Here is a 128337-nt window from a genome sequence, read left to right on the forward strand (position 1 = left end):
AAATGATTTTTAGTCCCAAATAAAAAGCTTCTCTACATCTGATCCGACCTTTCTGAGCTGCAATACCGGACGCCAGACGCCTATGGGCAGAGGTGGCGCTATTTCTGTAATGCATGCAATGGAAAGGTGCGCCAATCCCACAAAGCGTAGCATATGACATAGGCTCCCTGAGCTTTATGACAAGCCTCTATACTGTACACAGGTGGCTTGCTGGGACTTGTAGTGATGCATTGATTAGCTCCCAGCTTGGAATATCATGCAATGCAATAAATCCTGAAAGCTCCATTACCGCCTTAGTGACCGAGATGAATCTGTCGTAGCTGATGAGGACGATGTTGAAGACGGAGGCGGTGCACAGCAGGTAGTCCATGACCAGCCACAACTTGCACAATCCTTTCCCGAACTTCCACTGCCCCGTCAGGACGTAAGGGATGTAGAGTGGGATACAGAAGCCACCTGACGAGGAAAAACAGTCAGAGACCCCCATAAGGACAATGTCCCTCCGCGTCAGTCTGCGCTCACCGACCTGACAAAGGCAACAAGGATATATCAGCGATATTCCATCATGGGCTTTCCCGCTGTTCCGAAACTACTACTCCTTCCATTCCTTTATTACCTAGTGCTTGCTGGGAGTTGTAGTCTGCCTTGCATATTGAAGGTTACTAAGGTAGTGGGAGAAAGAAGTGGACTTGGACCTCAGAAACTACAACTCCCATCAAGCCCTGTCCACTCCGAATCTATCTCGTCTTCCAAATCTCCAACTTGAGCTTTAAATAACAACTCCCATCATGTCCTGTCCACTCCGAATCTATCTCTTCCTCTAAATCTCCAACTTGAGTTTTAAACTACAACTCTCATCATGCCCTGTCCTCTCCAAATCTTTTCTTCCAAATCTCCAACTTGCTTTTTAAACTACAACTCCCATCATGCCCTGTCCACTCCAAATCTCTTCTTCCAAATCTCCAACTTGCTTTTTAAACTACAACTCCCATCATGTCCTGTTCAGTCCGAATCTCTTCTTCCAAACCTCCAACTTGCTTTTTAAACTACAACTCCCATCATGTCCTGTCCACTCCGAATCTCTTCTTCCAAATTTCCAACTTGCTTTTTAAACTACAACTCCCATCATGTCCTGTCCTCTCCTAATCTCTTCTTCCAAATCGCTAACTTGCTTTTTAAACTACAACTCCCATCATGTCCTGTCCTCTCTGAATCTCTTCTTCCAAATCTCCAACTTGCTTTTTAAACTACAACCCCCATCATGTCCTGTCCACTCCAAATCTCTTCGTCCAAATTTCCAACTTGCTTTTTAAACTACAACTCCCATCATGTCCTGTCCTCTCCGAATCTCTTCTTCCAAATCTCCAACTTGCTTTTTAATCTACAACTCCCATCATGTCCTGTCCTCTCCGAATCTCTTCTTCCAAATCTCCAACTTGCTTTTTAAACTACAACTCCCATCATGTCCTGTCCACTCCAAATCTCTTCTTCCAAATCTCCAACTTGCTTTTTAAACTACAACCCCCATCATGTCCTGTCCACTCCAAATCTCTTCGTCCAAATCTCCAACTTGCTTTATAAACTATAACTCCCATCATGTCCTGTCCACTCCGAATCTCTTCTTCCTAATTTCCAACTTGCTTTTTAAACTGCAACTCCCATCATGTCCTGTCCACTCCAAATCTATCTCTTCTTCCAAATCTCCAACTTGAGTTTTAAAAACTGCAACTCCCATCAATCCCAACATGCTGAGTGTTGTAGTGTTCCAACAAGCTGGTGAGTGCCAGGTGTGGACTTACGGGGGGACTGCATCTCTACAATTGGTTATAGGGGAGCACAAAATACTCACCCACTAAGAAATCGGCGATGGCCAGGTTGAGAAAAAAGAAATTTCCTTGCGTCCTTAACCCTTTATCAACCACAAAAGCCAAAATGACCAGAGCGTTGCCCAACACGGTTGCCAGCACCATGAGGATCATGAGGACCGCCAGCACGATGGAGACGCTGGGTGAGAACTGTCCGTAGTGCTGAAATTGCTCCTCGCCGTTGGCTAAGCATTTATTCCCAGGCGGGTTGTCTACAGTTGAGCTGTTCTCTCCTGACATTGCTGCTGCTGCTGGGAATCGGGGAAAAGGGGTGGAAAAAAAAAGCCGAAAATCCCAAAGCAAAGGGTCACATTGTTAGAGAGCAGAACCTGCTGCCCGGACCGGTGGACTTCATCTGTGCACTGAAAATTTCAAACTCCGAGCCTTCTGGTTCCTGCAAATGTAATGTCCAGACTCATAGCACAGCAGCAAATATACATCAGGCAATGTGAGGATTGAGCATTGATGGACAGCCCTATAGCGCCACCTTTAGGGAAGAAGCAGTAGAACTGGCAAGAGAAAACCTTGATCAAGCATATGAACCACTAATAGGGGCTCCAGAGAAGAGTATAGCCTGTAACATCATGCAACGGGTCTACAACATGAACTGTAGCCTTGAGTAAGTCTGACCCCACTTAGAATTCCTCATGTCGGTAGCTGAAGGATATTTTTTTTTTCCAGATTCTGAAAATTTCAAAAGCAGGCTATACTAAGCCTACCCTTATTAAGTAATAGAGAGGGCTACAGCCCATAGCACCATGCAACGAGTTGAAAAAATGAGCTCTGACCTTGCAAAAGACTGACCGCAGTTAGTATTTTCATATGTCAGTAGCTGGAGTATTTATTTATTTTTTGAACAGTTTCTGAATATTTCTGAAAAAGCTACACTTAGCCTACCCTTATTGATCGGGGCACTAGAGAATAATGTAACCCATAGCACCACGCAATAAGTCTACAAAATGAGCACTAGTCTTGAGTAAGGCTTAGTAATTTTCAAGTCAGTAGTTGGAGTATTTTTTTTCTCCAGATTCTAAAACAGGCTATACTAAACCTACCCTTATTAATTAATAAGGTCTCCAGAGAAGAATATAACACTATGCCAGAAGTCTACAAAGAGAGCTCTAGCTTTCTTGAGTAATGCTGACCGCACTTAGAATTTTTCATTTATCAGTAGCTGGAGTATATATATTTATTTATTTTTACAGATTCTGACAATTTCTAAAAAAAAGTCTATTTTAAGCCTACCCTTATTAATTAAGAGGGGCTCCAGAGAAAAATATAGCCCATAGCACCATGCAACAAGTCTACAAAATGAACTACCTGTCTTGAGTAAGGCTGACCACACTTAGAATTTTTCATATCAGTAGCTGTAGTTTTGTTTTCCAGATTCTGTCAATTTCTGAAACATGCTACACTAAGCCTACCCTTATTAATTATTATGGGTTCCAGAGAAGATTATGGCCTGTAGGATTATGCAACAAATCTGCAAAATGAGCTATAGCCTTGAATAAGGCTAACCACACTTAGAATTTTTCATGTCAGTAGCTGGAGTATTTTTTGTTCCAATTTCTAAAACGGGCTATACTAAGTCTACCCTTATTAATTAATAGGGGCTCCAGTGAAGAATATAGCTCATAACATTGTGCAACAAATCTACAAAGTGAGCTCTAGCCTTGAGTAAGGCTGACTGCACTTAGCATTTTTCACTTGTAAGTATCTGAAGTATTTTTTTTTCCAGATTTTATGTCATCAAATGTCTAATGGACATTTCTGAAACAGGCGATGCTAAGCCTACCCTTATGAAGTTGCCAGGACACCGCTGGCAACAATCACTCCTATGGGGAACTTATAACAAGTAAGGATAATCATTCCCTACCAATAGCAGAGACCTGTTTACTGAGCATGAAGCTTACAATTCCAATTTTGCATTTTCATACAGAATGCAGAATTTCGGTTTCTGCAAGGAAACCATCGTCAAGCTACTGTTGACCGATCTCTGATTGTATTTTAGCACTGTAACTAATGTTTTTCTATTGTAAATATGCTACTGCTATTTTTATTTCATTGGCCATTGCGGTACTTTAATAACCTCTTGCATTCTTTGTGATGAAGACAAAATATTTGTTTCCACCTGGAAACTGTCAGTAAGCGGTCTTTTAGTATTTCTGTTCTTATTTTAGTTCTTAGTATGATTATTCACTGTTGTAAATATGGCGTGGCTCTTTCTGACTTACTGGTCGATGTAATACCTCCATGAAAACAGAAAAATCTCTGTTTATCTATGGAAACTGTCAACAAGCAGCTGTTGATAGTGCTTAATTTTTATTTAGTACTGTGATATTCTTGCTGTTTTAGTAATGGCTTTTTGGCTAGTTCACTAATGTAAAAACCATAATTTCTTGCATTTTTATGCATCCAATAAAATATATGTTTCTATCTGGAACCTGTCAACAAGTTGCTGTTAACAGATCTTTATTCTTATTTTAGCACTCTGACGCTTTTCTGATATGAATATGCTGCAGATCTTTCTGGCTCATTGACCAATGAAACGCCTTAATACCATCTTAAATTTTAGTGTGAAAGAAAACAAAATCTCTGTACCTGGAAACTGTCAACAAGCAGCTGTTGTCCGATCTCTATTTTTATTTTAGTACTTTGCCACTACTGTTATCTGTGGCTCTTTTTTTTCTGGTTTGTTGATGTAAAAACGGTAATAATGTTTTGCATTTTTGTGCAGTCAACACAATCTCTGCTTCTGTCTGGGAAACTGTCATCATGCTGCTGTTGACTGATCTCTATTCTTATTTTATCACTTTGTATAGTGACTCGCAGGTATGATTATGCTGTAACTCTGGTTTGCTGATGTTAAAACCAAATTTCTTGCTTTTAAGTGTAGACAACAAAAACATGGAAGCTGTCAGCAAGTTGCTGTTGACAGATCTCTATTCTTACACGCAAAATAAATTTTTTGCTTACCTTTAATGTGTTACGTTAGCGAGTTACACTTGGGTCCTGTTCATTGCATCAGCACTTTTTGGGCAGATCCTGGTGTCCGGTGACAGGTGGGATAAAGGGCGGTGGTCAGTATGTTGATGGAGGATGTCATGACCGGTCCTGCTTACTTATGAGCCCTTTAAGTTGAGCAGCTAAGATGAACTGGAGAGTATCTAAGATTCTTAGAAAATGATCAGGGGTCTCATCACATACTTGTCTTTCCTTCCTGTTTCCAGTCATTGTTCCCATACCCAGCCATATATTAAATATTAAAGGGGCGGTTGCAGCCAGCGCGGGGAATCAGACACGTCTCGGAGGATGCCGCTGGGTATTTACTCCATTCAGGCGCATTGGCTTTTTCTTGAATTCAATGACCTGTAGTGTGTAAAGGGATGTAAAATAGCAAATACTGCCTGATAGTCCCACTACGGCTCCTCCGAAAATCCAACGTGCGACTTTCCGGCATCTTAGTACCTCCTCGAAATAGGAAAATTCGTCACTATTATGCCACAATTTTCTCCCAAATTTTCCTAAATGAGCAACTATAGCAAAGACTGAAAGGATTAGAGACTTCTTCCAAAAACAGCGCCCCCCTCTTATCTGCAGGTCATGTGTGGTATTGCAGCTCAATACCAATCATTTTAAGGGGTCAGGGGTGGCGCTGGTTTTGTATAAAGACAGATTTTCTAATCCTGGCCAGCCCCTTTAAGTCTTTACTATTGTAAAACTGCAGATCCCAGCATGCCCAGACAGTTGCAGGCAAGTTCCCCATACCTCTACACACTCCATTTCATTGCTCCTGGTAATTTAACTTCCTTCTTTGCTGATATGGGGGCCCCCTTATTTACAGGGGTCCGCATAGCTGCAGGTGATGAATTCATCCATGAAAGCCCCCGGGGACGGTTCTGCCTCAGTCCCCCCGTCCCGCCCGTCACTCGTCATCCACAGAACATTGAATACGATGCTAATGATCACGCTTTAGAACGCTCTTGTAGAAATTCATTATAGTTGAGGGCTTTCCAGATTATAAAGGAGAGAGTCAGGGAGAAAATGTGCCTGCTAAAGGCTCCAAAAAAAGCATCTCCCTCTCTAAAAGGGTTGAAAAAAATTAAAGGGATCTGAGAGCAGCATGATGTAGGGGCTGAGACCCTGATTCCAGCGATGTGTCACTTGCCGTTCTGCATGATGTGATACATCATTCTGCTCGGAATGTTGAAGTTTATGTAACCCCGCCCCCATCACTGTCTGTGTACAAAAAGCTGCCAATCAGTGATTGGAGGCGTGGCTGGACTAGGAGGCACGAGACATCTAGTCCTCTAGTGATAATCTGTGATTTGTATTGAAAAAGATAACACACAGTTCAGTAAGTGATATATTGCTGGAATCAGGGCCTCAGCCCCTACATTGTGCTCCTCTCAGAGTACATAGGAAAAAAACTGCTGACAGATTCCCTAAAAAGGATCTAGTTTGCTTTCTTGAAACAGCACCTCTCTTGGCTAGGTCTGGTATTGCAGCTAAGCCTAAGCTTACACGCATTCTTTGAAAATAATTTTTGCATTAGGCTTTCTATAAATATTTTGCATAGATTGCCTTCTACATCCTTTATGCATCACTGCACATAGCAGGCTGCAGAAGTCTATCACGATTGTGGTAAAAAAAGAAGCACAATACAGCTGCAATATGTGAACGCCGCCTTATGTGTCTTTAATCTTTTCTAGAAGCTGATCTGAGCGTATCCGAATGAGCTCACTGACAGGCACACGTGTAACTCATTCTGCAGTCTGCTATGCACTGTTATATATAAAGGCTGTAGAAGCCATAGTCACCAGTGAATGCATCAGTGAGCTCGTTCGGATCTTATCAAATCCTTTTAGAGGAAAACTCAAAGGAAGAGAGCTAAGCATGTGAGCATCCAGAACAAGCTCACTGGCAGGTTCTCTGTTAACTCATTCTGCAGCTTGTTATGTAACGTGATAAACAGAGGCTGCGGAAGCCAAATGTTTCAACCTTTTTAGTGTAACCATATTGCAAAAGTCATTTGTAGCTAAAAGTTTTCGCATGGAAGTAAAACCAATTGGCTCTTAAGGTTTCATAGGGCTGGGCTGCAATACCGGAAACAGCCACATGGAGACGAGTGGCGCTGTTTTTGGGGATAAAAAATAAAAATACCCTTTTTCTAACCTTGTACCACCTGTTTTATGAGCGCATGGTCACATGAGGAGTTGGATGGCGAAATACGTTATTTTCTTCTCCATCCGATGTCACATTGTGGCTCCGTCAGGTGTCCGTCCATGTTTTAGCAAATGTGTCTTGTGAGATTCATCACCAGTCTATGGATAATGAGCAACAAATAGGGCGAACGAAAAATACTAAGTGCTAAGCAAAAATACTAAATAAAAGAAATACTAAAAAAATAATAAATAAATATACTAGATAAATTCTAAATAAAAAAATACTTAATACTAAATCAACATTTTATAAAAAATAGTAAATAAATACTAAAAAATACAAAATATATAACTATTAAATAAAAATAGTAAGTAAATGCAAAAAAATTTAAATATATAAATGCTAAATAAAAATAGTAAAGGCTAAGTAAAAATACTAAAATATTGTAAATAAAAATACAATTTAAAAAAAAAAATAAGGTGGCGCAAGAGGGAGGAAAGGGCTTCTAAAGTAAAAATCCTAAATGCTAAGCAAATATACTAAATAAAATAAATACAAAAAAAAAATCTAAATAAAAATACTGAATAAATATGAAATAAAAATAGTACATAAAAAATACTAAATAAAATAAATACTAAAAATAATAGTAAATAATAAATAAATACTTAGTACTAAATAAACATTAAATAATAATAGTAAATACTTAAAAGTATTAAATATATAAATGCTAAATAAAAATACTTAATAAATACTCAATAAAAATACTAAATAAAATTACTGCCTTTTTAAGGGGCTTTGCCAAAAATATATTGTAGTCGTCAGATCGTGAAATAATAATAATTTCCACAATTGGATGTATTTTAAAAAGTGTTCCTGTGCTGAGATAATCTTATGAATGTGTCCCTGCTGTACTGTGTAATGGTCGGGTCTGACTATACGGGGACAGTGTCTGATCATACCACATCTCCTGGGCAGGGGAGGATATAATAGAGTATACAGACGTTACAGCACAAGGTCATAGCCGATTCTTTCTTTGAGGTAAAACATTGTTTAAAAACAGGCAGTGAAATGTTTTGCCTCATAGAAAGAATCGGGACATTATACCAAGATCAAGATATTATACCCGGATAGGGGGCTGTGGAGACAAGGGGGCAGTGGTTGTTCTCTGTGTTTGGCGGGCACCCACAGAGAGGAGGTGACAAGAAGGTTAGGAAGCTGACAGTCCATTGAGGTACAAGGCCGGGTGACCTGATTGTCCCAACCTGGCTTTTTCGAACAACTCCATGGTGCCAGGTGACCGCAGGGTCCCAACCTGGCTTCTCCAAACGTCTCCATGGGTTCAGTTATGGTCAATGGATCAGATCTGTATTCCTCCAGCTGTGGCTGTGGTCCCATATGCTGACATCCTGTAGAATGTCAAATCTGTATTCCTCTTGATGGAGCCATGGTTCCTTGACTGTTGTTCTGTTGAGTTCCTTTTCAGAAGCCGAGATATCCCTTTTTATGCCCACAGCTGTCCTCCAGTCTATCATCCACAGGTCAAGGGGAAGGTGCGATCAGATTAACTTTCATTGTTTGAGTATTTAATCAATCTGCATAGTTTGTCCTTCACTGTTTTGCAGGTCAACAAGCTACATGGGTAACCAACATATTGGCAAACATCGATTGTTCAATGGCCCTGTGTCCCTGTCCTTCTAAGATAGTAACACAATAATCTGTAGGCGCTGATATAAGAGGTAAACAGCGGCCTTTCAACAACTCACAAACATCAATTCAAGAGTGAGCATCCAGACATACAGTATATGAACAATTGTCTGTCTCTTGACCTACCGAAGAAAAGAAAAACATCAATTCAAGAGTCAACGTTCAGACTCATATGAACAATAGTCTACGTCTCCTGGCCTACTGAAAATACATGTCTGGCATAATTAAGATTAAATGCTATATCGTTATCGAGGCATTATACCAGGATGTGTACATTATACCAGGATGGCGACATTAAACCAAGATAAGGGACATTATACCAAGATAGTAATATTATACTGCTATAGGGGGCATTATTCTAGGATAGGGGATGTCATACCAGTAAGGCGGACATTATACCCCTCATTTCCTTTTCTCACGTGAAACTATATGAGATATCGGACCGTCATCACGGGAGGTCGGCACAGGCGCCGGTTGGCACAGCCGGGTCTATAGACTTCCATTACGCACCGGATGTTTCTTGTCCTTGTGTCCTCGTCTTTCTCAGCTGTATTGATGAGGCTTCTTTCTTAGACGGCTAATTATGCCTTTCTGGGGTTTCTAGATTTTGCTTCCGGAAGAATAGAGCTTATTTGAGGTTTTGTGGTGTCACCGTAATTACGGAAGAGAAGGAGATTCATATTGGGCGTTTCAGGGACTGAATTTTGGATGGGAACTTACACCAATCACAAAGAGAAGCCAAGACGCACAGCTGCCGGGAGCCGTGAGAAGGGAAAGTATCAGGTGGCGTTTCCTGGAATCACGCTCCGTTCTGGGGTAGAGGTAAAGTCCTGAAACCTCAGTGATCTCAGACCCGCCGCTAAATGGGCATACTGGGAGTTGTAGTACCCCAACGGCTGGAGAAAGGCAAGATTGAGATCTGCTAAAGAATGGATGGAGCCAATGGACGATTGATCGGCCAATCATAATCCCGCTTAAAGGGATTGTCCAAGACTTAAAACGTTAAGATATCCCATTATTATCAAATCTGTGGGGTCCGATCCCCGGCCCCCTGACTGATCAGCTATTACCCGGTCAGGCGTACATTGTGTGCACCATAGCTCAAAACACCATGTAGTGGCCATTCTAAGGTACTGCAGCTCAAAGCTGATAGAAGTGATTGTGACCGGAGCTCGGGTAGGTCATCAGTACCATAGCTCTGCACAGCCCCTTTAAGGATGTGGAGCACCAAACTCCCATCATCAGTATTCTGTAAGAGAGAAGGGTCAGGGCAGAGAAACCCCGAGGGGGAAGTGATGGGTGAAAGGTGCCAAGAAATCATTTCTCATCCTCTCCGGTGCTCTGTAATTATTGCAGAATCATCACCCAGAAATGATCGCCCGGCTCCGATGGTGCGGAATAAAGCCGTGTGCACGGCGCTGTCCTCGCCGCAGCGGTTACCTACAGACCCAGGAGAGGACACGGATCAGATGACCCCCGACCGGCTGAGCTCCCATTTATAAATCCAGAAGACGGATCGTGAAGGAAATGTAAAATGTTTCACTGGAACAATCCAATATTAACAAATGCTGAGTACGGAGGGTGATGGTGGGAGAGAAGGGGAGGGAGTCAGAGATGGAGGGGAAGGATGGGGAGGAAAGAATAAAGGTAGGAAGGAAAGAAAGGAAGGATGAAGGAGCGAGAAGAGAAAGGAATGGGAAAAGAAAGGAGAACAATGAGGAAGAGAAGAAAGGAAAAGAGGGAGGCAGGGAAGGATGGATGGAAAGAACACTGGTAGGAAGGAAGGATGAAGGAGAGAGAACAGAATGGAAGGAGGGAGGAGGCAGAGAAGGAAAAAAGAGAAAAAGCCAGGAAGGGAAAATGCTAGGAAGGAAAGAAAAAAGGAGGACGGAATAGACAAAGGAAGAGGAAGGATAAATGAACAGGAAAAGAATTGAAGAAAGGAGAACAAGGATGAAGAGATGAAAATAAAAGAGAGACAGGGAAGGATGGAAGGAAAGAATAAAGGTACAAAGGAAAGAAAGGGAACATTAAAAGCTAGAGGTAGGAAGGAAGAAGGCATGAGATGAGAATGGACGAAATGAAGGAGGATGTAGAGAAGGAAGAAAGAGAAAAAGCCAGGATGGGAAAATGCTAGGAAGGAAAGAAAAAAAGGAGAAAGGAACAGGAAGGATAAAGGAACAGGAAAAGAATGGAAAAAAGGAGAACAAGGATGAAGAGATGAAAATAAAAGAGAGACAGGGAAGGATGGAAGGAAAGAATAAAGGTACAAAGGAAAGAAAGGGAACATTAAAAGCAAGAGAAAGGAAGGAAGAAGGCATGAGATGAGAATGGACGAAATGAAGGAGGATGTAGAGAAGGAAGAAAGAGAAAAAGCCAGGATGGGAAAATGCTAGGAAGGAAAGAAAAAAAGGAGAAAGGAACAGGAAGGATAAAGGAACAGGAAAAGAATGGAAAAAAGGAGAACATGGGGGAAGAGAAGATAGGAAGGGACAGAAGCAGGGAAGGATGGAACGAAAGAATAAAAGTGGGAAGGAAAGAAGGGAGAGAAATGAAGGGTAAAGGAACAGGAAAATGGAAGAAGGCAGGAAAGAAGAAAGGAATAAAAATAGCAAGAGGAAGAAATGAGAAGAAAGGAAGAAAGGCAATAAGGTAAAAGGAGGCAGAGAAGGTAGAAAGAAAGGGAGGCAGGCAGGGAAGGAAGGAAAGGTTAACGAAGGAAAGGAAAGAAAAAAGTATAAAGGAATAAAAAAGATGAAGCAAGGATAAAGGAACAGGAAAAGAATTGAAGAAAGGAAAACAAGGAGGCAGAGAATAGAGGGAGGCAGGTAAGGATGATGAGAAGTAAAGGATAACTGTAGGAAGCAAAAAAAAACAAGGAATAAAAAGGGAAAAGGAAGGAAGGATAAAGGAATGGGAAGAAGGTAGGAAGGAAGAAAGGAGAACAAAGGCAGAGAAGGAAGGAAGAGAAGGAGACAGGTAAGGATGGACAGTAGGAAGGAAAGAAGAACGAAAGGAAAAGAGGGAGACAGGAAACAGGAATAAGAAAAACAGAGCAGGCAGACTGAAAAGGGAGGAAGGTAGAAAAGAATAACGAAAGGAATCCAGAAAGAAGAAGGAGGCAAGAACAAAGGAATAGAGGAAGGAAGGTAAGGATGGATACAAGGAATGAAAGAAAAAAGAAGCTAAATTCTAGAGTGAGGAAAGAATGATAAAAGAAAAAGATGGAGAAAGAGCAAGAAGAGAATAGAAGGAAGGGAGGAAGAAAGGAAAGAACATAATATATAAAGAGAAGAAAACAGAGTGAAAGAGAGAGGAAGATAGGAAAGGAATAAGAAAAAAACAAGAGAATGGAATGTAGAAAGGAATGAAGGAAATCCAGAATTATGGCTCATTCAGATGACCATTTTTCTCACGTATGACGATTACTTTGATTAGAGCTGCACTCGTATGGCATTCGAGAGAGGTCCGATTTTTTTTTCATGTGAATAATCTTGGGAATGTGAATGGCCCCATATCACAGGCATGAGCGCTATCTGTGAAAACAGTGCACATTGGACGTGTGATCGAGGCCTTAAAGTAGAAAGGATATGAGAAAGGAAGAACATGGAGGGAACAAGATTACATTACTGATAGGGGAAGATGCCGAGGGGGATGTCTGCTGATGTGGACCTGTCCTTATCACACACGGACACTGATAAACGTCTGCCACTGGTGAACTCATCGCACACTAGGACGATCCCGGCTTCTTCCTTCCCACTAATGATTGGCGTTCTCCGCAGTCATCGGGCAGACGCTCCGCAGACACCGTGCGCTGTGACGTGTGCGCTCGCCACAATTGACATTTTAATTGGAAGGATTTTCATATGAAATCTCCGGGATTGCTCCTCTTGGACAGTTTTAGAGGATTAGAAGAGATTTTTTTCCTCACGGGTGGATAGATCTCCGCGTGTCCTATGGTGGCGCTAATTATTGTTAGTGAAATTGTCAGAAAATAAGATGTTTACGAGGGCGGCTTAGTGCAGAACCTGACTGTAATTACAAATCAACCCAAAAATTCCTCACCAGCATGGCCGCCACGATTTATAATAATAACCCATTATTTGTGACACTTAACACCCAAAATAGTGTAAAATAGAAAAAGTTGTAATGTTAGCTTACAGGTTCCACTACTAATCCAGTTTCACCACTTCCCAGGTCCTCAATCATTCTCTGTGCCTCCTGCTCCATCTGGATGGACATGTGACTGCAGCAGCCAATCACTGGTCAGAGTGGTCACATGTTCACCACCAGTTTCTGTGCTTCCTGCCCCTTCTGGACGGACATGTGACTGCAGCAGCCAATCACTGATCAGAGTGGTCACATGTCCACCATCTGTCTGTGCTTCCTGCTCCATCTGGATGGACATGTGACTGCAGCAGCCAATCACTGGTCAGCAGTGGTCACATGTTCATCACTGGTTTCTGTGCTTCCTGCTCCTTCTGGACGGACATATGACTGCAGCAGCCAATCACTGATCAGAGTGGTCACATGTCCACCATCTGTCTGTGGACAGCTGAATAGGTAGTTTATATGTCTGTGCAGCACTGTGCATGCTCACTCTTCTGTCCTGTGATTTGTATGATTGATTGGGGTCTAAAGTCCTTACTTCTTTCCTTCCATTCTTTTTTCCTTACTCTTTCTTTATATCTCTGTTTTTTTATTTCCTTTTTTCTTTCTTCCTTCTCATTTTTAATTTAGTTTCTTTCTTCCTTCCTTCGTTCCTTCCTTTCTCTCTTCCGACTTTCCTATATACTAATCTTTATCAGCTTTTCTACTTCTACACCTTATTCTATTTCCATCCTTCCCTTTGTCCTTTTCTGCCTCCTTCCTTGCTTCTTTTTTTCTGTCTCTTTCCTTTCTCCCTTCCTTTCTTCTTTTCCTCTTTCTTCTTTTTCTTCTTCCTCTTCTTTCTTCTTTTTTTCCTCTTCATCTGTCTTCTACCTTTTCCTTCTTTATCCTGTCTTCTTCCACCTTTCCTCTTCCTCTTTGTCTTCTTCCTCCTCTTTCTTCTTCATCTTCTTCCTCTTTTTCTTCTTCTTCTGTCTTCTTCTTTTTCTTCTTATTTTTTCTTCTTCCTCTTTTTCTTCTTCCATTTTCTTCTTCTTCTTCCTCCTGTTTCTTTTTCCTCCTTTTTCTTCTCCCTCCTCTTTCTTCTCCCTCCTCTTTCTTCTTCGTCTTCTTCTTTGTCTTCTTCGTCTTCTTCTTCTCTCTTTTTCCATCTTCTTCTTCCTTCTTCATCTTCTTCTTTCATCGTCTTCTTCTTTCTTCTTTTGTCTTCTTCCGTCTTCTTCTTCTTTCCCCTTCCCTTCCATTCATTCTTCATTTTTTTACCTCTTTCCTTTTCTTCCTGTATGGCTTTTTTCTTCTTCCTTCTTCTTCCTTCTTCTTCTTCTTATTTCGTCTTCTTTCTTCTTCCGTCTTATTCTTCTGTCTTTTTCTTGTCTTCTTCTTCCTTCTTCTTCTTCTTCTTCTTTCGTCTTCTTCTTTCTTCTTCTGTCTTCTTCTTCCGTCTTCTTCCGTCTTCTTCCGTCTTCTTCTTCTTCTGTCTTTTTCTTGTCTTCTTCTTCCGTCTTCTTCTTTCTTCTTCTCTGTCTTCTTCTTTCTTCTTCCTTCCTCTTCCTTCTTCTTCCGTCTTCTTCTTCTTTCCCCTTCCCTTCCATTCATTCTTCATTTTTTTACCTCTTTCCTTTTCTTCCTGTATGGCTTCTTTCTTCTTCTTCCTTCTTCTTCCTTCTTCTTCTTCTTCTTCTTTCGTCTTCTTCTTTCTTCTTCTGTCTTCTTCTTCCGTCTTCTTCTTCTGTCTTTTTCTTGTCTTCTTCTTCCGTCTTCTTCTTTCTTCTTCCTTCTTCTTCCTTCTTCTTCCTTCTTCTTCTTCCGTCTTCTTCTTTCTTCTTCTCTGTCTTCTTCTTTCTTCTTCCTTCCTCTTCCTTCTTCTTCCGTCTTCTTCTTCTTTCCCCTTCCCTTCCATTCATTCTTCATTTTTTTACCTCTTTCCTTTTCTTCCTGTATGGCTTCTTTCTTCTTCCTTCTTCTTCCTTCTTCTTCTTCTTCTTCTTTCGTCTTCTTCTTTCTTCTTCTGTCTTCTTCTTCCGTCTTCTTCTTCTGTCTTTTTCTTGTCTTCTTCTTCCGTCTTCTTCTTTCTTCTTCCTTCTTCTTCCTTCTTCTTCCTTCTTCTTCTTCCGTCTTCTTCCATCTTCTTTCTTCTTCCTTCTTCTCTGTCTTCTTCTTTCTTCTTCCTTCTTCTTCCGTCTTCTTCTTCAATCTTCTTCGTCTTTCCCCTTCCCTTCCATTCATTCTTCATTTTGTTGCCTCTTTCCTTCTCTTCTTGCTGTATGACTTCTTTCTTCTTTCACACAGCTTTGTGGATAGAGTTGGTAATCCTGGCCAAACCTTTTAAAGAAAACCAGTCCCCTGATTCCTCCTTCCTGAACCATGGGCATCATGAATCTGAGCCTGACTGCGTGATTGCAGCTGGGTATATTTTTCTATGAAAGATCCCAGGGACCATAGCGACAGATGGAGCCATAGTTTCCATTTCCATCTGCCCTGGCCGGCTCTTCCCAGCGCTGCTGCTCTCTCATAACTTGAGATCTGTCAATCCCCTCTAGCAGTGCTGGGAAGAGCCGGCCAGGGCAGATGGAATGGAAGGTGATGGAAAATATGGCTCCATGGAAGAAACTATTGGAAGAACCTGGATGGGAACGCCAGTAATGTTATGATGTGTTGGGGTAAAATATGGAAACCATTCATATACAGGAAAGATATATTCATTCTCCTTGTTTCCAAGTAAACTTTCAGTGAATTGTGATTCATTATTTAACGAGTGTTCTTTCGCTTGCACCATTAAATTACCGGTTACCGTAGCAACAGCGCAATGACATGAACAGTGTATCAAAGACATGAGATTGTTGTGTAAATAAGGCAGACTGCTGATCTGCGGATCAAAGTAGCCAATGATACATTTACTTGTTTTATTGTAGGACCTTTAATCTTTTTCCCTTTTTTTTCGATATTTCCATGATTAGTCTTAGGCTTTGACCATACAGTACTCACGACATCTGTGGCGTCTTACATATATACGTGACCTTTAGAAAACGGAATGGCTGTGATATAGGTTATCCTTTATTTAATCAGGTTCGATGCTCTGTGTGTTTAAATGAAGCAGCCATCATCCAGAGTAGAAAGGGAACTAGCTGAGACGTTGAAGGTCCGGACTCCCTAGGAGGTGTCATCAGAAATATTGCCGGTGCCACGAGCATCGCTAGAAAGACAGCGGGACCTTAGGGAGATAATTAATGAAATAAGTGGTGCACAGGGCCGGCATCAGCACCCGGGCAAGTGCCGGGGCCCTGAACAGGCAGGGGGCCCACTCGCCGTCGGGGACACTGGCGCGCTATTGTGCTGGCCCCCCGCGAGTGGACCCCCCGCCCCACTCCAGGCCCCGGCACTTGCGATACTTACCTCTCTCGGTTCCAGCGATGCAGCGTCTTCCATCCTATGACTGTGACGTTCAGGTCAGAGGGCGCGATGATGTCACCAGTGCGCGCCCTCTGCCTGAGCTTCATATGGGGCCCATTCTGTATGGGGCAATATATGGGACTCAGTATACTGTATGGGGCCGATCATCTACTGTATGGAGCATTATATGAGGACCATTATATATGGAGCAATAGATGGGGCCCATCATATACTGTATGGGGAATTATATGTGGCTCACTATACTGTATGGAGCATTATATGGGGTCAGTTCCGTATGGAGCAATATATGCGGCTCATTCTGTATGGAGCACTCTGTGGTGCCCATTATACTGTATGGAGCACTATATGAGGCTCATTATTCTGTTTGGAGCAATATATGGGGCTCATTATTCTGTATAGAGGACTATGTGGTGCCAATTATACTGTATGGGGCAATATATGGGGCTCATAATTCTGTATAGAGGACTATGTGGTGCCAATTATACTGTATGGGGCAATATATGGGGCTCATTATTCCGTATAGAGGACTATACTGTCCGGTTTCTGAGCTAATGTAGAATGTACAATAGTTATCACTCATGTAATGTAAGAAGTAAGTGAAATCTTTGGCATTGTACTATACCTATATTTCTCTGCAGTATCGGTGCATTATGAATTGTGGAATGTGTTAAAGGGGCCCACCGGGACTCTTTCGCCCAGGGCCCGTGAAAACCTGGAGCCGGCCCTGGTGGTGCAGATATTGGTGCAGGAAGGAAAGGTTTGGGTTCATGGAGGACTGGGTCGACTTCTCTGTTGGCTATAGGGTCTATGGTAAGGACGGGCTGAATCTCAATGGGAGGGTGCAGCTGAGCAAGGGGAAAAAATGGTCAGACTGGGATGGAGTAGCTATTACACTAGGATCTGGGGGGAGGGAGGGTAGTTCTGCTAATAAGTGTATACATAGAGTAGACAGAGAGTGAGATAGTAGGGGTCAATGAGAATTTAAGGGAGCTAGGTAGATAAGTAGTCATAAATGTGCTAATACTATTATATGTCTGCTGGCAAATAAATGAAGTCTTGCAAACAAAATGAATGAATGACCCTTATGCTGGCCGCAGAATACGATGTGGTGAGCATAACGGAAACCTGGGTGGGCTAAAGTCATGACTGGGTGACAAACATAGAGGGTTACACTGCATTTAGAATGGACAAGAAAGATAAAAAAATAAGATGTGTGTATTTTCATTAAATCAAACTTGGGGGGGGGGGGGGAAGCTGCGACAATGTAGAGTCAGTATAGGTAAATGTACATGGGGATGGGAACGATGGAAAGCTGCTAATTTTTTATTTCGTGTGCCAAAATGGCGCTGGCAGCGCTTTCGCAGTAGAATAATATTCAGTATGTAAAATAGGGGGCAGGGCAGTGAGGAATTAGGGACCTGTCAGAAACCATCAGTATGAATACCTAATCAGAGCACCACATAAAGAGGAAATCAGGAAGGGGGCAAAGACTTTTTCACACAACTGTATACTACTAGAATCATGCAGAAAACTTATACTGTCTGGTAATAACATGTCCAGGAATAAAAAGAAACCGATATGAATAAATCAGACAGTACAAAGATTACTAAGACAAAGGGTATTCTAAATCTTGAAGGCCGAGAATACAAAAATAGCATTTCAGGAGTATAAAGATCTAAATAAGAAATGTAAAAAAATAAATCAAATTATCTACAGGGAATCAAATCTCCAGCAACATTAAAATAAATCCCCAAAATACTTTATAAATACACCAATGCCAAAAAGAGAAAAACAGATGGTATCGGCCCCTTAAAAGATGACAATGACAAGAAAATTATAGAGGACAAAGAAAAGGCTGAGATAATAAACAGGCACTTTTCATCTGTGTTCAAAAGTAAAATGATTTTCCCATGACAGAGATAGAAGATGACAATTGTAGCTTAGAGAGTTCTATGAAGAACCAAAGCTGTCACTTCAGGAGAACTTGCAGTGGAATGTCTGTGTGTTCCACTAACTCGTCCCCCTCTATAGAATTTTCAAGCACCAACTGTCATCTCCTATCTCAGTAATGGGAAAATCTGTCTTCACTGAATATGGATTTTCTAGATTTAACCCTTGAATGGAGAAAGAAAAATCAGTCCAGGAGAAAGAAGAAGCAAATTTCTCAGATAAGATGTGTTATAAAATTACTTATTTTCATCTGTACTATTGATTTATGAAATACAAATTAACACTGGGGTGACTCTTGAAACATAAAAATTATACGAAACTTTATAAACATCTCACAGATTAAACAACAAACAGCGGCTCACTCAATAATATCAAGTGTCGACCAAAGTCAGGAGATGAAATAGATGAGAAAAATGCAATGGTGGGTGGGAATGAGATTTACTGTCACCTTCAGATGAGATTCATGCGGAGAGAAAATGGGGTCACTAAACTGGAATAGTTGTAATATCATAAACACAGATCAATCCGGATCCCTATATTATCTCGTATTTCCTACACATATCATTTTCCTTCATCTACTTCATATGCTTGCGATAGTTATGTTTTATATTATAGTATTATAGTAGTTATATTCTTGTACATAAGGGCAGTATTATAGTAGTTATATTCTTGTACATAGGAGCAGTATTATAGTAGTTATATTCTTGTACATAGGGGGCAGTATTATAGTAGTTATATTCTTGTACATAGGGGGCAGTATTATAGTAGTTATATTCTTGTACATAGGGGCAGTATTATAGTAGTTATATTCTTGTACATAGGGGCAGTATTATAGTAATTATATTCTTGTACATAGGAGCAGTATTATAGTAATTATATTCTTGTACATAGGAGCAGTATTATAGTAGTTATATTCTTGTACATAGGGGGCAGTATTATAGTAGTTATATTCTTGTACATAGGGGCAGTATTATAGTAGTTATATTCTTGTACATAGGGGCAGTATTATAGTAATTATATTCTTGTACATAGGAGCAGTATTATAGTAATTATATTCTTGTACATAGGAGCAGTATTATAGTAGTTATATTCTTGTACATAGGGGCTGTATTATAGTAGTTATATTCTTGTACATAGGGGCAGTATTATAGTAGTTATATTCTTGTACATAGGGGGCATTATTATAGTAGTTATATTCTTGTACATAGGGGCTGTATTTTAGTAGTTATATTCTTGTACATAGGGGCAGTATTATAGTAGTTATATTCTTGTACATAGGGGGCAGTATTATAGTAGTTATATTCTTGTACATAGGGGGCAGTATTATAGTAGTTATATTCTTGTACATAAGGGCAGTATTATAGTAGTTATATTCTTGTACATAGGAGCAGTATTATAGTAGTTATATTCTTGTACATAGGGGGCAGTATTATAGTAGTTATATTCTTGTACATAGGGGCAGTATTATAGTAGTTATATTCTTGTACATAGGGGCAGTATTATAGTAGTTATATTCTTGTACATAGGGGCAGTATTATAGTAATTATATTCTTGTACATAGGGGCAGTATTATAGTAGTTATATTCTTGTACATAGGGGGCATTAATATAGTAGTTATATTCTTGTACATAGGGGCTGTATTATAGTAGTTATGTTCTTGTACATAGGGGCAGTATTATAGTAGTTATATTCTTGTACATAGGGGGCATTATTATAGTAGTTATATTCTTGTACATAGGGGCTGTATTATAGTAGTTATATTCTTGTACATAGGGGGCATTATTATAGTAGTTATATTCTTGTACATAGGGGCTGTATTATAGTAGTTCTATTCTTGTACATAGGGGCAGTATTATAGTAGTTATATTCTTGTACATAGGGGGCAATTTTTATTATAAAAACCAAACATAAATACAATTATAATAAAAACAAAAATCACCCAGAATTACAAAACACAATTCACTTTGGTCATATATACACAAGTACTACATAATCAGATCATATTGATACATAAATTAAAGTGTCCACACCTGGAGGTAGAAGAAAATTAAACTAAACAAAACAAACAAACAAAAACAAAACAAAAAAAAAAAAAAAAAAAACAAACAAAAAAAAAAAAAAAGTCATATCATATTTTCTAACTGAATTTAACATTCCTCCATAGCTTAATATTTCTCGTACTCCTTCCAACTTCTAGCGATTTTATCCACCGGAGTTCTGACATTACCTGACCAGCCGCAGCGGTGTGATCGAACAGCTCATTGTGCAGTGACACCCGGGTTCTCATGTGCCAATGATAGTATTTAATGACGCTTATTATAATGTACATCGTCTCTCTGTCGATGTTACTAACAGTGGAGGGGACACCATAGATTATGTCAGAATACTTTAGAGTCCGCAGTCTGGGGATTCTTAGATTATCAGACACTTCCTCCCAGATCTTCCTCCCTCCCCAGCAATCACATATAAAGTGCTCCATAGTCTCCTCCTGCTGACAACCAAGGGGACAATTCCGATCGGCGACACTCAAGTGTTTCAGGTTCCCCCTGACAAAGAGCCGACTATGCAGTGAAAGCCAAGTGACATCAAACAGTTTAGGAGGAAGTCTTTTCCCGTTTAGGAACCTAAGGCTTTCCTGCAGGGTGGTGGTGACACAATCTCTCAGGGCCAGTGGAGAGTAGAAGAAAGTCCTACATACATGAGCATACAGGTCTCTTCTCGTACTGCTCTCAATGTAAGACTTCTCCAGTCCCCACCACCTAACACACTTCAGACCGTAGTCCAGATACTGGGGGAGGTGGTCACCTGTCCATCTCCTCCTCTTGAGACTGCCGCCTCGCACCCAAGATTCTGCAAAAGGCAATATCCAGTACCTGATACTATTTACCCACAGGGAGCTACTGTTTGAGTCCATGTTCCCAAAATTTACCTTTAGAAACAAGGAGTCAAAGAAAACCCTTGGATTCAACATATCCAGCCCACCCTCTCTCCGCCGTAGGTACATTATTCCCCTCTTTATTAGATTCAACCTATTCCCCCACAAGAGCTGGAAGAACAGGCTGAAGAGCCTCGCTGAGAAAGATTCTGGCAAAGGGAAAATGACAGAGACATACAAGAAAACAGGGACCAGATAAGTCTTCAACATTGCGACCCTTTCTCTGTAGGTCAGCCTCCAGTTCTTCCATCGCTGAACCTTTGCATTTCCGGTTTCCAATTTCTCCTCCCAATTTAGCGTGGCATTATCATCCCTTCCAAATTTAACCCCTAGGATCTTAATATGGGTGGAGGCTTTGGCAAACTGCCGCAGATCATAGCTGGGATCAGTATCTAATGTCCACAGAGCTTGACTCTTCTCAAGGTTGACCAGAGACCCGGAGGCCTCTGAGTAACTTCTGATAGACGAAGATAACATCTGCACCTCTCGAGGATTAGAGATCACCAACGTCACATCATCCGCATAGGCAACAACATTCAGAGGCTGGCAATGGGGGACCGGCACCCCCTGAAAATCACACTCCTGCAGTGACCTCAGAAACGGGTCTAGGGCAAAAACATACAGGAGTGGACTCAGTGGGCAACCCTGTCTCACCCCTGCCCCAACTCCAAAACTGTCACCCTGCCAACCATTAATCAGAGGAAAGCTCACTGCCTCTCTGTACAATGTCTTCAGCCAATCCACAAATTGTCCCGGAATACCGTACTTTGACAAAGTGGCCCACAGATAGTCATGATCAACCCTGTCAAAGGCTTTAGCCTGGTCCAGACTAACAATATATTTCCCACACCGCAGAGCTTTACATCTCTCAAACATCTCCCGTATCGAGATGACTGCTCCAGAGATGTTCCGCCCTTTTACTGTGCCAAACTGAGAGCCTGCCAACAGTGCTGGGGACAAACAGACTAATCTAGAAAACAGGATCTTTGCTAGAATCTTCCTGTCCACATTCAAGAGGGCAATTGGCCTCCAGTTCTTGATGTCGCTTGGCTCTTTACCTTTAGACAGCAGAATCAACGAGGACACTCTCATGGATGGAGGCATCAGGTGATTTTCTAGACAACTTTTATACACATCCACGAGGATTGGAGCCAGGAGGTCTCTGAATTTCCTATAAAATTCTGCTGTTATGCCATCTGGACCTGGTGCCTTCTTCAGATGTAATTTATCAATAGCCTCCTTAACTTCCTCCACCGATAACTCTGCTGTCAAAGGAGAAAAGTCCAGATCATTAGTATCAGGCGCAGGAGTTGCCTCCAAGAATTGAGCCATCTTATCTTTATCCAAAACTTTCCTCTGAAACAAGTCAGCATAGTAAGATCTCACCACCTCCAGGATACCCTCCCGTGAATCCTGCAATACACCCTGGAAGTCAGTGAGACCCGTGACCATCTTTTTTACTACCCTCTCCCTGCAATTCTCAAAGGGATCAGGGGCCCCTAAGGACCCATAATCCCGTTCAAGAACCAGGGAGGTATACCTACTATACTGATACTGCCTTATCTCAGATTTCAGTCGGTCGATCTTCACTTTGTCATCCCCGCCCGCCGAATATAGTGACTCCAATTCTTTACGCAGCTTTAGGTACTGGCTGTACTTATTCCTCCCTTTATTAACTGACAGTCTCTTTAAGAGGGATCTGATATCCTCCTTGACGTCCTCCCACCAGCCGGTCATGTTGTCATAGAAGTCAACCCTATCTAGATGAAGCTGGATAAGGGAGTAGACACGACTCTGAACATAAGCATCATCCAGGAGACTGGAATTGAGCTTCCACAACCCTCTACCGATCTCCGGACGGTTAGAGGTCCCCAGACAGAAGCACAAGGCGAGATGATCAGAGTAAGGGACGACCTTCTCACTCAGGGTGTCAACAGCCTCAGTAGGACTCACAAAAGCAAAATCTATCCTACTGCTCCTGTTGGAACATGTATATGTGAATTTTGGCTGTCGACCTCCCTGTGCGAAAATGTCAGTCAGTCCAGACTGCATTATAATGTTATGTAGGACCTTACCGTCCCTGGTCACTGTCCTGCCCGAGGAACTGTCACCTGATGTCAGTATGGCATTAAAGTCCCCTGCCATCACCACCGGAAGAGAAGTGAAGAGGTAAGGCTTAACGTTATTAAACAGCTGGATCCTGTCAGTCACTGTCTGTGGCCCATAGATGTTAATAAGCCGGAGTCGCCTCCCATGAATAGTGACTTCCAGGACCAAACATCTTCCCATGACCACCTCCGTCATCCTATGCACAGTCACATCATTGGTGTTAAACAGGACAGCGACTCCGGCGTAAGGCTCCACAGCCAGTGACCAGAAAGAAGGACCGCACCGCCATTCCCTCTCAGCCTCTCTCATAAGCCCCTGAGATGTCAGTCGTGTCTCCTGCAGGAAAATGACATCGGTGTCCAGATGTGTGAGATGTTCATACACCACATGTCTCGTCCTCCTTGCCTTAATACTGTTAACATTACTTGATGTTAGTGTTAATGAGAACCCCGCCATCACAACACAATAGAGAAGGAGCACAGTAACTGCCATCATCATGAGTCAGGGATGTTCTGTCCACCACCGGTGTCCATGTCAGACTCTACCCGAGGGTCTACAGATAAGGGCTTCCGCTTTGACGGAGGGTGGTCCTCTATGTCCCTGTCACACTCTGCATCAACTTTCCTCAACTCTGTCTCATAATCGTCATCATTAGGCTCAGATAAAACCCCATACTTGTTGGACACAACCATCACTCCTGCACAATTCTGAACCTTCTTAGTAGCACTCTGACGGGCGTCATATTCTGCCTCAGGTTTACGGGAGGACGTGCTCTTTTTCTTCCTTTTATTATGATTAACACTCCAGTCATCAGATTCAGACAGTGATGCTGAAGGGGGGGCTACCTGAGGCTGCTGGACCTCCATGTTCCCCTCTGCACCCTCTATACCCTGCTTCTCTGGTGTTACATGAATGGACTCCTGGTGGGCATCTGGGCTGGTCACCATCTCTCCTGAAATTAAATCCTCCCCCTCATGCGCCCCTGCCACCACATCCTCATCCTCCTGAGCCTCTGCCCCTGCTAGTACAGCCTCATCAGGGAAGACTCTGCAGATATTATGCCAGGCGTCTGGACAGTCCCTGTCAGGGTGGCCCATCTTACCGCAGAGGTTGCACCTAACATCCCGGCAATCCACAGCGACATGGCCGATATCCCCGCACAGGCTGCACTTCACCACAGTACAGGCGTTGGCCAGATGACCTTTCTCACCACATTTGAAGCATTTCCTGGGCTGCCCGGGGTAATAACATCTTCCCTTCTCCCTCCCAATGAAGAAGGAGTTGGGTAAATGGGCAGTAATATTATTAAATTGCCGCAGTTTAACCACAGCTTTCCACCCCATTGTCCAGATACCATCCTCATCTCTGACCTTGGAGAGTCCAGAGGCGAGGTCACAGTGTCTCCGGAGCCACACCTCGATGTCCTGTGGGGGAACGGCCTCATTCCAGAAGGTGATATTCACTGTGACAGTGTCTGGCCTGGAGATAGGAACCAATATAAACTTATTCCAGCCTTCAGCGTCTCTGAACCTGGGGTAATTGGACCAGAACCTGTCCAGGTCACACTGCAGCTTGAAGCTGACCTCGTAGCCCTGTCTGTCCAGAAGATTGGACACCGCCAGTATCTCATTTGCCACAAACCCCATCTGGCCGCATAGCAGCTCTCTCACCACATACCTGCGCTGTGGCAGATCCTCCTTGGCACCTATGTACTTAAACCGCACCACATTAATGCGCTTAAAAGTCTGGCCGGTATACCTGGCGCTGGAAGTGAAGGATGGGGCGCCGCGGCTCCAGGCATTCCTGGGGGGCACCTGCCGGGTCACACTGGGCCGACTGACAGGGAGAGGGTCTGCAGCAGGGGGGGCTGCCACACCTTGTGGACTAGATGGTAAGGGGGGATAGTCACACATATCATGCATATTATTATTAGCAGCATCATTATCAGACAGTGCCACGTTCATGACAGAATGTGAAGCCTCCCCAACCCCCGACCCCATGGGCACAACATCACCAGCCCCAGTCTGTGCCTCAGCCTCAGCCTCGGCCTCATCAGCACAAACAGTCTCACAAACACTGTCCTGCTCCTGCGTGGGGCATTCTGGGACCTGTGGTGCCTCTGCTGGAGTCTGAAGTGTATGATCTTGTTCACACTCAGCTGCCTCAGCAGCACAAACAGTCTCACAAATACAGTCCGGCTCCTGCGTGGGGCATTCTGGGACCTGTGGTGCCTCTGTTGGAGTCTGAAGTGCAAGCTCCTGTTCACACTCAGCTGCTTGCTGCTGCAGTTTTTTTCCTTCTTGGAAGCAGAAGCGGGCAGCCTGTAACACAGGCCGTGTCCGCTGCTGGGGGGTCCCGTCCTGAATATCAGGGGTCCTGGTCTCTACAGCACAGTCCTGCTTATAGGAGGTGAACCGCTCCCGGTTCCTGTAGGTCTCCGCCAGGGGCCCCATGCCCTCCAGCACAGACTCAATGTCCTGCACCACACTTGCCAGCTGCACCCCCAGTGTGTTCAGTCTCAGGTCATACACATCATTACTGGCAGGATTAGTGGTCTTTAGACTATAGATGAAGTCTACCTCCATTTGCAGCGCTTTTTTTTGCTGCTGTAACTCACCCAGTTTTCTGACAAGTCCCGGTATCTCGTCCGCTAGCTGCAGCTCGGGTGCACGCGCCGGCTGCACAGGTTTTGTCTTCACCACGGGTGCAGGGGTTTTGAACACTGTCTTGTGCGGTTCCACCACAGACGGCTTTGTGGCTCCTCGGCTGGATGCCGGCTCCGCAGCAGGTTTATCGCTGCCACCTGACTGTGACCGGGTGCGTCCTGACAGCGCCACACTGCCATGTTGCTGCAAGTTCTCCTGGATGGTCTGTCTTTCCAAAGACGTCCGTCTCTGCCTGGATGCAGGAGAGGTGATTGGTACAGCTGAGACCGATCTCACCTGTGCCTCAGGCAGGGGCTGCTCACTGACCGGGGAGTTACAGGACTTCACACTGTGCTGTGCAACATCACTCACCAACACTTTACCTTCTGGCTTCTTAGCTGGACTTGGAGTAGATTTTCCTCCCAAAACTTTACTCGCAAGTTTTTCTTCCTTCACAGAACTGCTGCAGCTTTGGCCGCTGCATTCACTGGTCTCACAGTGGCTTTGGGATTAATATTCCCATTCAGAGAGGTCTGGGAGCCTTGTCCCAGTGTAGGCCGAGAAGCCTGGGCCTTGCCTGGGGAGCTTCCCCGCCCAGGGTGGCCCCTCCCTGGGCTTGCTCCAGACATCAGGAGAGCTACAGACACACAACCTCACAGCTAGGAGGCAGTATTATAGTAGTTATATTCTTGTACATAGTGGCTGTATTATAGTAGTTATATTCTTGTACATAGGAGCAGTATTTTAGTAGTTATATTCTTGTACATAGGGGCAGTATTATAGTAGTTATATTCTTGTACATAGGGGCAGTATTATAGTAGTTATATTCTTGTACATAGGAGCAGTATTATAGTAGTTATATCCTTGTACATAGGGGCAGTATTATAGCAGTTATATTCTTGTACATAGGGGCAGTATTATAGTAGTTATATTCTTGTACATAGGAGCAGTATTATAGTAGTTATATCCTTGTACATAGGGGCAGTATTATAGTAGTTATATTCTTGTACATAGGAGCAGTATTATAGTAGTTATATCCTTGTACATAGGAGCAGTATTATAGTAGTTATATTCTTGTACATAGGGGCAGTATTATAGTAGTTATATTCTTGTACATAGGGGCAGTATTATAGTATATTCTTGTACATAGGAGCAGTATTATAGTAGTTATATCCTTGTACATAGGGGCAGTATTATAGTAGTTATATTCTTGTACATAGGGGGCATTATTATAGTAGTTATATTCGTGTACATAGGGGCTGTATTATAGTAGTTATATTCTTGTACATAGGGGCATTATTATAGTAGTTATATTCTTGTACATAGGGGCTGTATTATAGTAGTTATATTCTTGTACATAGGGGCAGTATTATAGTAGTTATATTCTTGTACATAGGGGGCATTATTATAGTAGTTATATTCTTGTACATAGGGGCTGTATTATAGTAGTTATATTCTTGTACATAGGAGCAGTATTATAGTAGTTATATTCTTGTACATAGGGGCAGTATTATAGTAGTTATATTCTTGTACATAGGAGCAGTATTATAGTATATTCTTGTACATAGGAGCAGTATTATAGTAGTTATATCCTTGTACATAGGGGCAGTATTATAGTAGTTATATTCTTGTACATAGGGGGCATTATTATAGTAGTTATATTCGTGTACATAGGGGCTGTATTATAGTAGTTATATTCTTGTACATAGGGGCATTATTATAGTAGTTATATTCTTGTACATAGGGGCTGTATTATAGTAGTTATATTCTTGTACATAGGGGCAGTATTATAGTAGTTATATTCTTATACATAGGGGGCATTATTATAGTAGTTATATTCTTGTACATAGGGGCTGTATTATAGTAGTTATATTCTTGTACATAGGAGCAGTATTATAGTAGTTATATTCTTGTACATAGGGGGCAGTATTATAGTAGTTATATTTCTGTACTTACGGGCAGTATTATAGTAGTTATATTCTTGTACATAGGAGTAGTATTATAGTAGTTATATTCTTGTACATAGGGGCAGTGTTATAGTAGTTATATTCTTGTACATAGGGGCAGTATTATAGTAGTTATATTCTTGTACATAGGAGCAGTATTTTAGTAGTTATATTCTTGTACATAGGGGCAGTATTATAGTAGTTATATTCTTGTACATAGGGGGCAGTATTATAGTAGTTATATTTCTCTACTTACGGGCAGTATTATAGTAGTTATATTCTTGTACATAGGAGTAGTATTATAGTAGTTATATTCTTGTACATAGGAGCAGTATTTTAGTAGTTATATTCTTGTACATAGGGGCAGTATTATAGTAGTTATATTCTTGTACATAGGGGCAGTATTATAGTAGTTATATTCTTGTACATAGGAGCAGTATTATAGTAGTTATATCCTTGTACATAGGGGCAGTATTATAGTAGTTATATTCTTGTACATAGGAGCAGTATTATAGTAGTTATATCCTTGTACATAGGAGCAGTATTATAGTAGTTATATTCTTGTACATAGGGGCAGTATTATAGTAGTTATATTCTTGTACATAGGGGCAGTATTATAGTAGTTATATTCTTGTACATAGGAGCAGTATTATAGTAGTTATATCCTTGTACATAGGGGCAGTATTATAGTAGTTATATTCTTGTACATAGGGGGCATTATTATAGTAGTTATATTCTTGTACATAGGGGCTGTATTATAGTAGTTATATTCTTGTACATAGGGGGCATTATTATAGTAGTTATATTCTTGTACATAGGGGCTGTATTATAGTAGTTATATTCTTGTACATAGGGGCAGTATTATAGTAGTTATATTCTTGTACATAGGGGGCATTATTATAGTAGTTATATTCTTGTACATAGGGGCTGTATTATAGTAGTTATATTCTTGTACATAGGAGCAGTATTATAGTAGTTATATTCTTGTACATAGGGGGCAGTATTATAGTAGTTATATTTCTGTACTTACGGGCAGTATTATAGTAGTTATAGTCTTGTACATAGGAGCAGTATAATAGTACTTATATTCTTGTACATAGGAGCAGTATTATAGTAGTTATATCCTTGTACATAGGAGCAGTATTATAGTAGTTATATCCTTGTACATAGGAGCAGTATTATAGTAATTATATTCTTGTACATAGGAGCAGTATTATATTAGTTATATTCTTGTACATAGGAGCAGTATTATAGTAGTTATATTCTTGTACATAGGAGCAGTATTATAGTAGTTATATCCTTGTACATAGGAGCAGTATTATAGTAATTATATTCTTGTACATAGGAGCAGTATTATAGTAGTTATATTCTTGTACATAGGAGCAGTATTATATTAGTTATATTCTTGTACATAGGAGCAGTATTATAGTAGTTATATTCTTGTACATAGGAGCAGTATTATAGTAGTTATATCCTTGTACATAGGGGCAGTATTATAGTAATTATATTCTTGTACATAGGGGCAGTATTATAGTAATTATATTCTTGTACATAGGGGTAGTATTATAGTAGTTATATTCTTGTACATAGGGGCAGTATTATAGTAGTTATATTCTTGTACATAGGGGCAGTGTCATAGTACGGTGTTATGTTTGCTAATGACAGGTGTTATGAAGGCAATCCAGAAACACAGTGTGCTTAGCGATCAGAGCGCACACAGTGATCTGACAAATACCCAAAAATACAAGAACGAGCTCTGAGACGTGGAAACTCTGTAGACTGCACACCTGATCCTATCCTAAACACAACTAAAAGCGGCTGTGGATTGCGCCTAACAACTACCTAGGCAACTCGGCACAGCCTAAGAAACTAGCTAGCCTGAAGATAGAAAAATAGGCCTGACTTGCCCCAGAGAAATTCCCCAAAGGAAAAGGCAGCCCCCCACATATAATGACTGTGATTAAGATGAAAAGACAAAACGTAGGGATGAAATAGATTCAGCAAAGTGGGGCCCGATATTCTAGGACAGAGCGAGGACAGTAAAGCGAACTTTGCAGTCTACAAAAAACCCTAAAGCAAAACCACGCAAAGGGGGCAAAAAAAACCCACCGTGCCGAACTAACGGCACGGCGGTACACCCTTTGCGTCTCAGAGCTTCCAGCAAAACAAAAGACAAGCTGGACAGAAAAAAAGCAACAAAAAAGCAAAAAGCACTTAGCTATACAGAGCAGCAGGTCACAGGAACAATCAGGAGAAGCTCAGATCCAACACTGAAACATTGACAAGGAACAAGGATAGCAGCATCAGGCGGAGTTAAGTAATGAAGCAGTTAACGAGCTCACCAGAACACCTGAGGGAGGAAGCTCAGAAGCTGCAGTACCACTTGTGACCACAGGAGTGAATTCAGCCACAGAATTCACAACAGTACCCCCCCCTTGAGGAGGGGTCACCGAACCCTCACCAGAGCCCCCAGGCCGACCAGGATGAGCCGCATGAAAGGCACGAACAAGATCGGAAGCATGAACATCAGAGGCAAAAACCCAGGAATTATCTTCCTGAGCATAACCCTTCCATTTAACCAGATACTGGAGTTTCCGTCTAGAAACACGAGAATCCAAAATCTTCTCCACAATATACTCCAATTCCCCCTCCACCAAAACCGGGGCAGGAGGCTCAACAGATGGAACCATAGGTGCCACGTATCTCCGCAACAACGACCTATGGAATACATTATGTATGGAAAAGGAGTCTGGGAGGGTCAAACGAAAAGACACAGGATTGAGAACCTCAGAAATCCTATACGGACCAATAAAACGAGGTTTAAATTTAGGAGAGGAAACCTTTATAGGAATATGACGAGAAGATAACCAAACCAGATCCCCAACACGAAGTCGGGGACCCACACGGCGTCTGCGATCAGCGAAAAGTTGAGCTTTCTCCTGGGTCAAGGTCAAATTGTCCACTACCTGAGTCCAGATCTGCTGCAACCTATCCACCACAGAATCCACACCAGGACAGTCCGAAGACTCAACCTGTCCTGAAGAGAAACGAGGATGGAACCCAGAATTGCAAAAAAATGGAGAAACCAAGGTAGCCGAGCTGGCCCGATTATTAAGGGCGAACTCAGCCAACGGCAAAAAGGACACCCAATCATCCTGGTCTGCAGAAACAAAACATCTCAGATATGTTTCCAAGGTCTGATTGGTTCGTTCGGTCTGGCCATTAGTCTGAGGATGGAAAGCCGAGGAAAAGGATAGGTCAATGCCCATCCTACCACAAAAGGCTCGCCAAAACCTTGAAACAAACTGGGAACCTCTGTCAGAAACAATATTCTCAGGAATGCCATGCAACCGAACCACATGCTGAAAGAACAAAGGTACCAAATCAGAGGAGGAAGGCAATTTAGCCAAGGGCACCAGATGGACCATTTTAGAAAAGCGATCACAGACCACCCAAATGACTGACATCTTTTGAGAAACGGGAAGGTCAGAAATGAAATCCATCGAAATATGTGTCCAAGGCGTCTTTGGGACCGGCAAGGGCAAAAGCAACCCACTGGCACGAGAACAGCAGGGCTTAGCCCTAGCACAAATCCCACAGGACTGCACAAAAGTACGTACATCCCGTGACAGAGATGGCCACCAGAAGGATCTAGCCACTAACTCTCTGGTACCAAAGATTCCAGGATGACCAGCCAACACCGAACAATGAAGTTCAGAGATAAGTTTATTAGTCCACCTATCAGGGATGAACAGTTTCTCTGCTGGACAACGATCAGGTTTATGCGCCTGAAATTTTTGCAGCACCCGCCGCAAATCAGGGGAGATGGCAGACACAATGACTCCTTCCTTGAGGATACCCGCTGGCTCAGATAAACCCGGAGAGTCGGGCACAAAACTCCTAGACAGAGCATCCGCCTTCACATTTTTAGAGCCCGGAAGGTACGAAATCACAAGGTCGAAGCGGGCAAAAAATAACGACCAACGGGCCTGTCTAGGATTCAAGCGCTTGGCAGACTCGAGATAAGTCAAGTTCTTATGATCAGTCAATACCACCACGCGATGCTTAGCTCCTTCAAGCCAATGACGCCACTCCTCGAATGCCCACTTCATGGCCAGCAACTCTCGATTGCCCACATCATAATTACGCTCAGCGGGCGAAAACTTCCTGGAAAAGAAAGCACATGGTTTCATCACTGAGCAATCAGAACCTCTCTGTGACAAAACCGCCCCTGCTCCAATCTCAGAAGCATCAACCTCGACCTGGAACGGAAGAGAAACATCTGGCTGACACAACACAGGGGCAGAAGAAAAACGACGCTTCAACTCCTGAAAAGCTTCCACAGCAGCAGAAGACCAATTAACCAAATCAGCACCCTTCTTGGTCAAATCGGTCAATGGTTTGGCAATGCTAGAAAAATTACAGATGAAGCGACGATAAAAATTAGCAAAGCCCAGGAACTTTTGCAGACTTTTCAGAGATGTCGGCTGAATCCAATCCTGGATGGCTTGGACCTTAACTGGATCCATCTCAATAGTAGAAGGGGTAAAGATGAACCCCAAAAATGAAACTTTCTGCACACCGAAGAGACACTTTGATCCCTTCACAAACAAAGAGTTAGCACGCAGGACCTGAAAAACCATTCTGACCTGCTTCACATGAGACTCCCAATCATCTGAGAAGATCAAAATGTCATCCAAGTAAACAATCAGGAATTTATCCAGATACTCACGGAAGATGTCATGCATAAAAGACTGAAACACAGATGGAGCATTGGCAAGTCCGAACGGCATCACTAGATACTCAAAATGACCCTCGGGCGTATTGAATGCAGTTTTCCATTCATCTCCTTGCCTGATTCTCACCAGATTATACGCACCACGAAGATCTATCTTAGTGAACCAACTAGCCCCCTTAATCCGAGCAAACAAGTCAGATAACAATGGCAAGGGATACTGAAATTTAACAGTGATCTTATTAAGAAGGCGGTAATCAATACACGGTCTCAGCGAACCATCCTTCTTGGCTACAAAGAAGAACCCTGCTCCCAGTGGTGATGACGATGGGCGAATATGTCCCTTCTCCAGGGATTCCTTCACATAACTGCGCATAGCGGCGTGTTCGGGCACGGATAAATTAAATAATCGACCTTTAGGGAATTTACTACCAGGAATCAAATTGATAGCACAATCACAATCCCTATGCGGAGGTAGAGCATCGGACTTGGGCTCTTCAAATACATCCTGATAATCAGACAAGAACTCTGGGACCTCAGAAGGGGTGGATGACGAAATCGACAAAAATGGAACATCACCATGTACCCCCTGACAACCCCAGCTGGATACCGACATGGAATTCCAATCCAATACTGGATTATGGGTTTGTAGCCATGGCAACCCCAACACGACCACATCATGCAGATTATGCAACACCAGAAAGCGAATAACTTCCTGATGTGCAGGAGCCATGCACATGGTCAGCTGGGCCCAGTATTGAGGTTTATTCTTGGCCAAAGGTGTAGCATCAATTCCTCTCAATGGAATAGGACACCGCAAAGGCTCCAAGAAAAACCCACAACGTTTAGCATAATCCAAATCCATCAGATTCAGGGCAGCGCCCGAATCCACAAACGCCATGACAGAAAACGACGACAAAGAGCATATCAAGGTAATGGACAGAAGGAATTTGGACTGTACAGTACCAATGACGGCAGACCTAGCGGACCGCTTAGTGCGCTTAGGACAATCAGAAATAGCATGAGTGGAATCACCACAGTAGAAACACAGACCATTCAGACGTCTGTATTCCTGCCGTTCAGCTCTAGTCATAGTCCTATCGCACTGCATAGGCTCAGGTTTAACCTCAGGCAGTACCGCCAAATGGTGCACAGATTTACGCTCGCGCAAGCGTCGACCGATCTGAATGGCCAAAGACAAAGACTCATTCAAACCAGCAGGCATAGGAAATCCCACCATGACATCCTTAAGAGCCTCAGAGAGACCCTTTCTGAACAAAGCTGCCAGCGCAGATTCATTCCACTGAGTGAGTACTGACCATTTCCTAAATTTCTGACAATATACTTCTATATCATCCTGACCCTGGCACAAAGCCAGCAAATTTTTCTCAGCCTGATCCACTGAATTAGGCTCATCGTACAGCAATCCGAGCGCCAGGAAAAACGCATCGACACTACTCAATGCAGGGTCTCCTGGCGCAAGAGAAAATGCCCAGTCTTGAGGGTCGCCGCGCAAAAAAGAAATAATAATCAAAACCTGTTGAATAGGATTACCAGAAGAATGAGGTTTCAAGGCCAGAAATAGCTTACAATTATTTTTGAAACTTAGAAACTTAGTTCTATCTCCAAAAAAACAAATCAGAAATAGGAATTCTTGGTTCTACCATAGATTTCTGATCAATAGTATCTTGAATTTTTTGTACATTTATAACGAGATTATCCATTGAAGAGCACAGACCCTGAATATCCATGTCCACACCTGTGTCCAGAATCACCCAAATGTCTAGGGGAAAAAAAAAAAAGTGAACACAGAGCAGAAAAAAAAAAAAATGATGTCAGAACTTTTTCTTTCCCTCTATTGAGAATCATTAGTTTGGCTCCTTGTACTGTTATGTTTGCTAATGACAGGTGTTATGAAGGCAATCCAGAAACACAGTGTGCTTAGCGATCAGAGCGCACACAGTGATCTGACAAATACCCAAAAATACAAGAACGAGCTCTGAGACGTGGAAACTCTGTAGACTGCACACCTGATCCTATCCTAAACACAACTAAAAGCGGCTGTGGATTGCGCCTAACAACTACCTAGGCAACTCGGCACAGCCTAAGAAACTAGCTAGCCTGAAGATAGAAAAATAGGCCTGACTTGCCCCAGAGAAATTCCCCAAAGGAAAAGGCAGCCCCCACATATAATGACTGTGAGTAAGATGAAAAGACAAAACGTAGGGATGAAATAGATTCAGCAAAGTGGGGCCCGATATTCTAGGACAGAGCGAGGACAGTAAAGCGAACCTTGCAGTCTACAAAAAACCCTAAAGCAAAACCACGCAAAGGGGGCAAAAAAAAACCACCGTGCCGAACTAACGGCACGGCGGTACACCCTTTGCGTCTCAGAGCTTCCAGCAAAACAAAAGACAAGCTGGACAGAAAAAAAGCAACAAAAAAGCAAAAAGCACTTAGCTATACAGAGCAGCAGGTCACAGGAACAATCAGGAGAAGCTCAGATCCAACACTGAAACATTGACAAGGAGCAAGGATAGCAGCATCAGGCGGAGTTAAGTAATGAAGCAGTTAACGAGCTCACCAGAACACCTGAGGGAGGAAGCTCAGAAGCTGCAGTACCACTTGTGACCACAGGAGTGAATTCAGCCACAGAATTCACAACAGTACGGTAGTTATATTCTTATACCTAAATAAATGGAGAGATTTAAGATACTTTTAACTTAAAACTTTCATTTTCCAAAAAGCAATGAATATTTTCGGTAAGTTAATCTGGTAATCAGACAGTGTTCCCAGTGCTCCATCCTAATTTATTGAGGGATTTCCATATTTTGGCATTAGTAGTTATTGTAAAAGTGCTGAGATACTTTGAGGGATGTCAGATGTTTATACGTGGTGGCGGTTAATTCCGCAGGTGTCTCTATTAGCAATTCATGAGATGTCACGGTAATTACTCGGCAGTCATACTGTTGCTAGGGGTATATTTATCATGCAAATAGCAGTTGCTGTATTTACCAACATGGATAAGGGGCTCGGGACGAATGCAGGAGGCGAGCTCGCGGATACCTGACTTTATTGCAGAAGAGAATCTGTGGGATTTATAAATCTTGAAAAATCATTTCACTTTTTCATAACCCCCAGACCACCAGGGATACTGGTAAGTGTTTTTATGTTCAGGGCCCTTGGGATATTGACATAAACTCTTTTCTTACTTTAGACCACCAGGAATACAGATAAGGACCCCATTCATTGCCCAAAACCAAAGTAGGCATCAACCCTTTCTCTGCCTTGGACCACCAGGAACGCTGGTATTAACCGTTTCCATTGTCAAGACCACTATTAATATTACCTAACGCTAGACAACAAGAGATCCTGATATTCACATTTTGTCTGCCCCAGAACACCAGGACTGTGGTCATTAACCTCTGACCGCTATAGACTACAGGGGTTCAGGTATTTGCTCCTCTGCCTGGATGAACAGGAATGTCGGTAAGTTCAATATTCTGTGCCCTAGAACAGTGAGGTGTCAAATATTAACCTATTCACTACTCTAGACCACCAGGGGTGCAGGAAATACAGGAATTACCCTACTTTGAGGATTACAGGAGGAGAAGGTGAGCTGTGACATCAGCTATTGTGAATGATGGATCCTGTGTTATCTACTGTATATAGAGGTGTTATCAGTCATTATACAGGAGGAGGAGGTGAGCTGTGACATCACCTATTGTGAATGATGGATCCTGTGTTATCTACTGTATATAGGGGTGTTATCAGTCATTATACAGGAGGGGGAGGTGAGCTGTGACATCGCCTATTATGAATGGTGGATACCGTGCTATCTACTGTATATAGAGGTGTTATCAGTCATTGTACAGGAGGAGGTGAGCTGTGACATCACCTATTGTGAATGGTGGGTCCTGTGTTATCTACTGTATATAGAGGTGTTATCAGTCATTATACAGGAGGAGGAGGTGAGCTGTGATATCACCTATTGTGAATGGTGGATCCTGTGTTATCTACTGTATATAGAGGTATTATCAGTCATTGTACAGGAGGAGGAGGTGAGCTGTGACATCACCTATTGTGAATGGTGGATCCTGTGTTATCTACTGTATATAGAGGTGTTATCAGTCATTGTACAGGAGGAGGAGGTGAGCTGTGACATCACCTATTGTGAATGGTGGATCCTGTGTTATCTACTGTATATAGAGGTGTTATCAGTCATTGTACAGGAGGAGGAGGTGAGCTGAGACATCACCTATTGTGAATGGTGGATCCTGTGTTATCTACTGTATATAGAGGTGTTATCAGTCATTGTACAGGAGGAGGAGGTGAGCTGTGACATCACCTATTGTGAATGGTGGATCTTGTGTTATCTACAGTATATAGAGGTGTTATCAGTCATTGTACAGGGGGAGGAGGTGAGCTGTGACATCACCTATTGTGAATGGTGGATCCTGTGTTATCTGCTGTATATAGAGGTATTATCAGTCATTGTACAGGAGGAGGAGGTGAGCTGTGACATCACCTATTGTGAATGGTGGATCCTGTGTTATCTACTGTATATAGAGGTGTTATCAGTCATTGTACAGGGGGAGGAGGAGGTGAGCTGTGACATCATCTATTGTGAATGGTGGATCCTGTGTTATCTACTGTATATAGAGGTGTTATCGGTCATTGTACAGGAGGAGGAGGTGAGCTGTGACATCACCTATTGTGAATGGTGGATCCTGTGTTATCTACTGTATATAGAGGTGTTATCAGTCATTGTACAGGAGGAGGAGGTGAGCTGTGACATCACCTATTGTGAATGGTGGATCCTGTGTTATCTACTGTATATAGAGGTGTTATCAGTCATTGTACAGGAGGAGGAGGTGAGCTGTGACGTCACATGTTGTGAATGGTGGATACGGTGTATAGAAATGTTACCTGTCATTGTATTGCTGCCTCTGATAGTAAGGAGTCTGCTGAAAACTCTTACTGAAAGTACAGGAATTATAACCCTAAAAAGCCCTAGTGGCCAGTGGGAAAATTGCAAGTTTATTAATTTAGTTTTAATAAACTTGTGATATATAAAGAAAGATTTCCTAAAGAAAAACAAAACGCTTGTACATGTAACACAAACACCTGATGTAAACCATGTATCATCTCCTGAAGACATGTCTTATTCCGTGCTCTGTGGTGTCGTCCATTCTCCACACTCTCTAATTACACTTCATTGTCCGTCCTTATGGGGGGGATATATACCCGAGTCATCAGCTATAAATGGAACATTACCTGTGACTTATCCAAGTCTAGACTGAAATGAAGAAGATTAATAAAAGATCCTCAGTGAAGCGAAGAAATAGTTTTACATCTTTTTTATTTTATTAAGCTGAAATTAGTTTTACGGTCAGAGAAATGTTGCTTTCCTGCGTCTGTTCTGGTCAGGCTGTGACCTTCGCTCCATCGGCTGCGGTGAGATTTCCCCCGGATTCTCCGCTCTTCTCCGGCCATTGTTACGGCTCTCGTCCTTCTTCCCGCTCACAGACGTCATTCTTCAAGAGTTGGAGACAACATCAACCTCTAATCTGTGACTGTAGGACCGACACTTGTCCCAGAGGTGTCAGAACGTCGCCTCCGCTTAACCACAGTCATTGTCGCAGCACATTGTTATTTGCCGTCACCTGTGGAAAATTGGTTCGCGGAAGATGGAGAATTTTTTTTTTTTATTTCTTATATTTTTTCTATTTTTTTTTATCTGCATTATACAAAAAAACTCTAAAAATTATACAGAGCAAATGTCCTTTAAGATCAAACAGATCTGTTTCCGGATTCTTACCTACCATACAGTAGGGCCTCAGTGCTGCACCCCCAGTCACCGAGTCCTAACCTTTCATGGTGTCTCCTTCAGACATTATGCAACCACCAAACCCAGAATGGTCTGTACACATTTCCCAATCTTTACTAATCGGCTGAAGATCTTCCAGAAAAATAATGGGCTTGTATGACCCCAATCCAGGTGGTTTCCACCTAGGTAAGTAGATCCCAAACCTTGTGCCTTCACTATTCGTCTTACCTACAGATCTTCTCGTTGAGACGTCCAACAACCCTTCATCAGTGTCCATGTCCGTCAGTGCATGGATAAATGGCTCTCCGATATGTCTTGTGCTGGGACACATGACCATAAGATCCCAATGATCTAGTGAATAGATCTTACGAGGGCCAAGTAAAAGGTGACATCCAATGGGCGTTTTCCGACTCAATCTTCTCCAACCTTTGGCTCTCTACCTTGGATGATAAGAAGAGTCACTGCTCTAACTGTTGGGAATATTGTTCACTCTTACCAGCATCTCCCAGTTATGGCTCCCAGTTGACTCATATCAGGGCATAGTGAGATAAGTGCAGTGACGAGCAAAAGGGTAACAATGTTTTGACGTTGTGACTTTCGGGCTCCTTATCTCACCATCCACTACTGCATTTATCATGAGACTACCATCATTTTATAGACGATCTTCATGGCTTTCTCATACATAAATGTGACTATTTAGCATATGATTACTTATGCAGATTCTTGTCATGTTGTACATTATTACTGTTTTTGCTCCTAAAAATCTAGAAGAGACCTGGGATCAGATTTCGGTTGAGATATACTTGAATGGTGAGATATGGTAGTCTCATGATAAATGCAGTAGTGGATGGTGAGATATGGTAGTCTCACGATAAATGCAGTAGTGGATGGTGAGATATGGCAGTCTCATGATAAATGCAGTAGTGGATGGTGATATATGGTAATCTCATGATAAATGCAGCAGTGGATGGTGAGATATGGTAGTCTCATGATAAATGCAGTAGTGGATGGTGAGATATGGTAGTCTCATGATAACTGCAGTAGTGGATGGTGAAATATGGTAGTCTCATGATAAATGCAGCAGTGGATGGTGAGATATGGTAATCTCACGATAAATGCAGCAGTGGATGGTGAGATATGGTAATCTCACGATAAATGCAGTAGTGGATGGTGAGATATGGTAATCTCACGATAACTGCAGTAGTGGATGGTGAAATATGGTAATCTCATGATAAATGCAGCAGTGGATGGTGAGATATGGCAGTCTCACGATAAATGCAGTAGTGGATGGTGAGATATGGTAGTCTCACGATAACTGCAGTAGTGGATGGTGAGATATGGTAGTCTCATGATAAATGCAGTAGTGGATGGTGAGATATGGTAGTCTCACGATAACTGCAGTAGTGGATGGTGAAATATGGTAGTCTCATGATAAATGCAGCAGTGGATGGTGAGATATGGTAATCTCACGATAAATGCAGCAGTGGATGGTGAGATATGGTAATCTCACGATAAATGCAGTAGTGGATGGTGAGATATGGTAATCTCACGATAACTGCAGTAGTGGATGGTGAAATATGGTAATCTCATGATAAATGCAGCAGTGGATGGTGAGATATGGCAGTCTCACGATAAATGCAGTATTGGATGGTGAGATATGGTAGTCTCATGATAAATGCAGCAGTGGATGGTGAGATATGGTAATCTCACGATAAATGCAGTAGTGGATGGTGAGATATGGTAATCTCACGATAACTGCAGTAGTGGATGGTGAAATATGGTAATCTCATGATAAATGCAGTAGTGGATGGTGATATATGGTAATCTCACGATAAATGCAGTAGTGGATGGTGAAATATGGTAATCTCATGATAAATGCAGTAGTGGATGGTGAGATATGGTAGTCTCACGATAAATGCAGTAGTGGATGGTGAGATATGGTAGTCTCACGATAAATGCAGTAGTGGATAGTGAGATATGGTAGTCTCATGATAAATACAGTAGTGGATGGTGAGATATGGTAGTCTCATGATAAATGCAGTAGTGGATAGTGAGATATGGTAGTCTCATGATAAATACAGTAGTGGATGGTGAGATATGGTAGTCTCACGATAAATGCAGTAGTGGATGGTGAGATATGGTAGTCTCACGATAAATGCAGTAGTGGATAGTGAGATATGGTAGTCTCATGATAAATACAGTAGTGGATGGTGAGATATGGTAATCTCACGATAAATGCAGTAGTGGATGGTGAGATATGGCAGTCTCACGATAAATGCAGCAGTGGATGGTGAGATATGGTAGTCTCATGATAAATGCAGTAGTGGATGGTGAGATATGGTAGTCTCACGATAAATGCAGTAGTGGATGGTGAGATATGGCAGTCTCACGATAAATGCAGTAGTGGATGGTGAGATATGGTAATCTCATGATAAATGCAGCAGTGGATGGTGAGATATGGTAATCTCACGATAAATGCAGTAGTGGATGGTGAGATATGGTAGTCTAACGATAAATGCAGTAGTGGATGGTGATATATGGTAATCTCACGATAAATGCAGTAGTGGATGGTGAGATATGGTAGTCTCATGATAAATGCAGTAGTGGATGGTGATATATGGTAATCTAATGATAAATGCAGTAGTGGATGGTGATATATGGTAATCTAACGATAAATGCAGTAGTGGATGGTGAGATATGGTAGTCTCACGATAAATGCAGTAGTGGATGGTGAGATATGGTAATCTCACGATAAATGCAGTAGTGGATGGTGAGATATGGTAGTCTAACGATAAATGCGGTAGTGGATGGTGATATATGGTAGTCTCACGATAAATGCAGTAGTGGATGGTGAGATATGGTAGTCTAACGATAAATGCAGTAGTGGATGGTGATATATGGTAATCTCACGATAAATGCAGTAGTGGATGGTGAGATATGGCAGTCTCACGATAAATGCAGTAGTGGATGGTGAGATATGGTAGTCTCACGATAAATGCAGTAGTGGATAGTGAGATATGGTAGTCTCACGATAAATGCAGTAGTGGATGGTGAGATATGGTAGTCTCACGATAAATGCAGTAGTGGATGGTGAGATATGGTAGTCTCACGATAAATGCAGCAGTGGATGGTGAGATATGGTAGTCTCACGATAAATGCAGCAGTGGATGGTGAAATATGGTAGTCTCACGATAAATGCAGTAGTGGATGGTGAAATATGGTAGTCTCACGATAAATGCAGTAGTGGATGGTGAGATATGGTAGTCTCACGATAAATGCAGTAGTGGATGGTGAGATATGGTAGTCTCACGATAAATGCAGTAGTGGATGGTGAGATATGGTAATCTCATGATAAATGCAGTAGTGTATGGTGATATATGGTAATCTCACGATAAATGCAGTAGTGGATGGTGAGATATGGTAGTCTCATGATAAATGCAGTAGTGGATGGTGAGATATGGTAGTCTAACGATAAATGCAGTAGTGGATGGTGAGATATGGCAGTCTCACGATAAATGCAGTAGTGGATGGTGAGATATGGTAGTCTCACGATAAATGCAGTAGTGGATGGTGATATATTGTAGTCTCACGATAAATGCAGTAGTGGATGGTGAGATATGGTAGTCTCACGATAAATGCAGTAGTGGATGGTGAGATATGGTAGTCTCACGATAAATGCAGTAGTGGATGGTGAGATATGGTAGTCTCACGATAAATGCAGTAGTGGATAGTGAGATATGGTAGTCTCATGATAAATGCAGTAGTGGATGGTGAGATATGGTAGTCTCATGATAAATGCAGTAGTGGATGGTGAGATATGGTAGTCTCACGATAAATGCAGTAGTGGATGGTGAAATATGGTATTCTCACGATAAATGCAGTAGTGGATGGTGATATATGGTAATCTCACGATAAATGCAGTAGTGGATGGTGAGATATGGTAGTCTCACGATAAATGCAGTAGTGGATGGTGATATATGGTAATCTCACGATAAATGCAGTAGTGGATGGTGAGATATGGTAATCTCACGATAAATGCAGTAGTGGATGGTGAAATATGGTAGTCTCACGATAAATGCAGTAGTGGATGGTGATATATGGTAATCTCACGATAAATGCAGTAGTGGATGGTGAGATATGGTAGTCTCACGATAAATGCAGTAGTGGATGGTGATATATGGTAATCTCACGATAAATGCAGTAGTGGATGGTGAGATATGGTAGTCTCACGATAAATGCAGTAGTGGATGGTGAGATATGGTAGTCTAATGATAAATGCAGTAGTGGATGGTGATATATGGTAATCTCACGATAAATGCAGTAGTGGATGGTGAGATATGGTAGTCTCATGATAAATGCAGTAGTGGATGGTGAGATATGGTAATCTCACGATAAATGCAGTAGTGGATGGTGAGATATGGTAGTCTCATGATAAATGCAGTAGTGGATGGTGAGATATGGTAGTCTAACGATAAATGCAGTAGTGGATGGTGAGATATGGTAATCTCACGATAAATGCAGTAGTGGATGGTGAGATATGGTAGTCTAATGATAAATGCAGTAGTGGATGGTGATATATGGTAATCTCACGATAAATGCAGTAGTGGATGGTGATATATGGTAATCTCACGATAAATGCAGTAGTGGATGGTGAGATATGGTAGTCTCATGATAAATGCAGTAGTGGATGGTGAGATATGGTAGTCTAACGATAAATGCAGTAGTGGATGGTGATATATGGTAATCTCACGATAAATGCAGTAGTGGATGGTGAGATATGGTAGTCTCACGATAAATGCAGTAGTAGATGGTGAGATGTGGTAGTCTCACGATAAATGCAGTAGTGGATGGTGATATATGGTAATCTCACGATAAATGCAGTAGTGGATGGTGAGATATGGTAGTCTCATGATAAATGCAGTAGTGGATGGTGAGATATGGTAATCTCACGATAAATGCAGTAGTGGATGGTGAGATATGGTAGTCTCATGATAAATGCAGTAGTGGATGGTGAGATATGGTAGTCTAACGATAAATGCAGTAGTGGATGGTGAGATATGGTAGTCTAATGATAAATGCAGTAGTGGATGGTGATATATGGTAATCTCACGATAAATGCAGTAGTGGATGGTGAGATATGGTAATCTCACGATAAATGCAGTAGTGGATGGTGAGATATGGTAATCTCACGATAAATGCAGTAGTGGATGGTGAGATATGGTAGTCTCACGATAAATGCAGTAGTGGATGGTGAGATATGGTAATCTCATGATAAATGCAGTAGTGGATGGTGATATATGGTAATCTCACGATAAATGCAGTAGTGGATGGTGAGATATGGTAATCTCATGATAAATGCAGTAGTGGATGGTGAAATATGGTAATCTCATGATAAATGCAGTAGTGGATGGTGAGATATGGTAATCTCATGATAAATGCAGTAGTGGATGGTGAGATATGGTAATCTCATGATAAATGCAGTAGTGGATGGTGAGATATGGTAATCTCATGATAAATGCAGTAGTGGATGGTGAGATATGGTAGTCTCATGATAAATGCAGTAGTGGATGGTGAGATATGGTAATCTCACGATAAATGCAGTAGTGGATGGTGATATATGGTAATCTCACGATAAATGCAGTAGTGGATGGTGAGATATGGTAGTCTCATGATAAATGCAGTAGTGGATGGTGAGATATGGTAATCTCATGATAAATGCAGTAGTGGATGGTGATATATGGTAATCTCACGATAAATGCAGTAGTGGATGGTGAGATATGGTAGTCTCATGATAAATGCAGTAGTGGATGGTGAGATATGGTAGTCTCACGATAAATGCAGTAGTGGATGGTGAGATATGGTAGTCTCACGATAAATGCAGTAGTGGATGGTGAGATATGGTAATCTCATGATAAATGCAGTAGTGGATGGTGAGATATGGTAGTCTCATGATAAATGCAGTAGTGGATGGTGAGATATGGTAGTCTAATGATAAATGCAGTAGTGGATGGTGATATATGGTAATCTCACGATAAATGCAGTAGTGGATGGTGAGATATGGTAGTCTCATGATAAATGCAGTAGTGGATGGTGAGATATGGTAGTCTAACGATAAATGCAGTAGTGGATGGTGAGATATGGTAGTCTAACGATAAATGCAGTAGTGGATGGTGAGATATGGTAGTCTCACGATAAATGCAGTAGTGGATGGTGAGATATGGTAGTCTCACGATAAATGCAGTAGTGGATGGTGAGATATGGTAGTCTCACGATAAATGCAGTAGTGGATGGTGAGATATGGTAATCTCATGATAAATGCAGTAGTGGATGGTGATATATGGTAATCTCACGATAAATGCAGTAGTGGATGGTGAGATATGGTAGTCTCATGATAAATGCAGTAGTGGATGGTGAGATATGGTAGTCTCACGATAAATGCAGTAGTGGATGGTGAGATATGGTAGTCTCACGATAAATGCAGTAGTGGATGGTGAGATATGGTAATCTCATGATAAATGCAGTAGTGGATGGTGAGATATGGTAGTCTCATGATAAATGCAGTAGTGGATGGTGAGATATGGTAGTCTAATGATAAATGCAGTAGTGGATGGTGATATATGGTAATCTCACGATAAATGCAGTAGTGGATGGTGAGATATGGTAGTCTCATGATAAATGCAGTAGTGGATGGTGAGATATGGTAGTCTAACGATAAATGCAGTAGTGGATGGTGAGATATGGTAGTCTAACGATAAATGCAGTAGTGGATGGTGAGATATGGTAGTCTCACGATAAATGCAGTAGTGGATGGTGAGATATGGTAGTCTCACGATAAATGCAGTAGTGGATGGTGAGATATGGTAGTCTCACGATAAATGCAGTAGTGGATGGTGAGATATGGTAGTCTCACGATAAATGCAGTAGTGGATGGTGAGATATGGTAGTCTCACGATAAATGCAGTAGTGGATGGTGAGATATGGTAGTCTCACGATAAATGCAGTAGTGGATGGTGAGATATGGTAGTCTCACGATAAATGCAGCAGTGGATGGTGAGATATGGTAGTTAACGATAAATGCAGTAGTGGATGGTGATATATGGTAGTCTCACGATAAATGCAGTAGTGGATGGTGATATATGGTAGTCTCATGATAAGTGCAGTAGTGGATGGTGAGATATGGTAGTCTCATGATAAGTGCAGTAGTGGATGGTGAGATATGGAGCCTGAAAGCCAAAAGTTTCAAACATTGTTATTTTTTGCTCATCAATGGGTTGGAGAGCAGGAGCGATGGGTATGGGAATGGGTTGGTGGCCACTTGTATTGCTCCAATTGATCTTATTGTCCCATCTCCATTTTGCTTTCTCCATTTATTGGCCACCTCCTTGGCCTGATTACGGTATTTTTCTGTATTGAATGGCTCCGAGTTTTTGGACTCACCTTCAATTTCTTTGCCTACTTTTATTGTTAAACCAACAAAACCTTAAATTTTGTAAACCGGTCTCCGTCATTGTCCACACTTCCAAGCCATAGCCCGAAGAGTAACGCAGAGAAACGCACTTACATATCTCGTCTCGCTTCGTCTTTTGTTTTGGTGAGAGATTGCACATTATGTCTCCAGTAAAAGCCTCACGTCTATTCTTCTCCCGCTGAGTCTAAGTGGTGGCGAGTGCCGAGCGGTGACGGAGCCTCCGGCTGTTTATCTCGGTTCTTGTGACTTCGGGCTTTCTTCCGAGGTTTGCGTAATTTCTCAATTCTCGGCTCAATATAAAATAAAGGGACAGAGCAAGGAGGGGGGATCCGCAGGGCAGATGATGAAGTGGAGTTCCTGTAGGATCAGAGCTCTGACTTAAAGACCAATATGTGTCTTCTAGCAAAACCATTTTTTTTTTCTGCGTTTCATTAACAATTAATAAATTGGAGATTAAATCCTGCTGCTCGCTTTGGAAAACAGAAGAAGAAAATGAATGTAATAAACGGCTTAATACAACTTTCAACATTGTGACAGAAGAGAACGACTCCAGGATATGGTGATGATTTATGGTGTGTCATATGCTCAGTCCTCAGAACTATCTGTAAAAGAAGGGATGGAAGAAGAAAGGAGCTGAAAGTACAAAGAAGATCTATTGGCCCGTACTTGTGAGGGCAGCATAGCATACTGGGGAGACGCGGAGCTCCGGGATACTTTGTTTTCAATGATTTGATTCAGTAATTTCATTTTAAAACTGTTTAAATGATTCAAGGGTTGATAGAGAAATCCTGTGAGTCCTGTTAGCTTTGCTCAGTTATATAAACAGCCTGTGAGTCCTGCTTCCTCCTCCCACTCATAGATAAAGCCTGTGAATCCTGCTTCCTCCTCCCACTCATAGAGAAAGCTTGTGAGACCTGCTTCCTCCTCCCACTCATAGATAAAGCCTGTGAGTCCTGCTTCTTCCTCCAACTCATAGATAAAGCCTGTGAATCCTGCTTCCTCCTCCCACTCATAGATAAAGCCTGTGAGTCCTGCTTCCTCCTCCCACTCATAGAGGAAGCCTGTCAGTCCTGCTTCCTCCTCCCACTCATAGAGGAAGCCTGTCAGTCCTGCTTCCTCCTCCCACTCATAGATAAAGCCTGTGAGTCCTGCTTCTTCCTCCCACTCATAGATAAAGCCTGTGAATCCTGCTTCCTCCTCCCACTCATAGATAAAGCCTGTGAGTCCTGCTTCCTCCTCCCACTCATAGAGGAAGCCTGTCAGTCCTGCTTCCTCCTCCCACTCATAGATAAAGCCTGTGAATCCTGCTTCCTCCTCCCACTCATAGAGGAAGCCTGTCAGTCCTGCTTCCTCCTCCCACTCATAGATAAAGCCTGTGAGTCCTGCTTCTTCCTCCCACTCATAGAGAAAGCCTGTGAGTCCTGCTTCCTCCTCCCACTCATAGAGATAGCCTGTGAGTCCTGCTTCCTCCTTCCACTCATAGAGAGAGCCTGTGAGTCCCGCTTCCTCCTCCCACTCATAGAGAAAGCCTGTGAGTCCTGCTTCCTCCTCCCACTCATAGAGTAAGCCTGTGAGTCCTGCTTCCTCCTCCCACTCATAGAGTAAGCCTGTGAGTCCTGCTTCCTCCTCCCACTCATAGAGAAAGCCTGTGAGTCCCGCTTCCTCCTTCCACTCATAGAGTAAGCCTGTGAGTCCTGCTTACTCCTCCCACTCATAGAGTAAGCCTGTGAGTCCTGCTTCCTCCTCCCACTCATAGAGAAAGCCTGTGAGTCCTGCTTCCTCCTTCCACTCATAGATAAAGCCTGTGAGTCCTACTTCCTCCTCCCACTCATAGAGAAAGCCTGTGAGTCCTACTTCCTCCTCCCACTCATAGAGAAAGCCTGTGAGTCCTGCTTCCTCCTCCCACTCATAGATAAAGCCTGTGAGTCCTGTTTCCTCCTCCCACTCATAGAGGAAGCCTGTGAGTCCTGCTTTGCCTTTTACATCAATGACCATGCCTGTGAGTCCTGTTTGTCCTGCCTACATGGAATAGTTGACACCTTTCTTGTGAGTTTGTATACATATGAATTATTCTCCCAATATTCTCTTGTTAAACACCTTGAAATGTTGAAAAAATTTTGCTCCATTCGAAGTTGTGCAAAAATGTAGCAATTTATTTTTGTATCTTAGTCCAGCTCTGCCTTAATTATGACCGGCGTGCAAAATACAAGAATGGATGAATCGGGGGCCTGGATGTTTTGAGCAGATTTTGGGTGAATTTCTGGCTGATTTTCCCATGTCATCCAGCAGAGCAGGACACGATGTTGATCTGCTCTTATTACCATCCTATTCCCATCTCTTCCCCCGATCATCCCAAATTCTAGTATTTTTTGTATTAAATTTAATAGGAAGCAATAATGTCGAAACCATGGAAACTGCTGAACGGCGGCCCGAGCGCGCTGTCCTCAAGTACCAGTGATCTCCCTGTAAATCACTTCTGCAGTTATACAGGTTTATTCTTCAGCGTCTCCAGCTGACGCGGCAATGATTTCTCTCCAGTCGCCAATTGTCATCTCAGACTGTCAAGAAGTTTAGACGAAAGAGATAAAGTGTTAAAAGCTGCAGACGTCTTTTTATAATTTTTTTTTACATATGTTAGTGGTTATCTTTAGCCAAAAAATGGCACTAAACATCTGCCTGCATTTCTTATTACTTCATTTCTTCAGTCATTTTTTATCCTTCAGTCATAGACTTTGTGTGAGTGTCTCTCCCAGTAATATAGGCTGGATGTGAGCTCTATGTGTCTCTCCCAGTAATATAGGCTGGATGTGAGGTCTGTGTGTCTCTTCCAGGAATACTGGATGTGAGCTCTGTGTGTCTCTCCCAGTAATATAGGCTGGATGTGAGGTCTGTGTGTCTCTTCCAGGAATATAGGCTGGATGTGAGGTCTGTGTGTCTCTTCCAGGAATACTGGATGTGAGCTCTGTGTGTCTCTCCCAGTAATATAAGCTGGATGTGAGCTCTGTGTGTCTCTCCCAGTAATATAGGCTGGATGTGAGCTCTATGTGTCTCTCCCAGTAATATAGGCTGGATGTGAGGTCTGTGTGTCTCTTCCAGGAATACTGGATGTGAGCTCTGTGTGTCTCTCCCAGTAATATAGGCTGGATGTGAGGTCTGTGTGTCTCTTCCAGGAATATAGGCTGGATGTGAGCTCTATGTGTCTCTCCCAGTAATATAGGCTGGATGTGAGGTCTGTGTGTCTCTTCCAGGAATATAGGCTGGATGTGAGCTCTATGTGTCTCTCCCAGTAATATAGGCTGGATGTGAGGTCTGTGTGTCTCTTCCAGGAATATAGGCTGGATGTGAGGTCTGTGTGTCTCTCCCAGTAATATAGGCTGGATGTGAGCTCTATGTGTCTCTCCCAGTAATATAGGCTGCATATGAGGTCTGTGTGTCTCTTCCAGGAATATAGGCTGGATGTGAGATCTGTGTGTCTCTCCCAGTATTATAGACTGGATGTGAGATCTGTGTGTCTCTCCCAGTATTATAGACTGGATGTGAGCTCTGTGTGTCTCTCCCAGTAATATAGGCTGGATGTGAGCTCTGTGTGTCTCCCAGTAATATAGGCTGGATGTGAGGTCTGTGTGTCTCTCCCAGTAATATAGGCTGGATGTGAGCTCTGTGTGTCTCTCCCAGTAATATAGGCTGGATGTGAGCTATGTGTGTCTCTCCCAGTAATATAGGCTGGATGTGAGCTCTGTGTGTCTCCCAGTAATATAGGCTGGATGTGAGGTCTGTGTCTCTCCCAGTAATATTGGCTGGATGTGAGCTCTGTGTGTCTCCCAGTAATATAGGCTGGATGTGAGGTCTGTGTCGCCCAGTAATATAGGCTGGATGTGAGCTCTGTGTGTCTCCCAGTAATATAGGCTGGATGTGAGGTCTGTGTCTCCCAGTAATATAGGCTGGATGTGAGGTATGTGTGTCTCTCCCAGTAATATAGCCTGGGTGTGAGCTTTGTGTGTCTCTCCCAGTAATATAGGCTGGATGTGAGCTCTGTGTGTCTCTCAGTAATACAGGCTGGATGTGAGGTCTGTGTGTCTCTCCCAGTAATATAGGCTGGATGTGAGGTCTGTGTGTCTCTCAGTAATACAGGCTGGATGTGAGGTCTGTTTGTCTCTCCCAGTAATATAGGCTGGAAGTGAGCTCTGTGTGTCTCTCAGTAATACAGGCTGGATGTGAGGTCTGTGTGTCTCTCCCAGTAATATAGGCTGGTTGTGAGGTCTGTGTGTCTCTCCCAGTAATATAGGCTGGATGTGAGCTCTGTGTGTCTCCCAGTAATATAGGCTGGATGTGAGGTCTGTGTCTCCCAGTAATATAGGCTGGATGTGAGGTATGTGTGTCTTTCCCAGTAATATAGCCTGGGTGTGAGCTTTGTGTGTCTCTCCCAGTAATATAGGCTGGATGTGAGCTCTGTGTGTCTCTCAGTAATACAGGCTGGATGTGAGGTCGTGTGTCTCTCCCAGTAATATAGGCTGGATGTGAGGTCTGTGTGTCTCTCAGTAATACAGGCTGGATGTGAGGTCTGTGTGTCTCTCCCAGTAATATAGGCTGGATGTGAGCTCTGTGTGTCTCTCAGTAATACAGGCTGGATGTGAGGTCTGTGTGTCTCTCCCAGTAATATAGGCTGGTTGTGAGGTCTGTGTGTCTCTTCCAGGAATACTGGATGTGAGCTCTGTGTGTCTCTCCCAGTAATATAGGCTGGATGTGAGGTCTGTGTGTCTCTTCCAGGAATATAGGCTGGATGTGAGATCTGTGTGTCTCTCCCGGTAATATAGGCTGGATGTGAGCTCTATGTGTCTCTCCCAGTAATATAGGCTGGATGTGAGGTCTGTGTATCTCTTCCAGGAATATAGGCTGGATGTGAGATCTGTGTGTCTCTCCCAGTATTATAGACTGGATGTGAGCTCTGTGTGTCTCTCCCAGTAATATAGGCTGGATGTGAGCTCTGTGTGTCTCCCAGTAATATAGGCTGGATGTGAGGTCTGTGTGTCTCTCCCAGTAATATAGGCTGGATGTGAGCTCTGTGTGTCTCTCCCAGTAATATAGGCTGGATGTGAGCTATGTGTGTCTCTCCCAGTAATATAGGCTGGATGTGATCTCTGTGTGTCTCCCAGTAATATAGGCTGGGTGTGATCTCTGTGTGTCTCTGCCAGTAATATAGGCTGGGTGTGAGCTCTGTGTGTCTCCCAGTAATATAGGCTGGGTGTGAGGTCTGTGTCTCCCAGTAATATAGGCTGGATGTGAGCTCTGTGTGTCTCCCAGTAATATAGGCTGGATGTGAGCTCTGTGTGCCTCTCAGTAATACAGGCTGGATGTGAGGTTTGTGTGTGTCTCCCAGTAATATAGGCTGGATGTGAGGTCTGTGTGTCTCCCAGTAATATATGGGCTGGATGTGGGCTCTGTGTGTCTCTCCCAGTAATATAGGCTGGGTGTGAGGTCTGTGTCTCCCAGTAATATAGGCTGGATGTGAGCTCTGTGTGTCTCCCAGTAATATAGGCTGGATGTGAGCTCTGTGTGTCTCTCAGTAATACAGGCTGGATGTGAGGTCTGTGTGTCTCTCCCAGTAATATAGGCTGGTTGTGAGGTCTGTGTGTCTGTCCCAGTAATATAGGCTGGATGTGATCTCTGTGTGTCTCCCAGTAATATAGGCTGGGTGTGAGCTCTGTGTGTCTCCCAGTAATATAGGCTGGATGTGAGCTCTGTGTGTCTCCCAGTAATATAGGCTGGATGTGAGGTCTGTGTCTCCCAGTAATATAGGCTGGATGTGAGCTCTGTGTGTCTCTCAGTAATACAGGCTGGATGTGAGGTCTGTGTGTCTCTCCCAGTAATATAGGCTGGATGTGAGGTCTCTGTGTCTCTCCCAGTAATATAGGCTGGATGTGATCTCTGTGTGTCTCCCAGTAATTCTAAAAATAGCTTGCATGCCTTGGGTATAAAAAGACTCAGAGATCACATCCTGGAAGACTGAAGTACACAGAGCTGCCAGCCAGACATTCTGCAAACCACCCAACAGACAAGAGAACGGACTGCAGCCATTTCATCGTGGCACCATCACGAGGGACACTGATCTATGATTCTATAGGATACAACCTAGGGGTTTTCGGCTCCGGTTGGAAGGACACAGATCTGATCCAGTGACCATCTCTGAACCATGGATATGTTTGGAGAAAGCCAGGACCCGCTGGTCGCCTGGTTCCATGGAGATGGTCAGATAAGCCAGGTGCTGACTCTCGTGTCAACTGGCTTTGGACCTTGTATGGACTCTTTGGACAGTTCTTGGTCATCTCCCCATGCTTGTCATTAGTGCGTGCATCCACAGATGGAGTAGCGGCCCTGGGCGCTCTGATATCATGTTATACTGGAAACACGTGGAGACGCAGTGATCTTTTATATGCGCCCATGTAATCAAGCAATTCCAGCCATGTTGGGATTGTTCTGTTTGCTATTGTGTGCTGTGGTTCAATAAAGTATTGCCTCCCTGTTTTACCTTAACCCTGTGTTGTCTGTGTAGTGTATTGCCCACTGGGAGATAGAGCGGGCGTTCAGTGGTATGAGCCGTGGTCCATGCAGTCTTGCTAAAGACAGCCGGGCCAGCGGACGAGAGCACCCACTGACCCCGTTTCTCCACATTCCCCTTTTAGTACTGGTGGCATTTTTCTCCCCTTCTTATCCTAATTGTGTGTTGTTTTGTCAAACTTGTTTTAATATCTATTAATAAATTTACTATTTTATGCATATGATCCTCCTTCACTTCTCTTCTTCTATGGTATCCCATATTAGAATATGTTCGTTGTACTGTCGAAGTGACTTTAGCCACTAATGATCTAGGACTATGGGAATAATAGGTGAGTAGAGAGTTAGGAGCAGCGGGGAGGAGGGACACTGAGGAGGTGACAATCAGGCTAGGTGAGTAGAGAGTTAGGAGCAGCGGGGAGGAGGGACACTGAGGAGGTGACAATCAGGCTAGGTGAGTAGAGAGTTAGGAGCAGCGGAGAGGAGGGTCACTGAGGAGGTGACAATTAGGCTAGGTGAGTAGAGAGTTAGGAGCAGCAGGGAGGAGGGACACTGAGGAGGTGACAATCAGGCTAGGTGAGTAGAGAGTTAAAAGCAGCGGGGAGGAGGGACACTGAGGAGGTGACAATCAGGCTAGGTGAGTAGAGAGTTAGGAGCAGCAGGGAGGAGGGACACTGAGGAGGTGACAATCAGGCTAAATGAGTAGAGAGTTAGGAGCAGCGGGGAAGAGGGACACTGAGGAGGTGACAATCAGGCTAGGTGAGTAGAGAGTTAGGAGCAGCGGGGAGGAGGGACACTGAGGAGGTGACAATCAGGCTAGGTGAGTAGAGAGTTAGGAGCAGCAGGGAGGAGGGACACTGAGGAGGTGACAATCAGGCTAGGTGAGTAGAGAGTTAGGAGCAGCGGAGAGGAGGGACACTGAGGAGGTGACAATCAAGCTAGGTGAGTAGAGAGTTAGGAGCAGCGGGGAGGAGGGACACTGAGGAGGTGACAATCAAGCTAGGTGAGTAGAGAGTTAGGAGCAGCGGGGAGGAGGGACACTGAGGAGGTGACAATCAGGCTAGGTGAGTAGAGAGTTAGGAGCAGCGGGGAGGAGGGACACTGAGGAGGTGACAATCAGGCTAGGTGAGTAGAGAGTTAGGAGCAGCGGGGACGAGGGACACTGGGTAGGTGACAATCAGGCTAGGTGAGTAGAGAGTTAGGAGTAGCGGGGAGGAGGGGCACTGAGGATGTGACAATCAGGCTAGGTGAGTAGAGAGTTAAGAGCAGCGGGGAGGAGGGACACTGAGGAGGTGACAATCAGGCTAGGTGAGTAGAGAGTTAGGAGCAGCGGGGAGGAGGGACACTGAGGAGGTGACAATCAGGCTAGGTGAGTAGAGAGTTAGGAGCAGCGGGGAGGAGGGACACTGAGGATGTGACAATCAGGCTAGGTGAGTAGAGAGTTAGGAGCAGCGGAGAGGAGGGTCACTGAGGAGGTGACAATCAGGCTAGGTGAGTAGAGAGTTAGGAGCAGCGGAGAGGAGGGACACTGAGGAGGTGACAATCAAGCTAGGTGAGTAGAGAGTTAGGAGCAGCGGAGAGGAGGGACACTGAGGAGGTGACATTCAAGCTAGGTGAGTAGAGAGTTAGGACCAGCGGATAGGAGGGACACTGAGGAGGTGAGAATCAAGCTAGGTGAGTAGAGAGTTAGGAGCAGCAGGGAGGAGGGACACTGAGGAGGTGACAATCAGGCTAAATGAGTAGAGAGTTAGGAGCAGCGGGGAAGAGGGACACTGAGGAGGTGACAATCAGGCTAGGTGAGTAGAGAGTTAGGAGCAGCGGGGAGGAGGGACACTGAGGAGGTGACAATCAGGCTAAATGTGTAGAGAGTTAGGAGCAGCGGGGAAGAGGGACACTGAGGAAGTGACAATCAGGCTAGGTGATTAGAGAGTTAGGAGCAGCAGGGAGGAGGGACACTCAGCTTTCACTCAGGCTAGGCGAGTGGGGAGTTAGGGGCAGTGGGGAGGAGGGACATTCAGGAGGTGACAATCAGGCTATGTGGATGGAGCTTTTTTAGAAGCATGGAGGACGGATACTTGTGAGCTGTCAATCAGGCTATGTGGGAGGAGATTTAGCAGCAGCAGGGAGGAGGTACACTGTCAATCATGCTAGGTAGATAGATGTTGAATTTAAATTTCCAAAATAAATTATTCAGCCATTCTGACATGGATTTTAACAGTAAACACCCCAGTATGACCAGGTGTAAGAAATCTCTGTAATAAAGTATGTAAGGTGTATTGCGATTTTCAGAAGACTGGTTGAATTTTTGGTTACTTTTCCCATGTTAGCACCAGGTTTTGGTAAACCGATGTCCTCAGAATCACTTGCTTTGTACAGAATCCAGATCACATCCTTTTTTTGAGAACATTCCGTTTTTTTTTTTAAACTATAATTTAGTTACATTTAATAAGCATCAATAATAGTGAAACCATGGAAACTATCGGATGACTGCTCCACCTCCGGCGCTCCGTCCTCAGCTACCGGCGATTCCCCCGTAACCTCCATCCTCGCAGCTAGAACCATTTCTGTAATTACACGAGTTTCTCCGTCTCTGGCCGACGCCGCGATGATTTCTCCCCGGTTGCCAATTGTCTTGTCAGGTTTTCCAGAAATTCAGAACAAAGAGATAAAGTGTTGCAGGATCTGAACGAGGAGTAAATAGTGTTGATGCTTTTGCCGGTTTCCAGCTGATTATTCGCCGTTTTTTTCTTCCTCGTCTGGCTTGTCAGACATCTCTATAATAGATAATCAGTTATAATCACAGGTTGGCAGAACATATGGCCGCTATTTATTTCCAAGCCAATAAACACTTTCTGCAGCAGCCAGGCAGCTACGCCTAGGACTGACAAAACAGCAGCACCTATATAGTGACACATAGTGCATACAGAATAGTGCCATACTGTGCACTTACATAGTGGTGACATATGGTGCAAATAGCACCGATCGTGCTTTGTCATGATTAACCAATACCAATACATTTATATTAACCGCATTATAGTGTCTAACAGTGACTACAAAATACTGCCATATAGCGCCTAATATAATGCTGCACATGATGCTATAAAGAGCCATAAACATTGTCAGGATAATAGTTTCATGCAAGTGACTACATAATAGTCGTATACATTGCCTAATACTGAGAAAAAAAAACACTTAAAGGTGTATGATCAAGTTTCAAGACTCCTTACGTCCTGTTTTCCTTGAGTGACAGTTCTGGGGAGCAGCAGCGCGGTAGTATAAGTAGAACTATAAATCTCAGCACAAGTTTTGCTGTAACACATTCAGCTATCAGCGGTTTATTTGAAGTCTAAGCTATTAGCATTGGATCTATAGATAGGGATAACCGAGCATTTGAACAAGCACACTGTTCCGGACAGTGAGAGTCATTATTAGGAGACCCGGTCAGAAAGCTGAATGGCTGGTGATTTTGCAAGAATTATAACAGCAGCTCATCAGGAGCTGAAAGAAAGGATGACGGCAGTAAGCAGATAACTACTTTGCAGAAATGAACGGACTGGAGAGAAGTGGCTGGGATGTTATGAGTTAACTCCTCAGGGACTAGGCTCTATGAAAAGGAGCTGTACATTATGAAAGAAAAAAAAACGAAAAGTTGTAATTGTAGGAGAATAACAGCAGGTAGACAAAGCATATCAATGGCACATGTGCTTATTTTCATGCAGTCTAACTAATTAAAGCAATTTAATAATTTGAGAATACCCCTTTAAGACAGTGCCAAAGCTGTGCTGTTTAGTGTATCCACAGTTCCATACAATAAATACATAATAGTGAGATGCTGTGAAAAATAATAACATTTAATAGCATATAAATGTGAGTGCATAAACTGCTTACATAACAGTGCCATATAGTGTTCACATAATAGTGCTGTATAATAACATCTTACTATATAATACTGCATAATAGTGTCAAAGAGCTCCTAATTAGTGATTCTCTGACTGTAAAGAGAAAATGATATTAGAGAATTGCATGTAGAGGATGTACCGGCAGGAGCTTCCCTTCATCGCAGTTAGAAGTTTAAGACTAGCCATTGACGTCTGAGAAGCTGCACAGCATGGCAGTACAAAATCTCGTAATATGGTACTAAATTCTAGTTTTACTCTTCAATAACTCAGCCAGTTATTACTGCGCTGAACATTAACACGAGGATTGACACCGCCAATCCTGCAGAACAAATTGTCAGGAACATAAGGTATTTAATTGTGCATTATCTCGCACACTGAGCTCTGCTACATCCAAGAGCAGAGAACAGACACACGCTGTGGGCCATTCCAACCCCCCTTTCTTTTCTTTTCTCTGCCTGCAGCCCAGTGGAATTCAAGCCACTCGTTACCCCCCTCCCCCAGGAATGTCTTTGTTTGCCCTTTGAAGCAAAAGCAAAAAGAGTAGAAAAGAGGAGTTCATTTTCTAACTCGGTCTTCTCAGTGATGTCACGACGAGAGGGCTTATCTTAACCATGCTGAGTTATGTGTGAGTCTTTTGTCCGGGGTCTAGCTGCTGGTCAGATGTATGATGCATCTGGATATTTGGTCGTCCTTCTCCTCCTCAGCACACGGCCAGCCATGACATAACATGACATAACGACATGTAAGTGTTCTTTTCAACGTTAATCCCATTTTATTTGTAATTGTATTGTACATATGAAATTTGTCTCCTTTATAATATCTTTTTATACTTTGTAAACACTGCCTACCTTTTTTTGAGTAAAATATAAAATTACTAGCTTGTCCTTCCATGCTCTATAACGAACTGTCACATCCTCTGAAGTGAATTATGCTACTGATTTGGGTTGACTCCGGACCCTTTAATACTTGAAAAATTGGAGCTGGTGGCAGCGGAATTGTCCTGTGCAATTGAGAGGCTTTGTAACGACGGCGGCGTTGATAATTATTGTTCCCACCTGAGTGGGAGTAGTTATATCGCCCTCGCTGCAGCATGCCCAATAGCAAGTACATAGGCAGCCTTTCTGGCGACTAATTACCCTAGGTGCAGTACCCTGACTGACCTGAGGGTAAGGGAGGCATCAGAGAGATGCAAGTTCCAAACCGGAACTGGGAAGTGGGATATAGATAAATCCCCTTCAGAAAGAACCAGGGGCAACCAAACCACCCCAGTTCTTGACAAATTGGTGTGAGTGGTGAGGATGATAAAGGTATCCTCCCTGTGAACCGTGACAGATTGGTGGGATCCCTGACATATCCGTTAGGATTCCTGACACAAATGCTTTATTTAAAGAACATTTATTCATGAATGTGATAAACCCGTTATCCCCAAAATATAAACTATGCACATACAATTCCAAAATATCAGAATCTTAAAGAGAGGGCACAATCACAAATTAGTATTGCCTGCATATCACATCAGCAATTCCAGCCATTATAAATGTTCTCTAATCAATCCAGGCTCATATACTTATATACAGGAGCAGTATTGTAGTAGTTGTATTTTAGTAGTTATATTCTTGTACATAGGAGCAGTATTCTAGTAGTTATATTCTTGTACATAGGAGCAGTATTATAGTAGTTATATTCTTGTACACAGGTGCAGTATTATAGTAATTATATTCTTGTACATAGGGGCAGTATTATAGTAGTTATGTTCTTGTACATAGGGGCAGTATTATAGTAGTTATATTCTTGTACATAGGAGCAGTATTATAGTAGTTATATTCTTGTACATAGGGGCAGTATTATAGTAGTTATATTCTTGTACATAGGGGGCAGTATTATAGTAGTTATATTCTTGTACATAGGAGCAGTATTATAGTAGTTATATTCTTGTACATAGAAGCAGTATTATAGTAGTTATATTCTTGTACATAGGAGGAGTATTATAGTAGTTATAGTCTTGTACATAGGGGCAGTATTATAGCAGTTATATTCTTGTACATAGGGGCAGTATTATAGTAGTTATATTCTTGTACATAGGAGCAGTATTCTAGTAGTTATATTCTTGTACATAGGAGCAGTATAATAGTAGTTATATTCTTGTACACAGGGGGCATTATTATTATAGTAGTTATATTCTTGTACATAGGAGGCAGTATTATAGTAGTTATATTCTTGTACATAGGGGCAGTATTATAGGAGTTATATTTTTGTACATAGGAGCAGTATTATAGTAGTTATATTCTTGTACATAGGGGCAGTATTATAGTAGTTATATTCTTGTACACAGGGGGCAGTATTATAGTAGTTATATTCTTGTACATAGGAGGCAGTATTATAGTAGTTATATTCTTGTACATAAGAGCAGTATTATAGTAGTTATATTCTTGTACACAGGGGGCAGTATTATAGTAGTTATATTCTTGTACATAGGAGGCAGTATTATAGTAGTTATATTCTTGTACATAGGAGGCAGTATTATAGTAGTTATATTCTTGTACACAGGGGGCAGTATTATAGTAGTTATATTCTTGTACATAGGAGGCAGTATTATAGTAGTTATATTCTTGTACATAGGGGCAGTATTATAGTAGTTATATTCTTGTACATAGGAGGCAGTATTATAGTAGTTATATTCTTGTATATAGGAGCAGTATTATAGTAGTTATATTTTTGTACATTGGAGCAGTATTATAGTAGTTATATTCTTGTACACAGGGGGCAGTATTATAGTAGTTATATTCTTGTACATAGGGGCAGTATTATAGTAGTTATATTCTTGAACATAGGAGGCAGTATTATAGTAGCTATATTCTTGTACATAGGAGCAGTATTATAGTAGTTATATTCTTGTACATAGGAGCAGTATTATAGTAGTTATATTCTTGTATATAGGGGCAGTATTATAGTAGGTATATTCTTGTACATAGGGGCAGTATTATAGTAGTTATATTCTTGTACACAGGGGGCAGTATTATAGTAGTTATATTCTTATATATAGGGGGCAGTATTATAGTAGTTATATTCTTGTACATATGGGGCAGTATTATAGTAGTTATATTCTTGTACATAGGAGCAGTATTATAGTAGTTATATTCTTGTACATAGGAGCAGTATTATAGTAGTTATATTCTTGTACATAGGGGCAGTATTATAGTAGTTATATTCTTGTACATAGGGGCAGTATTATAGTAGTTATATTCTTGTACATGGGGCAGTATTATAGTAGTTATATTCTTGTACATAGGAGCAGTATTATAGTAGTTATATTCTTGTACATAGGAGCAGTATTATAGCAGTTATATTCTTGTACATGGGGGCAGTATTATAGTAGTTATATTCTTGTACATAGGAGCAGTATTATAGTAGTTATATTCTTGTACATAGGAGCAGTATTATAGTAGTTATATTCTTGTACATAGGGGCAGTATTATAGTAGTTATATTCTTGTACATAGGGGCAGTATCATAGTAGTTATATTCTTGTACATAGGAGCAGTATTATAGTAGTTATATTCTTGTACACAGGGGGCAGTATTATAGTAGTTATATTCTTGTACATAGGGCAGTATTATAGTAGTTATATTCTTGTACATAGGGAGCAGTATTATAGTAGTTATATTCTTGTACATAGGAGCAGTATTATAGTAGTTATATTCTTGTACATAGGGGGCAGTATTATAGTAGTTATATTCTTGTACATAGGGGCAGTATTATAGTAGTTATATTCTTGTACATAGGGGCAGTATTATAGTAGTTATATTCTTGTACATAGGGGCAGTATTATAGTAGTTATATTCTTGTACATAGGAGCAGTATTATAGCAGTTGTATTCTTGTACACAGGGGGCAGTATTATAGTAGTTATATTCTTGTACATAGGAGCAGTATTATAGCAGTTATATTCTTGTACACAGGGGGCAGTATTGCACACTTTCATTATAGACACTTTATTTTTTTGTTTTCTTCTGTATAGTTAGCTATGGGAATTTTTCTTACCAGATGGAATCATGTAAATCCTTTTCCTCCGTCCCTGTAGCTAGGAATGAATCACTAGAGCACAATGCACCTGCAGTCGGGTAGACATAGATTGTGTAGTACGTGACCTTTCCTTTCACCCGTGACTGATGTTACATTTATTGTGAATCCCGCTGAATATACTTTTAAGAACTTATCAGAATGGAAAATACGTATTTTAAAATGTATTGATTCGACCTTATCGAGATTAATAGCTTTTATTACCCAAATAGATGTAAGTTTTATATTTTTTTTTTGTCTCCGAGACCATTATCGATGTAGTGATGGCTCAATATGACGGCACTATATGGTCATATTACATGGTCCCCCATTCATTTCATGGCTGCTGGGTTATATACTAGTGTATAGGATGAGATATGTGGAGTATCCCTTTAAATGGATGTTCAGGGCAGAGTAGATTGGGCCATGATTATATCCGGGGGGTTGTGGGGTCCCTCACTGCGGTTATTATGATGGGCTGCGCGCCATTAGCGTAATTGCAGCACGCTCGGTAATTACGCTTTGTCTTCACCGCCGGGACGCACTCAATGTAATCCGAACAAATCATATTAGAGTTTTCTGCGGTTTTATCTAATTTGGAGGCTGTTTGCCGGGACGGATGGAAATTTCTATGATTAAAATAAAAAAAAATAAAAAAAGTGAGAAATTTTACTTTTCGGCATTTCAAATTTAAAGAGACAGTAACGCTTTAGTTTCACCCTGAATATTTAAAGGACCGTCCAAATACTCCCCGTAAACGTTCAGTTGTCGATGGGAATGGCAAACATACTGGCACTATTTATGAAAAATTATAACAGTCCTGGAAAATTAAGGACTGCTCTTGATATTCTCCACCAGTTTTCAGCCCCGAGACGTTAACCCTTTCCTGCCCCTGCATTTGATACGGCGCCCTTTAATCTGGGAGGGAGGACGCGCACTTGACTCCGCGGAGAAGATTCTCAGATCTCCGTTAATTGATCCGCGAGCGACTGATACATAGAAGCGATGGCGCTTCCCTTTGAGCGCCGGCGTGGCCTCTCGCCTATTGATAGGGACGTGATATTTGGATATTGCAGAAAGCATGAAATTATCTTTGTGTCCTCGGGAAATCGCTAAAAAAAAAATAAATCAATTTCTTCTACTTGGAGGGCGAATGCCGCCCCCGTGAATGGGATGAAAGCATTAGGAGATGTGTTCTGCTGGATGAAAACGCATTACCTGTCATCTCCGGGCGCAGCGCTCCACCGCGCCACTCCAGCTCTTCCATCTCCAGGAAGGAGACTCCAATGTTTTCTTTGCTGCTGATGAAAAAGAAAAACTACTTTCATATCATTAGAAGTAGCACTGATTATAAGCGACTTGGTCTTAAAGGCAACTCCACCTAAGCCAATACATTATATTATTTCCATCTATTTTGCCTTTTCCATGTGGAAACCATCAGCAAGCTGACATTGTCGGACCTTTTATTTCTTATTCTGTATTCAATATATATATATATATATATATATATATATATATATATTTTTTTTTTTTCTAGTTTTCATTGATATTCTTTTAGTATATAAAATTTTGCCTTTTGCCTGTATGGAAGCCATCATTAAGCTGATGAGAGCAGATCTTTTACTCTTAGTCCATCTTCATCATGTTCCTGCTTTTGCTTCCAGATATTTTTCATTTGTTTACCCAAAATGATTAAACATTATATAATAAATATATTTAAAATAAATATTTGCCTTTTTAAGGCAAGGAAACCATCAGGAAGTTGACGTTGACAGATCTCATATTCCTTTATTCTACTGCATTTGCTCTTTTGCATTTTACAGCTGCATATCTGTCATTTATTTATTCAAAAGGTGTCGTGTGGAAAAAAAGTTTTGATTGGTAGTTTTGGAAAACCAATCGGAAAGCTGATGTTGACGGATCTCATATTTCTCATTCTATCTGCTTTGATTACTGCACAATCTATCTTTTCCTCCAAGTCAGTAGCGGTTACTGGACTCCCTAAACTCACCTTGGGACACCTGTGTTTGGATATGACAAATGGGTACCACCTTGGAAACCATCAGCAAGTTGACATTGACAGGTCTCTTTTTCCTTATTTACCATCATTTTGCCTTTACTTTTTTTTCTTCAAAATATTCAGTGCATATATATATATATATATATATATATATATATATATATACATATATATATATATATATATGTATACAGACCAAAAGTTTGGACACACCTTCTCATTTAAAGATTTTTCTGTATTTTCATGACTATAAATATTGTACATTCACACTGAAGGCATCAAAACTATGAATTAACACATATTTTCAGTTGTTTCACACTTTTTTGTTAAGTATATAATTCCACATGTGTTAATTCATAGTTTTGATGCCTTCACTGTGAATGTACAATTTTCATAGTCCTGAAAATACAGAAAAATCTTTAAATGAGAAGGTGTGTCCAAACTTTTGGTCTGTACTGTATATTCTCTTTAATGCGTGGAAACCATTAGCAAGATGATATTAACGGATCTCTTCCTTTTTTATTTTTTAAATAACTTATCGATTGTGTTATTCAGCATTGGGCATTTCGGTATTGAGCTGTTTCGGATATAAAGTTTTAATTTCAACATAAAATAATATTAGGATCAGTCAACAGCTGTTTAGCCTGCTTGCTGACGTTCTCCAATTTTATGAAAAATTGAAAAAAAATGCCAATTTTGCAGTAATATTCTCTTTGATTAGTCGTTCCTTGGTCTTCAAGGAGGGGTGCAGACAAGGGTTCCTCTTTTTCTGGTAGAGGGATACTAAATTATCCGCTATTTATGCCCCTCTTATACAAAATTAATTTTTTCCTCATTGATTGGATAACGATATATAATCTGACGTTGAATAGAATGAATTATCCCTTTAATTTTGACTAAAGAGGAAGGCTCGGCCCACTGACGTAAGGTCACAGCGGGGGTCTCTGACTTGTGACAAGAAGTTAATTAGTGAGAAGAATGGAACAAAAGCTTTAAAATCTCGGCGATTATCCAGGAAAAAAACGCTAAAAATAACAAGGCTTTTGTGGAGTCGAAAATCATTTTCCCCCTTTTTGGCTAAGAGTTTCTTCACGTAACCGGATTTATTAGCGAAGAATAAAAAGTTGTTAATTTGTAATTTACAGAAATAATTAACAGTTTTATTTTGGGCGCAAAAGATATTATACATAGATCGTTACGCTCAACAGTCCTCGAAAAATAAGGACAAATATCCTATTATTGGGACCTCTTAATGGCAGTGGAGGACTTGGCATGGTAATGCTTCATTTCACCTGCGGAGGTGCTGTAGGGAAACGGAACACTTAAAATTTTCACTTCTTTAGTAGTTATGGGACTATAGACAGGGTTGGAGGCTGTGGTTACCTAAATTATTTTTTATAAAATCTTAAAGGGGTTGTCTATGGATAAAAATAAATATTAAAGGGACTTTCACTGGCTAAAAAATAAGTAGTGATACTCATTCTCACCAATCTCTCATAGTTCCAAATGTCCTTACTGGTCTATGTTGTTTATTCCAGCTAAGAATGGCTTCTCAGCCAAATACTGACCTGTGATTGGTTGAGAAGGTAATTTATGTCTATTTCCAAAGTATCACGATAGGACCAGGATGTGCAGGAGGGATTAAGCAAGTGGAAAAATGTGTTCTAAAACGATGAGCGATTTCTATTGGAGATGTAGAATTTATGTGCAGGGTTAATGATAAACAAACAATACAATGGAGGAATAAGGTGTGTGGGTGGAGATGCTCTTTAATAAGGACCTGGCACTTGTCTTAACATGTTATTTGGCGTAAAAGCCGCTGTTCTCCTGAATCCGGCGATGTCTTTCTTTCATTCCTGCGCCTCTCCGTTGCTGAGATATGAGCCTCTTTCCCTGCATATAAATCTAGTCTCTTTATCAAGTGGGCGTGTTTTTTTTCTTGAGAAGTGCGCCCACTTGGCTAAAAACACTCGTTTTGTATACAGGGAAGAAGGGGTCATATCTCAGCAATGGAGAGGCGCAGGAAGAAAAGAAAAACATCGCCGGATTCAGGAGAACGGTGGCTTTTACAACAGGTTAAAAAAATATAAACAGTTAGGGCCAGAAATATTTGGACAGTGACACAAGTTTTGTTATTTTAGCTGTTTACAAAAACATGTTCAGAAATACAATTATATATATAATATGGGCTGAAAGTGCACACTCCCAGCTGCAATATGATAGTTTCCACATCCAAATCGGAGAAAGGGTTTAGGAATCATAGCTCTGTAATGCAAAGCGTCCTCTTTTTCAAGGGACCAAAAGTAATTGGACAATGGACTCTAAGGGCTGCAATTAACTCTGAAGGCGTCTCCCTCGTTAACCTGTAATCAATGAAGTAGTTAAAAGGTCAGGGGTGGATTCCAGGTGTGTGGTTTTGCATTTGGAAGCTGTTGCTGTGAGCAGACAACATGCGGTCAAAGGAACTCTCAATTGAGGTGAAGCAGAACATCCTGAGGCTGAAAAAAAAGAAAAAATCCATCAGAGAGATAGCAGACATGCTTGGAGTAGCAAAATCAACAGTTGGGTACATTCTGAGAAAAAAGGAATTGACTGGTGAGCTTGGGAACTCAAAAAGGCCTGGGCGTCCACGGATGACAACAGTGGTGGATGATCGCCGCATACTTAATTTGGTGAAGAAGAAACCCGTTCACAACATCAACTGAAGTCCAGAACACTCTCAGTGAAGTAGGTGTATCTGTCTCTAAGTCAACAGTAAAGAGAAGACTCCATGACAGTAAATACAAAGGGTTCACATCTAGATGCAAACCATTCATCAATACCAAAAATAGACAGGCCAGAGTTAAATTTGCAGAAAAACACCTCAAGAAGCCAGCTCAGTTCTGGAAAAGTATTCTATGGACAGATGAGACAAAGATCAACCTGTACCAGAATGATGGGAAGAAAAAAGTTTGGAGAAGAAAGGGAACGGCACATGATCCAAGGCACACCACATCCTCTGTAAAACATGGTGGAGGCAACGTGATGGCATGGGCATGCATGGCTTTCAATGGCACTGGGTCACTTGTGTTTATTGATGACATAAGAGCAGACAAGAGTAGCCGGATGAATTCTGAAGTGTACCGGGATATACTTTCAGCCCAGATTCAGCCAAATGCTGCAAAGTTGATTGGACGGCGCTTCATAGTACAGATGGACAATGACCCCAAGCATACATCCAAAGCTACCCAGGAGTTCATGAGTGCCAAAAAGTGGCACATTCTGCAATGGCCAAGTCAATCTCCAGATCTAAACCCAATTGAGCATGCATTTCACTTGCTCAAATCCAGACTTAAGACGGAAAGACCCACAAACAAGCAAGACCTGAAGGCTGCGGCTGTTAAGGCCTGGCAAAGCATTAAGAAGGAGGAAACCCAGCGTTTGGTGATGTCCATGGGTTCCAGACTTAAGGCAGTGATTGCCTCCAAAGGATTTGCAACAAAATATTGAAAATAAAAATATTTTGTTTGGGTTATGTTTATTTGTCCAATTACTTTTGACCTCCTAAAATGTGGAGTGTTTGTAAAGAAATGTGTACAATTCCTACATTTTCTATCAGATATTTTTGTTCAACCCTTCAAATTAAACGTTACAATCTGCACTTGAATTCTGTTGTAGAGGTTTCATTTCAAATCCAATGTGGTGGCATGCAGAGCCCAACTCGCGAAAATTGTGTCCCTGTCCAAATATTTCTGGCCCTAACTGTATATATTTCTGGGAAGTGACTTAAGGTCAGTACCGGTGACCATCGTCACAAGCTTGGCAATCCCGGATTGTCACCCACGTTGTGTAGGTGGAGGGTGAATAATAATTGCAGCAGCATTTCGCGTCGTGTCACCTTGACGCTCATAGTTTATTGTCGACTGTGTGTAATATCATTCACTTTCCCCGCAGAGCGGAGATGTTTTCTGTTTTTTTTTTCATCCTCCTTTCTCTTTCATGAAATGTAATCAATCGTTTTGTAAATCGGAGCATTAACAGTGAAGCGGCTCCAGGGGTGGGGATGACATCCGATCCTGTTATGCAAATTGTCTTCAGAGTATGGGGGATGTTGTGATTGATATGGAAACTGTGGATTGTTTGTAGCATGGAAACTGCATAAAAAAAAAATAACTTCAAGGACGTGGGAAAAAATGTTCTTGATTTACTTGGGGAATTTTTGTGCGTTCTCCTTTAACAGGGGGTGGAGCTTTGTTAAGCATGGGTGGGGTTTTGTTAATTATGAAAAGCGGAATAGTAAAAAAGTGACGGAGCCCGTATGGGCAGGGTATCAATATGTGTCCATAAAAGACCCTTTTATGCCTTTGGATCACACTCTCCTTTGGATAGCTAAATAAACAAGGCACGGCTGAACCTCGGGGGCGTGACTATAGTAGGTGCAGATCTGGTAGCCACACCCACGCCCTGGAACCTAGGGAAGTCCAGAAGGTCATTTTGGCCAATACTATTAAAGACCTTTTATAACTGGGGAGAATATGGGAAATTTGGGATTCGGGGCCACAAGCTTCAAGTTAGACCCATGCTCAATGGCCTTGCCGAATGGTTGGGGATCGCGGACAATGCTTTCTGACCCCATTTTTTACACTTGTTGCTATAAGTTATTGCTCACTATTTGGAACCTCAGCAGTCTGGAATCTTAAGGATGTGGGTCTTGAGGAACGGACTCGAGGACTGAGCTCTTGAAGACCACCACTATCCTAATATTAAAAATATTGAATTTTTGGTAGTGATAGCATCTGATTACATAGGGCACATACACAGCCGGACCCCTGTGAGTGTGTCATTAAAAGGGTATAAATACAAGCTAGAAAATAACACCAATCCTGAATGTTAGAAGAACATAAAAATGATTTATAATGGAAATGATGCATCACTCCGGATGGCAGGGCGCAATCATCACAAGCTTTGGCTCGTAGCGAAAATCCGCCGAGGACATGGACCGAATCCAAGCAAAGCTTCACACGTTCTAATCCTACACAAAAATTATTTATAGTCCTGGTATAAAGGTGGATGGCAGAGGCTGGGACTCACCCACAGCGAGGAGGGTAACTGGTGTGAAGGGACAGAAATAAAGAAAAAATGCAACAAAAAGGGCAAAGGAAAGACATTAGGCTGTATTATAGTAGTTATATTCTTGTACATAGGGGCAGTATTATAGTAGTTATATTCTTGTACATAGGGGCAGTATTATAGTAGTTGTATTCTTGTACATAGGAGCAGCATTATAGTAGTTATATTCTTGTACATAGGAGCAGTATTATAGTAGTTATATTCCTGTACATAGGGGCAGTATTATAGTAGTTATATTCCTGTACATAGGGGCAGTATTATAGTAGTTATATTCTTGTACATAGGGGCAGTATTATAGTAGTTATATTCTTGTACATTGGAGCAGTATTATAGTAGTTATATTCTTGTACATAGGGGCAGTATTATAGTAGTTATATTCCTGTACATAGGAGCAGTATTATAGTAGTTATATTCTTGCACATAGGAGCAGTATTATAGTAGTTATATTGTTGTACATAGGAGCAGTATTATAGTAGTTATATTGTTGTACATAGGAGCAGTATTATAGTAGTTATATTCTTGAACATAGGAGCAGTATTATAGTAGTTATATTCTTGCACATAGGAGCAGTATTATAGTAGTTATATTGTTGTACATAGGAGCAGTATTATAGTAGTTATATTGTTGTACATAGGGAGCAGTATTATAGTAGTTATATTCTTGTACATGGGGCAGTATTATAGTAGTTATATTCTTGTACATAGGGGGCAGTATTATAGTAGTTATATTCCTGTACATAGGAGCAGTATTATAGTAGTTATATTCTTGTACAAAGGGGGCAGTATTATAGTAGTTATATTCTTGTACATAAGGGGCAGTATTATAGTAGTTGTATTCTTGTACATAGGAGCAGCATTATTATAGTAGTTATATTCCTGTACATAGGGGCAGTATTATAGTAGTTATATTCCTGTACATAGGGGCAGTATTATAGTAGTTATATTCTTGTACATAGGGGCAGTATTATAGTAGTTATATTCTTGTACATAGGAGCAGTATTATAGTAGTTATATTCTTGCACATAGGAGCAGTATTATAGTAGTTATATTGTTGTACATAGGAGCAGTATTATAGTAGTTATATTGTTGTACATAGGAGCAGTATTATAGTAGTTATATTCTTGAACATAGGAGCAGTATTATAGTAGTTATATTCTTGCACATAGGAGCAGTATTATAGTAGTTATATTGTTGTACATAGGAGCAGTATTATAGTAGTTATATTGTTGTACATAGGGAGCAGTATTATAGTAGTTATATTCTTGTACATGGGGCAGTATTATAGTAGTTATATTCTTGTACATAGGGGGCAGTATTATAGTAGTTATATTCCTGTACATAGGAGCAGTATTATAGTAGTTATATTCTTGTACAAAGGGGGCAGTATTATAGTAGTTATATTCTTGTACATAGGGGGCAGTATTATAGTAGTTATATTCTTGTACATAGGAGCAGTATTATACTAGTTATATTCTTGTACATAGAGGCAGTATTATAGTAGTTATATTCTTGTACATAGGGGCAGTATTATAGTAGTTATATTCTTGTACATAGGGGCAGTATTATAGTAGTTATATTCTTGTTCATAGGAGCAGTATTATACTAGTTATATTCTTGTACATATGGGGCAGTATTATAGTAGTTATATTCTTGTACATAGAGGGCAGTATTATAGTAGTTATATTCTTGTTCATAGGGGCAGTATTATAGTAGTTATATTATTGTCCATAGGAGCAGCATTATAGTAGTTATATTCTTGTACATAGGGGCAGTATTATAGTAGTTGTATTATTGTTCATAGGAGCAGCATTATAGTAGTTATATTCTTGTACATAGGGGCAGTATTATAGTAGCTATATTCTTGTACATAGGAGGGCAGTAGTATAGTAGTTATATTCTTGTACATAGGGGCAGTATTATAGTAGTTATATTCTTGTACATAGGGGCAGTATTATAGTAGTTATATTCTTGTACATAGGGGCAGTATTATAGTAGTTATACTCTTGTACATAGGGGGCAGTGTTACAGTAGTTATTTATAAACCGTGGCATGATTGCCAGATCGTTGCTGCACCGACCAGAAGGAGGGAAGGACGAGATAGAAATAATTCCACAGTCTTGACCCCAAGTCTTAGGGAGCAGATCGACGTCCATGTCTTGTATTTTGCAGCAATGAGTTCAGTAGGAGCCATTGATCGCTTGCAGATGTTTGGCTTCGCAATCTCCGCAGGTGAAGATGTCTGTGTTGTAGTTAATTGCTTTGTGCGTCTGATCACATTCCTTATTGAACTCAGAATTGAAAAACCGAACAGAAGAAAAAAGGAAGAAAAAGAGAAATTGAACGTTGTTCTCATGCAGGAAAAACAACCTCACTTCACACCCAATGCCACATAACCACTAATAAAAAAGTCCTATTATTATCTATTACCCGCTGAGCCGCTGAGTGTTTTGAATATGGTTAGAGCTCAGTGATTGGCTGCAGGGTTGCCAACATGATGTCGGAGCTGCAGACAATAACAGACACTGGGAAACACCTTTAATTTTTTTTTTTAGGGACACTGATAAAATATTGCCATTTATGGGACGTGCCATGTACACCATGCAAACCTCTATGTTTGGGTCCTTGTAACGTTCCAAATCCTATAAAAACATACATGTTGCCCCTAAATATCATAATAATGTCAGCCCCGTCAAGTAATAATGTCCCCACTCCTGCTCCTCTTCCAGTAAGACTGCTCACGTCCTGGGCCAATCACAGTAATGTCCCCATCCTGAGCCCCTTCAAGGTATAATGTCCCCGTGATGGTGTGATATGTTATGTGGGTATCATTTTCTGTATACTTATATTTTACTGATTTTCATAGTGTTCTCTTGTTGCCCTGTATCATTCCGTGTATTCGCCATTCGTCTAGCATCTCAATTACCTTCCAAAAGGCTGATAAGTGAATTAGCTCACTTAAGGTACCTTCACATAGAGCAACTTTCCAACGATTACGACCAGCGATACGACCTGGCCGTGATCGTTGGTAAGTCGTTGTGTGGTCGCTGAGGAGCTGTCACACAAAGAGCTCTCCAGCGACCAGCGATGCCGAAGTCCCCGGGTAACCAGGGTAAACATCGGGTTACTAAGTGCAGGGCCACGCTTAGTAACCCGATGTTTACCCTGGTCACCATTGTAAATGTAAAAAAACAAACACTAGATACTCACATTCTGGTGTCTGTCACGTCCCCCGCCGTCACCTTCCCGCACTGACTGTGAGCGCTGGCCGTCAAGCAGAGCACAGCGGTGATGTCACCGCTGTGCTTTATGGCCGGCGCTCACAGTCAGTGTGGGAAGCTGACGGCGGGGGACGTGACAGACACCGGAATGTGAATATGTAGTGTTTTTTTTTTTTTTACATTTACAATAGTAACCAGGGTAAATATCGGGTTACTAAGCATGGCCCTGCGCTTAGTTACCCGATGTTTACCCTGGTTACAAGTGAACACATGCACACGCCGATCCAGCGATGACAGCGGGTGAGCCAGCGACGAAATAAAGTTCTGGCCTTCTAGCTCCGACCAGTGATGTCACAGCAGGATCCGTGACGTTGCAGCGTCCTGGCTAGCGATATCGTTGTGTTTGACACGCAGCAGCGATCAGGATCCTGCTGTGACATCGTCGGTCGGAGCAGAAAGTCCAGAACTTTATTTCGTCGCTGGATCTCCCGCAGACATCGCTGAATCGGCGTGTGTGACGCCGATCCAGTGATGTCTTCACTGGTAACCAGGGTAAACATCGGGTTACTAAGCGCAGGGCCGCGCTTAGTAACCTGATGTTTACCCTGGTTACCAGTGTAAATGTAAAAAAAACCAAACACTTCATACTTACATTCCGGTGTCTGTCGAATCCCTCGGCGTTCTGCTTCCCTGCACTGTCAGCGCCGGCCAGCCGTAAAGCAGAGTACAGCGGTGACGTCACCGCTGTGCTTTACGGCCAGCCGGCGCTCACAGTCAGTGCAGGAAAGCACAGCAACGGGGGACAGACACCGGAATGTAAGCATGTAGTGTTTGTTTTTTTTTACATTAGCACTGGTAACCAGGGTAAACATCGGGTTACTAAGCGCGGCCCTGTGCTTAGTAACCCGATGTTTACCCTGGTTACCAGGGGACTTCGCATAGTTGGTCGCTGGAGAGCTGTCTGTGTGACAGCTCTCCAGCGGCCACACAGTGACGCTGCAGCGATCGGCATCTTTGTCTAGATCGCTGCAGCGTCGCTAAATGTGACGGTACCTTTAGTGTCTGCAGCCTGGCTGTACCTATGCCTCTTGATGAACCCCCTGTAGTGTCTTAATCCCCGGGGCGCCCTTGTTAGGTCTGGGAGGCTTGAAAACCACCCCAACCTGTCTGACTACCCCTGGACATAAGGAGGGGGCTGGGGAGGACTGGAGCTGGAAGTCAGTTCCTGCATGGTGAGGATGGTGTGAACACAGCATGTCAAAGAGAAAGGGAAGCTTATGGATTTTTTATCCTTTGCTGGATTATTGGACTCTTATCTCCTTGGACATTTTATCCTGTTACTGAACTGCATTCGTGTTCTGGACTATTGTATCCTCAGTGTGGTGGATTGTTTATGGACCTTTTAGTTTTGCCTATAGTAAAAGTCTTGTGATTGTTCACACTTTTGTCACTCTGTTGATTGTGTGGTATAGGAGAAGGACCCCGTGACAACTGGTGGCAGCAGTGGGATCAGCAGAGTTAACCCAATGGAGACGCACCCACAGAGTGAGTACAGAAATTGGACTGTACCCAGTTTACAGGAGAGAGCCAGAGACCTGGGCCTGAACTACCATGGACTGACTAAAGAAGCCTTAGTTGACCTACTGGTGGGTGCTAGCCCGGCCACCTCCTCACAGATGTCTGAAGGACAAGCACTGGAGACAGGGATCCCCACCCCAAAAAGCCAGTGGTTGGTGTGGTACGAAGAAGAGATGGCGGTTCTGGGCCTAGGCATCTCTCAAGTATAAGGAGGAGGCTGCCTGCCAGGCACAGTTGAGACAAGAAGCAATGGAGCTTGAAAGAGGGAGTAATGCACTGTGGAGTGTAAACTCAACTATCCGCGAGCCTGTACGGATCACCCGGACAGAGTTTAAGCCATTTGATGAGGCTTCCAGAGATGTGGAGGGGTTCTTCAAGGACTTTGAGCAGCAGTGTGCTGTGATGGAGGTGCCCCACTCAGGCTGGATGTGTTTCTTAGTGGGACTCCTGAACGGTAGCATGGCAGAGGCTTACCGAACCATTGACTCACAGCGGAATCGGGATTATAACATTGTAAAGGGGACTATCCTGGATTACGATGCTATCACCCCAGACTCATATAGGGCCAAGTTCCGAGACCTCCCATGCACCACGGGGGGATCGTTTAGGATGTATGCACATAAGATGTCCCAGGCATGTCGGAGATGGCTGGAAGCAGAAAATGCCATTACTGTGGAAGATGTTATACAGGCGTTCCTTATAGAACAATTTCTTGCCAAGTGCCCTGCAGAGGTATGGGAATAGGTCCGGGAGCGCACGCCGTGTCCCGTGGATAGAGCTGCAGCCCTGGCCGATGAAACCCTTACTATCCGACCACAATGGAGGAGGCTTCTGGACAATGAACCACAGCCTGCTCCCGTGCCCCGTCCCCATCCGATTATATCTGACCTTCCACCTAGTCGCAAGCCGATGACAATCCCGCCTCACAATCCCGGGCCCCAACTGTTCCGACCACGACCTGGGGGCATCACAGAGAGGAGATGTTATGGGTGTGGGCAACCTGGACATTTGCAGTCTGGCTGTCCCTCAAGGATTCGGAGGGAGCCCCACGCAGCCCCACCTCGTCGAGTGCATCTTGTGCACTCCATCCCACCTGAGGAAGAGTTACCACCACCCCCACCAGAGTGGACCACCGACCACGGCACCATAGATACCCCTCCTGGAGTGTACGGAGTCCGGCCTTTGTCCTTTACCCACCCAGAGAAATGGCAGGGCCACCTGCAGGATGTCTTAATTGATGGATACAAAGTGTCAGGATTTAGAGACACAGGGGCATTCCTGACTATCGCTGACCCCCGTGTGGTTCGACCTGAGGCAATTCACCAGGGTCCGGGAATTCCCATTGTCCTGGGGGGGTGCCCGCAAATTTATACAGCGAGCCTCTGTGCGCTTGGATTATGGTTTTGGAGAAAAACTGTGTTGTATAGGAGTTATGGGAGGACTTCCTGCAGATATCCTCCTTGGGAACGACATTGGGGAGTTACAGTGCCAATTTGTGGGAGCAGTCACCTGACTACAGGCTCTTCAAGCACTACAGCAACCATCACGGACTGCATCAGAGTTGGTAAGCAATACGTTAGCTGCTACTACATTGGGAGAGTCTTGGGATAGAGGAGAGATTAGGAGAGAAATAGAGGGTGACACTACCTTGGCAGCCCTTAGGCTAAGGGCCGAAACTGGGCACATGGGAGATAATGGGGATGGCTTCACTCGAGAAAACAGACTGTATTATCGTGTAACAAAGGTCAGTGACAAGGGCAACCCTGATGCAATGACCCTCAGAAGTACAGGGCACAGCTACTCCAACTGGCCCATGACATCCCCTTGGCTGGGCATTAAGGGAGAAAAAGGACGGAAAAGAGACTCACCCAAAGTTTTTTCTGGCCTGGCATCTCACAGTCGGTAGCCCGTTATTGCCGCACCTGCGATGTGTGCCAGCGAATGCAGCATCCAGGAGCTCGACATAAGGTACCCATGCAATCCCTGCCCATAATTGAAGAACCATTTCAACATGTAGCTGTTGACATCATAGGTCCTCTGGCCCACCCCAGCCGGTTGTGGAAAAATATACCCTGACAGTGGTGGACTATGCCACTCGGTATCCTGAAGCTGTGGCCCTGTCCAGTATTACAGCAGTAAAGGTAGGCAAGGCCCTTGTTACCATCTTTACTCGGGTAGGGTTTCCTAGTGAAATATTATCGGATCAAGGCACTCAGTTCATGTCAGATCTGGTCCAGTCCATATGGCATACCTGTGGTGTTCGAGCCATTCACACTACCCCATACCACCCGCAGGCCAACGGACTATGTGAACGCTTTAATGGAACCCTAAAAAATAAGGCTGAGGGCTTTTGTTGATGTTGAAAAAGACTTTGAAAAATACATGCAACATCTCCTCTTCGTCTATCGGGAGGTTCCCCAAGAGTCTACAGGGTTCTCTCCCTTTGAACTACTGTTTAGCCGGAAGGTCCGTGGGCCTCTCACTCGTCAGAAAGAACATTTGAAGGGAGATATCAGGTACATGGGCCTCTCTCTCTTCAGAAAGAACATTTGGAGGGAGATATCTCAGACAACGGAATGCCCATCATTCCCTATATTCTAGAGTTCAGAGACCGTCTCGCCCAGCTAGCTACCTTGGCTAAAGAACATCAGCGAATGGCCCAGTCCAGACAAAAAAACCTAGTATGACCATAATGCCAGGACCCGGGAATTTATTGAAGGACAAGTGCTCATGATTACTGCTTCCCCTGCCAACAAGCTTCAAGCAGTGTGGTAAGGCCCTTATCAGGTTGTCAAGAAAATTAATGACACTAACTACTTTATTGCCCTGGACTCCAGTGGTCGACGACAGAAAACCGTCCACATTAACATGCTGAAAGACTACCACGACCTATCTCTGCCTGTTCTAGCCGTCTGCCACCCCCTAGTGATACCGCCGCCGACGAGTATCTACCCGATCTTCTCCAGGTCGCCCAAGCGGGAGGATCACTGGAACAAGTGCCCCATGGCTCCCATTTATCAGATATACAAAAGGAAGATATTTTCGCCGTACTAAGGCCGAGGGCTGCTGCTTTCTCCTCAAAGCCGGGGAAGACTACTCTCACCAGCCACCATGTGGAAACCCCCAGACAACGCCCCATGCAGCAGGCTGCCTACCAGGTTCCAGAGGCTGTTCAAGGCATGATAAAGAATGAACTGAAGGAGATCAAACAACTGGGAGTTGTTCAGCCATCTCATAGTTCTTGGGCCTTTCCTGTCGTCCTGGTCCCCAAGAAGGATGGTACAACACGATTCTGCGTTGATTACAGACGATTAAATGATGCCACAAAGAGTGATGCTTACCCCATGCCCAGAATTGATGATCTATCAGATCGTCTGGCCAGTGCCCAGTTTGTGACCACGTTAGACTTGAGCAAGGGGTACTGGCAGATACCCCTAACAGAGGACGCTTGGGAGTGCTTGGCCTTCCTTACTCCATTTGGGCTTTTTGAGTTCCTGGGAATGCGCTTTGGGATGAATAATGCCCCCGCTACTTTCCAGAGACTGGTAGATCGACTGTTAGAACAATGTCAGGACTTTGCCTGTGCTTACTTAGATGACATTGCCATTTTTAGCACCACCTGGGAGGAACATCTTAAACACTTGGGCATAGTGCTAGACTGTATCCTTTCTGCAGGACTGACCTTTCGCCCTGATAAATGCCAAATAGGGATGGCTGAGGTGCAGTACCTCGGGCATAGAGTAGGGGGTGGGACCCTAAGGCCTGAGCCTGCCAAGGTGGAAGCCATTAGCAACTGGTGTAGACCCCAGACTAAAAAGCAGGTACTTGCATTTTTAGGAACTGCTGGTTACTATCGAAAATTTGTTTCTAACTTCAGCACCTTGGCCAAGCCCCTAACCGACCTGACCCGCAAGAACATGCCTAGGAATGTGACGTGGACGACTGCATGTGAGGATGCCTTTTCAATGTTAAAGACCGCCCTCATCACTGCTCCTGTCTTGGCTGCCCCTGATTATTAGCGCAGGTTCCTCGTGCAGACAGATGCATCCACCTTTGGGATTGGGGCAGTACTTAGCCAAGTGAACGCCGCCGGAGAAGAACATCCTGTTGCTTTTGCCAGTCGGAAACTACTGGATCGGGAAGTTTCCTATGCCACTATTGAAAAGGAGTGCCTTGCCATCATATGGTCGCTAAAAAAATTGCAGCCATACTTGTATGATAGAGACTTTACAATTGTTACAGATCACAACCCCCTCACATGGCTGAACTGCGTATCAGGGGACAATGGAAGATTGCTGCGGTGGAGCTTGTCCTTACAACCCTACAGCTTCTCCATCCAATGCAAGCGGGGAAGCCAACACCAGAACACCGATGGACTGTCTCGACAAGAAGAACTATAGGCTCCCCAGGCCGACCTACCCCTGCCACTGTACAAGGAACTATAAACAATTGAGCAATGTGGACTAAAGTGAGCAGACCAGAGGTTTGTGTAGAACTCATGGCGTGCTCACTTATTATGAGGGGGGAGAGGTTGTGATGGTGTGATATTGCAGCGCCCCAGAGACCTGGTCGTTGCAGTAACGTCGCTCTGCCACTAAGGGGAGTGATGGTACGTCTGATGGCACTAAAGGAGTTCATCTGACCAGGTATCACCAGCACACATTACACTTCACACTCCGGCCACTAGGGGGAGTAAAAGGTTTTATTAGGCCACTCCTCACACTGGTAAAACTAGGGGTTGAATAGGAAGTTAGTCAGAAGCTGACTGGGTTTGATTCAGGCAACATCCCGTGGCAGGGGGTGTTGCAGGGGGAAGATTCAGGGGGGTCCCTGTCAGGTGTGGGAACCTGGCAGGTACCTAGTGACAAGAACAGAACGTTACGGAACCGCGCCTGCACTACCTTGCGGCGGTATCCTCAGAAAGGACAAGAAGCGAAGGATATTGTGGACAGTGAGAAATGAGATCAAGCACAAAGGAGAGCCAGTAGGAGTCGTGCCCGGAGAACGGCAACATCCTACTGAGGCACGTAGCCGGTGCCCGGAACACCGAGGAAGTAACTGACTTTATGCCTTACTTCAAATACCGCAGGACAGTTAATTATAGGTTGGCTGTCTACCTTACATCACCTAAGCAGACATAGGGGGCAACGTGTGGAGAGGGGCGTCTCTAGGGTCCCGGAAGAGCTCCGAGCCTACGGGTGCGTCCTAGCCATAACAAACCTGGGGGACGGTGAATAGAAAGAACTAGAAAGAACTGGAACGAACGAGAATAGAAGTTGTGAGGACTATCCCGAATGCTCAGCAGGGAAGCACTACAACACACAGGTGCTAGTGGTAGGCAATGATTTCCACCTGCAAAGGGAACTCTGGATGTGCCCATCGGACCGGCCGGTCTCAGACAGCCCTGTTAACTGTGCTCTGGATTGAGAATCCTGAAGTCTTTAGTAAAGAGGTAAAGAGACTGCAACCCTGAGTCGTCGTTATTGTCTGCACCTCACACCATCACCATCCACCTAACTGGGAAGCCCTGGGGACATACTTCACCTGTGGAAAGGTTTACCATCTAGCTGCCATCACATCACCCCAGTGGACCCCAAGCAGCATCGGTCACCCTGACTGAATACCACAGGTGGCGTCACTAAACCTTGACAGACTCGTATCACCTTTCATTGGACGCCCCTTAGCAGGGTCACGGACCCGGTCCAGCCACCGTGACATCTCCAGAACTGAGCCAGCAGAGGACCGGTACAGAGTAACCCGCGGCCCTGTGTCTGGGGGTGCTCCAATATGTTATGTGGATATCATTTTGTGTATATTTATATTTTACTGATTTTCATAGTGTTCTCTTGTTGCCCTGTATCATTCCGTGTATTCCCCATATTGTCTAGAGTTTCAATTACCTTCCAAAAGGCTGATAATTGAATTAGCTCACTTAAGGTACCGTCACACTCAGCGACGCTGCAGCGATATAGACAACGAGCCGATCGCTGCAGTGTCGCTGTTTAGGTCGCTGTAGAGACGTCAAACACGGCAACTCCAGAACGATGCAGGAGCGATCCAGTGACGTAACGGCGACTCACTTATCGTTCTCGCTGGTTGTTAGCTCCATGTAAAAACATTTCTGGCATCGTTGCTTTTGATGTCAAACATGACAATACACGCCGACCTGACGACCAAATAAAGTTCTGGACTTCTAGCTCCGACCAGCGATGGCACGGCAGGATCCTGATCGCTGCTGCATGTCAAACACGACGAGATCGCTTTCCAGGACGCTGCAACGTCACGGATCGTTGTCGTTCTCGTTGCAAAGTTGTTCAGTGTGACGGTACCTTTACTGTCTGCAGCCTGGCTGTATCTATGCCTCTTGATGACCCCCTGTTGTGCCTTAATCCCTGAGGCACCTTTGTCAGGTCTGGGAGGCCTGAAAGCCACCCCAACCTGTCTGACTACCCCTGGACATAAGGAGGGGGCTGGGGAAGACAGGAGCTGGGAAGTTAGTTCCTGTGTAGCGAGGATGGTGTGAACACAGCACGTCAGAGAGAAAGGGAAGCATATGGATTTTTTATCCTCTGTCTGCTGGATTATTGGACTCTCATCTCCTTGGACATTTTATCCTGTTACTGAACTGCATTCGTGTTCTGGACTATTGTATCCTCAGTGTGGTGGATTGTTTATGGACCTTTTCGTTTTGCCTATAATAAAGGTCTTGGGATTGTTCACACTTCCCTCGCTCTGTTGATTGTGTGGTATCGGTTTAATGTCCCTATCCTGGGTCCTTCCTGGTATAATGTCCCCCATCCTAGGTCCATCCTAAAATATTGTCTTCCATCCTGGCTCCATCCTGGCCCCTTCCTGGTCTATATGTCCCCCATCCTGGGCCCCTTCCTGGTATAATGTCCCCCATCCTAGGTCCATCCTGTAATAATTTCCACCATCCTGGGCGCTTTTCTGGTATAATGTACCCAATCCTGGGCCCCTTCAGTAATATATAACATGCCCAAAACGATTCTTCTCACTTTCCGCTGATCGCACGACACATGGTGTCGTCTTCTCTGGTGGCCGGCAGCTGACTTCGGCGTGTCTGCTTTGGCGATGCATGATGTCACTGCTATGTGCCGCCTGTGACTGAAGCTGCCGGCTTCTGATTAGTCGATGCCTTGTAGTACACTGCAGGGACCCGGCGGGTCTTTAGGCCACAATATATTTCAGCTGAATTTGGGTTTTTGTCAAGTCCTCCTGACAAAGTCAGGACCTCCTTTGCTTTAACTGGCCCCCATCCTGTCATTGGTACTAGGCCAGGCCAACCCCTGTACCGTACATCAGTACTGGAAGCAACGGCCCGGCTCACTACCGCGGGTGTCCACCTCCGAGCGTGGTTTTCTTACGGATCTTTGGTGCTTGACTGACATAGTCTGGGTTCCGAACCTTGACTGGCGCCACCTGGCTTCTGTTTCCAGGTGCGCCACAATCCGCTGGCTCATGCTTCCTGCCACAGCCTGGCACCCCGGACTTATTGTTTTCCTCAACACGTCCTGACCGTTTCTTCTCTTGGTGAAAAATCCGCTCCCGTTTCGGCCTTTTATACCAAGGAACTGCGTCATCAAAGTCACCTGACCCGGTGCTCCATCTAAACTCATTGCTCCTGAAACTCTACCTCTTCCGGTCGGTTCCGCAGGGCCCCCATTTGGACAGTAGATGGCAGTCCTCATGCACAAATGCAGCATAGTGCTGGGGAATCTCATCCTTTATGTCACCCCCACTCTGACTCATCCAATACACTGACTATGGTGCGATCAGGATAAGCCATCAGTATGTGATCGGTGTGGATCTATCAGTATAATGAAGGGACCGGGATGTTCCTGCCGCTGTTCAGTCCAGGGTCCATATAGGCGCTGTGCTTTGAACTGCAGCACAACTCCTTTCATATGCCTCTGTTGTCCACCTCCGAGGACAATTTTTTTTTTTTTCTTAAAGGCATGTATTTCAGGCTAAAAAAATCATTTTTTCAATTAGGGTTTTATTAAAAATGTTGCATTTACAGGTCTTTATATGCTGTCACGTTCAACTATGATGTGGTCTATGGTCATAAATCAGCTAAAAAGGCGCAAAAAAATACAGCTAAAAAAAAAAGAAGTTAGAAACTGAATGAGCTCACTGATGACGTCTCAGTTAACTCATTCTGCATCCAGAAAATGTTTATTTTATGGTCTGATATTAGAAATGTGGCAGTACGGTATCCTTAATGTAATATTTTATTTAGACTCCATAGATAAGTTATTGTTTCTAGATAAAAGATGAGGGTTCAGCCGAGTGTCGGCAGAACGGATGGCGCTGCTCCTGAAACCCGCCGTGGAGCAATTATATCCGACGTTTCCGCTGCTTGTTCTCACTGTTAATCAGCACGATGGTGAACGCCTCTTAATTGACTAACAATTAGTGCAGAAGGCAGGAGTAATCTGCATACAGCTGTCTACAAACAGTATGTCGTCCATTTACTGGGGGGCCAGGAAAACTTCAGAGGACGGGGGGGCTTCTCTAATCTTTTTCCCCTCTTTTTCCCCCAAAATTACTCTCTATATAGTAAACATGATATCAAGGAAAGGAAACAAATGAACAGAAACAGGAAAGCACAATCGGGCTACACAAGACTTGTTTGTGTTCCGTATCCATGGAGATACATAGTTCTGCAGATGAGCTGTATACACAAAGTGATAGGAGCTTCTAATCAAGGCTTCTTCATTTTTATTATTGATAGAACTGGATCTTTAAAGGGATCCTGTCTCTTTATCAAAAGAGACCAGAGCTTGCTTTATTCCCACTTCTCTCCTAAGCGTTCTGCTTTTTATTTTTCTTCAATCCGCTATATGGTTCCAGAGATACGCGCCTTCTTATTTAGCGCTTTCCTAGGGGGCGTGGATCACAGGATAATTATGCAGAGGAACATGAAGACACACCCCTGAGGATCCTGTGAGCTCCGCCCCTTAGTAAACAGCACAAATATTAGCACAAAATAAAAAAGCTGATATCTCTGGAATGGTACTGAGTATTTACAAAAAACAAAAACCGGAACATTTAGGAGAGCGGCGAGAATTGAATATAGGAGCAAAAGTTTACTTTTTTGAACTGATGACAGGTCCTCCTTAGAAAAGAAAAGATAGCGTCAAATATATTGGTTGCCTCCCAAGATTCTCAGAACCTGAAGTATTTATCAGTGCAATAGCCAAGGAATCAGTGAGAAAGTCCGGTCTGTACCCGCCGCCTCAGTAATGATTCCTAGAAATCCAATATCTTTAAGGAGCGTTCATGTTCCTACATGTGCTGAGTAACGCTCCTCACCATACCTGGGGGCAGTCACCGAGGAACATCTCCTTACCTGACCTGATTTATTGGAAAGTGATCAGAACACATTGGTTCTTTTCCTTTATGGTAAAGCATTTGTAACTGTGAACATATCCGCTCCATATATCTAATCAGCATGAATGAGCCTCACACTAATTACTGGTTTATAGACAACGGCCGGCATCGAAGAATTACACAGCGCCAATCTATTCATGACTGGACAAAAAGACTGGATGAAAATTACTGCTTTCCATATGTGTCCATCAGCCGCTTTCCGGTGCAGAAACCGTGATTGCTGCAAAAATAGAGAAAACAGCAGCTGCATGGATGACAATAAGGAAAGTGAGCAAAGATTACATAGAATATCTGTGAAGGACAACACTATTAAGAATATAACTACTATAATACTGACCTCTATGTACAAGAATGTAACTACTATAATACTGCCCCTATGTACAAGAATATAACTACTAAAATACTGCTCCTATGTACAAGAATATAACTACTATAATACTGCTCCCATGTACAAGAATATAACTACTATAATACTGCTCCTATGTACAAGAATATAACTACTATAATACTGCCCCTATGTACAAGAATATAACTACTATAATACTGCCCCTATATACAAGAATATAACTACTATAATACTGCTCCTATGTACAAGAATATAACTACTATAATACTGCTCTATGTACAAGAATATAACTACTATAATACTGCCCCTATGTACAAGTATATAACTACTATAATACTGCTCCTATGTACAAGAATATAACTACTATAATACTGCCCCTATGTACAAGAATATAACTACTATAATACTGCCCCTATGTACAAGTATATAACTACTATAATACTGCTCCTATGTACAAGAATATAACTACTATAATACTGCTCTATGTACAAGAATATAACTACTATAATACTGCCCCTATGTACAAGTATATAACTACTATAATACTGCTCCTATGTACAAGAATATAACTACTATAGTACTGCCCCTATGTACAAGAATATAACTACTAAAATACTGCTCCTATGTACAAGAATATAACTACTATAATACTGCTCTATGTACAAGAATATAACTACTATAATACTGCTCCTATGTACAAGAATATAACTACTATAATACTGCTCCTATGTACAAGAATATAACTACTATAATACTGCTCCTATGTACAAGAATATAACTACTATAATACTGCTCCTATGTACAAGAATATAACTACTATAATACTGCTCCTATATACAAGAATATAACTACTATAATACTGCTCCTATGTACAAGAATATAACTACTATAATACTGCTCCTATGTACAAGAATATAACTATAATACTGCTCTATGTACAAGAATATAACTACTATAATACTGACCTCTATGTACAAGAATGTAACTACTATAATACTGCTCCTATGTACAAGAATATAACTACTATAATACTGTCCTCTATGTACAAGAATATAACTACTATAATACTGCCCCTATGTACAATAATATAACTACTATAATACTGTCCCCTATGTACAAGAATATAACTACTATAATACTGTCCCCTATGTACAAGAATATAACTACTATAATACTGACCTCTATGTACAAGAATATAACTACTATAATACTGCCCTCTATGTACAAGAATATAACTACTATAATACTGCTCTATGTACAAGAATATAACTAATATAATACTGTCCCCTATGTACAAGAATATAACTACTATAATACTTCTCCTATGTACAAGAATATAACTACTATAATACTGTCCCCTATGTACAAGAATATAACTACTATAATACTGCCCCCTATGTACAAGAATATAACTACTATAATACTGCTCCTATGTACAAGAATATAACTACTATAATACTGCCCCCTATGTACAAGAATATAACTACTTTAATACTTCTCCTATGTACAAGAATATAACTACTATAATACTGTCCCCTATGTACAAGAATATAACTACTATAATACTGCCCCCTATGTACAAGAATATAACTACTATAATACTTCTCCTATGTACAAGAATATAACTACTATAATACTGCCCTCTATGTACAAGAATATAACTACTATAATACTGCTCCTATGTACAAGAATATAACTACTATAATACTGCTCCTATGTACAAGAATATAACTAATATAATACTGCCCCTATGTACAGGAATATAACTACTATAATACTGCTCCTATTTACAAGAATATAACTACTATAATACTGCCCCTATGTACAAGAATATAACTACTATAATACTGCTCCTATGTACAAGAATATAACTACTATAATACTGCTCCTATGTACAAGAATATAACTACTATAATACTGCTCCTATGTACAAGAATATAACTACTATAATACTGCTCCTATGTACAAGAATATAACTACTATAATACTGCTCCTATATACAGGAATATAACTACTATAATACTGCCCCTATGTACAAGAATATAACTACTATAATACTGCCCTCTATGTACAAGAATATAACTACTATAATACTGCTCCTGTATACAAGAATATAACTACTATAATACTGCTCCTATGTACAAGAATATAACTAATATAATACTGCCCCTATGTACAGGAATATAACTACTATAATACTGCTCCTATTTACAAGAATATAACTACTATAATACTGCCCCTATGTACAAGAATATAACTACTATAATACTGCTCCTATGTACAAGAATATAACTACTATAATACTGCTCCTATGTACAAGAATATAACTACTATAATACTGCTCCTATGTACAAGAATATAACTACTATAATACTGCTCCTATGTACAAGAATATAACTACTATAATACTGCTCCTATATACAGGAATATAACTACTATAATACTGCCCCTATGTACAAGAATATAACTACTATAATACTGCTCCTATGTACAAGAATATAACTACTATAATACTGCCCCCTATGTACAAGAATATAACTACTATAATACTGCTCCTATATACAGGAATATAACTACTATAATACTGCTCCTATGTACAAGAATATAACTACTATAATACTGCTCCTATGTACAAGAATATAACTACTATAATACTGACCCTATGTACAAGAATATAACTACTATAATACTGCTCCTATATACAGGAATATAACTACTATAATACTGCTCCTATGTACAAGAATATAACTACTATAATACTGCTCCCTATGTACAAGAATATAACTACTATAATACTGCTCCTATGTACAAGAATATAACTACTATAATACTGTCCCCTATGTACAAGAATATAACTACTATAACACTGCTCCTATGTACAAGAATATAACTACTATAATACTGCTCCTATGTACAAGAATATAACTACTATAATACTGCTCCTATGTACAAGAATATAACTACTATAATACTGCTCCTATGTACAAGAATATAACTACTATAATACTGCTCCTATGTACAAGAATATAACTACCGGTTATTTTTGTGAAATATAATAAACTATTTTCTGATATTTTATGTTTTCTTAGTTATTTCCTTTCCTTTATTATTTTTACTCCTCCATAATCTTGGCATTGAGATTACAAAGACATCGATAGTGATAATTATGTTGTGTGATTGTGCGGTATTATACATGGCTCTGCGCTGCAGACGACTTTAGTAATTAATGTAAGCTGCTGAATTGCCCGGAGTTGTAGCCATTGTGGTGGAGAATATTGAATGGGGCGGCAAACAATGGCGCACATAGGGACCCTGCTATACTGTGCGGCCCACCATAGGGAGTATATACGGCTGTGCTGATACATTTTCCTTGTGTTGAGGGAGGATCTGAACTGACCCTTCACGGTTGACACAGTGATTTTCTAATTGATACATAGGGCATTGTCGGCAACTGAAAATGACCAGACGGAGACGTGTGTCTCTGTTTGGGGGGATCGAGCAGATCTCTGACCCCCATTTATTGTGTCGCACTTTTCATAATCTTAACAAGTTACAATTCAACCAATCAAATAAGAATACACTCACAGTTCTTAACCTATAAGAATGCAGGAACAGCCTGTACGTCAAGGTCTCGTAGAACAATACACCCTCAGTCTCATGTCCTGTCCAGCTTGAAACAATCAAGGTCTCATAACAGCTGTGAACTTTTACCTAGTAACAAAATGTTATCTTAAAACAGCAAGATGGAGTGGAAAAGCACAAAATGAAGCCCGCTTTAATTTTGATCTTAGTTGAACCCTTCACACTTGCACTGATACATTGTAGCAAAGTACCAGCACAGTGCAGAGATTTGAGCTGCGGACGTATTGAGCTTTGTCCAGGCTGGATGTAATTGAGCCTCGGGAATTTGTGCGCTTAGCGGGGAGACGGGTGACAGGGATCATATTTCTGATTAAGTGGGTAACATTGTAGGCAGGGATGTGGGGCCCCTTCGCCTTGGGCCCCTGTGGGTTTCCTCCGGGTACTCCGGTTTCCTCCCACACTCCAAAGACATACCGATAGGGAAAGTAGATAGTGAGCCCCATCAAGCGCCACGGAATATGATGGCGCCATATAAATAAAGCAAGTAGGTGCGTAATCCGTAACCCATCCAGCAGCGTCCCCTTATAATATGCTGCGGTACAATGTCGCCATCTAGTGGCTTTCTAGTACTATAACAGCAGTTTGGAAATCTTTATATATTTGCTGGAACCGATGACAAATAAAGATGATGGGTGAAAAATGGAGGCAAAAAAAATAAATTCTACCATCATGTAACACCCGGTAATCTGAATCTCCTGATCACGGCCATGACGGTGATACCAAACTTATTTCCTAAGTGTGAAAAATTCTGAAGTTTGAAAAATTAAAAAATTAGTTTGTGTCACTATTCTCCATGACGCGTAATGTTTTTGTATTTTCCGCCGCTTCAGCTGAGGTTTTTTTTTTTTTTGCACAGTGATTGATAAAAATTTGGGGTAACTGCAACGCTTTGATTTATTTTTATTGTATTTTTTTTTTTTTTTTTTTAGAAGTGAGGGACCCAAAAAACGGAATTCTGGAGATTCGCTTTTCTTTTTTTTTTATATTTGAATGGGTTAATTTTTTTTTTAATAAACCAAACTTTTATTGACATGTATATGGTATGGGTTTGTTTCTTTTATATCCTTTTATTTTTTATAATGTGAAGTTAAAAAAATATCGAAATGTCAGAATTGTTGTTTGTCAATTTCGCCTCCTTCGCATGTAAAAATGTCAATAAAATATGGGCCACAATGTCATCTCTACCCTAACTCGTATCAATAAAAAGAGATCAGAATGAAAAAATATATATATATAAGTCACCTTCATTGCCAGAAAAAAAAAAAAGTTATGAGTCTCAAAAAATGTCAACACAAATCAAAATTTTTTTGGGAACAAAGATCAGATTTTTTATTATCCACTAAAATAATAATAATAATAATAATAATAAAATAAATTAAAATAGAGTACATAATAATAAAAATAATAATAATAAAATAAAATAGTGTACATAATAATCATAATAAAATAAATTTATATAATATACATAATAATAATAAATGTAATTAAAAATAAGGAAATAAAGATGATGATAAAAAATTTCAATAATGATAATATAAATAATACATCTAATAGTAGTAATATAAAAATAATATATAATATAAAATAATGTAAAATATAATATAATGAATATAATAAAAGTAATAACACTAATAATATGATTAGTAATCATATTAATAAAATATATAATATTAAAAGTAATCGTAATATTAATACATGTAATATTAAGCATAATAAAAATAATATGAAATAATAAAAATAATGACAAAAAGTTATACAAGTTTGGTGTTACTATAATTGCACGGAGCAGTAGAATTGTGGGGGAAAAAAACTATAGTTCTCATTCCTAAAGAATAAAAAAAAAGTATCGAAAAGGAGGAATAAAGAAAACTTGGCCAGAGCAGTAAAGGGTTAATAAATGAGAGATTCGTTCTGTATTTTCTTTGCAGTGTTTAGTAAATACAGCAGCTGTAGTGATGAGCTCCGGCCGCTAGAGGGCAGAGGGGAAGCGATGGTATCGTGCAGTAATGACCTCCGCCCTTTAGATGTCGCTGTGAATTTTTTTTTAATACGCTGACGGAGCAGCAACGAATCAGCGAGCAGCTTGGTCGTGACGCAGGGAGGGCGTGAGCGGCAGATTTGAACCCCAGCGCTGTGAGGCGGCGGGCTGCGCGCTGCTATGGCGGACGGAGGAGGAGGAGGACTGCAGCTGCCGGAGAGGGAGGATGTGGAGGAGGAGGACGGCAGCAGCGGCGGTGGCGGCTCCCGGGACATGGGCTCCCTGAGGGAGGTGAAGCAGGGTGAGTCACAGCTCAGGGGAACCACAAGTCTCATGGTGCCCTGCGGGCTAGCTATGCAGGGAGACCTGTGGGTGATAACATTCACTGGCAGCAAGCGGACGCCGGCAGTGAGAGGGGCGCTCTATTAACCCCTTACTGACTGCATTTTTATTAAAGCCCCTCTCCATAAAAAAATTACTTTGTATTGTCGAATTGCAGTATTGTAAAGTTCTGTTCTACAACTTGTTCCTGCAGAGTTTAGAGCGAGCGCCGCTCCGGAGCCTGCAGCAGTGCACCCTGTCAGGATGGGGTTAATAAGTCACTTCCCCTAGAAGTGTATTTGTTGGAGATCAGCGGCATCCGGCTCTATCGCACTGATCGTGCCCAGGGGGTGGTCGTGGCGGCCCCTGGTTCATGCCAAGGTAGTGGTCGTGCTGAGTGCAGGGCTGTGCCGACTCCATGGTCGGGCCCGGGTGGTGGTTGCGCCTGCTCCAGGGTGGCGCCCGGGTGGTGGCGGTCGCGCATGCTCTAGGGTCGCGCCCAGGTGGTGGTGGTCGTGCCTGCTCTAGTCTAGTGCCCGGGTTGTGGTCGCGCCGGCTCCAGGGTCGCGCCCAGGTGGTGGTCATGCCTGCTCCAGGGTCGTGCCCGGTTGGTGGTCGCGCCTGCTCCAGGGTCGCGCCCGGGTGGTGGTCGCGCCCGGGTGGTGGTAGTCGTGCCTGCTCCAGGGTCGCGCCCAAGTGGTGGTGGTCGCGCCTACTCCAGGGTCGGGCCCGCTGTAGTTTAGTGCCCGGGTGGTGGTCATGCCTGCTCTAGGGTCGCGCCCCGGTGGTGGTGGTCATGTCGGCTCCAGGGTCGCGCCCGGGTGGTGGTGCTCGCACCTTCTCCAGGGTCGCGCCCAGGTGGTGGTGGTCGCGCCTGCTCCAGGGTCGCGCTCGGGTGGTGGTGGTCGTGCCCGCTCCAGGGTCGTGCCCGGGTGGTGGTCATGCCTGCTCCAGGGTGGCGCCCGGGTGGTGGTGGTTGTGCCTGCTCCAGGGTCGCGCCCGGGTGGTGGTCGTGCCTGCTCCTGGGTCGCGCCAGGGTGGTGGTGGTCGTGCCTGCTGCAGGGTCGCGCCCAGGTGGTGGTCGTGCCTGCTCCAGAGTCGTGCCCGCTGTAGTTTAGTGCCCGGGTGGTGGTCATGCCTGCTCCAGAGTCGCGCCCGGGTGGTGGTGGTCATGACGGCTCCAGGGTCGTGCCCGGGTGGTGGTTGTGCCCGCTCCAGGGTCGCGCCCGGGTGGTGGTTGTGCCCTCTCCAGGGTCGCGCCCGGGTGGTGGTTGTGCCCTCTCCAGGGTCGCGCCCGGGTGGTGGTTGTGCCCTCTCCAGGATCGCGTCTGGGTGGTGGTTGTGCCCTCTCCAGGGTCGCGCCCGGGTGGTGGTTGTGCCCTCTCCAGGGTCGCGTCTGGGTGGTGGTCGTGCCCGCTCTAGTCTAGTGCTTGGGTGGTGGTCATACCAGCTCCAGGGTCGTGCCCGGGTGGTTGTCGTGCCTGCTCTAGGGTCGCGCCCGGATGGTTGTCGTGCCAGCTCCAGGGTCGTGCCTGGGTGGCTGTCGTGCCTGCTCCAGGGTTGTGCCCGGTTGGTGGTCGCGCCTGTTCTAGTCTAGTGCCCGGGTGGTAGTCATGCCTGCTCCAGGGTCATGCCCGGGTGGTGGTGGTCGTGCCGGTTCTAGTCTAGTTCCCGGGTGGTTGTCGTGCCTGCTCCAGGGTCGTGCCCGGGTGGTTGTCGTGCCTGCTCCAGGGTCGTGCCCGGGTGGTGGTCGCGCCTGTTCTAGTCTAGTGCCCGGGTGGTAGTCATGCCTGCTCCAGGGTCATGCCCGGGTGGTGTTTGTGCCGGCTCCAGTGTCCTGCCCGGATGGTGGCTGTGCTGGCTCCAGGGTCGTTCCCGACTCCAGGGTCATTACCGGCTCCAGGGTCGTTCCCGGGTGGTGGTTGTGCGGCCTCCAGGGTCGTGTCCGAGTAGTGGTCGTGCCGGGTCCAGGGTCATGCCCGGTGGTGGTCGTGCTGGTTGGGCTTTCTCCAGGGTCGTGTCCACTCCGGGGTCATGCCGGCTCCAGGCTTAGGGACCGACTTGGTCAATACTGACATCCATCTATACTCCTGCTTTGCGCCACACACCTAGAGGACATGTTCCTGCCTTCATGCTGACTGTCTGTCATGAGTCAGGTTTTAACCCCTTAAGGACCAGGTGACATTTTTTTGGTTATTTCTTGTGCCTTTACGTTTTTCCTCCTCTTCCAAGAGCCATAACTTATTTTTTGTTTATCTATCCCCATCGCCGTACTAGAGCTTGTTTTTTTGCGGGACGAGTTGTACTTTTGAATTTCACCATTCTTTTTATCATGTGAATCACTGGAAAGTGGGGAACAATTTGATTTGCAACGAAATAGCACACAAACAAAAACATCTAATTATTATTTTTTTTTTTTGTTCAGTAGAATTGACCTGTCACCGATTCTCCAGAAGGATTACACAGATGCCAAACGTGGTGTAGTTCTCATATTAAGCTGTGTGTGGAAAAAAATTAAGAAAGTTGTTAGAAACTTGCTTGTCACCATTTTCTGAGGCCCGTAACGTTTTAATTTTCGGCAGATGGATGTGTGTGACGGTTTTCTTTTTTGCTCCATTTTGGGTAGATAACATCTTTTGATCGCCTTTTTATATCTGTGTTGTGAGAAGTGAAATTCTGGCTTTTTTTTACGTCGAGTACAGGGATGATTTAAGCTTTCTTTCTACTTTTTTTTTTTTTTTTTTAACTTTTTTTTTATATATACTTACCAGCACTTTTTAGTCCTTTAGTGGACTTTACCCTTCGATTGTCTAATCGCTTGTACTAGACATAACATTGCCGCGGTATTGCTGTATGTAGCAGAAATCATGGTCTCTTATGAATGTCCGCCTCTGGCCGCCATTCTTGGGAGGCCTAAGGGTCTGCATGTCGTAAAAGGGTCATAAATGTGCAACGCCAGTTTAGAGCTCCAAATATATAACCCTCCGATGGGTTAACTGTTATCACAGAGACAGGTTCTCCTCAATATAGACCACCCGCCATCATTGTACTGTGTTGGGGGGATCAGTTTGTGTAGCTGTAACACTTGTATTACTGTAGCCCCGCCCCCGAGGAGCTGCTGGCAGTACGTATAGGGAATAAAGGCTAGCCCGATGCTGGGATCAATCACTTCCTTTATAGGGCAGAATCCTTACAGCCTCGTACAGTTCTCACATTTTTTTTTTTTAATCTCAGTCTTATTTCAGGAGGATGAGGACAGCGATTATGGGAGCCACAAAAAGCTCGGGAAGGTTTCTCCACGATGTGTTTTAGCTGGAAACATGCAGTTCCCAGACCTATTCCAGACCAGCAACCTCCTCTTCTACGAGAGGTTCGAGGCCTACAAGGACTACCTGCTGGGTGAGTACCGCTTTGGTCATTGTTTATGGGACTGCTGGAAATAAATGAGCATGGTGGCCGGACGCCCTGTCTGTCCTAAGGACAGGTAACCTGCTGACATTGACTTGACCCTCCTAATTTTGTGGTTTCCTGTGTCGCTGCAGAGTCCACATTAGACTTTGGGAATATCTCTGCAAGGTAAGGTACATCCTAGTGACATGGATACATTTTTGGGACCCCCCCACTGATCCATTCACCTAAATTTCGGAAGGTGAAAGTAGCTTCAAAATGAAAACGTCAGCGGATTTTTTTTTTATTTTTTATTTTTTAAACATTTTTTAATGGTATTTATGTTTATATTACATGGGATTTCCAGTTCTTGTCTGGTCTTAAACTACTAGTTTAAAAAAATCCCTGAGTATAAATGACTGCAAAACAATATTTTTAATGATTAAATTAATAACCGATTCGAACAGTTGAGAGGCCGATAGACAATAGTGCAGGGACCAATATAGATGGATCTAATTATCATATAATACATGCAGCAATAGCCATAAATACAGATGGTGTTCCTGATACCCCAACGCACGTTTCGTTCAGACTTCTTCAGGAGGCGTGTGTTGGGGCGGCATGGACTCCATCTGTACTTGTGTTTATTGTTTCATGGTTTACCAGGCCCATCTTTGTACATTTATGTCACATGGTATTGGCTGTGCCGGACACTCTGGCGGATCCTATTCACTTTGTGGTGCCGTTTCTGACTGTTGGACCACAATTTGTCTGATATTTGCTTTCCCTAAGTCTTGAGAAAACCCACTTTAAATTCTGTCCCATGATGCAGTTTCCTCCCCTGATTGACATCCTCCCCAAAATCAGGAAATCTCTCTCCGGTCCTGGGATACAGGGAGAACAACGCCATCAGTGTCCGCTTCTACCTCCGATTAGCTGCCTCTGATCAGGCGAGAGACCGATGTAACCCGTTATTTTCCCTCTTCCTTACAAGGCGACTGTAAACCCTCCGAAGTGACGGAATTTATAGCGGAGTACCTGGAACGAGCCCTGGAGCCATCCGGCTGGAAGGCCCTTTGGAGAACCGACATCTTTGAGGTCCTTGTGGAGGTTTGTGGTTTTTTTTTTCTTGTTGTTCCCTTAATGATCAGTCAGGAAATCTGAGCTGGAGAAAACACTTAACGTCCAATGTTTTGGGTAGGTGACGGAAGTGTCGTGCTCCAGCCTGAAGGCGGCGGTCCGGCCGTGCGAGCCGTTCCTATGCGAGTGTCGCGTGGATTGCGTGAACGAGCAGAGCATCCGCGACCTGCTGGAAGTGAAGGAGCACAAGGTCCCTCTGCAGGAGCTGCATGTGGTGTACGAGGACTCGGGGGAGTACGAGCAGACGGCCATGTCTATCGAGCATGTCAGGTGAGTGACGACGGATCCACCTTCATTCGCTGCGGACGCGTCGTGGACCTTGACCAGTCCCTCCATTAATGCGTTATAACTTTGCTTGTTTCCATGTCACTTGTCAGACTGCAGATCTTTTCCCTTTCCAGATTTTTCTACCAGAACATCTGGCGTTCGTGGGATGAAGAGGAGGAAGATTATTTTGATTATTTCACGCGATGTGCTGAGCCGCGGTTGCGCCTGTAAGGATGGGGCTGTGAGAAATGACTGGAGGGAAGGGGGTTATGTTGTTTCACCACTTTAAGGGGATGTCTGTGACTATGATCACCTCCCTATAAGGATCTACAGCTCATGTGAAGTGGGGAAGCGGCTACTAAATAGCTGAGGTGGCTCTGTGTAGTGTTTACATCCGGCCACCTGAGAAGCGAATACCGGGGGCCCGCACCGATCTGATAATCTGTCAAGGATGGGTCTTTAATATATACATTGAGGAGAACCCCTTTAAGACTCGCCCTTCCATTTTCGCAGCCATTATGACATTCTGGAGGAGCGGATCCCGTCGGAGCTGGTGTCAGAATATCACTCCATCCTGACCCGCTGTGAACAAGTGTATTCCCAGTTCAACAACCTCCGCAACACGTTGTCCAACAGGGACTCTGACTCTGACTGCGAGCTGGACAACGTCTCCATGGTAGAAGGCATGAAGATGGACGGCGAGCTGGAGGGCCTGAAGAGGAAGCTGAAGCTGATAGAGACGCCCCTCCTGAGGTACGCCGGGTGCTCCGTGTCTGCAGGGGTTTCATTCTACACCATTAATTCGTACTGATGGGGAATTTATGTATGCGATGTCTGTGAAGCGCTGCGGAATATGATGGCGCTATATTAGCAAAGTATAATAATGGGGCTTTCTTCTCTATCGACAGGTATCTCTTCTGTTATCAGAGGAGTCCAGGATCCTGCAGCTTGAAAAGGAAAGGTCCTCGGCCGACGGGAGGAAGAGTCATTCACGTCGTCACCACCAACATGTCCATCGAGACGTTGACCTGTCTGACCAGAGAACGTCTGGAGCCCGAATCCTGCAGCCAAAGCCAGGAAATTATGGTTAGATTCCAATTCACATACATCTCTGGGGTGAGAGTCCTGCAGTCACTGTCCGTCCCTGAGAAGCTGCTTTCCTGGGTATCTAAGGGTGTCTAAAAAAAAAAACTATAAAAAACTTTTCTATGCCTTCAATAACTAGCAGTAATCATATCTATCTCCAGTCGCTGCTGTTAGTCTGGTACTGGCTGGATAACACCGCTACCTAGTGCACATAACCTGAGATGTGAATACATGACATGGGTGATTAAGGGGTTACTGCCCAGAGACTTCATAGTACAGTAATAGTGATGGTCAGGTAATGTGTGCGGGTCACCTCCTCAGTGCTGAAGTCTGATGGCGCGGTATTTTTCTCACTCTTAGTTCCATAAGGACATCCTGGAGGCGGTGACCGCGTGCTTTGATGGAGATCTGGTGCTGGTCTGTCCCGGCCATTACTTTGTGTACAGTCAGATCTGCATTGCCGACTCATTACATGTAGAAGGTAAGAACCTGGGATGGATCCAATCTATGGGCCGTTTATAGGGCACAGTCTTTAACTAGTTTCCCTCTGTTAAGCCATTAAATGGATCTGTCAGTAGGTTTTATGTAATTCGAGAGGTGCACAATGTAGGGGCTGAGACCCTGATTCCAGTTATGTTACTTGCTTGCTGTAGTTTGTATAACATCACTGTTTTATCAACAAGACTAGTAAACCTGCCGCCATGTAGTCCAGTCACTCTGCTCTCGGATGACATGGCACTAACTCCTGGCAGATTCCCTTTAAGGAGCTATTTAGTTTTGGACTCTAAAAGGGGTGATCCATGTTAAATGAGTGATCACTATGGAAAGGTGTAAAATGTTTATACCCTATAGCTGGAATCCCCACTTCGGACCCCCTTTCTAGTGATGAGTTCTTGTTGCTGTCATGTTTGATAAAGCAGGGGTCACATGTATTACTGGTAAAATACCGTGGATATTGGATGGCTGACCTAGGGTCCTTGTATTGTCACCGCAAACCTGGTAAGGGAACAGGTCTGGCCACATGTACTCCATCTAACTGCTGGCACTACTGTCTGCAGCATCTAAGGGGGTAAATGGCCGGGATTGGAGTTCTCCAATTCTCCTGCACTCGATCCCTGGCCTTGATACAATGTCAGGTAGCAGCGCCGGCTCCTGCCGATGCCATTATAGTAAATACGGTTCTTGCCGTTGGTCTATCGGCTGAGAACACAACCCTCCAAAAATAAAATTAGAGCAGCTGATTAAAGTGCCGTCGGTTTAACCAGTTTTCTGGTTCTACGGAAATCTCTCCAGGAGCATGAAAGCACTCGGTGGTTTTGGCCAATTCCAGAAATCTATGGGCCCTGGGTTCTTCTGCTGTCCTGTGAGTATCTGTAATGATTTCCCCCCTCTCCCTTAGGATACGGCATGCCAGACGACATCATCATAGAGAAGAAAGGGAAAGGAGACAAGTTTGTGGAGTGCTCCGGTGCCCACGTGAAGATCTCCAACATGAAGTTGATCCAGCATAATGCGGTGGAAGGCATCGTCAGTAAGTGTGACTGGCAGATTACTGCATTGTGTAATGGAGTACGGAGTGGTCTGAAATCAATCAGTGGCTCACAATGTTCTCCCCCAAATATTCTACACTGCAGCCAAAAAATTACAAGTTCTACAGGAGGCTGAAAAATACTTTCTCTGTGAACACTCGGGGAGCACAGGACCCGTGAAAAAAACTGAAGTTGGCTTTTCCGCTGGTTAGCAAAAGAAGCAGTAGGAGAGGAAAAAAAAGAATTTCTAAAATCTGACAATACGTGTCCTGAATAATGGGGTGGTACACTGGTAACGAGCGGATTCCTTCCCGGGCAGGAACACCAGGATTAGGGTGGGAGCTGTGTCCCCCTCCTCAGTAGATTTAATATTAAAGGGATTAAATAGGAAGTACAAAAATCCATTTTGATTATTAACATTGGGGGCAACACAACAGTCAGATTTTCAGACATCCCAATGTTACTCCCCAGTGGTGGGGAAAACAATAGGTGGCCATGGTGACCTCCTAAGCATAGCGGCTTGCAGTACCTTGTGCTCTAATCTGGCATCGACAGAAGCCATAGAGTGGATGTTCTAGAGTCTGAGGAGTGGTGTGGCCAGGTGGCAGCCGTGCAGGTCTGAGATAGACCTAACAGAGGTCTAACAGCCCTGGTGGAATGAGAAGTTACCAGAAAGGGCGGCAGGTACATTTGCCCCAGCTGCTGTATGCCTCCGCAATTGCTAACCTGATCCATATGGAAATGGTCATCATGGAGGATGGTGGGCCAGTCTGTGGCCTTTTAGGAAATTGAGGAAAGCCTCAGAATGCTGGCGAACTTCTGTAACTGAATATGGGGCACAAACCATATCCCTACCTCGGGGATATTGAACAAGAGATGGACAATGTCCTTCATATGGAAGGCTAAGGCAACCCTTGGAATAAAGGCTTGGCCGATGTGCTAGATCACATTGTCCTGATGGATAAAAGATAATGGAGCCCTACAGGGAGTGACAGAGCTGAGACACCCTGCAAATGGAGGTCATGGTCGCTATAAATGACACCTTCCACGAAAAGACTTGTAGATACTGCAGCAAGACTCCCAGAGTACAGACAAGATTTGGGTCCCTAGGCTCCACCAAGTACCTGTTGTCACGATTCACACCGTGACCGTAACTCCTACGTCGCGGATTGGGGTGACTTTAGGCCAACAGACGGCTATCACATGTGCAGGGGGCTTATCTTGGTTATCCCTCCACTGCTACAATGTGATGAAAAAGTACACACAAGGCTATTGACCTCTTAGTTTACAGCAGGGGCTTATTTTAGTTATCCCACTGCTCTTCAATATACCACAAACTGCAGGGATTTATGTATATCCCGCTTTACAGTTCCGCTTGAAAACTTGCAGCTCTCTGGCACCCCCCTCACCCTCAGGTCAGACTAGGTACTGCACCTAGGGTGATTAGTCGCCAGAAAGGCTGCCTGCTATGTACTGGCTATTGGGCACGCTGCAGCGAGGCGATCTAACTACTCCCACTCAGGCAGGAACAATAATTATTAACGCCGCAGTTGCTACAATGACTCCCAAAGGCACAGCACATGGTATGCTGCCATCAGCTCCGTTTAAATGGGTCCGAAGCTAACCCAAAACAGTAGCGTAATTCCCTTCAGAAGACTTAGGGTACATTTTAGAGCAGGAAGAATGAAAACTAGTAATTTATATATTTTACTCGGAAATGAAGGCAGTGTTTATAAAAAGGCATATAAAGATGTTACACTGAGACAATTAAAAATATGTACAAAGGTAACTATAAAAATAATAGGGATTAAATAAGAAATCAACACTTACATGTGTTCAAATCATGGCAGGTAGAACCAGGCTAGTGGGTGGAGCTCCCATATGTCCCAGTTCATCAGGGCTAGCAGTCAGGGCTCCTCAGGTAAAACTAACTGCTTGGGGCCCGGCAGAAACTTATAAACCCCAGCCCGTGACATCACCAACAGGGCTGGTTTACCCAGACCCTCCTCTCTCCTCAGCCTTATAGTTTTCTCCAACAATTCTTATAATTTGTGTATTTTCTTTCCAGAACATGTCGGAATCATAACACACCCAGCATTCACCTTATTTTAAAATTGGCTTTCTAATGAGACCAAATTTGGGCTTGATGGGATGCATAGTTCCAGAGAAATCCATAGTCCCTGTTGGAACTAGAAGCCCACGTTTACCCTGGTGGATAGAACAGCCGATGGACGTTAACGATATGTACTTTTTATTTTCCTAGCCAAAATCATTGGCCCAATATCTTGCAATATTAGGACAAAGAGCCTCATGTTTTAAAAGGGAGATCCGACCAGCTTCAGCTGGTACAACTGTCTATGCATCTATACCGATCGTAAAAATTCCTTTGGGAGGGGCATGAGGGGTTTGGGAGCTGAAAGTCAGGAATCTCCAGCAAGAAGCAATAAAAGCTTTTCTACACCCATTGAAAAGAAAAGCTAAACCCTGAAGGGGGGTCAATGCCCACAGTATGGTGCTAACAGGCAAGATAAACTAAACTTATTATATACATTTTCCTCACACTTGTAAGGATAGGGGCAAGAAGCTACCCCTGAGCCAGTGTACTATGTATGGAGAGGATACAAAACTTTCTTCATGGAGGCTGAGGATTACATACATACTGGACTGAAGAGTGACAAAACCATTGTCAGGAAGTCCTTTTGGCCACACCGCCAAAGTAGGCTCTCCAGCTTCAGCAGGAAACCTTGACGGATTGTAACTTACAAGCCCTCAGGACAGACAGAAGGCCAGAAGTCAGATGCTTGGATCTGAGAACCTCCGCTTCAGAATCCGCGTTGTAAAGTGTGGTTGGATTAGGCTAGGTCACATTGCGTTAGTGCAATCCGTTTAGCGCTAGCGGATTGCGCTAACGCAATGTTTTTAATGGGGCCGCGGTTCGGGGTCGCGTTAACGTCCCCGCTCACGCAGATCCCCGATCTGCGAGAGCTGGGAACGGACCGCGGGCACGCCTCGGATGCTGCAAGCAGCGTCCGCGGCGCGCCAGAAAACACCGGCGCGTCGCTAGCGCGTGCCGAATATGGCACGCGCTACTGAAGTGCGTTCCCATTGCCGTGAATGGGCGCGCTAACGGACGCGCTGCACGGCGTTAATTTCGCCGTGCAACGCTGTCTGTTAACGCGTTCCCATTAACGCAATGGGAACCTAGCCTAAGGTGATGAGCAGAGAGGGTACATGCCTAGTGAGACCACTGCTATTGTGTTAAGCCAACCAAAAACCTATTTGGTTCTAGCAGTCTCTAGTAGGAGACGCCATGCCACCCACCTCCAAATCTAAAATGTATCTACTCCAAGATGGTTCAGGTAGAATATAGACTGGCAACTTTACCTGGTGGTAACTCGGAGAGGAATGGTTGGAGAGCCTGACAATGGCTCCGTTCCAGTTGGGTGATATGGAACAATGGGGATGATGACTTGCAGAAGATGTCTTGGAACAAGGTGAGCCCTCGAAGTTGAACCTTTGGAGAACTTGTTTGGGAACAGCGAGGTGCTTTGTAGCTGACACAGAGATGCCTCCTCCTTAACTTAGACGCCATCCATGTGGGACATCCAAATCTCTTAGAGTGAGGAAGGGTGGACCTTAATGCACTGGATGTTGTTTGGATTTTGAGCTGGCTTCTTGGGACAGTTTAGGCCTGAAGGAAGTGTTGTCTGGAGATGGAGGGTTGGGAAGATCTTGTTCCCTCCCCAGAAGGACGAGTTTGGAAAGGAGTGGCAGCCCCTCAAGCATTTAGATGGTTGAGTTCACCTGTGATTCTGGGACAATAGATTATTCTTGCATCTAATAACATCCTTCATGTTGTGTAGGCACTGTCCAAAGAACCAGTCTCCTGCAAGAAGGTCATGGTATGGGACAAATTTTTTTTTTCAATTTTTTTTTTTTCCATTCGGCATGGCAGAGCAGTATCGGTCAGCTCTGGACTTACTTGCAGAGCGTCCCATAAACTATAAGGCTTCTCTTGTGTATGAACAAAGGAAGTTTGAATTGTGCAACAAATGTGAGGATGAGGGGCCTACAACAAATAAATCCTGGTGAATGTGCTTATTTTAGACCTTGCTGACCTAGGTAGGGCATAAAGTTCAACCTGCTGGTAAAAGCCACTGTAGAGAGGGGTCTGTCCTCTTACCCGCCTAGGTCAGAGTGGGGCGTCTCATCTAGAAAGGACAATGTAGTGGCTCTTAAGTCAAAGTACGTGAGGGTCCGCCGAGGGAGATGCAGATGATCTGGAAAGGAATTATGTAAAAAGAAGTTGGTCTCAAACTTCTTAGAGGAATGACTGTGCCTATCAAGGCATTTCACAGTCTTACACCCAAGAAATGGAAAGTCTGCACAGGGAAAAGTCACCTGTGGCCTGCAGTGCTGAAGGAAGGAATTTGTCTCTTGGGAAGTGGCCTCATCCTTGACCTGGAGGCTAGCGCTCGCTGCCCGACTAAGGTTCTGCATGGCCGAGGCCAGCATTGATCTGATGGAGGTTAGCTGTATCCCTACGGTCCTGGCCGCCTCTCCAGTGGGTGGGTTATTAAAATAACAAAAGCTGAATTATAAACTGTACTCCATCCCTGGCACAAATAAGTGATTAGTGATTGCACCCCTGGACAAACCCACTTCTTAAACTGTAGAGTCGTCCTCCTCCAGATGGGTGGGGGGGGGGGGGGGGGGGGAGACGAGCACTCTGGTCCCAAAGTGGTCTTCTGATGTGGGAGCTGTAACTCCTGGTGTTACTTGATGTGACTGCTGCAGTCAATCGCCGGCCACTGTTTGGATGCAGCCTTTTCACTTGTGTTAATTGGAAGGGTCAAGGTGTGATATAACAAATGTGATACACCCACCAGGAGACACCGCTCCAATAATGCTCAGATGGCACAGTTTGTCCCCCCTTTTAGCGCTGATGTTCTTGTTTCCTGTCATGTAGGCGTCCTCGGTGGTCAGACCGAGCTGGAGAACTGCGTGCTACAATGCGACACGACTGGCATCACGGTGAAGAAGTCTGCCGAACTGCTGATGAAGTACTGCGACCTATATGGAGCCAAGGTATAGACGTGGGGTGGGTGTATATGGGGGGATATGGTGACTCTTGACGTTAAATTTTTTGTGTTACGCACCGGTCTAACTGTGGTTGTTTTCACCATGGTTCTCCTTACGCAGGGTGCCGGAGTGGAGATCTATCCCGGCAGTAACTGCAGCCTGACCGACACCGGCATTCACCACTGCAGAGACGGCATCCTGATCAAGGTAATGTCCGCCAGCTTCTCCAACACTCATGATGGTGTGAAGAGGGGACGAATATCTGCCCCCCCACCGCCGCTGATGATGATAAATGTAAAGTGGCGCACCTACATTCATGGCTCAAAGCGCTGACAAACTTTAGTGTATTTGGTTCATGCTGATAACTTCAGAAACCATCAAAACATTTTTTAAGAAGTTTTTGCCTTTTTTTAATTTTTTATTGACAAGTATATCAGGTTAATGCAAAGGCAGAATCTTGACAGTGTGATGGCACTATTGCCTTGTGCCCAAAAAATAAGTACTCTGGCGCTTCTGCAGAATGTCAGTCTTGATGTTGGAGAGAAGTGGTGTATTGGTTTATCTTCTGACGGTTTGTCTCGCTGTCTGTGCAGATGCATGGACAACCTACCTGCTTCCGTTCTGGGGCAAGCTCTGCACTGCATTGTGACGTGATCCCATAGCTGAATTCCCTTCAGGAGGCGGTCGTGGCGCTTTCTAGATTTTGTATGTTTTTACAGAGCCTGTAGTGGTACTCTGGCAATTCATGCAATTCCTCTGATCACATTTTTTTCAAATCGCCATTATAAAACCTAAAGCCGCTAACTGTTACCAAAGCTTTTGGCCATGACTGTAGCTGGCAATAATATTGGTGCATATACATTAAACTATGACTTACAGGTGTAGAAAAGGCCTCTGGTTACATGTAACCCAGGCAGGAGCACAATGTCAGGCAGGAGCTGCATAAGCAAGCGGGATTGTGTTTCTAAAGAATAAATCCTGTCACTCCAGTATAATAGGACTCCTCTATCCATGAATCTAGCATCTGGTGTGGGGTTATTTTTAAAAAGGATATTTAAAATCAATTTCATTTTATGGGATGGAAGGGTCAAAAAAGTTGGGTTTGTTTATAAACGAGAATGATGGTACCTGAAACACTTAACTGGCAAATAAAACGTGTGTCGGTACAAAGGCCTGTGAGTGTTGTGAGCTGCCGGGAATGCTTTTCCTCCACGTGTAAATAGGAAAGGGTTCTTCACAGTTAGAGTAGTAAGTCTATGGAATGGCCGACTGTAAGGAGGAGGTGCTAACACCAGATGCTAAATGCAGATGTAGAACATGTGCTGAATGGTTCCCCCTCCTACAAATGGCATCGTGGGTTATAAATCTGACATTTTTTTTTTTTTTTAAAGGACTTCATCGACGAGGTGCACGATCTTCCCAAAATCACACTTGAAAATAACGTCATCCACAACAATGAGGGCTACGCCGTGGTGCTTGTGAAGCCGGGGGCTGCTCTGGACGGGCCCGGGACCGTGCAGGACGGTGAGTTCATCACTCTGATCGGAGGTGTTAGGAGAGAATCTTATGATGACTGTATATGATTGGCGGCATAGAACGGCTTGTAAGTCGGAGGCCTTGTGTGAGTGCGTCCTTACTTACCGGTGCATATTGTTGACATACTTGTAGCATCTGTGCCTTCCCAAGTCAACCATTATCGAACTGCATTGTCTCTTGCCCCATTGATGTGTAATATGTGAATACTATATCCATCTCACTGACTTCTTGCCCTTTCCCCTCTAGATAATGACTTAGATGCTAAGGAGGCAGAAGATAACGTAGCGTCAGATATTATCCAGCCAGAATCTGATGAGCAGATGTCTCCAGAAGACGAGGGTCGCCCTACAGATGACTGCACCCCGGCTTCCTCCACGCAGGAAGCCGGAGAGCACGGTCCAAGCGACGTCTGCATCGCCAGCGAGGATGTGGATGGTAATGAGGCCATCGTCTCCGAACTGACGGCCAACTCCCGGAGGAAGACCATGATCCACAAGAAGAGACTGAGCACACTGGGGATCACCAAGGCTGACGAAGAGCAGATCATGGCCCAGGAGATGTTTGTCTCCATCGCCAATAACCAGTTCAAGCGTAACGGGAAGGGAAGCTTCGGCACCTTCCTCTTCTAAGCCCATCTGACTGATTCCAAACTCCATTAAATGTTCATTGTGCACTTTTCTTTTGTTTTCCTTTTTTATTGCATTTTGCACCATATCCCTCACCAGTTGCTATACTGGGAGGCCCTGGGTCGGGTGGTCTCGACTGCTGATCCTTTCACAATCTCTCTTTTTAAGAGATAAATATGTCATTGAACTTGGACCCTCATCACATTGTTTTAAGCTGTAATTGTATTCCCTTATAGTACGGATGAAGTATCACAGACAAATCAATAGACTTGTCAGTAATGTATGGTTGTATCTTGTCCTCCCCCTTTAGTTTTCTACGCCTTCGGCGGAGTTGTATGATGATCAATTGAATCAAGTCTGACATTCTGTAACATGGTGTAATGTTTGCTTCTGGCACACGTTTATTGTAGCATCCTGTCTGAAGGTGCATATGGTGGAAAAAAAGATTTAACAAGAATTGAAACTTTTTCTTCTTCTCTCTGCACTTTATCCTGTAATCTAGAGGCTGGTTTACTGTCCTAGGCCTCAATTACATTTTTACATGCACATTAAACACAAATTATGCTCAAAATTTATAGATTTGCCAGATCTATCATTACCATTACCAAAGATTATTATTTACCATATCTGTTCAAAGTTCAGTCCCTCCCAGAGCTGCATTCACAATTCTGTTACATAATTTTATTTTTTAAATGTGTACCGTACAATTATTGGACAAATGTCTCTGAAAGCATGCAGAAATAGTGAGTGCAGCTCTGGGGTATGAAACGAGGCAAGTGAATCTCAATGGAATAATTGTAACTATTTGTTGTAAGAGCTTAGTATTTATCTTGGGTTTTTTTTTTTACTTTTTGAAGTAATATTAGTAATATAGTGTTAGCTGCAGTTTTCCTCTGTTCTTGGTGCTGCTCCGATCGTTTTGTGGTCACTTCTCAATGTCGGTCAGTGCAAGTCTGGTATCAGAATAATGCTCAGAGAGCTTCTGACTGTTGGACATCAGTTGTGGTCACAGGATGGCAGCTTGGGACTGCTGGGAACATGGATTAGTGATTAAATAAAACCAAGTGCTTGGATGATGACCTTTCTGCTTTGTTGTATTGTATAATTTTGGCTCAAAAAACAAAACAAAAAAACATAAACAAAATAAAAATATTGAACCTTGTTTTTGTATTTATTCAAATGGAAGTTAGAAGTAATTACCGTAAATGTTTTACAGCACGTAGAGACGGTAAGTTTCGAGAGGAGATTTATAGGCCCTGGACTGCTTGTGTGAGATTGTTTTGTAATTGCCTCATTGCTTAACAGTTATCACTGCATATTATTTGGTCACTATCTCATACAAATACCACCACACCATGACCAGACCACACACTACCACCACATAGTGACCAAATGCTACAGCATTAAACAATAATACAAACACAAAAGTAGTAACACCGTTATCACCAGTGACACTGTATATAGAGCTCCTGTGTATAAAGTCACTAATGGTCCCTGTACTTTATATACAGAACTCCTTTGTGTAACTGTATATAGTGTAGAGGTAAGACCAGTGTTGCATTTACTGTCAGAAATATCGGTTTGAATCTCCTGAGAGTAATGTGAGTGCAATCTCAATTTTCACACCTAGTTTCTGATTTATAATTTATTTTAGCAATTCTTTATCATTTATACAATTTTAAAAGGAAATATTTGTCCATACATGCACACATACACGTGTGCTTGAAAATGCTCAGGTGCTCATTACTTGGGTTGAGCAAATTGGAATATTCAGCTGATTGAACTGAGCAATGCGCCCAATGTAAGTCTAGGGGAAACCTGAGCATTTTTGCTGTGACCCCAACCCCACCCCCAAGGGGTTTTTAGAGGTTCCAGAAACTGGGGAAATTAATGGGAACAGTGCTTAAATGACATTGGTACAGCATGGTGAAGTCTATGGAATCATTTTTGACTCTCAGGTCCCAGCTGTGAACAGTGTTGTCAGAGTCTTATGCCACTTTAACAAATGCTTACTAAAATTTTATGTTATGCTATATATTATGGAATTTCTTTTCTTAAATAATTTGTATGTAAAGCAAAATAACTTAGTCAAAACAAAAATACTCCTCCACACCTTGGGCTATGTTCACACACAGTTTTTTTTTTTGTATCACTTTAACATTGTTTTCAACACAGACAAATGCATTCATTGAGAAATTATATTCTAACATTTTACAACCTTAGCTGGCCATGTGGTGGGTGATAGATCATCAGACACATCATGTTTCATTTATGAAGGAGGACTTCTAAAACTTACAGCCTATTTTTTTTATAGGGTCATTGGGTGGCCTTTACTATTTTTAAGTCCACCAGTTGTTTCTCAGCTGGCTATGCTTTGTTGTTCCCATTACTAAACAGTGGGTATCATATACTGTTAGTGCGTAGGCAGTGAGTTACAGGAGTGGCCAAAATTTGAAGAAAACCATTGAAGAAGATGTGGAGAAAGGACTCATAAAATTATGTAGGTGTATCGTCACAGACCACAGTCACCCTGGTGAAGATGGACAACATTAAGAAGCATATACTTGTGTGGGTGTGAAGAGATGCATCGGACAAGACCTCCCAAAGAAGACACTGGATTTAAGTTAATTATGTTGATATCATTTGGTGGTGTTGAGAAGTCACATCCAACTTTATTATTTTATTTAAATGAGTCACCATTTTTAGTTGACATGTGGATGTGGTTAATAAGCACCACCATAAACATGGTCTGATTAAATATTAGCAGCAGGTCTTCCAAGGTGTAGAGAGTTAGTAGCCCTAGCCCTAGCCCTAGCCCTAGCCCTAGCCCTAGCCCTAGCCCTAGCCCTAGCCCTAGCCCTAGCCCTAGCCCTAGCCCTAGCCCTAGCCCTAGCCCTAGCCCTAGCCCTAGCCCTAGCCCTAGCCCTAGCCCTAGCCCTAGCCCTAGCCCTAGCCCTAGCCCTAGCCCTAGCCCTAGCCCTAGCCCTAGCCCTAGCCCTAGCCCTAGCCCTAGCCCTAGCCCTAGCCCTAGCCCTAGCCCTAGCCCTAGCCCTAGCCCTAGCCCTAGCCCTAGCCCTAGCCCTAGCCCTAGCCCTAGCCCTAGCCCTAGCCCTAGCCCTAGCCCTAGCCCTAGCCCTAGCCCTAGCCCTAGCCCTAGCCCTAGCCCTAGCCCTAGCCCTAGCCCTAGCCCTAGCCCTAGCCCTAGCCCTAGCCCTAGCCCTAGCCCTAGCCCTAGCCCTAGCCCTAGCCCTAGCCCTAGCCCTAGCCCTAGCCCTAGCCCTAGCCCTAGCCCTAGCCCTAGCCCTAGCCCTAGCCCTAGCCCTAGCCCTAGCCCTAGCCCTAGCCCTAGCCCTAGCCCTAGCCCTAGCCCTAGCCCTAGCCCTAGCCCTAGCCCTAGCCCTAGCCCTAGCCCTAGCCCTAGCCCTAGCCCTAGCCCTAGCCCTAGCCCTAGCCCTAGCCCTAGCCCTAGCCCTAGCCCTAGCCCTAGCCCTAGCCCTAGCCCTAGCCCTAGCCCTAGCCCTAGCCCTAGCCCTAGCCCTAGCCCTAGCCCTAGCCCTAGCCCTAGCCCTAGCCCTAGCCCTAGCCCTAGCCCTAGCCCTAGCCCTAGCCCTAGCCCTAGCCCTAGCCCTAGCCCTAGCCCTAGCCCTAGCCCTAGCCCTAGCCCTAGCCCTAGCCCTAGCCCTAGCCCTAGCCCTAGCCCTAGCCCTAGCCCTAGCCCTAGCCCTAGCCCTAGCCCTAGCCCTAGCCCTAGCCCTAGCCCTAGCCCTAGCCCTAGCCCTAGCCCTAGCCCTAGCCCTAGCCCTAGCCCTAGCCCTAGCCCTAGCCCTAGCCCTAGCCCTAGCCCTAGCCCTAGCCCTAGCCCTAGCCCTAGCCCTAGCCCTAGCCCTAGCCCTAGCCCTAGCCCTAGCCCTAGCCCTAGCCCTAGCCCTAGCCCTAGCCCTAGCCCTAGCCCTAGCCCTAGCCCTAGCCCTAGCCCTAGCCCTAGCCCTAGCCCTAGCCCTAGCCCTAGCCCTAGCCCTAGCCCTAGCCCTAGCCCTAGCCCTAGCCCTAGCCCTAGCCCTAGCCCTAGCCCTAGCCCTAGCCCTAGCCCTAGCCCTAGCCCTAGCCCTAGCCCTAGCCCTAGCCCTAGCCCTAGCCCTAGCCCTAGCCCTAGCCCTAGCCCTAGCCCTAGCCCTAGCCCTAGCCCTAGCCCTAGCCCTAGCCCTAGCCCTAGCCCTAGCCCTAGCCCTAGCCCTAGCCCTAGCCCTAGCCCTAGCCCTAGCCCTAGCCCTAGCCCTAGCCCTAGCCCTAGCCCTAGCCCTAGCCCTAGCCCTAGCCCTAGCCCTAGCCCTAGCCCTAGCCCTAGCCCTAGCCCTAGCCCTAGCCCTAGCCCTAGCCCTAGCCCTAGCCCTAGCCCTAGCCCTAGCCCTAGCCCTAGCCCTAGCCCTAGCCCTAGCCCTAGCCCTAGCCCTAGCCCTAGCCCTAGCCCTAGCCCTAGCCCTAGCCCTAGCCCTAGCCCTAGCCCTAGCCCTAGCCCTAGCCCTAGCCCTAGCCCTAGCCCTAGCCCTAGCCCTAGCCCTAGCCCTAGCCCTAGCCCTAGCCCTAGCCCTAGCCCTAGCCCTAGCCCTAGCCCTAGCCCTAGCCCTAGCCCTAGCCCTAGCCCTAGCCCTAGCCCTAGCCCTAGCCCTAGCCCTAGCCCTAGCCCTAGCCCTAGCCCTAGCCCTAGCCCTAGCCCTAGCCCTAGCCCTAGCCCTAGCCCTAGCCCTAGCCCTAGCCCTAGCCCTAGCCCTAGCCCTAGCCCTAGCCCTAGCCCTAGCCCTAGCCCTAGCCCTAGCCCTAGCCCTAGCCCTAGCCCTAGCCCTAGCCCTAGCCCTAGCCCTAGCCCTAGCCCTAGCCCTAGCCCTAGCCCTAGCCCTAGCCCTAGCCCTAGCCCTAGCCCTAGCCCTAGCCCTAGCCCTAGCCCTAGCCCTAGCCCTAGCCCTAGCCCTAGCCCTAGCCCTAGCCCTAGCCCTAGCCCTAGCCCTAGCCCTAGCCCTAGCCCTAGCCCTAGCCCTAGCCCTAGCCCTAGCCCTAGCCCTAGCCCTAGCCCTAGCCCTAGCCCTAGCCCTAGCCCTAGCCCTAGCCCTAGCCCTAGCCCTAGCCCTAGCCCTAGCCCTAGCCCTAGCCCTAGCCCTAGCCCTAGCCCTAGCCCTAGCCCTAGCCCTAGCCCTAGCCCTAGCCCTAGCCCTAGCCCTAGCCCTAGCCCTAGCCCTAGCCCTAGCCCTAGCCCTAGCCCTAGCCCTAGCCCTAGCCCTAGCCCTAGCCCTAGCCCTAGCCCTAGCCCTAGCCCTAGCCCTAGCCCTAGCCCTAGCCCTAGCCCTAGCCCTAGCCCTAGCCCTAGCCCTAGCCCTAGCCCTAGCCCTAGCCCTAGCCCTAGCCCTAGCCCTAGCCCTAGCCCTAGCCCTAGCCCTAGCCCTAGCCCTAGCCCTAGCCCTAGCCCTAGCCCTAGCCCTAGCCCTAGCCCTAGCCCTAGCCCTAGCCCTAGCCCTAGCCCTAGCCCTAGCCCTAGCCCTAGCCCTAGCCCTAGCCCTAGCCCTAGCCCTAGCCCTAGCCCTAGCCCTAGCCCTAGCCCTAGCCCTAGCCCTAGCCCTAGCCCTAGCCCTAGCCCTAGCCCTAGCCCTAGCCCTAGCCCTAGCCCTAGCCCTAGCCCTAGCCCTAGCCCTAGCCCTAGCCCTAGCCCTAGCCCTAGCCCTAGCCCTAGCCCTAGCCCTAGCCCTAGCCCTAGCCCTAGCCCTAGCCCTAGCCCTAGCCCTAGCCCTAGCCCTAGCCCTAGCCCTAGCCCTAGCCCTAGCCCTAGCCCTAGCCCTAGCCCTAGCCCTAGCCCTAGCCCTAGCCCTAGCCCTAGCCCTAGCCCTAGCCCTAGCCCTAGCCCTAGCCCTAGCCCTAGCCCTAGCCCTAGCCCTAGCCCTAGCCCTAGCCCTAGCCCTAGCCCTAGCCCTAGCCCTAGCCCTAGCCCTAGCCCTAGCCCTAGCCCTAGCCCTAGCCCTAGCCCTAGCCCTAGCCCTAGCCCTAGCCCTAGCCCTAGCCCTAGCCCTAGCCCTAGCCCTAGCCCTAGCCCTAGCCCTAGCCCTAGCCCTAGCCCTAGCCCTAGCCCTAGCCCTAGCCCTAGCCCTAGCCCTAGCCCTAGCCCTAGCCCTAGCCCTAGCCCTAGCCCTAGCCCTAGCCCTAGCCCTAGCCCTAGCCCTAGCCCTAGCCCTAGCCCTAGCCCTAGCCCTAGCCCTAGCCCTAGCCCTAGCCCTAGCCCTAGCCCTAGCCCTAGCCCTAGCCCTAGCCCTAGCCCTAGCCCTAGCCCTAGCCCTAGCCCTAGCCCTAGCCCTAGCCCTAGCCCTAGCCCTAGCCCTAGCCCTAGCCCTAGCCCTAGCCCTAGCCCTAGCCCTAGCCCTAGCCCTAGCCCTAGCCCTAGCCCTAGCCCTAGCCCTAGCCCTAGCCCTAGCCCTAGCCCTAGCCCTAGCCCTAGCCCTAGCCCTAGCCCTAGCCCTAGCCCTAGCCCTAGCCCTAGCCCTAGCCCTAGCCCTAGCCCTAGCTTCTTGTGTCACTTTGTAAAATTTCAAGCCAATACCATCAAAAACAAGCAGCACTTTAAAATGAGAAACAATACACCACATCCAATACCCAAATAAACCACTAAACATACCACTAGAAATAGGCTCAAAGGTTTTTGTTGTTTTTCTATAGCAAATCCTGATCTTAACAGGAAAGAACCTGCATTTAAAAAAAAAAACCCAAGTTTAGGTGCATTAATTTTGTTTTCCTCTCTATCCATGCTAAGATCCTTAAATTTTAAGCAACAAAAACACAACAAATACCTACATTTTTATACATCAATTAAAGTCAATGAATTAAAAAAAAATAGAAAAACACAGCAAAGACACTGAAAGAAATGACATGCTGTTCAAAAACACACCAAAGCACAAAATACTGATCACTCAAAAATCCAATATGTGCACAAGATTTCTAAAATCTCATAGGCTTCACTGATATTGTAAAAAACAGCTGAAAATTAGCAGAAAAAAAAAAAACAAAAACCCATCAGCAGATCTTGAAGCTTTCAAACACAGCCACTACCTTTTAGAGCCATCTACAGCATTAAGCCACATCCTATACCAGCAAAATTTTGCTGACAAGTTTTCTTTAAATATCAATCATGCTTCACAATCAAGCAGAATTTTTAAAGGGAGTCTGTCACCCTTTTTTTTTTAAATTAGAGCTAAAATAAATATGGTTCTCTTGTGCATAAGCTCTGTATTACAGCAGTACCTTTCATATCCCCAGATTCCCCTCCTTTGCTGAGTGAGGAAACATCTTTGTAATCTCTCCATTTTCCTATGTAAATTACCCCAGTACAGTAGGCAGGGCCTATTCAATCTCTCCCCCACTCCTCAGCATTCTCAACATAACAAGATCTGTGAATAGCACAGATCCCATACAGTTTCTGCACATGCGCATTGAATTGGCCACTAGCGCTGTGATCAAAGCATAAAATCACTATTGCACAAGCACCAGCATTTCTCATTACATTATATGCCCCCTTGCATAGCAAGATTTCCAGGACACAGAACATAATGTAAAATGGCACATGCACAATAATGATTTTTATGCTTTGCCCACTGTTGGGCATAACATAATGCACACACACGAGAAGCCACTTCAATACACAGGCAAACACCACCAACATAGGAAAAAAGAAAAATTAATTCAGAGCAAGGCAGGAGGTGGGGAGAAACAGCAAATAGGCCCCACCCATCAGACCAGGGTAATTTACATAGGAAAAAGGAGAGATTACAAAGGTATTTTCTCAGCAGAGGTGGGGAATCGAGGGATATAATAAAAAGTACTGTTGTAATGCAGAGCTCATGCACAATTAAACCATATTTTTGGTAACCAGGGTAAATATCAGGTTACTAAGCACAGTCCTGCACTTAGTAACCCGATGTTTACCCTGGTTACAAGTGAACACATCGCTGGATAGGCGTCACACACACCGATCCAGCAATGACAGCGGGTGATCAGCGAACCAAAAAAGGTCCTGATCATTCCCCACAACTAACGATCTCCCAGCAAGGGCCTGATCATTGGTCGCTGTCATACATAACGAGATCGTTAGCAGGATCGTTGCTACGTCACAAAACGTGACGTTGCAATGATATCGTTAACGATATCGTTATGTGTGAAGGTACCTTTAGTGAGCAAGCCTTAATTACCAAGCCTGAGTGAGCAAACATAAGTGAGTATGAGTTAGCATGAGCAAGCATGATTGAGTGAACAAGCAAACATGAGCAAATGAATAAGCAACTGTGAGTGAGCAAACGAGCATGACTGAGTGAACGAGCGTGAGTTAAGGTACCTTCACACTAAACGACGCTGCAGCAATCCACACAACGATCCGGATCGCTGCAGCGTCGCTGTTTGGTCGCTGGAGAGCTGTCACACAGACCGCTCTCCAGCGACCAACTATGCCGTTAACCAGGGTAAACATCGGGTTACTAAGCGCAGGGCTGTGCTCAGTAACCCAATGTTTACCCTGGTTACCATCCTAAAAGTAAAAAAACCAAACGCTTCATACTTGCCTACCGCTGTCTGTCCCCGGCGCTCTGCTTTCCTCTGCACTGCCAGCGCCAGACAGCCGGAAAGCAGAGCGGTGACGTCACCGCTCTGCTTTCCGGCCGCTGTGCCCACAGCCAGAGCAGAGAAGCAAAGCGCCGGGGACAGACAGTGGTAGGTAAGTATGAAGCGTTTGGTTTTCTTACTTTTAGGATGGTAACCAGGGTAAACATCGGGTTACTAAGCACAGCCCTGCGCTTAGTAACCCGATGTTTACCCTGGTTACCAGCGAAGACATTGCTGAATCAGTGTCACACACGCCGATTCAGCGATGTCAGCGGGAGAGCCAGCGACCAAAGAAAGGTCTAGCCTTCTAGCCCCGACCAAAGACATCACAGCAGGGGCCTGATCGCTGCTGCGTGTCAAACTAAACGATATTGCTAGCAAGGACGCTGCAACGTCACGGATCGCTAGCAATATCGTTTAGTGTGAAGGTACCTTAAGCATGAGTGAGCAAGTATGAGTGAGTAAACAAGCAAACATGAGTAAGTGAGCAAACAATCGTGAGTATCTGAGCAAATAAGCATGAGTGGGTGAGGGAGCATGAGCAAGTGAGTGAGTGTGAGCAAGCATGAGACTGAGTGAGTGTGAACGAGCAAGCATGAGTTTATGAGCAAACATGAGCAAGTGAACAAGCATGCGTGAGTGAGCGAACGAGCATGAGTGAGGGCATGAGTGAGGGCATGAGTGAGCAAGTGAGCAAACGATTGTGAGTGTCTGAGCAAACGAGCATGGGTGAGTGAGCAAGCATGAGTGAGCGAGCATAACTGAATGAGCGAGCATGTGTGAGTGAGGAACGAGCATGAGTGAGCGAGCATGAGTGAGTGAGCGAGCGAGCATGAGTGAGTATGCATGAGTGAGTATGCATGAGTGAGTGAGTATGCATGAGTGAGTGAGCGAGCGTGAGCGAGCATGAGTGAGTGAGCAAGCATGAGTGAGTGAGTGAACGAGCGAGCGTGAGTGAGCGAGCATGAGTGAGTGAGCGAGTGTGAGTGAGCGAGAGTGAGTGAGTGAGCATGAGTGAGTGAGCGAGCATGAGTGAGTGAGCGAGCATGAGTGAGTGAGCGAGCATGAGTGAGTGAGCATGAGTGAGTGAGTATGAGTGAGTGAGTATGCATGAGTGAGTGAGCGAGCGTGAGTGAGCGAGCGTGAGCGAGCATGAGTGAGTGAGCGAGCATGAGTGAGTGAGTGAACGAGCGAGCGTGAGTGAGCGAGCATGAGTGAGTGAGCGAGAGTGAGTGAGCGAGAGTGAGTGAGTGAGCATGAGTGAGTGAGTGAGCGAGCATGAGTGAGTGAGCGAGCATGAGTGAGTGAGCGAGCATGAGTGAGTGAGCGAGCATGAGTGAGTGAGCGAGCATGAGTGAGTGAGCGAGCATGAGTGAGTGAACGAGCGAGCGTGAGTGAGCGAGCATGAGTGAGTGAGCGAGAGTGAGTGAGCGAGCATGAGTGAGTGAGTGAGCGAGCATGAGTGAGTGAGCGAGCATGAGTGAGTGAGCGAGCATGAGTGAGTGAGCATGAGTGAGCATGAGTGAGTGAGTATGCATGAGTGAGTGAGCGAGAGTGAGTGAGCGAGAGTGAGTGAGTGAGCATGAGTGAGTGAGTGAGTGAGCATGAGTGAGTGAGTGAACGAGCGAGCGTGAGTGAGCGAGCATGAGTGAGCGAGCGAGTGTGAGTGAGCGAGAGTGAGTGAGTGAGCATGAGTGAGTGAGTGAGTGAGCATGAGTGAGTGAGTGAGCGAGCATGAGTGAGCATGAGTGAGTGAGCATGAGTGAGCATGAGTGAGTGAGTATGCATGAGTGAGTGAGTGAGTGAGCGAGCGTGAGCAAGCATGAGTGAGTGAGCGAGCGTGAGCGAGCATGAGTGAGTGAGCGAGCGAGCATGAGTGAGTGAACGAGCATGAGTGAGTGAACGAGCATGAGTGAGTGAACGAGCATGAGTGAGTGAACGAGCATGAGTGAGTGAACGAGCATGAGTGAGTGAACGAGCATGAGTGAGTGAACGAGCATGAGTGAGTGAACGAGCATGAGTGAGTGAGCGAGCATGAGTGAGTGAGCGAGCATGAGTGAGTGAGTGAGCGAGCATGAGTGAGCATGAGTGAGTGAGTGAGCATGAATGAGCATGAGTGAGTATGCATGAGTGAGTGAGTGAGCGAGCGTGAGCGAGCATGAGTGAGTGAACGAGCATGAGTGAGTGAACGAGCGAGCGTGAGTGAGCGAGCATGAGTGAGCGAGCATGAGTGAGTGAGCGAGCATGAGTGAGTGAACGAGCATGAGTGAGTGAGCGAGCATGAGTGAGTGAACGAGCATGAGTGAGTGAACGAGCATGAGTGAGTGAACGAGCATGAGTGAGTGAGTGAGCATGAGTGAGTGAGTGAGCGAGCATGAGTGAGCATGAGTGAGTGAGCGAGCGTGAGCGAGCATGAGTGAGTGAACGAGCATGAGTGAGTGAACGAGCGAGCGTGAGTGAGCGAGCATGAGTGAGCGAGCATGAGTGAGCGAGCATGAGTGAGCGAGCATGAGTGAGCGAGCATGAGTGAGCGAGCATGAGTGAGCGAGCATGAGTGAGCGAGCGAGCATGAGTGAGCGAGCGAGCATGAGTGAGCGAGCGAGCATGAGTGAGCGAGCGAGCATGAGTGAGCGAGCGAGCATGAGTGAGCGAGCATGAGTGAGCGAGCGAGCATGAGTGAGCGAGCATGAGTGAGCGAGCGAGCATGAGTGAGCGAGCGAGCATGAGTGAGTGAGTGAGCATGAGTGAGTGAGCATGAGTGAGTGAGTGAGCATGAGTGAGTGAGCGAGCATGAGTGAGTGAACGAGCGAGTGTGAGTGAGCGAGCATGAGTGAGTGAGCGAGAGTGAGTGAGCGAAAGTGAGTGAGTGAGCATGAGTGAGTGAGCGAGCATGAGTGAGTGAGCGAGCATGAGTGAGTGAGCATGAGTGAGTGAGTGAGCATGAGTGAGCATGAGTGAGTGAGCGAGCATGAGTGAGTGAGCATGAGTGAGTGAGTGAGCATGAGTGAGCATGAGTGAGTGAGCGAGCATGAGTGAGTGAGCGAGCGTGAGCGAGCATGAGTGAGTGAGCGAGCATGAGTGAGTGAACGAGCATGAGTGAGTGAGCGAGCATGAGTGAGTGAGCATGAGTGAGTGAGTGAGCATGAGTGAGCATGAGTGAGTGAGCGAGCATGAGTGAGCGAGCATGAGTGAGCGAGCATGAGTGAGTGAGCGAGCATGAGTGAGTGAGCGAGCATGAGTGAGTGAGTGAGCATGAGTGAGTGAGTGAGCATGAGTGAGTGAGTGAGTGAGCATGAGTGAGTGAGTGAGCATGAGTGAGTGAGTGAGCATGAGTGAGTGAGTGAGCATGAGTGAGTGAGTGAGCATGAGTGAGTGAGCATGAGTGAGTGAGCGAGCATGAGTGAGTGAGCAAGCATGAGTGAGTGAACGAGCGAGCGTGAGTGAGCGAGCATGAGTGAGTGAGCATGAGTGAGTGAGCGAGCATGCATGAGTGAGCGAGCATGCATGCGTGAGTGAGTGAGCATGAGTGAGTGAGTGAGCATGAGTGAGTGAGCAAGCATGCATGAGTGAGTGAGCATGAGTGAGCATGAGTGAGTGAGCATGAGTGAGTGAGCATGAGTGAGTGAGCATGAGTGTGTGAGCATGAGTGAGTGAGTGAGCATGAGTGAGTGAGCATGAGTGAGTGAGTGAGCATGAGTGAGTGAGTGAGCATGAGTGAGTGAGCATGAGTGAGTGAGTGAGCATGAGTGAGTGAGCATGAGTGAGTGAGCGAGCATGAGTGAGTGAGCGAGCATGAGTGAGTGAACGAGCGAGCGTGAGTGAGCGAGCATGAGTGAGTGAGCATGAGTGAGTGAGCGAGCATGCATGAGTGAGTGAGCAAGCATGCATGAGTGAGTGAGCAAGCATGCATGAGTGAGTGAGCGAGCATGAGTGAGTGAGCAAGCATGAGTGAGTGAACGAGCGAGCGTGAGTGAGCGAGCATGAGTGAGTGAGCATGAGTGAGTGAGCGAGCATGCATGAGTGAGCGAGCATGCATGCGTGAGTGAGTGAGCATGAGTGAGTGAGTGAGCATGAGTGAGTGAGCAAGCATGCATGAGTGAGTGAGCATGAGTGAGCATGAGTGAGTGAGCATGCGTGAGTGAGCATGAGTGAGTGAGCATGAGTGAGTGAGCATGAGTGAGTGAGCATGAGTGAGTGAGCATGAGTGTGTGAGCATGAGTGAGTGAGTGAGCATGAGTGAGTGAGCATGAGTGAGTGAGTGAGCATGAGTGAGTGAGTGAGCATGAGTGAGTGAGCATGAGTGAGTGAGTGAGCATGAGTGAGTGAGCATGAGTGAGTGAGCGAGCATGAGTGAGTGAGCGAGCATGAGTGAGTGAACGAGCGAGCGTGAGTGAGCGAGCATGAGTGAGTGAGCATGAGTGAGTGAGCGAGCATGCATGAGTGAGCGAGCGAGCATGCATGAGTGAGTGAGCATGAGTGAGTGAGCATGAGTGAGCATGAGTGAGTGAGCAAGCATGCATGAGTGAGTGAGCAAGCATGCATGAGTGAGTGAGCAAGCATGCATGAGTGAGTGAGCGAGCATGAGTGAGCGAGCATGAGTGAGCGAGCATGAGTGAGCGAGCATGAGTGAGCGAGCATGAGTGAGCGAGCATGAGTGAGCGAGCATGAGTGAGCGAGCATGAGTGAGTGAGCATGAGTGAGTGAGCATGAGTGAGTGAGCATGAGTGAGTGAGCATGAGTGAGTGAGCATGAGTGAGTGAGCATGAGTTAGTGAGCGAGCATGAGTGAGTGAGCATGAGTGAGTGAGCATGAGTGAGTGAGCGAGCATGAGTGAGTGAGTGAGCGAGCATGAGTGAGCGAGCATGAGTGAGCGAGCGAGCATGAGTGAGCGAGCGAGCATGAGTGAGCGAGCAAACATGAGTGAGTGAGCATGAGTGAGTGAGCATGCATGAGTGAGCGAGCATGAGTGAGTGAACGAATGAGCATGAGTGAATGAGCATGAGTGAGTGAGCATAACTGAATGAGCGAGCATGTGTGAGTGAGTGAGCAAACAAACATGAGTGAGGGAGCATGACTGAGTGACCAAGCATGAGTGAGTGAACGAGCAAGCGTAAGCAAATGAGCATGAGTGAGTGACCAAGCATGAGTGAGTGAACGAGCGTGCATAAGTGAGTGAACCAGCAAACATGAGTGAGTGAACGAGCAAACATGAGTCAGCAAATGAGCAAGCATGAGTGAGTGAATGAGCAAGCATGAGTGAGTGAATGAGCAAGCATAATGAGTAAACGAGCATGGGTGAGTGAGCTAGCATGAGCGAGTGAGCAAACGAGCATGAGTGAATGAGCAAGCATTAGTGAGTGAGAAAATGAGCATGAGTGAGTGAGTGACCATGAGTGAGCCAGCCTGAGTAAGCAAGTGAGCCTCAGTGAGCAAGTGAGTAAGCCAGCATGAGTGAGTGAGCGAGCAAGCATGAACAATTAAGTGAGTGAGCATGAGCAAGTGAGTATATATTTGTACTAAATTTTCACACAGCATTCGCACTGACATCACAAAGGTGAAGTGAGTTCAATGGCTGTGAACTCCCAGGACCTGTCAGACGGCATCACGAGCAGGAGAACTTTCTCAAGCTCATGGTGCCCTCAGATAGGGAACAGCAGCTCACACAGGGACACTGAGCACACTATGCTCAATTTGTCTGCTGGATGACAGGCTGCATGGTCACATCATGCAGCCTGCCATCTAGATGTAGCAGACCTGAGCCAGTCATGGGACAAATGGATTTAAAGCATCTCTGCAGAAAGGTGAGGAATATTGTTGCTTTTTTTTTTTTTTCTCTTTTACAGATGACAAGGGCATCGAGGGAATGGGCGAGGTCTTAAGTATGGTTTAATTAAGAATATAAAAGGAGTCTGTGTTTCTCTTTCAATGAAAGGACTTTTTTCTGGGTGTCTGTTTTCTTACAATATGACTTATCGACGCCCCTCCATTACTAAACTCGGGGCTTGATGTTACCTGACAGTGATATCAACCCCCACAACTATTACCCCGCTTGCCAGCGCTATAGGGCAAGTGGGAAGAGCAAGGCTAAGTGCCAGAATTGACACTTCTTAGAGATGCATTTTTTGGGGGGCAGTTAAGAGAGCTGATATTTTTAGCCAGGGAAAGAGGCAGTATCCATGGCCCCTTCCTAGGCTATTAAATATCAGCCGGCAGCTCTCTGCATAGCCTTTGCTGGTTATTATAGGGGGACTGCCAAGTCATGTTTTTTTAGGGTCCCACATTTTAATAGCCAATAAAGGCTAATTATCCAGCTGTGAGCCAATAATACCATATCAGAACCAGAAACAAAAAAGATCACTCATGAGATGGAAGCCTCCTGGCACCACTGCAAAAGGTCACATGCATAGTATGAACTAAAATAGGACATAGACTAGATCAACTGCATGAATGTACTGATAATACAAATCGACAGTACAGGTAATATGGAGACAACCACATGGACTATGGACCCAAAGCCAAGCCGTAGCCATTAATTGTTAGGTCAATAAGTGAATGAAGTAGAGAAAAGTAGGGAAAAAGAATCTGAACCAAGCAAAATGGATGACCGGAATTGCCTTGAAACATGTAGATAATGGCAGGAGCACATAGGAGATCTTGTGATGGCCTTGACACCTGTGGCTTTGTATATAGTGTACAGCAATCACCAGTGACATTAGACATAGGAGCTCTGTACAAAGTGTGCAATAAATACTGTGATAACCAGTGACATTATACACAGGATATCTGTGTCTATTATACAGGCAATAAAGTGATAACTAGTGACAGACACAGGAGCTCTGTGAATGGTGTACAGTGATCACCTGTGACAATATACACAAGAGCTCTGTGAATGGTGTACAGTGATCACCTGTGACAATATACACAAGAGCTCTGTATATTTTGTACAAGAAATACAGACATCACCAGTGGCAGACACAGGAGCTCTGTATATAGTGTACAGTGATCACTGACATTAAATACAGGAGCTCTGTATATAATATACAAGAAATACAAAGATCACCAGTGACAGACACAGGAAGTATGTATATAGTGTACAGAGATAACCAGTAGCATTAGACACAAGAGCTCTGTATATAGTGTACAGAGTACAGTACAACAGGTACACGGCACTCAAGAAAAAAAAAAGGAATAGAGCTGCCAAAGTAGGGTATCCAGCCCGTCTTGTACAGTATCTAAAACTTGGCACTGAGAGGAAGGTAGCTTGTGAGAATAAAGTTCCTTTAATTGTGCCTTCATTGTAGTCAAAAGTTTTCAGTCATAGTAGGGAACAGCTACCAAAGCATAAATAAGGACAGCGCCTCACAAGTTGGTGAATTTGCATCACATTTATTCTACTTCCAATTGCGACGTTTCAATCAAAAGATCTTTAGCGAGCACAATACACATTGCAAAAAAAAAAACATTTAAAATCGTACTAACACCCCCCCCTAATTGACAATGGTTAATCAAAACAGATACATCTGGTCAGCGAACAGCTCTGTTCGGGGGGGGGGGGGGGGAGGGGGGGGGGGTAGGACCCACTACGAGGTTTGCCATGACATGGAAGTGGGCTTTATACAGTCTGATCAGAATAATAAACTAAGAACTTCATGTTCAGTTCTATATCTTTTTGTCTGACGGCATTAGATCATTGTATGATTTTTGGAAGTGCTGTCCATTCTCTTTTTTTATTCAGCACAATAAGTTACATGTAGATCCATGCCCGACAAGTCCACATTGTCCTTTTAACAAAACAAAGGTACAGCCAATCACAGCAAAGCAATTCAGTTGTCCATGATCTCAGCTCCAATTGTCTTCCAGATCCACCCATATTGTGTCCTGGACCAATCCGCGCGCACATGCTCCAGAATCCTTCTCCGATTGGATATAGACCAGTTCCACTAATCACTGTGATGTAAAGTTATCTGCGTATGCAAACGGCGCAGCTCCACAAGGATAACCCTCTTCCAAGATCCGAAACTGCATTTCTAACAGTTATCCCTATTCTCACAGACACTGAACTATTCGTTGTCCACAGTTCAGCTCTACACATCCAGAATTCCCACAGGGACCTAAGGACATATCAATAGGAGCCAAAAGTTACTGTCCATCATAACTCACAGACAAAACTGTATCCTATGCCAGGTTAACAATATATAATATAATAAGGAGATATAATGGTCCCAACAGATCCACTACCACCATCATCTGTAGACTCCGAGTCACCACCTGTGAAGCCAAATGGAGCCTGTGAGGCCACAGGCATCTGGGGTCTTTTAGACTTCTGGCCACCCCGTAACTTCTTAGGACCAGCCTTGGGTCTAAGTGTAGAGTTAAATAATTGATAACCATTTCCATTATTATAGTCCTTCAAGTCTCTGCCATTTTGAACATTTCATATCTTCCAGCTCAGATCTATGTTTAGACAGGTTTTCGTCAACCTTAGGATCAATGGCTTGTAGCTCCTCCTCAAATTTGGCACAAAACTGGACGTTGTTAGGCAACAATGTTGGACGTAGACTCTGAGTCCCCTCGGAATCCTCCGGACCTTAGATTACATGTTGGTCCACTGGCAGAATATTCTAATTAAACCAATGTTCTTTGCTCATTCTCCCATCTATTCCTGAGCAGATCAACCGTAGGATGGTTCAAAAAGGAATTATCACCCTCTGCATCAGAGATGATTCTCACAGCATCCTCTTCCGCGTAAGACAACGGGCAGGCAGATCCTAGCTCACCAATCCATGTTAAACAACCACAGATGCACACAAATCTTGACTCGGCGTACACTTAATCATACTACGTAGACTCTCGGCACCTCATGGAGAAATAGGGTAACCATTACCCAACGGTGAAGAACACGTCACATCCAAGGAGTTGTTTTCGGAACACGTCCAAATACCAACGCAGAAATCAGGACAGCGCCTCACTATTAGGGGCCTTCGTCCAAAGGATAGAGGGGTTTATACAAAAAGACAAAAATAATGAAAGAGTGTTAGAGATTATTCTACTCAACAGTATTTAACATGATCTACAAATGAACATTAAATCATTTCGAGAAAATATATTATTAATCACATGTCAAAAAATACATTACTGGTCAATAATTGTCACAAACCTATATTGAGATAAGAATTTTCTCGGCAATTAAAGAAAAAAAAGGAAGAACAGGAAGTCAGTGATAAGAGGAAAACACTATCCACTCAAACGAGTCTATTCAATGTGACTATAAAAGGATATAGGAACATCACAAGAAGGGCACTGGGAAGAGAGGGTCCAGCCTGGTGGTCCACCTGGAGCAGGATGAGGAGGTGCAGAAATCTTAGTCTTTTCAGTGCGGGCTTCCTGTAGGATACTGGAACTTATAAAGAATCTCAGTATACCTAGGGGAGTGAGGAACAGGTTAGTGCCATTTTAGGTGTAGAACATATAGGGTATCACTGAGCAAACCGATACCGATAAAAGGGGGACACTACGATTGTTCCAAATAGATGGGAACCACCCACAATGTTGTGGGGTTAAAGACCTAAAAGAAGGTGTGGTCACAAAAATGGGACAGAATATATTGCAATCTGTATACACGGCAATATAATAATATGGGGAATGGAATGTGTATTATGTGCAGAGGTATAACACGAAGAGCCAAACACGACAAAAAACTTCCAAAATGGGATACATAAACATATAAATTTTAGTAAGAAAGCCAGGGAGGGAGGAGGGGAAAATATACCCACTCGCACATGTCCAGAACAGGATGCCCACAGTAAAGCAATAGTTAGAAAGATGCAAATCAAAAAAGCAAATAATTATAACGTCAATCAATGTCTATTACACATTCGCCCATATGGCCTATTGCATAACTGTCCCAAAAGGATATTAAGAAAAATAACATGGAGCAGCAGCAATGGCTGCCAATATTACCGGTGTAGCTGGGAATCACTGTGGGCGTCCTACCCGACGCGCGTTTCGGCAATATAGCCATAGAGGTGTATCATGCCAGAGGAAGTCAGAGGTAATCAGGAGCAGGTGTAAAAGGACATCTAGCGACTCTAGAAAGAACAAGAGAAATGGTAACAACAATGGTACAATATGTAACCTAACACTAGGATATATCAGTACTGTAGGGGAAAGCTGTTAGAAAATATAAAACACTATTACTTTTTTTTTTTTTTTAAAGTGAGAGCATGGTGAGGATAGAAAGGAAAGCAATCTTGAATTATGTGGATAAAACAAACCTTGTTTAATGTTCATTTAAAAACATATGACAACAAAGTTGAAAAGTAAGTTCATAGCACACAAAAATAAGTATGAGATTATAAAAGAGAAAACAAGCATTCAGTGGTTCGTACATATGATCTTGAGGTCTGATGTGGTCCGGGTGGGAGATTCTCAAGGTAGGAGAGATCTGTCTCAACAGGAGTTAGGTCGGCTTATATACTATTTTGACCCATAGACTTACATTGGTATCTATTTTTCCTGTCTCATAACCACATATGGTGAACTCTCGCTATATTTGAGGCCTCTACCATATTAGAAGAACACTAGTAACTTTCGGAAGGTGCTTATTAGTTATTTGTACATTACCTCATTTTGAAATGCTTAATCTTATAGCCTATGACCTTTGAGAACCATTTACCATCTCCAAATAGCCTCATATCGACAGTTCTGGCAAAAGTCCTATAGATCGGACAACCAGAGAACAGATGTATCTACCAAAATCCTCAGAATAACCCAGTCACTCACTAAACACAGTCTCTGCTTGTTAAGTAATCTACCGGTATATTTTTATTATTGTTAATATTTTATAGTCCCCCAAATTACGATTTGACAAATATCATAATCAATCCTAAACTCATTCTCTCACCATTCGTATCACAGTCAATCTTTATTCTGAAAACGTTGCATCAACCCCTGTGTTGAAGGTCATCAGAGTTCTCAAAACTATTGTAAAAAATTAAAATGTCATCAAAGTTATATTTCTCCGTTTTAGCATCTCTTAAGAGATCTTCCTCATTAATTTCTGTTTTTATCTTTTTATAAATTCTCTTAATTTTAAACATAACTAGTTGATATATTATGCACAGCAAAACAATAATAAATTTAACAATAGGATTAGATAATACATTTCCTGCTGCCATTTTCGCTAAAGACTGACCAACTAGTTACCGATTTTCTTAGATCACAGGGAAAGGTCTTCTTCTCCTGAAAGATTGGTGTTCAATCCCTTCCATCAAGAACATGGTGTTTCGTATTCCAGCTCTTATTGGAATCCATCTCGTTTTTAAAGAAATGCAGTATCATTATTTTGCAACAAAAAATTTGCATTGATCGACATGTACCCATACTCTTTGTTGCACAAGAATCATGTTTTCGATGACCTCAAAAGGGGACCTTACCAATTACTTTCCCCAAGGTCCGTTCTTCCTGAAAGTTTTAACCATCACTAGAGCCGCTTTCTGGGATTCAAATGGTGTCTCCATTCTCAGCATTCTTGATGCAGCATGTGGAAGAATCGTTAGTTTTCCTGCAACAATTGCAACCATCTGGACCTGCCAACAGCATCTTTTTGGAGGTGTGGACAAAAATGGTTCAGGTGGAAACATCAATGGCATTTTTCTTCCTGTCATTAGTTCAAAAGGAGTAAATTGAGTTGTGGACAAAGTTGTTCCTCTCACACTCAACAGTACAAGTATTGCCTTTGTCCAATAACATCTTGACAATTCTTGATGTTATTGTTCTATTCATCCTTTCCACAATACCAGCGGACTGTGGATGGTAAGGTACATGGAACTGTTCTTGTACCCCTAGAATAGTACAAACTGCTTGCATGATTTTTCCTGTAGAGTGACTTCCTCGATTAGAGGAGATTAGTGATGAGCAGGGCCGCCATCAGAGCATTACTGCCTTGACTGGCGTATAGGGCCCGGTGGGCAGAGGGGGCCAGCATCCGGCCCAGTCTCATCTGCTCACCGGGCCCCCCTACAGGCGCTGCGGCAAGCTATTGACGTGCGAGCCCCCATGTCAATAGTTGACAGCCGCCAGCCAATTGGAGGCTGACAGCTGACTTGAGCCACAGCACACACTGTCATTCTCAGCCGCCGGCAAGTGCGCACTTCACCTGCGTGGAAGGAGTGAGCTTCGCCTGCCGCAGGAGCACGGCCAGGTAAGAACTTTTTTTTTTTTTTTTTTGAGAGCGGCGATCCAGGGGGCCCCGGGGCAGAGATGCTCGACACGCTGGGGCAGAGATGCTCGACACGCTGGGGCAGAGATGCTCGACACGCTGGGGCAGAGATGCTCGACACGCTGGGGCAGAGATGCTCGACACGCTGGGGCAGAGATGCTCGACACGCTGGGGCAGAGATGCTCGACACGCTGGGGCAGAGATGCTCGACACGCTGGGGCAGAGATGCTCGACACGCTGGGGCAGAGATGCTCGACACGCTGGGGCAGAGATGCTCGACACGCTGGGGCAGAGATGCTCGACACGCTGGGGCAGAGATGCTCGACACGCTGGGGCAGAGATGCTCGACACGCTGGGGCAGAGATGCTCGACACGCTGGGGCAGAGATGCTCGACACGCTGGGGCAGAGATGCTCGACACGCTGGGGCAGAGATGCTCGACACGCTGGGGCAGAGATGCTCGACACGCTGGGGCAGAGATGCTCGACACGCTGGGGCAGAGATGCTCGACACGCTGGGGCAGAGATGCTCGACACGCTGGGGCAGAGATGCTCGACACGCTGGGGCAGAGATGCTCGACACGCTGGGGCAGAGATGCTCGACACGCTGGGGCAGAGATGCTCGACACGCTGGGGCAGAGATGCTCGACACGCTGGGGCAGAGATGCTCGACACGCTGGGGCAGAGATGCTCGACACGCTGGGGCAGAGATGCTCGACACGCTGGGGCAGAGATGCTCGACACGCTGGGGCAGAGATGCTCGACACGCTGGGGCAGAGATGCTCGACACGCTGGGGCAGAGATGCTCGACACGCTGGGGCAGAGATGCTCGACACGCTGGGGCAGAGATGCTCGACACGCTGGGGCAGAGATGCTCGACACGCTGGGGCAGAGATGCTCGACACGCTGGGGCAGAGATGCTCGACACGCTGGGGCAGAGATGCTCGACACGCTGGGGCAGAGATGCTCGACACGCTGGGGCAGAGATGCTCGACACGCTGGGGCAGAGATGCTCGACACGCTGGGGCAGAGATGCTCGACACGCTGGGGCAGAGATGCTCGACACGCTGGGGCAGAGATGCTCGACACGCTGGGGCAGAGATGCTCGACACGCTGGGGCAGAGATGCTCGACACGCTGGGGCAGAGATGCTCGACACGCTGGGGCAGAGATGCTCGACACGCTGGGGCAGAGATGCTCGACACGCTGGGGCAGAGATGCTCGACACGCTGGGGCAGAGATGCTCGACACGCTGGGGCAGAGATGCTCGACACGCTGGGGCAGAGATGCTCGACACGCTGGGGCAGAGATGCTCGACACGCTGGGGCAGAGATGCTCGACACGCTGGGGCAGAGATGCTCGACACGCTGGGGCAGAGATGCTCGACACGCTGGGGCAGAGATGCTCGACACGCTGGGGCAGAGATGCTCGACACGCTGGGGCAGAGATGCTCGACACGCTGGGGCAGAGATGCTCGACACGCTGGGGCAGAGATGCTCGACACGCTGGGGCAGAGATGCTCGACACGCTGGGGCAGAGATGCTCGACACGCTGGGGCAGAGATGCTCGACACGCTGGGGCAGAGATGCTCGACACGCTGGGGCAGAGATGCTCGACACGCTGGGGCAGAGATGCTCGACACGCTGGGGCAGAGATGCTCGACACGCTGGGGCAGAGATGCTCGACACGCTGGGGCAGAGATGCTCGACACGCTGGGGCAGAGATGCTCGACACGCTGGGGCAGAGATGCTCGACACGCTGGGGCAGAGATGCTCGACACGCTGGGGCAGAGATGCTCGACACGCTGGGGCAGAGATGCTCGACACGCTGGGGCAGAGATGCTCGACACGCTGGGGCAGAGATGCTCGACACGCTGGGGCAGAGATGCTCGACACGCTGGGGCAGAGATGCTCGACACGCTGGGGCAGAGATGCTCGACACGCTGGGGCAGAGATGCTCGACACGCTGGGGCAGAGATGCTCGACACGCTGGGGCAGAGATGCTCGACACGCTGGGGCAGAGATGCTCGACACGCTGGGGCAGAGATGCTCGACACGCTGGGGCAGAGATGCTCGACACGCTGGGGCAGAGATGCTCGACACGCTGGGGCAGAGATGCTCGACACGCTGGGGCAGAGATGCTCGACACGCTGGGGCAGAGATGCTCGACACGCTGGGGCAGAGATGCTCGACACGCTGGGGCAGAGATGCTCGACACGCTGGGGCAGAGATGCTCGACACGCTGGGGCAGAGATGCTCGACACGCTGGGGCAGAGATGCTCGACACGCTGGGGCAGAGATGCTCGACACGCTGGGGCAGAGATGCTCGACACGCTGGGGCAGAGATGCTCGACACGCTGGGGCAGAGATGCTCGACACGCTGGGGCAGAGATGCTCGACACGCTGGGGCAGAGATGCTCGACACGCTGGGGCAGAGATGCTCGACACGCTGGGGCAGAGATGCTCGACACGCTGGGGCAGAGATGCTCGACACGCTGGGGCAGAGATGCTCGACACGCTGGGGCAGAGATGCTCGACACGCTGGGGCAGAGATGCTCGACACGCTGGGGCAGAGATGCTCGACACGCTGGGGCAGAGATGCTCGACACGCTGGGGCAGAGATGCTCGACACGCTGGGGCAGAGATGCTCGACACGCTGGGGCAGAGATGCTCGACACGCTGGGGCAGAGATGCTCGACACGCTGGGGCAGAGATGCTCGACACGCTGGGGCAGAGATGCTCGACACGCTGGGGCAGAGATGCTCGACACGCTGGGGCAGAGATGCTCGACACGCTGGGGCAGAGATGCTCGACACGCTGGGGCAGAGATGCTCGACACGCTGGGGCAGAGATGCTCGACACGCTGGGGCAGAGATGCTCGACACGCTGGGGCAGAGATGCTCGACACGCTGGGGCAGAGATGCTCGACACGCTGGGGCAGAGATGCTCGACACGCTGGGGCAGAGATGCTCGACACGCTGGGGCAGAGATGCTCGACACGCTGGGGCAGAGATGCTCGACACGCTGGGGCAGAGATGCTCGACACGCTGGGGCAGAGATGCTCGACACGCTGGGGCAGAGATGCTCGACACGCTGGGGCAGAGATGCTCGACACGCTGGGGCAGAGATGCTCGACACGCTGGGGCAGAGATGCTCGACACGCTGGGGCAGAGATGCTCGACACGCTGGGGCAGAGATGCTCGACACGCTGGGGCAGAGATGCTCGACACGCTGGGGCAGAGATGCTCGACACGCTGGGGCAGAGATGCTCGACACGCTGGGGCAGAGATGCTCGACACGCTGGGGCAGAGATGCTCGACACGCTGGGGCAGAGATGCTCGACACGCTGGGGCAGAGATGCTCGACACGCTGGGGCAGAGATGCTCGACACGCTGGGGCAGAGATGCTCGACACGCTGGGGCAGAGATGCTCGACACGCTGGGGCAGAGATGCTCGACACGCTGGGGCAGAGATGCTCGACACGCTGGGGCAGAGATGCTCGACACGCTGGGGCAGAGATGCTCGACACGCTGGGGCAGAGATGCTCGACACGCTGGGGCAGAGATGCTCGACACGCTGGGGCAGAGATGCTCGACACGCTGGGGCAGAGATGCTCGACACGCTGGGGCAGAGATGCTCGACACGCTGGGGCAGAGATGCTCGACACGCTGGGGCAGAGATGCTCGACACGCTGGGGCAGAGATGCTCGACACGCTGGGGCAGAGATGCTCGACACGCTGGGGCAGAGATGCTCGACACGCTGGGGCAGAGATGCTCGACACGCTGGGGCAGAGATGCTCGACACGCTGGGGCAGAGATGCTCGACACGCTGGGGCAGAGATGCTCGACACGCTGGGGCAGAGATGCTCGACACGCTGGGGCAGAGATGCTCGACACGCTGGGGCAGAGATGCTCGACACGCTGGGGCAGAGATGCTCGACACGCTGGGGCAGAGATGCTCGACACGCTGGGGCAGAGATGCTCGACACGCTGGGGCAGAGATGCTCGACACGCTGGGGCAGAGATGCTCGACACGCTGGGGCAGAGATGCTCGACACGCTGGGGCAGAGATGCTCGACACGCTGGGGCAGAGATGCTCGACACGCTGGGGCAGAGATGCTCGACACGCTGGGGCAGAGATGCTCGACACGCTGGGGCAGAGATGCTCGACACGCTGGGGCAGAGATGCTCGACACGCTGGGGCAGAGATGCTCGACACGCTGGGGCAGAGATGCTCGACACGCTGGGGCAGAGATGCTCGACACGCTGGGGCAGAGATGCTCGACACGCTGGGGCAGAGATGCTCGACACGCTGGGGCAGAGATGCCCGACACGCTGGGGCAGAGATGCCGGACACGCTGGAGCAGAGATGCTGGACACGCTGGGGCAGAGATGCTGGACACGCTGGAAGTGGAGTTTTTCCAAGAGAGCGGTGGGACTGTGGGAAGTTCGAGGGGTGCAGCGTGGAGGCAGGGCTGGGGTGGAGCCTGGGCGGAGTCTCAAGGGGGCTCCAAAAATTTTGCCAGTATGGGGCCCCGAAATTTCTAGTGGCAGCCCTGGTCATGAGCGAATATTCTCATTACTCGAGATTTCTTGAGCATGCTCGGGAAGGGGGGGGGGGGTCCTCCGAGTATTTTTTAGCACTCAGAGATTTCGTTTTTTCTTGCCGCAGCAGAAGAATTTCCATCTGATAGCCAGCATAAGTACATGTGGGAGTTGCCTGGTTGCTAGGGAATCCCCACATGTACTTATGCTGGCTATCAGATGTAAATCATTCAGATGTGGCAATAAAAAAAAAAATCCGAGCACTAAAAAATACTCAGAGGACACCCGAGTGTC

The 128337-nt window shown here is 44.8% G+C and overlaps 2 protein-coding genes and 1 long non-coding RNA gene across 5 annotated transcripts in view; 1 reads left to right on the plus strand and 2 right to left on the minus strand.

The window, feature by feature from the left end:
* The window catches only part of LOC138649118 (histamine H3 receptor-like), a 14275-nt gene extending 9246 nt beyond the window's left edge, over positions 1 to 5029 (minus strand). Inside the window, exons 1-3 of one of the 2 annotated variants that reach the window (XM_069739272.1) lie at positions 4842 to 5029; positions 1850 to 2259; positions 290 to 456 (exon numbers count right to left, since the gene is read on the minus strand). In XM_069739272.1, the coding sequence (XP_069595373.1) occupies positions 290 to 456; positions 1850 to 2105 (423 nt within the window). In that variant the 5' untranslated portion in view covers positions 2106 to 2259; positions 4842 to 5029. Of the gene's footprint in view, positions 1 to 289; positions 457 to 1849; positions 2430 to 4841 lie in introns of those variants that run through there. The other variant, XM_069739273.1, reaches the window with a different exon arrangement.
* A 30755-nt stretch (positions 5030 to 35784) lies between these two features.
* On the plus strand, positions 35785 to 103819 carry SHCBP1 (SHC binding and spindle associated 1). 2 transcript variants are annotated; one of them, XM_069739275.1, is made up of 14 exons: positions 35785 to 35881; positions 35973 to 36062; positions 91239 to 91403; positions 92386 to 92501; positions 92593 to 92801; positions 92933 to 93025; positions 93312 to 93551; positions 93707 to 93884; positions 94245 to 94365; positions 95284 to 95415; positions 100383 to 100501; positions 100616 to 100702; positions 101887 to 102019; positions 102278 to 103819. In XM_069739275.1, exons 2-14 carry the CDS (start codon positions 36047 to 36049, stop codon positions 102658 to 102660), a joined length of 1992 nt encoding a protein of 663 aa, XP_069595376.1. In that variant the 5' UTR covers positions 35785 to 35881; positions 35973 to 36046; the 3' UTR covers positions 102661 to 103819. The 2 variants fall into 2 exon arrangements, with proteins under 2 accessions (XP_069595376.1, XP_069595375.1); XM_069739274.1 differs by lacking the exons at positions 35785 to 35881; positions 35973 to 36062 and adding an exon at positions 87800 to 87984.
* Positions 103820 to 118853: 15034 nt separating this feature from the next.
* On the minus strand, positions 118854 to 122596 carry LOC138649755 (uncharacterized). Its single transcript, XR_011315357.1, has 3 exons — positions 122488 to 122596; positions 121243 to 121370; positions 118854 to 120704 (listed from the first exon to the last, which is right to left on the minus strand). It is a non-coding gene; the product is annotated as an uncharacterized lncRNA (long non-coding RNA).
* Positions 122597 to 128337: the final 5741 nt, after the last annotated feature.

This window comes from Ranitomeya imitator, chromosome 9 (assembly GCF_032444005.1).
Source record: "Ranitomeya imitator isolate aRanImi1 chromosome 9, aRanImi1.pri, whole genome shotgun sequence".
Taxonomy (NCBI): Eukaryota; Metazoa; Chordata; class Amphibia; order Anura; family Dendrobatidae; genus Ranitomeya; species Ranitomeya imitator.

Coding starts and splice junctions, on each gene's coding strand:
- SHCBP1 (XM_069739274.1), top strand. CDS start 87,864: ATGGCGGACGGAGGAGGAGGAGGACTGCAGCTGCCGGAGAGGGAGGAT. Junction 93,026..93,311: donor GCTGAGCCGCGGTTGCGCCT/GTAAGGATGGGG, acceptor CCATTTTCGCAG/CCATTATGACATTCTGGAGG. Junction 94,366..95,283: donor CGACTCATTACATGTAGAAG/GTAAGAACCTGG, acceptor CCTCTCCCTTAG/GATACGGCATGCCAGACGAC.